The sequence below is a fragment of the Eleutherodactylus coqui genome, chromosome 1 (genome assembly GCF_035609145.1).
Source record: "Eleutherodactylus coqui strain aEleCoq1 chromosome 1, aEleCoq1.hap1, whole genome shotgun sequence".
NCBI lineage: Eukaryota > Metazoa > Chordata > Amphibia > Anura > Eleutherodactylidae > Eleutherodactylus > Eleutherodactylus coqui.
In genome coordinates, this window is record NC_089837.1 from 236,566,229 (window position 1) to 236,710,407 (window position 144,179).

Below are 144,179 nucleotides of genomic sequence, written 5' to 3' on the forward strand. Positions count from 1 at the left end.
TGGCCTCGCCGCCATCATGTCTTTGGGAAGCCTCTGTTTCCACACCCCAGAGACATACCATTAGCAGCGGTATAGGCAGAGCCCACAATTCGTAACATTTCAGCCGTAGCATTAGGACAGGCCCCACTAACATATCACTAGCAGCATTATAGCAGGAGCGCAGTCTTCGTTCCATGTCAGCAATAGTAGCACTCAAGACAGGCCCCAGTAACAATTCCGAAGCAGCAGCATAGCAGGAGCGCAGTCTTCGTTCCATGTCAGCAATAGTAGCACTCAAGACAGGCCCCAGTAACAATTCCGAAGCAGCAGTATAGTGGGAGCGCAGTCTTCGTTCCATGTCAGCAATAGTAGCACTCAAGACAGGCCCCAGTAACAATTCCGAAGCAGCAGTATAGCGGGAGCGCAGTCTTCGTTCCATGTCAGCAATAGTAGCACTCAAGACAGGCCCCAGTAACAATTCCGAAGCAGCAGTATAGCGGGAGCGCAGTCTTCGTTCCATGTCAGCAATAGTAGCACTCAAGACAGGCCCCAGTAACAATTCCGAAGCAGCAGTATAGCGGGAGCGCAGTCTTCGTTCCATGTCAGCAATAGTAGCACTCAAGACAGGCCCCAGTAACAATTCCGAAGCAGCAGTATAGCGGGAGCGCAGTCTTCGTTCCATGTCAGCAATAGTAGCACTCAAGACAAGCCCCAGTAACAATTCCGAAGCAGCAGTATAGCGGGAGCGCAGTCTTCGTTCCATGTCAGCAATAGTAGCACTCAAGACAGGCCCCAGTAACAATTCCGAAGCAGCAGTATAGTGGGAGCGCAGTCTTAGTTCCATTTCAGTAGCTGCAGTATAGCCAAGGCCCAAGTTACATTTACGTAGCTAAAGTGTAGGCCAACCCCACACACACTTCTGTACCATGAGTGCAGGCGAAGAACATACAAATTGCTATGATTACACTGTAGGTGAGGGCCCCAAAAAATTGGTGTACCAACAGTACTAATGTACCTCAGTAAAAATTGGCCATGCCCAACCAAGATGGCAGGTGAAACCCATTAATCGCTTTGGTTAATGTGGCTTAAGTGGTAACTAGGCCTGGAGGCAGCCCAGTTTAACGAAAAATTGGTTCAAGTTAAAGTTTCAACGCTTTTAAGAGCATTGAAACATATAAAAATTGTTTCGAAAAATTAGATGAGTGAGCCTTGTGGCCCTAAGAAAAATTGCCCGTTCAGCGTGATTACGTGAGGTTTCAGGAGGAGGAGCAGGAGGAGGAGGAGGAATATTAGACACAGATTGATGAAGCAGAAATGTCCCCGTTTTGGATGGTGAGAGAGAACGTAGCTTCCATCCGCGGGTGCAGCCTACGTATTGCTTACGTTTCGCTGCTGTCCGCTGGTGGAGAAGAGAAGTCTGGGGAAATCCAGGCTTTGTTCATCTTGATGAGTGTTAGCCTGTCGGCACTGTCGGTTGACAGGCGGGTACGCTTATCTGTGATGATTCCCCCAGCCGCACTAAACACCCTCTCCGACAAGACGCTAGCCGCAGGACAAGCAAGCACCTCCAGGGCATACAGCGCTAGTTCAGGCCACGTGTCCAGCTTCGACACCCAGTAGTTGTAGGGGGCAGAGGCGTCACCGAGGATGGTCGTGCGATCCGCTACGTACTCCCTCACCATCCTTTTACAGTGCTCCCGCCGACTCAGCCTTGACTGGGGAGCGGTGACACAGTCTTGCTGGGGAGCCATAAAGCTGGCCAGGCCCTTAAAGACTGTTGCACTGCCTGGGCTGTACATGCTGCTCGATCTACGCACCTCCCCTGCTACCTGGCCCTCGGAACTGCGCCTTCTGCCACTACCGCTGTCGGATGGGAATTTTACCATCAGCTTGTCCGCCAGGGTCCTGTGGTATAGCAACACTCTCGAACCCCTTTCCTCTTCGGGAATGAGACTGGGAAGGTTCTCCTTATAGCGTGGGACGAGCAGTGTGTACACCCAGTAATCCGTAGTGGCCAGAATGCGTTGAATGCGAGGGTCACGAGAAAGGCATCCTAACATGAAGTCAGCCATGTGTGCCAGGGTACCTGTACGCAACACATGGCTGTCCGCACTAGGAAGATCACTTTCAGGATCCTCCTCCTCCTCCTCCTCAGGCCATACACGCTGAAATGATGACAGGCAAGCAGCATGGGTACCGTCAGCAGTGGGCCAAGCTGTCTCTTCCCCCTCCTCCTCATCCTCCTCATCCTCCTCCTCCTCCTGAACGCGCTGAGATATAGACAGGAGGGTGCTCTGACTATCCAGCGACATACTGTCTTCCCCCGACTCTGTTTCCGAGCGCAAAGCGGCTGCCTTTATGGTTTGCAGGGAACTTCTCAAGATGCATAGCAGAGGAATGGTGACGCTAATGATTGCAGCATCGCCGCTCACCACCTGGGTAGACTGATCAAAGTTTCGAAGGACCTGGCAGATGTCTGCCAACCAGGCCCACTGTTCTGAAAAGAATTGAGGAGGCTGACTCCCACTGCGCCGCCCATGTTGGAGTTGGTATTCCACTATAGCTCTACGCTGCTCATAGAGCCTAGCCAACATGTGGAGCGTAGAGTTCCACTGTGTGGGCACGTCGCACAGCAGTCGGTGCACTGGCAGATTAAAGCGATGTTGCAGGGTGCGCAGGGTGGCAGCGTCCGTGTGGGACTTGCGGAAATGTGCGCTGACCCGGCGCACCTTTACGAGCAGGTCTGACAAGCATGGGTAGCTTTTCAGAAAGCGCTGAACCACCAAATTAAAGACGTGGGCCAGGCATGGCACGTGCGTGAGGCTGCCGAGCTGCAGAGCCGCCACCAGGTTACGGCCGTTGTCACACACGACCATGCCCGGTTGGAGGCTCAGCGGCGCAAGCCAACGGTCGGTCTGCTCTGTCAGACCCTGCAGCAGTTCGTGGGCCGTGTGCCTCCTATCTCCTAAGCTGAGTAGTTTCAGCACGGCCTGCTGACGCTTGCCCACCGTTGTGCTGCCACGCCGCGTGACACCGACTGCTGGCGACGTCCTGCTGCTGACACATCTAGATTGCGAGACAGAGGTTGAGGAGGAGGAGGAGGAGGGTGCTTTAGTGGAAGAAGCATACACCGCCGAACATACCAGCACCGAGCTGGGGCCCGCAATTCTGGGGGTGGGTAGGACGTGAGCGGTCCCAGGCTCTGACTCTGTCCCAGCCTCCACTAAATTCACCCAATGTGCCGTCAGGGAGATGTAGTGGCCCTGCCCGCCTGTGCTTGTCCACGTGTCCGTAGTTAAGTGGACCTTGCCACTAACCGCATTGGTGAGGGCGCGTACAATGTTGCGGGAGACGTGGTCGTGCAGGGCTGGGACGGCACATCGGGAAAAGTAGTGGCGACTGGGAACTGAGTAGCGCGGGGCCGCCGCCGCCATAATAGCTTTGAAGGACTCCGTTTCCACAACCCTATACGGCAGCATCTCAAGGCTGATAAATTTGGCTATGTGGACGGTTAACGATTGAGCGTGCGGGTGCGTGGCGGCGTACTTGCGCTTGCGCTCCAACAGTTGCGCTAGCGACGGCTGGACTGTGCGGTGCGAGACATTGGTGGATGGGGCCGAGGACAGCGGAGGTGAGGGTGTGGGTGCAGGCCATGAGACGGTCGTGCCTGTGTCCTGAGAGGGGGGTTGTATCTCAGTGGCAGGTTGGGGCACAGGGGGAGAGGCAGCGGTGCAAACCGGAGGCGGTAAACGGCCTTCGTCCCACCTTGTGGGGTGCTTGGCCAACATTTGTCTGCGCATGCTGGTGGTGGTGAGGCTGTTGGTGGTGGCTCCCTGGCTGATCTTGGCGCGACAAAGGTTGCACACCACTGTTCGTCGGTCGTCAGGCGTCTCGGTGAAAAACTGCCAGACCTTAGAGCACCTCGGCCTCTGCAGGGTGGCATGGCGCGAGGGGGCGCTTTGGGAAACACTTGGTGGATTATTCGGTCTGGCCCTGCCTCTACCCCTGGCCACCGCACTGCCTCTTGCAACCTGCCCTGCTGCTGCCCGTGCCTCCCCCTCTGAAGACCTGTCCTGTGTAGGCGTTGCACACCAGGTGGGGTCAGTCACCTCATCGTCCTGCTGCTCTTCCTCCGAATCCTCTGTGCGCTGCTCCCTCGGACTTACTGCCCTTACTACTACCTCACTGCAAGACACTTATGTCTCATCGTCATCGTCCTCCTCACCCACAGAAAGTTCTTGAGACAGTTGGCGGAAGTCCCCAGCCTCTTCCCCCGGACCCCGGGAACTTTCGAATGGTTGGGCATCAGTGACGATAAACTCCTCTGGTGGGAGAGGAACCACTGCTGCCCAATCTGAGCAGGGGCCCGAGAACAGTTCCTGGGAGTGTTCCCGCTCCTGAGCATGTGTCATTGTAGTGGAGTGAGGAGGCTGGGAGGAAGGAGGAGCAGCAGACAGAGGATTCGGATTTGCAGCAGTGGACGGCGCAGAACTGTGGCTGGACGATAGGTTGCTCGAAGCACTTTCTGCCATCCAGGACAGGACCTGCTCACACTGCTCATTTTCTAATAAAGGTCTCCCGCGTGGACCCATTAATTGGGCGATGAATGTGGGGACGCCAGAAACGTGCCTCTCTCCTAATCGCGCAGCAGTCGGCTGCGACACACCTGGATCAGGAGCTCGGCCTGTGCCCACACCCTCACTTGGGCCTACGCGTCCTCGGCCACGTCCACGTCCTCTAGGCTTACCCCTACCCCTCAGCATGCTGTATTACCAGTGATTTGATTTCCCAGGCAGGAAATAAATTGGCGCAAGCCTGCAGGCCAAATATAATTTCTTTTCCTTTTTTGCAAAGGGAAGGACCCACTGCGTATATTCAATGAACAATAACTTTTAGAACTGTAGTGTGGCCCTGAAAAAGTCACACACAACTTTAGTGTAGCAGAGTTATTAACTCTAGCAGAGCAGGTATTTGCCAGTCAGGAAAGACAATGGCGCAAGCCTGCAGTAAACCGTAGCTGGTTGCGTCTGATTTTTGTACGTTGTCCACGCAGCACACACGTACACGGAGACCTTAGGACTGACACAGGCAGGCCAAATATAATTTATTTTCCTTTTTTGCAAAAGGAAGGACCCACTGCGTATATTCAATGAACAATAACTGTGTTGTGGCCCTGCCTACACAATTCTGTCCCTGTAGTATCAATGGAGGGTGCAATGCTCTGCACAGACGATTTTTAGAAAAAAAAAATATGCAACACTGCTAACAGCAGCCAGCACAGTACTGCACACGCTTAAATTTGGCCCTAGAAAGGACCGTTGAGGTTCTTGAAGGCTACACTCACTCCTAACACTCTCCCAGCCTATACACCACTTCTGTCCCTAATGCCGGGTGCAATGCTCTGCACTGCCGATTTTGAGAAGAAAAAAAAAAACACTGCTAGCAGCAGCCTGCACACAGGTAGATGTGGCCCTAAGAAGGACCTTTGGGGTTCTTGAAGCCTACACTGACTCCTAACGCTCTCCCTACAGCAGCACCAGCACGATAGTACTTTCCCTCAGCTAACTCACAAGGCATGTGTGGCGAGCCGTGGGAGGGGCCGACTTTTATACTCGGGTGACATCTGATCTCCCCAGCCACTCACAGCAGGGGGGTGGTATAGGGCTTGAACGTCACAGGGGGAAGTTGTAATGCCTTCCCTGTCTTTCAATTGGCCAGAAAAGCGCGCTAACGTCTCAGAGAGGGAACTGAAAGTAACCGGAGCACCGCGTGGTACTCGTCACGAGTAACGAGCATCCCGAACACCCTAATATTCGCACGAATATCAAGCTCGGACGAGTATGTTCGCTCATCTCTAGCAGATAGGTAAAACACCGCAATGAGAAGTCTGTGTGCACCCATAGTATAAATGTTGATGAAGTAGTGGATATAAAGTTTCTTTATTTCTTTCCTCCCAGACAGAAAAACACGACGTTTCAACTACAAGAGTCTTTGTCAAGTATGGACAACAAGTGAACAACATACAAATATATAGTGTGTCTAGTATCACATTAAACCAATCACAGTAGATCACATGATAAAATTCACCTGCATTCATTGATGTCATTATGGCACACACATGCTGCGGAGTTTGTAGCTATGGTGGAGCGTTATAGCAACCTTTCACTTCCTCTTGTGGCTATGTCGCCATGGAGACGTGTTATGCAAGGCTCCTACTGGCTGGAATCTGTATGAGTCTCCTCCCGTCCACTGTGACATCATCACATCACGTCTGTATAGCGTGGTCACATGACTGGAGCGTGCAGTGTCATTGGGCACATATCCTGTTCACACCCTGCTCCATGGAGCTACTACTAGACATAAATGTCAGTGTTTCTTAGTAATCACCATGTCGCAATCAAGCCGCGCCAGTGAGACGTGGTCACGTGTCCGAGATGAGCCGCATCATCGGGCGCGTCATAGACCCGCAGCCAAGTCCCACTATGTGATCCTACATAGAAAAATCAACATCTATAGTGGACACAAAGACAAGTATATGAGGCATTGCTGCGTGCATAACGCACAAAAAGGAATACCGCATATCTGTACATCGGAATATATTATACAATTGCAATGTCATAGCCGCACGTGTGGGCTCCTCCCCATTGTGTATTATTTATATGCGATTACTGGTGGTAGTCTTGTATGGAGGTTATAGCATCATGTGAATATTGATGAATGCATGATGAGCCACTTTGACATCTATGTGTATTATGAATATCATTACTGGCCTATTAACATGATTATATATGCATGATATGCTATATCTGATTTTTTACCTGATTATCTCATGCCAATTCATGATGCCCTCCAAATATCTATTCTTTTTTCTGGATATTGATATTTATAAGTTAAAGAATATGCAATGGTATTTTTCACGTGGAGGCCACACCCCTTGGGGAGGAGCCCACACGTGCGGCTATAACACTGCAACTATACATATATATTTTGATGTATAGATATGCAGTACTCTTTTCTGTGCGTTAAAAGTTAAAGAATATGCTATGGTATTTTTCACGTGGAGGCCACACCCCTCGGGGAGGAGCCCACACGTGCGGCTATGACACTGCAACTATACAATATATTCTGATGTACAGATATGCGGTATTCTTTTCTGTGCGTTTTAAAATATGCAATGGTATTTTTCACGTGGAGGCCACACCCCTTCGGAAGGAGCCCACACGTGCGGCTATGACACTGCAACTATACAATATATTCTGATGTATAGATATGCGGTACTCTTTTCTGTGCGTTTAAAGTTAAAGAATATGCTATGGTATGTTTCACGTGGAGGCCACACCCCTTGGGGAGGAGCCCACACGTGCGGCTATGACATTGCAATTATATAATATATTCCAATGTACAGATATGCGGTATTCCTTTTTGTGCGTTATGCACGCAGCAATGCCTCATATACTTGTCTTTGTGTCCACTATAGATGTTGATTTATCTAAGTAGGATCACATAGTGGGACTTGGCTGCGGGTCTATGACGCGCCCGATGATGCGGCTCATCTCGGACACGTGACCACGTCTCACTGGCGCGGCTTGATTGCGACATGGTGATTACAAAGAAACACTGACATTTATGTCTAGTAGTAGCTCCATGGAGCAGGGTGTGAACAGGATATGTGCCCAATGACGCTGCACGCTCCAGTCATGTGACCACGCTATACAGACGTGATGTGATGATGTCACGGTGGACGGGAGGAGACTCATACAGATTCCAGCCAGTAGGAGCCTTGCATAACACGTCTCCATGGCGACATAGCCACAAGAGGAAGTGAAAGGTTGCTACAACGCTCCACCATAGCTACAAACTCCGCAGCATGTGTGTGCCATAATGACATCAATGAATGCAGGTGAATTTTATCATGTGATCTACTGTGATTGGTTTAATATGATACTAGACACACTATATATTTGTATGTTGTTCACTTGTTGTCCATACTTGACAAAGACTCTTGTAGTCGAAACGTCGTGTTTTTCTGTCTGGGAGGAAAGAAATAAAGAAACTTCATTACTTTGCACCTTGATCTGCTGTTTCCACTACTTCATCAACATTTGTACTAAAGAGCGGCTTGGCTTGGATCCCAAACCCAGTGGGGGTGCAGGATACCTGTTCAAAGCATATGGTACTCATATTGTGCTGCTGACAACTTTTTGCCTTTGCACCCATAGTATAAACAGACCCCTGTAACATTCCAGTAGAAAACGTATAACCAGACCCCAGTAACATTCTTGTAGCAGCAGTATAGGCAGACCCCTGTAGCATTTACGTTGCAGAAGTATAGGCAGACCCCAGTAACATTCTTGTAGCAGAAGTATAGGCAGACCCCAGTAACATTCTTGTAGCAGCAGTATAGGCAGACCCCAGTAACATTCTTGTAGCAGAAGTATAGGCAGACCCCTGTAACATTTACGTGGCTGCAGTATAGGCAGACCCCAGTAACATTCTTGTAGCAGCAGTATAGGCAGACCCCTGTAACATTTACATGGCAGAAGTATAGGCAGACCCCTGTAACATTCTTGTAGCAGCAGTATACGCAGACCCCTGTAACATTTACGTGGCAGAAGTATAGGCAGACCCCTGTAACATTTAAGTGGCAGCAGTAAGGCAGACCCCCATAAAATTCTTGTAGCAGCAGTATAGGCAGATCCCTGTAACATTTAAGTGGCAGCAGTAAAGGCAGACCCCAGTAACATTCTTGTAGCAGCAGTATACGCAGACCCCTGTAACATTTACGTGGCAGAAGTATAGGCGGACCCCTGTAACATTTAAGTGGCAGCAGTATAGGCAGACCCTTGTAACATTCTTGCAGCAGAAGTATAGGCAGACCCCTATAACATTTAAGTGGCAGCAGTATAGGCAGACCCCAGTAACATTCTTGTAGCAGCAGTATAGGCAGACCCCTGTAACATTTACGTGGCAGAAGTATAGGCAGACCCCTGTAACATTTAAATGGCAGCAGTATAGGCAGACCCCCATAAAATTCTTGTAGCAGCAGTATAGGCAGACCCCTGTAACATTTACGTGGCAGAAGTATAGGCAGACCCCTGTAACATTTAAGCGACAGCAGTATAGGCAGACCCCAGTAACATTCTAGTAGCAGCAGTATAGGCAGACCCCTGTAACATTTAAGTGGCAGCAGTATGGGCAGACCCCAGTAACATTCTTGTAGCAGAAGTATAGGCAGGCAGACCCCAGTACAATTTCTGTAGTAATAGTATAGGCCAATCTCTGAAACATTGGGGTACCATGAGTGTAAGCGAAGGATGGAAATAGTAGTTAGATAAGAGTGTAGGCGTGGGCCCGAAAAATAAGTGTACCAAGAGTACAAGTGTACCTCTGAAAAATTTATCAACCGAGAGGGCAGGTGAAACCCATAAATACTTTTTGAAAGATACAGCTCACTGTTGCTTAATTTGTAACAGAGCCTGTAGGCAGCCCTGTTGAAAAATTGGTTCATGTTAAAGTATCAATACTTTTGAAACTTTGAAAATTTGTAAAAACATTGCTAGATGAGCCTTTTGAGCCGCAGAAAAATTGGCCGTTCAGCGCGATGACATGTTCTTTCTGGAGGAGGAGTAGCAGGAGAAGGACTAAAGTCAGAGACAGATTGACAAAGCTAAATGGCCGGTTTTCCGGTGATAGAGGAGAGTGCTTTTATCTGCGGTTGCAGCGAAAAGAATCTTTAGGTTCCGCTGCTCTCCACCGGTGGAGAAGAGAAGTCTGGGGAAAACCAGACTTTATTCATCTTTATGAGTGTAAGCATGTCGCCACTGGCAGTTGACAGGCGGGTACGCTTGTCCGTGATGATTCCCCCAGCTGCACTAAACACCCTGTCTGACAAGACGCTAACGGCAGGGCAAGCCAGCACCTCCAGGGCATACAAAACAAGTTTGTGCCACGTGTCTAGCTTTGACACCCAATAGTTGTATGGAGCAGAGGCATCACGGAGGACGGTGGTACGATCGGCTATGTACTCCCTCACCATCTTTTTACAGTGCTCCCTCTGACTCAGCCTTGACTGGGGAGTGGTGACGCAGTCTTGCTGGGGAGCCATAAAGCTGGCAAAGGCCTTGGAGAGTGTTCCCCTGCCTGCGCTGAAGATGCTGCCTGATCGCCACACCTCCCCTGCTACTTGGCCCTCGGAACTGCACCTTCTGCCACTAGCGCTGTGGGATGGGAAGTTTACAATCAGTTTGTCCACCAGGGTCCTGTGGTATTGCATCACTCTCGTACCCCTTTCCTAATCTGGAATGAGAGTGGAAAGGTTCTCCTTGTAACGTTGGTCAAGAAGGGTGTACACCCAGTATTCCGTAGTGGCCAGAATGTGTCTAACGCGAGGGTCACGAGAAAGGCAGACTAACATGAAGTCAGCCATGTGTGCCAGGGTGCCAGTACGCAAGACATGGCTGTCCTCGCTAGCAAGATGACTTTCAGGATCCTCCTCTTCCTCCTCCACAGCCCATACACGCTGAACAGATGAGAGGCAAGCAGCATGGGTACCCTCTGCAGTGTGCCCAGTTCTCTCTTCCCCCTCCTCCTGCTCCTCCCCCTCCTCCTCCTCCTCCAAAACGCGCTGAGATATAGACATGAGGGTGGTCTGGCTATCAAGCGACATACTGTCATCCCCCGTCTCCTGTTCCAACCGCAAAGCGTCGGCCTTTATGCCTTGCAGTGAACTTCTCAGCAGGCATAGCAGCGGGATGGTAACACTAATGATTCAAAGTTTTTGAGGACCTGGCAGATGTCTGCCATCTAGGCCCACTCCTTGGTAAAGAATTGGGGAGGCTGACTACCACTACGCCACCCATGTTGGAGTTGGTATTTCACTATTGCTCTATGCTGCTCATAGAGCCTGGCCAATATGTGGAGCGTAGAATTCCACTGTGTGGGCAAGTCGCACAGCAGTCGGTGCTCTGGCAGATTAAACCGATGTTGCAGGGTCCTCAGGGTGGCAGCGTCCGTGGTGAACTTGCGGAAATGTACGCAGACACGGCACACCTTGACAAGCAGGTCAGATAAGTGTGGGTAGTTTTTCAGAAAACGCTGAACCACCAGATTGAAGATGTGGGTCAGGCATGGCACGTGTGTGAGGCTGCCGAGCTGCAGAGCTGCCACCAGGTTACGGCCGTTGTCACACACTACCATGCCCGGTTGGAGGCTCAGCGGCAAGAGGTCGGTCTGCTCTGTCAGACCCTGCAACAGTTCAGGGGCCTTGTGCCTCTTGTCACCTAGGCTGAGTAGTTTTAGAATGGCCTGCTGATGCTTGCCCACTGCTGTGCTGCTGGTAGTGGTGCCTCCTCGGCTGATCTTGGAGAGACACAGGTTGCACACCACTGTTCATCGGTCATCCGCGCTCTCGCTGAAAAACATCCACACCTTTGAACACCTCGGCCTCTGCACAGTGGCTTGGCGTGAGGGGTGCTTTGGAAAATAGTTGGGGGATTCTTCGCTCTGGCCCTGCCTCTACCCCTGGCCACCCCACTGCCACTTCCAACCTGTCCTGCTTCTGCACTTGCTTCCCCTTCTGAAAACCTGTCCTCAGTTGGCTTAGCAAATGAGGTGGGGTCAGTCACCTCATCGTCCAGCTGCTCTTCCTCCGAATCCTCTGTGCGCTCCTCCCTCGGACTTACTGTCCTTACTACTACCTCACAGATAGACAACTGTGTCTCATCATCATCGTCCTCCTCACCCACTAAAAGCTCTTGATATAGTTGCCGTAAGTCCCCAGCCTCATCACCCGGACCCCGGGAACTTTCCAAAGGTTGGGCATCGGTCACAGCAAACTCCTCAGGTGAGAGACGAACCATTTTTTCACATTCAAGGCAGGGGCCTGAGAACAGTTCCTGGGAGTATGTCTACTCATCAGAATGTGTCATTTTCATGGAGTGAGGAGGCTGGGAGGAAGTAGGAGCAGCAGCCAGAGGATTCAGAGTTGCAGCAGTGGAAGGCGTAGAAGACTGGGTGGTCGAGACATCGCTGGATGCATTTTCAGCCATCTACGACAGGACCTGCTCACACTGCTCTGTTTGTAATAAAGGTCTGCCACATGGACCCATAAATTGTGATATGAAACTGGGGACCCCAGAAACTTGCCTCTCTCCTAATCCCACAGCAGCCGGCTGCGATTCACCTGGACCAGGAACTCGGCCTGTGCCCACACCCTCACTTGGACCTCCGAGTCCTCGCCCGTGTCCATGTCCACGTCCTCTAGCCCTACCCCTACCCTTCAGCATGGTGGATTACGAATAGAGCAGACATAGAGCGGTGTAAATAATTATGGAATTATTTGTGTGCACTTTCACGCTGACAGAGGTATTGTAACGCCAACTCCAGGCAGAAACAAAGAATACGGAAGCCTGCAAACAGGCCTAGCTGTGCAATAGTGATGCACTGCAACTCCCACCAGACAACCTGTAAAATGCAGACGGTCAGAGGTAGTCCAACGAAGGAGCTTAAATTTAAATTTTTTTGAAAAAGAATACAGGCTATATAGTGTGTATATCACTTTCCCTCTATCAGTGGCTGTGGCCGTACGCTGTACGTGAAGTTCACGGCAGACAAAGACCAGTGTAAGAAATTATGGAATTATTGGTGTACAGTTTGAGGCTGACAGCGGTATTGTAACGCAAACAGCAGGCAGAAAAAAATTATATGGGAGGCTGCAAACAGGCCTAGCTGTGCAATACTGATGCACTACAACTCCCACCAGACAACCTGTAAAATGCAGATGGTCAGAGGTAGCCCAACGAGGGAGCTTAAATTTAATTTTTTTGAAAAAGAAGACAGGCTATATAGCGTGTATATGACTTTCTCTCTATCAGTGACTGTGGCCGTACACTGTGCGTGAAGTTCACTACAGACACAGACCGGTGTAAGAAATTATGGAATTATTGGCGGACTGTTCTCCCCCAATGCTGCGGATGTCAGGAGTCCGTGCGTCCCACCACCGCTCTGCAGCGCTCACATGTGGGGCAGGTGGCTGTCTCGGCTGCCTTGCCCCACACTGCAGCAGCACCCGCATGGACGCTGCCAGCAGTGACATGTACCGACCACTGGCTGTCTGTGCTGCATTTGGACCGCTGAGGTAGAATGAGCGGACGTGGGATGGTACAGCCGCCGGTATAGTGGTCTGTCATCGGGGATCACGAGCATCAGCATGATAAAGCTGGGCAAGAAGCAGCACGATCGGGACTGGAGGTGTGGTGGTGCACGTGCGGGCAATGAGGAACGGCAACAGGGAGGCCAGGGAGCCTTACACAGAAGCTGGGAGCCGGCTCTGCAGCCGGGAGCTTCTATCACTGCCGGGAGCCGGGACAACAGCAGGCAGGAGGTTCTATCACAACCGGGACCGGAGGCAGGAGCTGAGAACTGAATTTTAGTGGGCTGACAGGAGACGGGACACCAGCAGGCAGGAGGTTCTATCACTGCTGGGAGCCGGGATGGGAGGCAGGAGCTGAGAGATGAATTTTAGTGAGCTGACAGGACATGCTGAGGAGCCAGCTCTGCGGCCTATCAGGTTCAGGGGGCGTGACACAGCTGTCACTGTTGTCTCCACCAGGACTTCCTGGTGGTGTCAAGATACAATAATTCTGTTACCCTGGGCTCCTGGCAGCATCATTGTAAAGAAGTTCACTGTGTAGAACTACAGGCAGCTTTCTATCACGTGGCTCAGAGGTACAAACTGGCATATGCAGGGGTAGGTGGGGGAAAGACAGGGACAGGGCATTAGCTTAGCAGCAAGTTAGTGCAGCCACCTAGCCCTCACACTTAGTCAGACAGTGCTTTCACATTATAGGGATGAGGCAATGTGCTGGTGGCTGCTGCATTAATTCACAGTGTCGCGTCTTACTGATGCTGGATTGGAGCAGGTGTAGAAGCCAAGCCAAGCACTGAAGAGTAGTTGGGAAGTCACAGTATGCAGTATGAATAGATGAGACAGAAGCGTAGTCAATGGAAGCCAAAGGTTAGCAGCAGGTGGTATCAATATGCAGTACAAATAGGATGAGGCAGAAGTGTAGTCAATGGAAGCCAAAGGTCAGCAGCAGTAGGTATCGGTATGCTTACAGAGGAGCTGGAGAAAGAGAAGCTTGATCAAGGTGGGGAAACACAATAATTATGCACTGAAAGAGTGACAGGGCTATGCCTGAATATCTCATGTGAAACTCCTTTGTGAGCCTAGGAGCATGCACATTTTTCTCTGGCTCCCAGGAGTTCTCCTCTGGCCCATACCCTTGCAACTTCACAAGGTATTGTATTTTACCAGTCTGGAGTCTAGAATCTTCTCAAACTCATCCTGGCCCTAAACTTTCACAGGAGGGGAAGGCGGTTGATGTCTTTCCACAAAAGTATTCTCATGAAATACCTTTAGTAGGGAAACGTGAAAGACAAGGTGAATCCTCAGTCTTCCTGGGAGCTTCAGTCAGAATGTCACCTGGCTGACCCTTGCTGCAATTGAGAAAGGTCCTAAAAATCTTTGTCCAAGCTTGGGAGAGGGTACACGCGCCTTCAGGTTCTTGGAAGCTAAACACACCTTTTCTCCAACCTGGAAGGTAGGAACAGCTTGGCGATGATGGTCGGACACCTTCTTATAGGTATTCTAGGCTTCCTGTAAGGTTTCTTTTAGTTGCTTCTGTGTTTCTGCTAACACCATCAGTCTATGCTTAACTGTTGGGACCAGAGTGTTAATAGGGAGGCCAGGAATAAAGACGGGCTGTGTACCGTAGTTGGAATAGAACGAGCTTTAGGTAGTTGTACTGTGTTGAGCATTGTTGTAGGTGAACTATGCTGCTGACAAATAATTCACCCATCATCCTATAGATGGGAGATAAAGCAGCGGAGATATTGCTCGAGAGTCTGATTTGTTCTTTATGTCTGGCCATTAGACTGCAAATGAAAGGCAGAGGAGAGATTTATGGTAATACCCAGAGCCGTACAGAAATGTTTCCAGAATTTTGAGGTCAACTGGACCCCTCTGTCCAGAATTCCATGCAATCGGACAACTTCCTGGATCCTCCACTCCGCGGTGTGATCAGCGGTTGTAATCTTCTTTATGGGGATGAAGTGGGCCATCTTCGTAATTCGATCCACGACCACAAGGACAGTAGTCATCCCTTTTGAGGAGGGCAGATCCACTATAAAATCTATGGATATAGATCCTCAGGGTCTGGATGGGACAACGAAACACCTTCTTCCTGTCACTGGTAAACAAGGTGGGCTGCACCTGGAAATATATCCGGCACTAATTTAGGAAACCTCGGTATTGGCGATGATCTCCAGCACATTTTGGTGGCAATGGCATGCAGACGTCTAGCCATGGATTGTACATCTCCACGAGTTGCCTCTGTAACCCCTAAATCTCACGTTGCATAGTAGCAAATCCTTTCCTGGTAGGAGGCACAGAACTCTTGGAGCTCTGTGACCTGTTTCCAGGATGCTATCCCATTGCTTTCAATGGCGTTAGTGCTGCTGGTGCTGGCCTCATTGAAAGCATTGGGTTGTAGGCAACCCACGCAGCATGATTTTCAGGGAAGTGCTTGAAATATAAGCCCTTCCCTGAAAATCATCCCTAGCTGGTGAAAACAAAATGATATACTCACCTTTTCCGCTGCTCAGGCGCGTCCTCCGGCTGGCTCTTCTGCACTGCTGTTAAGCTCTTTCAGCAGGCGGGGATTTAAAAATCCCCACCTCCTAAAAGGGCTGTGCTGATTGGCTGCCACAGCTGTCATAGCTGTGGCAGAAGTCCGTAAGATACTCTCTATGCTTTCAATGGGGCTGGCGGTGCTGCCGGCCCCATTGAAAACACTGAGCAATATCACAGCATTTTGTTTTTTTTGCACTGTGAAGTGAGGATTTTCAGTCACTCTCACAGTGCAAGAAATTAAATGCTAGTGGGTTAAAGCCCTTAAAGTAAAAAACAAAACAAAAGAATGTGGAATTGCCACATCCATAAAAGTCATCCCGCAAAAAAGCAAGCCATCAAACAACCTCGCTTAGAATTTTTTTTTGTTTTTTGTTTAGCATATTAGATGGTATATTAAATGGTGCCATTAAATAATACTACTTATGCTGCAAAAAATAAGCTCTCAGATGGCTACGTTGGCAGAAAAATAAAATAGTCAAGATTTGAAAGTGGGAAAGAAAAAACAAAAAATGAAAAAAAATGCAACTATGAACTCAAGGGGTTACGAATTTTTAGTTTTCAGATACCAACTACGATTGCAAAACAAAAAACATTAGGAAATGATACAAAAAATATCACTTTTAGGCCAGCTGCACACGACCGTGACGGGCTCCGCCACGAAATTCTGTGGCGGAGCCAGTCACGGCGCCCCCCAGGAGCCCCCATACTTCGCTCCCGCATGATGCTTCCCCACCCACCTCCGCCTCGTCATGTGACACGCCCACCGTGTCACATAACGCGGCTGGCCATGTCATATGACGCGGCGGCGGTGGGCGGGGAAGTGTTTTTACGCTATCTTCCGCTGTGCTACAGCGGAAGATAGCGTGAACGGACGGCTTCCATTGACTGCAATGGAAGCCGTCCGTGCGTACACCCGTGGCAAATAGAGCATGCCGCGGGTGAGGACGGGTGAATTCACGGTGCGGAATTCCGCGGTGGAATTCCGCACCGTGAGCACTGAGCTATTAGGTTCAATAGAACCTAATAGCTGCGGGCAATGCAGCGGATTTCCGCCGCAAATTACGCGGTGGAAATCCGTTCGTGGGAAGGAGGCCTTATCCATAGTGAATAATTATGGCTTGCTTTATCAAGCCCACATTGCAGGACCAACTGCCAAACCTCTGAAAATAATCTTAAATCTTCTTATAGTTCCTATGTGGCTGTCTGAAGTCTAGATCACTGTATAGTGGTACACCTTTAACACCTTAACGCGTACTGAAGTCTATGAGAGCAGAGTGATAATTACTGCCATTCTGTGGCCATTGACTTTCATGTCAAGTTGTCTGAATATTACTAATTTGCCTGCTCTGTAAAGTCTGCCTGCTGAATTTTGTTTGAACTGTGTTTAAAAGTCACTAGTAAAGTTTTACGGGGCCTCAACCGTTCCCGGGGACTTGAGGTACGATACACTTGTCCGGTGTTATTTTATCCACTGTGTATGCATGCCGGTGTGTGGAACGGTGGCGTCACGAACTGACAACTACTACCCCCTCATCCTGAAGAATACTGGCCCTATCCTTTGTTGCGGTAACTTCCTCCGGTAACAGGGGTTGGTAAGTGCCACCGCGACAGGTCCATGCACTACACCCTCCCAACTCCAGCTGTATGCTTGAGTAGTTAGCTATTTCCCTACAGCATCCCAAGCAGGGGTATTACAAGTTGGTCTCACGATTAGGCTGTTACAAGTTGGCAGTCACTGACAGGATATATTTATTTATATTTATATATCGGACAGTTACAGAAGAGCTTCTTTAAACAGTCAAGTCATGCCATTCCCATTCCAGCTTGCATTATTAATCAGATAGTTTAAAGTTACATTTTGGTGGAGTTTCTTTATTTGTTTATGAGATACTATTGGGTCATTCCGTGTCAGTTCAACCAACGCTCCCGGTCGACCATCTCAGATTTCAATGAAACTTTGCACAAAGATAAACCCTGACCCTAAACTAAGATAGCCAGAATATTAGGCTTCAAAGTGCTTTGGTTCACTAGCTACAGGTCTTAATCTAGGGGGTTGTCATGTGATTACAGCACGCAACCTGAAAAAAGTGGCCATTTCAATCCATTGCCAAGCCAGTTCCAATGATTCTAGAGCAATGAAACTTCACACACTAGGAGAACTTTTGGTGCTGAATTCAGCTAAGTTACTCAGACTGCCACTCTTATCATCATTCTGCCACCATTGCATGTCAAAGTAGCTGAAAAATTCTATCGCGCAAAATAAAACTCCTATTTTAAGCAGTAATAACTCATAATCAATGCAATCCAACTCAGCTCTGAATTTATCAATGTGTACTCCATAGAAATGGTTCTCATTATTCACATTATGGACCCAAAAGGATGCAGAGCTCTTAAGATACAAGGAGTCAAAAATGGCAAAAAACACTTTTTTGCTAATTTTTCCCTTTTTTCAAAGGTGAAAATCGGAATGTACTCCATTTTTATTTTTTTCATTTTTGTTCTATTTGGAAGAGAATTTTTTGCTCTACAAGATTCGATGTTTTTCATTTTGTTCCCAGACCTTCTAGATGGGAAAATATCAATGCCTGTGAAGGTCCTATGCCTCGCGGAGGTCAAATAATAAAATAAGTGTAAGTTTTGCATGGATGTATAATTAGTTTAGAAATCATGAGAAGGTAAATTATTTTTGGAATGAGACAACTTTTTGTGCTCAAGAAACTTATGTGATGAAAAATTGCATGGCGAGTTCAGGTGAGCCCCAAGCTTTGGCCTAAGATGGTCAGAATATCATTGAGTGATATTCTAGTTATTTATTACACAAATGCTAGCCTTAGATAATCTTAGTATCCAATATGGATAGAGTGCTAAATAAGCCCAGTGATCACTGTAATATACCACAATCATTATGCAACACTCAAATGATATTCTGACCATCTTAGGCCAAAGCTTGTGGCTCACCTGAACTCGCCATGCAATTTTTGATCACATAGGTTTCTTGAGCACAAAAAGTTGTCTCATTCCAAAAAATAATTTACCTTCTCCTGATTTCTAAACTAATTATACATCCATGCAAAACTTACACTTATTTTATTATTAGACCTCCGTGAGTGCATAGGACCTTCACAGGCATTGATATTTTCCCATCTAGAAGGTCTGGGAACAAAATGAAAAACATTGAATCTTGTAGAGCAAAAAATTCTCTTCCAAATAGAACAAAAATGAAAAAAAATAAAAATGGAGTACATTCCGATTTTCGCCTTTGAAAAAGGGAAAAATTAGCAAAAAAGTGTTTTTTGCCATTTTTGACTCATTGTATCTTAAGAGCTATGCATCCTTTTGGGTCCATAATGTGAATAATGAGAACCATTTCTATGGAGTACACATTGATAAATTCATAGCTGAGTTGGATTGCATTGATTATAAGTTATTACTGCTTAAAATATGAGTTTTATTTTGCGCGATAGAATTTTTCAGCTACTTTGACATGCAATGGTGGCAGAATGATGATAAGAGTGGCAGTCTGAGTAGCTTAGCTGGATTCAGCACCAACAGTTCTCCTAGTGTGTGAAGTTTCATTGCTCTAGAGTCATTGGAACTGGCTTGGCAATGGATTGAAATGGCCACTTTTTTCAGGTTGCTCGCTGTAATCACATGACAACCCCCTAGATTAAGACCTGTAGCTCGTGAACCAAAGCACTTTGAAGCCTAATATTCTGGCTATCTTAGTTTAGGGTCAGGGTCTATCTTTGTGCAAAGTTTGATTGAAATCTGAGATGGTCGACCGGGAGCGTTGGTTGAACTGACATGGACTGACCCTATTACAAGTTTATATGTATTCCTTAAAGGGGTTGTCCCGCGCCGAAACGGGGTTTTTTTTTTTTCAACCCCCCCCCCCCGTTCGGCGCGAGACAACCCCGATGCAGGGACCTAAAGAAAGCTTACCGGAGCGCTTACCTTAATCCCCGCGCTCTGGTGACTTCTATACTTACCGGTGAAGATGGCCGCCGGGATCCTCTTCCTCCGTGGACCGCAGCTCTTCTGTGCGGTCTATTGCCGATTCCAGCCTCCTGATTGGCTGGAATCGGCACGTGACGGGGCGGAGCTACACGGAGCCGGCATTCTGCACGAGCGGCTCCATTGAAGGGAGCAGAAGACCCGGACTGCGCAAGCGCGGCTAATTTGGCCATCGGAGGGCGAAAATTAGTCGGCTCCATGGGAACGAGGACGCCAGCAACGGAGCAGGTAAGTAAAAAACTTTTTATAACTTCTGTATGTCTCATAATTAATGCACAATGTATATTACAAAGTGCATTATTATGGCCATACAGAAGTGTATAGACCCACTTGCTGCCGCGGGACAACCCCTTTAAGGCTGCCTGTCCACAGGCGTTGCGAGATCCACCGCGGGAGCATGCTGCGAATTGCCGGCCCTGAGCGGAGAATCGCAATAATTCTCCGGTCATGGACAGGGGGACGGTGCTTTCCATAGCAACGCTATGGAAAGCGTGCATTGTGTTTCCTGCGGCCGGATTACTGCTGCGGGGAACGCAATTCAAAAACGCCCGTGGACAGGCACCCTGATAAGTGTCCGTCCTTTCTAAAATTAAGCTCCCTAACCCCCCAGTAATCAGCTGTTATTGTTGGAGGAGGCAACAGCCAGTCACTAACTCCCCATGCAGAGGTTGCTGCAGGGAAAATGCAGCATTGCAAGCCAGGAATTCAGAGTAGTGCATGGATGTGCCGGGTCTATCAAAGTGCTTCTCTGTTCTGGCACATACAGAGGACCTTTCCTTATAGGATGTTCATATGCCCTAATATCAGTTGTGGGGAGGCAACTGCTTTAACTGCTAAGAAGCTCATTTTAGTTCAAGTGTGGTTAATAATTCATAGATCTACCTCCAAATATACTGCAAAATCATATGACAAGGAGCAGTGCACCATCCAATTGTTCCAAAAGTTTAAAGGTTAAAGCAGTCACATATAAATAAGCATAATCTGACCTTCTGTACTCACTCTACTATCACTGCTTCTTTAGAATGGAGAAACTGCATAGTTCTCAAAGGTAATTTATATATATGCATGTATAATGCTTTGCTGATAAAATATTTCCTAGCAAATAAATACAAATGATGCATTTTAGTTTTGAAGAAGCAACAATGGACCAAGATGCACTGGAAGAAGCCCTGAATGCACTAATGTTTAAACATAAAGGCATATACTTTGAGAGCCATACTACATCACCTGAAGCTGTAGATCTGGTAGAACATATGGAAATTAGGGACAGTGATGTGTTTCTTATTACCTACCCAAAATCAGGTAAGTTCACAGGTTGAAATTTTTTTATCAACTAATAGCTTAAAAAAATATTCTAATGTTATTGGAGTAGATTATTAAAGAGAAGCACACATACTGTATATGTACATTCATGGAAGAACACAGTCATAGAAGACATTTCTATTATTTTAAATTTTGCAATCAATGGTATTCATTTTTAAAAGTTTGAGAAAATGGTAAAGTTCCTCTATCAGATTTGGAAATACAGATGGGTCTTTCTTTAGCTTGAGTTGTAGGTTGCTTTTAGATGGAACTATTATTGTTCCAAAATAGTTCAAATGAGCAAAAGTGAATAATAATCGTTCAGTCTTAACCTGAGCCGGGGTTTAACAGTGCCGTTCAATCTTTTACATTCGCTCATACAGCAAATGTGAAAGATTGAATGATACTGAACGATGTTCCTTTGAACGAGCCAACGATGTGTTTGTCTATCTAAACAGGCTGCACAAGAGGAAACGAACTAGCGATGACGTCACCGCTTATTGAGACAAGAATTGTCTTGTCTAAAAGGACCTTTGTTGCAAGATGATATCACAGTGTGCAGTTCTATCAGGGTGGTTTATTTACTCATTGAATTGCTTTACAATGGGGTTTTGTTGTATTTAGGTAAGAAAACAAAAGCTTTTTAATGCCCACAGACGGAAATTCCGCTGCGGAATTTCCCACAGAATTTTCCCCGTTTCACGCTGCTATTGCATTACATAAGTTTGTGCAGTCCTATGCAGACAGCCGTGCTTTGACTACGTGAAAACTCGTATGGTATTAAAAGCATGGTATGTCCTATTTCTGCGTAGGCCTCGCATCGGCCCACCCAGAAACATCACAGCTGACATGCCGGCTCTGCTCTGCCATGCGCAAGTGTGCACCAGCCGGCTTATTGCAGAGCAGAGGGAGAAGACGCCGGACAGGTAACTGGGAGGTTAATGCCGGGGCACGGGTCGCATCCCGCTGCGAGAATCTCACAGCAGGAATCCAACCCAGCCGAGGGCATGAGGCCTAATGCGTTAAGATAAGATAACTTTCTGTGCTATCACAATAAAGGTAAAATGTGTTTTATCTGTAGAACTCAAAACCTCATGTTTAGGCTTTGTTCCCACGAGCGTATATTGGCTGCCTTTTTCACAACTGGCCAATATATGCTACTATCTGAGAGTTAAAACTTGTGAATGGGCGTACAAATCTAATGTTTGTGTGTCCGTTCAGATGGCATGGGTCCCGGTCCTCTCCTCTGGCTGATTGCAATGGGAGGGGGTGGGGAAGTGACAGAGCCAAGTGCCGCCCCGTCCCACCTCCTCCCATTGCTGTCTGTGACAAGGGGCGGGAGCTAACCTCCGCCTCCGTCCCACCTCTTGTCTGCAGCCAGCAATGGGAGGCGGGACTGGGTGGCGCTTAGCTCTGCCCCTGTCTTACGCCCTCCCATTCCAATCAGCTAGAGGGGAGGAAAGAAGAGGGAGTTTAGTAGCCACGCTGCTAAACACCTTCCCATCTCCCTTCTCTTGCTGCTGTCATTGGCTCCCATTGGAGCCCATGCAGCGGCCTATGTATTCTGGCCCAAAGATAGTTCCAGAAATATCTTTCGGGCCCTACATAAAAACGCCCGGCGTTATATTGGAATCCAATGCATCAAATCACAGCGTATATCAGCCAACCGTGAAAAAAGCGGGCCGATATACGATCGTGGGAACTAAGTCTAAATCTGACATTTACCCTTTAAAGTGATCCCCTTGTCCTGGACAAACAAAGATGGCCACACTGCTTCTCTGACCACCTGATGTACACTGTGCACTAATATGCATTTTTAGCCTAAGGCCCCTTTCACACGGCCGAGAATCTCATGTGAGATTTGTGCGTCTCGCAACAAATCTGTTATCCTTCACCATGGCTATCAACCGTGCCAGAGGATCGCACTTTCCTTGAAGATGTTTTTAATACAAATACGCCTCGCATCCATAGGGGAAGTGCACTAACCTTTCTGAAATTAGCCCAATACACTACATGCTGCTTTGATTGGCTAGTGCTGCTCACATGATCTGCACTGTCCAGTCAGAGCAGCATGTAGTGTTGTAGACCCATGTTTCTCAACTCCAGTCCTCAGGAGCCCTCAACAGGTCATGTTTTCAGAATATCCTATAGTAAGACCGCCTGTGGCAATGTCTGAGACACTAATGATAGTTACAGCACCTGAGTAGTACTGAGGAAATCCTGAAAACATCACCTGTTGGGGACCTGAGGACTGGAGTTGAGAAACACTGTCTTAGACTACGACGCATACTACGCACAGTGTACATGTGGTAGTCATAGAAGTAGTGTGGCCATCTTTGTTTTCCAGGACTGGAGGGTCACTTTAAGGACCTGAAGATATTTTCTTTGTTTTTGGATTGTCGCATTCTGAAATCCACGCTTTTGTTTTGCCATCGCTGCCATATGAGGACTTTTTTATACAGTGAGTTGTATTTTTCAATTGCGCCATTTAGCGCTTCATATAAACTATTGCTTATCTTTTGTTAACACTTTACGGTTCAAATGGAGGAAACAACAATTTTTCCTTTCATTTTTAAACATATTACACCATTTACCATGTGGCATAAATAACATGTTACCTCCGTTCTGTGGATCAGCAATGCCAAATGTATATAGTTTTCTACTTTTGCACAATAAAAGTATTTTTCATAGAGAAAGCCCTTGTGCCGGGGTCTTCTCTCCCTCTGTATCGATGTGTGGGTCATTTAGTAGATCTTTATTGTTCCTGTCATTATATAATGTATTTACTCGCCTCTTCTCATATATAAATTATCTGAAAACTTCCAGCTTGTCAGTTACAGTAGACGCTGTAAATAATAAGAGCTATAACCTATTTTGCAGGCACAATTTGGACACAACAAATTCTAAGCCTAATATTTAATGAAGGACATCGAAACGGAACAGAACATGTTGAAAATGTACAAAGAGTGCCATGGATAGAATATAACATGTACAATATTGACTTTAAGAGCCGTCCATCTCCTCGTCTCTTCTCATCTCACCTGCCTTACTATCTAATGCCAAGAGAGCTGCAGTTTAGGAAGCCAAAGGTAAATCACATTAGTACTATCTTATAATGGTTCTTGTATTGATTCTTGCATTAAGTTGATTAATTTATAATACATGCATGGCTTTTCATTTCACAGTGCATAATATCAATCTTTTAATAGATATTGCCAAAATATATTCTACTTTTTAGCATGAAATCATCTGACAGAAATACCTGTTATGTAAGTCAGGATGGTCTGCCGCGTAACAGAAATTATTCCATTTATCATACGGCAAACAGACAGGGACCGAGCAGTAGTGATAAGCATGGAGGGAAATAAAATAATGCAGGAAACACACAATACAGAGGAGCAGTTTTTCTAGGAAAGCCATACTCTTCTAGAAAATGGGCATGCACAAGGTATGGTTGGCAGGCCTCACCACCACCCTTTTATGCATCTGTAGCGGGCATGGAGGGCTTACTCATGAGGTTTTGACGATACAATGCCAAAGAAGAGAGCTAATCAGGTAAGAGCAGTAAAATGCTACAATTTAATTGGAGAACAGTATAAATGAGAATTTATAGTAAATATGTAAATTTACAATGAGCAGGTTTGACACAAAATGCCAACTCTGAACTTTACATGGGAAGAGAGAGGGACAGGCAAGGAGCTATGCAGAGCGCGCTGTGCCCCAGCTAGTCCACACGCTTGACTATACCCAGTCCCCATCCTTAACCATCCATAATCTATCAGGAGGAGGGGCAACACGTTCCCTACCTGGGTGATTAAATTTTGCATGTGAAATGCCTGTAATAAAGCATGCCACGGAAAATGATCCCAAAACTATTAGTTCAATAAAACAATCACAATACTCCAAACATACATTATTGCAATCATTAATAGTAGAATACTTAATGTTTCATTGGATGTAGTCATGAGCTATTAGTCATAAAGGGATTCTGTCACTAGGCTTATGAAATTTCCCCTAAGCTCTGAGTCATGGAGGCAATCTGTGTCAGTCTCTTGCAGCGTCTCAAAGGGTAACTCAGGACACTGGGCATATGCTTAGGAGCTAGGAGGGTAGAGTGGTCATTTGTCACGGTGGCACTTACCAGGCTACCTCCCAGTGGGACACAAGTAGCCTCGGCCAGAGCAGCGCTGGGCCTCTTCCGGACACCTCTCAGAGAGGGATGGCCAATATAGATGGAACAGGAATACATCTTTGCTATGTGTGACTCCACCGTTCCTATTACCCACTGGTATGACCCTCGGCGTTAATAAAGAGAATTCACACACAATGTGAGGTTGAAGTACCTCAGTTCCTGGGAACGGTCAGGACCTGGCAAAACTTTATGTGAAAACTTCAATATCACACAAATCAGGAACACACTAGTGCAGATAAGAACAGACAGTGGGAGGTCTGGGAGGAAACTCTGGATGACACCGGTGCTGCAGGCCTGCATTATCTTTCAGGTATCACTCCTGGAAGGAAAACTCTCCAGAGGAAGATAGGGTCGGGTCACTCCACAAACACTCTTGTAACACAGTAACTCTGCACGGTGGTCTTGGACTTCTTTTCTCACACTCTCTTTGTCTCTTTTTCTCCTCACTCTCTATTGCCTCTTGGCATTGGTGTCCTAAACACCTCTCCTCTTCCTCTGTCACTTCACCACATGAGGGCTAAAGGTACCTCCATGTGGCCGGCACTCTACTCCCCTCCTGACCATTGAAGATGATGGACTCCAGATTGACTACCACACCCAAATCACTCATACTTATAGACTCTAGCATACTACATGGCGAGACATAAATTTCTACATTTGCAGACATCTCCCAGTCTCATGCAGATATTAACCTCTCACTTGCTACAGCTATGCAATACACATAACAGGAGAGAAGACACTTTTGCACAGTGCATTTACACAAAAGCCATGACATATATGACACTTATGAAGGGGCCAGGAATAAACATTCTGGGTTACTACAGTTCCCCCTTACTTAAAATAAGCCAACCCCGGCCCACCTGAAACAGAGTGTATTATCCGGAGAAGGGATATCTCAGTGTTCTACTCAAATTCATCTTTAGGCCTCTGCTCAGTCATGGAGTGTGCAAAGCAAAACCTATAAACACAGCTCCTACCACATAGTTACTTATGAAAAGATTAACCTATTCTGTGACTACCTGAGAATGTCACTTTCTGTCTATAGACTTTGTTTATGACAGGGTGTATAAAACTGGTTTGGCCTAACCAGGAGATTCTACTAGGCTGAACAGAATTCAGGATGCACTAGTATAGCTATGGGGAAATTTCCATAAAGACAAAAGGAATGAGGCAAGTAGAATGAACATCACTTCCTTAGACAAGGATCAAATACAACACTGGTGCTAAACTTCAAAATAGAGAAATGGCAACTGTCAGAAAAGAAAAGAGACTGAGTGGAATGATCATCACTCTCCCTGAAAAGGGTACTAGACTCCAGAACAGGTGGTAGCTTAAGTCAATTCTCTCTGCCCTGGACTAAAGTAAGAAGGTGAAAGGGATGCCCGGCCTACTGTGACAGACTAGGATGGTGGACTGTATCATGCAAAATCAGGTACAAATGTCATTACATAGGTGGATTCTCCCCCCATTTGTCTATGTAAAGCTGTCTGGGGCTGATACCCCCCCAGTGCCGTCACGACAGGTCACTAGGCGTAAAAAATCCCCCTCCGTCTTGTACCCTCTGGGGCTGATACCATCCCAAAGTGACCAAGATGGGTGATGATACAAATCTTATTGGTAATACTCACGGTTTTATTATAATGGCTCACTTCATCGTCATACCCAGGTCACTATACCCAGGTCACGGTAGTGAATAAGCTGAATCCTACCTATCTCAGGACAAAAAAACGTTTTATCACTCAGAGAAACAATAACATTTTAGCTGGCCAGCATCCATACATTTGCATCAATGCCATACATTTTTATACTTACGGGAAATGGGGCAACTCAACTGCTACTGCTATTCATACTTTAGTGACATAAGGGCAGTACAATCATATCAGTACATTGAGTCATTTTCAATTCACCGTCTTGGTGAACGACATGGTGAAATTGGTTCACACATATACATTCATTATTCTGGGGAATTGTCAGCTGCTGAAGACCTACAGGCACTTTACAGCAATCTATAAAATATGTGTTGTTAACAAAAAAATGATAACATCCCATTAAGAATTCAATTAATTTAATTAATTAATCAATAAATTAAAATATATATATAATTCTCCCCCAAGTTGCAGTGACAGCAATAAACACCTATCTATATATATATTCTGTCTTTAAGAAGTCAATTGGCAGTCTATCAAAACTAATGTTATCTGCTACGTACGGGTGGTGGTAAAGTTAACTTGTCGCATCTGTCTATAATGCACTCAGCAACAGTAAGTTAGGCAAATAACAGCGTCTTTACGTTTATGAAAAATAGCTAATTTAAGCACACTGTATCTTAAGTTGTGTTACATATAACGGTCAAATTAGTCTTGTCATCTTGGTTGTTATAGAGCGTGCACGTGACATGTATGTATATATCTGCAGGCTGTTCCCTTCAATGTCGTCAGTCTGTATAATGCTTTAAAGGTCTTATTCCCTCAGTCAAAGGCAGTCTCTTTACACATGCAATCATGTCATCACATATAGAATAGTCATTGACAAATTTAGACATATCATAAAATTGTCAGTCTAAGACCTTTCATCCAGCGTCAGTCAATACAGGAAAAGTTGCAGAAAGAAATTTGACAGACACAGGATGAGCACACACAAGGGAACATATAAGCACATGTAAAGCAACAACATTCACTAGTACACTTTAAATTGTATCATGTCACACACAGAACCACAGAACAGTGAGCAGAGCTCAGGAGACAGGCAGTAACACAATGGGTTACTTACCACGGTCTTCCTGTGTCCTGGTCTCCGCCTCTGCAGCGTAAGATGGATCTGTTCCACCATGGAATTCTCCTTTCCTGCTCCTATAAACAGGGCAGAAAAACAGAACCCCTAAAAGCAGATGTGAAAGCACCTTAATTCTTCTTTGGATGAACTTGAATGAGTCTTATGAGCATGTTCTTAAAAGGGAAAATCAAATATCAAGTCCCTGCACTTGTCGGTTGATTCTGCAATAGCACGAGATGTCGGTTGATTCTGCAATAGCAACCCAAGAGGAAAAAAGAGAAGAAAAAGAGGTGTACATATGATAATGTTGTTGTTTTCATCGTCATTGTTATCATTGTTGATCCTCTTTAGATTTGTAGTTATTGATTAAGAAATAACATTATTTCTGAATATTATTAGCCAATTGATAAATGTGTTGTGCCCCTGTTTATACGCCCTGTTAGTGGTATATAGATGTCATAGAATGTGATGGGACAACCTCTTTGGACCAAAATTTTAATAAATGTTCATTATTTCTATTTTTTTTAGTTTATATATGTGTGTCGAAACCCAAAAGATGCCGTGGTGTCCTTTTACCACTTCTGCAAAATGAATCCACACTTTAAATCTACAATAAGTTGGGAAACATTTTTCAACCTGTTCATATCAGGGAAAGGTAATACAGAAGTAGGCATAGAATTATTTTTTGATCTTATTCTAAGGAAGTCAATTGTAGTTTTTACAGTTTTCAAAGTAGTTTTGTGGTGTGGTGACCTGCATGATCAAGTTGACTGTGTGAGGAATGGTAAGTGTTACACTTGTCACAGTGTGTTGTATCCCAATCGACTCAGTCACACACAAGTAAAATGTATGTGGTAATAGTTAGGTGCACTTGAAGTGGTCTCTGCTCCCTAGTGAGTAGATGGTAGTTTGCAGTTCCTATCCCAAATAAAGTAAGTCCAGAGAATCAGGAGAGGTAACAGTTAAAACTCACATTTACTTGTTCCAAAAGCTTAATGGTATAACATCCAGAAGGTGAAGGCACATTAGCAGTTCGAACACTGATGGTGGTGGCTGGAATGCTTCTCTGAATGTTTCTATATCTCCATCCTGCACTACTGTGAATGCTTCATCATAACCCTGGAGCAGTGGTGGCATACCTATAGTATGTGTGCCAGAGGCAGCAGGCAGAGCCCTTCCTGCTTTCACACGCCGCCATCGGCAGCTCACCATGGTAGTGATTATCGGCCGGGGTGCTGCAGCTCCCCACCGGTAATCACACAGTGTCTTCCTCCCCTGAGTCCTCTCCTCCTTAGTTCCGCAGAAGAGGACAAGGGAGGAAACGTTTCTCATGCATACACTGCTGTCAGTATGCACCCGGGATCAGCGCTGAGAAGAAGAGGAGCGGTGCGGACTACAAGGAGGTTAGTATATGGGCTGAGTTGACTCTAATTACTGGGGCTACTGAAAGGGGTTAATATTACTACTGGGGCTACTGTGGGGAATAACATTACTACTGAGATGGTTAATATTATTACTAGAGCTACTGAAAGAGTTAATATTATTACTGGGCTACTGTAGGGTTATTATTATTAGTCAGGCTACTGAGGGAGTTAATATTACTACTAAGCAGGGTTAATATTACTGGGGTTACTCAAAGGGTTAATATTATTCCTGGGGTTGCTGAGGGGGTTATTATTATTACTAGGGCTATTGAGAGGGGTTAATATTACTACTGGGGCTACTGTGGGGAATAATATTACTACTAAGGGGGTTAATATTATTACTGGGGTTACTGAGGGGTTACTATTATTACTGGGACTACTGTGAGGCTATTATTATTACTCGGGGCAATGAAGGAGTTAATATTACTACTGAGGCCACTGTGTGTGTCACTATTGTTACTGAGGCCACTATGGGAGACACTATTACTACTAAGGCTACTGTGGGGGACACAATTACTACTGTATATAATATATATATAATTTTATATATGAATCTATTATGCATCACGGTGTCAAAAGCTTTAGAAAAATCCAGATATATGAGATCAATAGAATATCCCAGGTCAAGCTTAGAACTTACTTAGTTGTAGAAGCTGATCACGTGGGTTTGAAATTATCACCCCCTCATGAACCCATGCTGATAAGGAGTTATGACATTGTTTTCCTTTCCAGTGCTCTCCAGGACCAGTGCTTTCAGTGCAAATCCTTTTACCATTTATGTAACTGAAAAATAGTTTAGGGTTATTTTTGCTCTTAAGGGGCAATTAGTTTCCTTGCCTCCTCCTTGGCAGTTTTTATCTTATCCTTACATATTTTGTTTTTTTCCTTATATGTTTTTAGCACTTCTTCACTGCTTAGATGTTTTAGTACTTTAAATGCTTTCTTTTTTTCACTTATTGCCCCCCTTACTGTCCTGTTGAGCCACATTGGTTTAATTCAATTTGCATTTCTTTTGTTTTTGAAGGGTATGAACTGTTCATACGAGGTATTTAGGATGTTTTTAAACTTCTCCTAATCACTGTTATATATGAGGACATTGTCTAATTTAATGTTGCCAAGAGTAATTCTGAGTTGATCAAATTTTGCCTTACTAAAGCTTTTTTTTTTTGTCGCTCCCTAGTAAGGCTTCCCATTGAATAACAGCTGGAAATTAATTATATAGTGGTAATGATTTCCCACGTATCCCTCAACCTCCACTCCCATGATTTTGTGTTGTTCTGTTGGTTAATAATAAGTCCAGAACGGTCCCCCCTTTAGTTGGCTCCCGTACAAGTTGGGTAAGGTAGTTATCTTTAATTGTTCTCAAGAATTTATCTCCCTTGTGAGATTCACAGATTTAATCTCCCCATATTATATCTGGATTATTAAAATCCCCCATAATTACTTCTTTACGGTTTGACACCTCATCTATTTATCTTACTAATACATTTTCAGTTTTTTCTGTTATTTTTGGTGGCCTATAGAAAACCCCTATCAGGATTTTATTAGTTTTTCTGCCCTGCATTTCCACTCCTGTTCCAACCGCTAAGCGTTGGCCTTTATGCTTAGCAGCGAACTTCTCAGCAGGCAAAGCAGTGGGATGCTAACGCTAATGATTGACGCATCGCCGCTCACCATCTGGGTCGACTCCTCAAAGTTTCCGAGGACCTGGCAGATATCTGCCATCCATGCCCACACCTCAGTAAAGAATTGCGGAGGCTGATTACCACTCTGTCGCCGATGTTGCAGCTGGTATTCCACTATTGCTCTACGCTGCTCATACAGCTTGGCCAACATGTGCACCTTAGAATTCCAGCGTGTGGGCACGTTGCACAGCAGTCGGTGCTCTGGCAGCTGAAACCGACATTGCAGGGTCCTCGGGGTGGCAGCGTCCGTGGTGGACTTGCGGAAATGTGCGCAGACGCAGCGCACCTTTCCAAGCAGGTCAGACAAGTGGAGGTAGCTTTTCAGAGACCGCTGAACCACCAGATTGAAGACGTGGGCCAGGCATGGCACGTGCGTGAGGCTGCCGAGCTGCAGAGCCGCCAGCAGGTTACAGCCGTTGTCACACACGACCATGCCCGGTTAGAGGCTCAGCGGCGGAAGCCAGATGTCGGTCTGCTCTGTCAGACCCTGCAACAGCTTGGGGGCCGTGTGCCTCTTGTCACCTAAGCTGATTTGTTTCAGCACAGCTTGCTGACGCTTGCCCACCTCTATGCTGCCGCACCGTACGCTACCGACTGCTGGCGACGTGCTCACACTTCTTAATTGAGAGGTAGACGTGGCGGAGGAGGAGGAGGGGGAGGGTTTGGAGGAGGTGGCATAGAACCCCGCAGATAGCAGCACCAAGGTAGAACCCACTATTCTGCATGTGGGTAGGACGTGAGCGGTCCCAGGCTCTGACTCGGTCCCAGCCTTCACCAAGTTCACCCAATGTGCCGTCAGGGAGATATAGTGGCCCTGCCCGCCAATACTTGTCCACGTGACCTTCCCAGAAACCGCGTTGGTGAGGGCACGATTTATGTTGCGGGAGACATGCTGGTGTAGGGTGGGGATGGCACACCGGGAAAAATAGTGGCGACTGGGGACCAAGTAGCGCAGGACCGCCGCCATCATGTTTTTGGAAGCCTCCGTTTTCACAAGCCTGTACGGCAGCATTTCCAGGCTGATTAATTAGGCAATGTGCATGTTTAAAGCTTGTTCATGTGGGTGGCGGCGTATTTCCACTTTCGCTCCAATGCTTGTGTTAGCGACAGCTGAACGCTACACTGAGAGACATTGCTTGATAGAGTGAAGGACCGTAGAGGTGAGGGTGTGGGTGTGGGAGGCGCTCGCGCCTGCATCCTGGGAGGGGGATTGAATCACAGTGGTATAGAGATCTATATAAATTTAACTGAAACCCTTCACAGATATAGATTAAAATATAATGACATTTATTGAAAATTTCTAAAATTGTGGGCTCACATATAACACTTATAGACAATACGTAAAAAGGACAGGTAACATATAAGCAAAGAATAGGCCCTTATGGATATATGTAAGACAACGTATCTCTCGGATAGATTTTTAGAGATAGCTGCCGCTCATACAAATGAGAGAGGATAGAACTCCAGAAGGTAAAAGAGTGATATCCACGTCTAAGGATTATTTGTACTTAGATGTTGATATGGTACAGGAATTGGTACCTGTACTAGGGCACAGTATTCTTATGTGTACTCTTGTTGCTAGAACACTTTATTTATTAACTTCCCATTGGTAGCACAGTTATTGTGTATACAGGTGCTAAACACATGGGCTCATTGTGTGTCAGTGATGCTGACCAGAACGTTTCGGAAAGCTCGCTCGACGCGTTTCCCTACCCATGTAGGGGGCAGTTCCTCAGGAGCGCGGGTAATTATTGCCCGAAAAGTACGTAAAGATAATAGAGCAACAGGATTAGTGCGTCAGGACATAGTCCTGCTGCAGTTTGATACTGCTAAGGTGATGCCACCTGTTCGATAGTCACCTCTTCTTACTTGTCACTTCCCGTGCGGTATCTGTGTTAGTACCGCTATCGGGCTCTCTATTTGAATATTCAGAGAGGGAGAGGGTCATTCATCCCATCTGGCATATAAGATGGTATGTGCCAGTATTTGAATGCCTCAGATAGCACTTCCGTGTAGCAGATGGCGCCCTTTAATCAGGCTTAGTCACCGGCTACTACGGCAAGGCCAGGTAATACCCTCCTAGAGAATTCCTGCAATATCCATTAGGGTACTTGCATTGGTCTGTAGATTTCTGTGACCAGTGTGGATTAATGCAATACCCAGATGGAAATTGTTCTCATAGCCGGCCGCTCACCATCAGAGCCGCAGGCGCTACCTCTCTTGCTCTGTCCCTGCCTCTTACCCCTGTCTAATCCAGCTAGGACTGACACTGTAGGGGTTCTGTCTTTCCTGGTCTCTATGAAAGAACTTTGAATGGGGTATTATCCCCCAGGTCTAGCCGAAACAACCCTCTATTCTCTGAAGCTAACTCTATCTGAGACTTATATTGCTACTTACCTGAGCTTCATCTGTGTAGGCAGTGCCCTCAGCACACACAGCCGGGATAACTACCAGCTGTGTGAGAAGGGTCGGCCATAGATCCTGGAGAAGCATTCGCTTTAACAAACACTGAGAGACAGAACAATTTCCATCTGGGTATTGCATTAATCCACACTGGTCACAGAAATCTACAGACCAATGCAAGTACCCTAATGGATATTGCAGGAATTCTCTAGGAGGGTATTACCTGGCCTTGCCGTAGTAGCCGGTGACTAAGCCTGATTAAAGGGCGCCATCTGCTACACGGAAGTGCTATCTGAGGCATTCAAATACTGGCACACACCATCTTATATGCCAGATGGGATGAATGACCCTCTCCCTCTCTGAATATTCAAATAGAGAGCCCGATAGCGGTACTAACACAGATACCGCACGGGAAGTGACAAGTAAGAAGAGGTGACTATCGAACAGGTGGCATCACCTTAGCAGTATCAAACTGCAGCAGGACTATGTCCTGACGCACTAATCCTGTTGCTCTATTATCTTTACGTACTTTTCGGGCAATAATTACCCGCGCTCCTGAGGAACTGCCCCCTACATGGGTAGGGAAACGCGTCGAGCGAGTTTTCCGAAACGTTCTGGTCAGCATCACTGACACACAATGAGCCCATGTGTTTAGCACCTGTATACACAATAACTGTGCTACCAATGGGAAGTTAATAAATAAAGTGTTCTAGCAACAAGAGTACACATAAGAATACTGTGCCCTAGTACAGGTACCAATTCCTGTACCATATCAACATCTAAGTACAAATAATCCTTAGACGTGGATATCACTCTTTTACCTTCTGGAGTTCTATCCTCTCTCATTTGTATGAGCGGCAGCTATCTCTAAAAATCTATCCGAGAGATACGTTGTCTTACATATATCCATAAGGGCCTATTCTTTGCTTATATGTTACCTGTCCTTTTTACGTATTGTCTATAAGTGTTATATGTGAGCCCACAATTTTAGAAATTTTCAATAAATGTCATTATATTTTAATCTATATCTGGGAGGGGGATTGGATCTGTGTGGCAGGTTGTGGCACAGGGGAAGAGGCAGTGGTGTGACCCAGAGGCGGTGAATGGCCTTCGTCCCACCTTGAGGGGGGCTTGGCCATCATATGCCTACGGATGCTGGTGGTGGTGAGGCTGGTAGCGGTGGCTCCCTGGCTGATCTTGGTGTAATACAGTTTGCACACCACTGTTCGTCGGTTGTCCGCGCTCTCACTAAAAAGCATCCACACCTTTGAACAACTAGCCCTCTGCACGGAGGCTTGCCGAAAGGTGGTGCTTTGGGAAACAGTTGGGGGATTCTTCACTATGGCCCTGCCTCTACCCCTGGCCACTTCACTGCCTCTTCCAACCTGTCCTGCTGCTGCACTTGCCTCCCCCTCTGAAGCCTTTTCCTCAGTAGCCTTAGCAAACCAGGTGGGGTCAGTCACCTCATCGTCCAGCATCTCTTCCTCCGAATCCTCTGTGCGCTCCTCCCTCGGACTTACTGTCCTTACTACTACCTCACTGACAGACAACTGTGTCTCATCATCCTCATCCACAAAAAGCTCTTGAGACAGTTGCCAGAAGTCCCTGGCCTCATCACCCGGACTCCGGGAACTTTCCAAAGGTTGGGCATCGGTCACAACAAACTCCTCGGTCATTTTCATGGAGTGAGGAGGCAGAGAGGAAGGAGGAGCACCCGGAGGATTCAGAGTTGCAGTCCCTAGGCCGGGAGTAGTGGACTGCGTAGAAGACTGGGTGGTCGATACATTGCTGGATGCGTTTTCTGCCACCTACGATGGGACCTGCTCACACTGCTCTGTTTGTAATAAAGGTCTACCACACGGACCCGTAACTTGTGATATGAAGCTGGGGAGCCCAGAAACTTGCCTCTTTCCTAATGCAGCAGCCAGCTGTAACTCACCATGCCTAGGAACTGGCCTGTGCCCACACCCTCACTTGGACGCCCACGTCCACGTCCTCGACCCTTACCCCTACTTCTCATCATGGCGGATTAAGAATAGAGCAGGGCCCAAATAAATTACCCCACGGTACAGCACTGACAGCTGTGGCTAATTCACCGCACACATAGACTTGTAGATAGCGGAGGATCTATGCTGTGATTTGAAAAATTTACCCGCTGTCTTGCGCTGATACCTAGGGTAATTGACCGCTCGCAGAGACCTGTAGATAAGAGAGGCTTTATGGAGTGGGAGAAGACTCTAAAGCCAATGGATAGTGCTGGTAACTGCGGCTATCTCAACGCCACCAAGGAAAGGGTATTGTGAGACGCTCTGCACAGTGGCAGAGCTGAAATACTTTGCAGTGGCCCAGGAAATATTACAGTAATGTTTAGAAGTGAGACCTCTGTCTAATGCACTGCAGACATAGAACGATATAACTGAAATACTTTGCAGTCGCCTAGGAAATATTACAGTACTGTTTAGCGGAGAGACCTCTTTCTAATGCACTGCAGACACAGAACGGTATAACTGAACTAGTTTGCAGTAGGCTAGGAAATGTTAGAGTGCAGTTTCACGGTGAGAGCTCGTTGTACGGCACTGCAGGCTGAGAACGATATTACGGAAATGCGGGGAACAGGCCTAGATGCGTAATACAAAAGTTGGTGCACTACTGCTCCCAGCCAGCCACAACTGTAAAGCACACGGTCAGATGTAGCCCTAAGAAGCACCGTTGGGGTTCTTGTACGGAGGATCAGGACTGTATAACTTTCCCTATAGAAGCAGCTCTGTCCCTAAACTCAGCGTTATGCACTGCAGACTGAGAACGCTATAGTTGAAATGACCTGCACAGCCCAAAATGCTTTAAAAAATTTGTTGCACTACTGCTCCCAGCCAGCCACAACTGTAATGTACACGATGAGGAGCAGCGCTAAGAAAGACCGTTGGGGTTCTTGACGACAGGATCCTACTGTAACACTGTCCCTACCTTAGCAACAGCACTATCCCTAACCTCTGCCAGCATGCATCTGAGTCGAGCCGCGGGTGGGACCACTTTAAGTACTTGGCGGTCACCTGGTCGGCCCAGCCACTCACTACTGTGGGGGGGGGGGGGGGGGGGCAGGCACTTCACAGCAGGAAGTGGTAATGCCTTCTCCGCATGTGTATTGGCTAGAAAATGGTGCTAAACATGCAGGGAAGGAAATGGAATTAACTCAAGTACCACGCGGTGTTCATCTCGAGTAACGAGCATCTCGAGTACCCTAATACTCGAACAAGCATCAAGCTCAGATGAGTGTGCTTGCTCATCTCTATTGCTTATCACTCAACTGAAAGAAACCGCAAAAGTGAATCTGCACTTTGAAAATCAAACACATTAGGCCCTTAAAACGATACAGTGCTCTAAAGTAAAAGGGATTCACAAAGTTAAAAAAAGTTCTGTATTTATAATGATTCATTTAATCTTATTTTACAGTCATAGGTGGGTCATGGTTTGATCATATTAGCAGCTGGTATGCGCACAAAGAAGATGTCAACATACTATTTTTGACATATGAGGAAATGAAAAAGGTAATTATTGGTTTATTAGATGATAACAAGCTGTGCAGAAGTATTTTTGTATCTTGACACCACCAGAAAGCTAGGAATTTGACAGGGCTTGCAAGCAGGAACGCCCCTGTCACACCCCCAGCACCTGATTGGCTGAAGTCAGTAAGGTCCTAAGAGCACAGTGTTTAGAAATTGTTACAGCCCCTGGACGGTTAGGGATTATTTTCTAGAGAGGGTTACATTATTCGTTGTAAACACTTCCATCTTACAGGTGTAACATGCAAGCATTCACAGTTAACAATGTAACCCTCACTGGAAAATAACCCCTAACTCTAACAGTCCAGGGGCCGCACACATCTCTAAACACTGTGCTGCTACACGATGCTGCAATGTACGGTCCCCCTTCCATGTGGCCTACCCAAGCGCTGGCCTATCCAGGTGCTGGCTCCGAAGAGAAGGGAGACAGAGAGTGGAGAGCAGCAGTACCCAGGAGAGGCTGGAGTGCACTGTTCTGCTGCCGCTGCATCATCATCATGTCCATGTGTGCTGCAGCCGCTGCTGCGGAAACAGCGGGGAACGGGCCGACGCCACTCTCCTGCTGCTGCCTGAGCATACAGTCCATGTCCTGTCAGCAGCAGCGGGGACAACAACACTTGGTGGGCAGCAGAGGGGAGAATAATACTCACCCTCCAGGACCTGTAGGGGAGCCATCTGTGCAGCCAATGAGGTACTGGGGGCATCACCAGGCTGTCAGTGCTCTCCCCTGCACTACTTCCTGGTGGCGTCAAGGTACAATAATACACTGTGCAGTATATAAAGTGAATTGAACAACTATGGCATCCAGTTGGATTTTACATGGCCAAACACACAAAATCTGTCACAGTTGTCATGCCTCTTTGCCTATTCTCAGTCCAATACGAGGATAAGGTCTCCTTCATACGGGCTACAAAACACATGTATGTGAAGCTAATGGTTTCTAATTAGAGATGAGCGAGCACCAAAATGCTCGGGTGCTCGTTACTCGAGTCGAACTTCCGGCGATGCTCGAGGGTTCGTTTCGAGTAACGAACCCCATTCAAGTCAATGGGCGACCCGAGCATTTTTGTATGGGACCTATGCTCTGCTAAGGTTTTCATTTGTGAAAATCTGGGAAATTAAAGAAAGTGATGGGAACGACACAGAAACGGATAGGGCAGGTGAGGGGCTACATGTTGGGCTGCATCTCAAGTTCCCAGGTCCCACTATTAAGCCACAATAGCGGCAAGAGTGGGCACCCCCCCTCCCAACAATTTTTACTTCTGAAAAACCCTCATTAGCAAGGCACACCTTAGCTAAGCACCACACTACCTCCAACAAAGCACAATCACTGCCTGCATGACACTCCGCTGCCACTTCTCCTGGGCAACATGCTGACCAACCGCCCATTTCAGTAATAGTAGCAGTCAAGAAAGGCCCCGGTAACAATTCCGAAGCAGCAGTATAGGGGGAGCACAGTATTAGTTCCATTTTAGTAGTAGTAGCAGTCTAGACAGGCCCCAGTAACATATCACTAGCAGCAGTATAGGGGGAGCACAGTATTAGTTCCATTTCAGTAGTAGTAGCAGTCTAGACAGGCCCCAGTAACAATTCCGAAGCAGCAGTATAGGGGGAGCACAGTACAGGGGGATCATGTAACGGACACAGCAGAGCCAGGAAACAATTATGCGCAAGCCTGTAGTCAGACCTAGGTGCGTATGACTGAGCTACTGGAATTCACAGGGCAGAACCAGTCAAGTGGCCAAAGGCCAGTGGTAGGCCTTAAGTATTTTGCTTCAATTTTTTAAAATGGTAAGGTGAAAAACCAGACAGACACCGTATGCAGCGTATATATGTATACTCTTTTTCTCTGACGGGATGATGGCGATCATGTAACGGACACAGCAGAGCCAGGAAACAATTATGCGCAAGCCTGCTGTAACGCTTAGCTGGGTAATAATGAGCGACTACTACCCCCAGCAGACACGCAGTAAACTGTACATGGTCACAGGCTTGGCTGGGTATTAATGAGCGACTACTACCCCCAGCAGACACGCAGTAAACTGAACACGGTCACAGGCAGCCCAAAGATTTTTTTTTTCAATTTTTTTGAAAAAGCCCACTGCCTATATAGCCAGTATATCTCTTTCCCTGTACCACTGTCCCTGCCTCACCAGTACTGCCCCTATACTCAGTAAAATGACTGCAGACTGAGGACGCTATGGTCTGCTCGCCCGATATACAAAAAAAAAATTTGCAAAACTGCTAAAAGCAGCCTCAACAGTACTGCACACGGTCAGATGTGGCCCTAAGAAGGACCGTTGGGGTTCTTGAAGATGAAGATAACAGCCTAACACTCTCCCTATAGCAGCTACAGCAGGACAGCACTTTCCCTAATGTCTCCCAGCGTGCATCTGTGGCGAGCCGCGGCCGGCCCCAGTTTAGATACTCGGGTGTCACCTGATCTCCCCAGCCACTCACTGCAGGGGGGTGGGATAGGGCTGGAATGTCACAGGAGGAAGTTGTAATGCCTTCCCTGTGTTTCTATTGGCCAGAAAACGGTGAAAACGTTTCTAGGAAGAAAATGGAAGTGACTCGAACACCGCGTGGTGCTCATCTCGAGTAACGAGCATCTCGAGTACCCTAATACTCGAACAAGCATCAAGCTCGGACGAGTACGCTCGCTCATCTCTATTTCTAATGGTTTCTTTCAGGCTACAAAACATCTCTCATGTGAAAGAACCCGTTGGAAACCATGGGCTTCACATACATGCATTTTTTACCAATGCTACATCTATACAAAAACTCACAATTTTGTAGCCCATGTGAAAAAGGCCTAAGGCTGCTTCCACATGCACGATCTTCTCACGCGATTTTGTCGCAATGCGACAATGCTACAAATCGCATGTATGTAAAGCCCATGATTTACTATGAGTTCTTGCAGACGAGTGACGTTTTCTTGTCTGCGACATTGCAAGACTCTATACAGCCGCAATTTACAATTTTTTGTAGACCATGTTTCCCTATGGAGCCTTCCCATGTGTTGCATCACATTGCACGAAAACTTTATTTTTCGTGTTATGTGATGCAACTTTTGCAGTAGGAAATCCTACTGTAAAAGCCCTAAACTAAGCCCCAGCTGCATAAAACAAGGAATATATAATTTCTCCGGCGCTGTCATCTCCCCGTGCATCTCCCCTGAAGCTCCCCAGCAGTTGCTTCTCCTGCAGGGCTTCCTGGTTTGGACTTTGAAAATATACACCTCCAGGAAGCTTTGCAACTCACTGGTTCCCGAGCGCGAGGCTCAGCCAATCAGAGCCAGCACTCAAGGAACCAATTACAGCCTTTCATTGAATCATTTTTACTTTTTTTTAATAATTAGTAAAACTTTATTGTTCTTATTTTTACTTTTTTTTTTAGTCCCCAGAGGGGACAAAAACTTGCGATGCTTTGATCGGCAGGCCGCATATGTGCTATCTTTTCCGTTCGGCTGATTTTACAGGCTGGAAAATTGCCCATCTTAACGAATGCATTGGCATCCAATGCTTCAGATGGTCGTGTTTTTCGGCTGCGATAAAACGTTTGTGGGAATAAGGCCTCATTCTCAGATCTGTGTGTTTTGAGGTTAATATTTAATAATCTGTTTCAGGACCTTCGATCTGCTGTACTGAAAATATGCACATTTGTGGATATAAAGCTCAATGAGAAAGACATAGACACCGTGGTGGAAAAAGCAACTTTTAAGAACATGAAAGAAGATCCTCTTGCTAATTATGCTTTTCTTCCAAGTGACTTATTAGACCAAACTAAAGGAAAATTTCTACGTAAAGGTAAAATAAAATGAAAGAGATTGTTTGAGAATTGAATAAAAAAAATCAAAAACCGTAAAAAACAGAAACAGCAGTTACCTCTTAAATCTCCACCAATCTAGGACTTAAGCTGATGTGTTTCCTTGCCAATCTTTCTATATAGGCTGTGAGGAATGGTGCACTATAACGGCTCAGCAGTAATGTGGTGAACATACTGGGATCACTGCTGGCTGGGCATGTTTATGAGGAGAGTGGTATAAACTGTTTCCAGACAACTCTGATAATGAATGAAGTCCAAACCTTCCTCTGAAGAATTATAGATTGGTAGAGTTGGAAGGGACTTCCAGGGTCATCGGGTCAAACCCCCTTCTCAATGCAGGATCACTAAATAATCGCAGACAGATGTCTGTCCAGCCTCTGTTTGAAGATTTCCTTTGAAGGAAAACTCCCATGGCAACCTGTTCTACTCATTGATCACCCTCACTGTCAGAAAGCTTTTTCTCTAATATCTAATCTGTGTTTGCTCACTTTCAGTTTTATCCCATTGCTTCTAGTCTTTTCTTGTGCAAATGCAATAGGGCTGAGCCCTCTGTACTGTGACAGACTTTCAAATATTTGTAGACAGCTACTAAGGCTCCTTTGATACTTTTTTGCAAGTTAAACCTTCCCAGATCCTTTAACCATTCCTAATATGGTTTGAACATGCTCCAGTTTGTCTATGTCTTTTTTTAAATTGGGGTGCACAAAACTGAGTGTTGACCTCACGCGATTAAAACTCTATGGTTCTCTTAAAACATCCCAGAATTATGTTTGCCTTTTTGCTGCTGCATCACACTGTTGACTCATGTTCAGTCTGTGATTTATTAGTATACCAAAGTAATTTTCACATGTGCTGCTGCTTAGCCCAATTCCTTCCATTCTGTATGTGCTTTTTTCATTTTTCTTGCCCAGATGTAGGGTCCTGGCATTTCTCCTTGTTAAATACCATTCTCTTAGTTGCTGCCCACTGTTAATGCTTTTATAGATCTTTTTGAATCCTCTCACTCTGTCAGGATTCAAACCAGGAATCTCTTGCACTCCAACTGGTAGCTTTCTCCTCTGAGCCATCCAGGTCTATGGGCAAGTTCCCCTGTATACCTTGACCTTGTTTCCAGATACTACCATGCTGCTTGTTCCTGATTAAGACTCACTATAAAAGCCTGGCCTTGCTACTCTCTCCTTGTGTTATTATTCTACTCTACAGCATTGATTGATCAAGCTCCACTTCTGCCTGCTACTCTGCTATTACTACAAGACCTCCTGACTTCTGGCTTCCCTTCTGACTATGTTACCTGCCTCATCCATCTGTACTGCAAACCAAGACCTGCCGTTGCGGACTCCTGGCTCTTCCCTGATTATTCACCAGACCTGTGGTTACTACTTCTGGGGCTCCAATCTAGTGTCTGAAATCGCTTCACTCTCTCTTCTCTCTCCTTGTTAAATACCATTCTGTTAGTCACTACCCCCTGTTCAAGTTTTTCTAGATCTTTTTGAATCCTCTCTCTTTCTCTTCTCTAGTGTTAGCTATCCATCCTTGCTTTGTGTCGTTGGCAAAATTGATCAGCTTACCCTCAATTCCCTCCTCCAGATCATTTATAAAAATATTAAACACTGGGCCCCAGACAGAGCCTTGTTGTACCCCACTTGACACATTTTTCCATTTGGTTGTGCAGGCTTTTATGACCACTTTTTGCATATCATCACTCAGCCAGTTGTGAATCCACCAAACAGTTGCCTTGTCAATCCCATACTTAGTAATTTTTTCAATAAGGATGGTATGAGATACTTTGTCTAACGCTTTACTAAAGTCAGGATCTACCACATTTCCCTGATCAACCCAGTTGGTGATTCTGTCATAGAAGAAAATTAGATTAATCTGGCATGACTTGTTTGTTACAAATCCATGCTGGCTCTGGTTAATTACTCCATTCTCATCCAAGTACTTGCATATATGCTGTTTAATAATTTGTTAGGTCATTCCCGGTATAGAAGACAGGCTCACAGGCCTTCAGTTTCCTGAGTCCACCCTCTTCCCTTGTTTGAAGATGGAACTTCTCCTGTTCTCCAGGAATTTTCAAAGACTACAGCAAGTGGTTTAGCAATTACTTCTGCTGCTTTCTTCACGATGTAATTCATCTTGGTATTAGTGTACTATGTCTCCACTGGAAGTATGGTTAGAGACATGGGTTGGCCAGCCTCAGTTCCAGGGAATGCCCATGTCATGGGCAAAACTGGCAATTGGCTCCAGCAGACAAACCTTCCCGGCGGTGTACAGCCTTTATGCTCCTTCTCCTGTTCGAGTGACGAAATGTGAAGAGTGGCGGTGGCGGTGCTGAGGCGGCATTGTACTGTCTATGTCCTTTTCCTCCTACTGCTTCTACTCCTGCCTGGATGACAAGAGTGGCGTCAGCGGTTGTTGTGGCGACGAATGAGCCCCGGCTGACTATGATCTGCTAGGGCACAGCAGCAGAGATGCGACTGTGGCTTACTGAGAATGAGGCCGGTGTCAGAAGGACCCCACTGCAGGCCGGAGAGGGGCAGAATTGATGCTGACAGCAGGGACATTTGTCAGCTGGATGCTGTAGACATGACCTGCCCGTCTACTGTAACTAAGGGCCACCAATGGATGTCTCCACCCATACTTCCGGTGGAGATTTGGTACTCTAATACCATTCATCTGAACCTGGAGAGTTGAGTTCATTTAAGTTAGCTCCGTGTTCCCTTACCATCTCTCTGCTTATAGATAGCCTGCATTCTTTTATTCTCCCAATAGCACGGGGAAGATCCGTTGATATTACATTTAGCTTTTGAGAGAAAACAGATACAAAATAAGAATTTAAAAGTTCGGCCTTTTCAACATCATTTTTAACCATTTCACCATTTTCATCCTGTAAACATTCCATAGCATCTTTGATTTTTTTTTCCTTTTGACATACCCCCCAAATCCTTTTTTTTTTTGCTTTTGGCCTCAGTTGCTAGTCTCAATTCATTATTAGCTTTAGCTTTTCTGACACTTGCCCTACAGTTTCTGCAGACAGCATTATATTCTTCTTTAGATATTCCCCCCTCTTTCCATTTGACAAACATATTTTTCTTCCTTTATAACTGTGTAAGTTCTGTGTTCATCCATCCTGGTCTCTTTAAATCAAGGGCGTACCTAAAGGCTCAGGGGCCTGGGTGCAAAAGTCAACCACCACCCCACCCCACCCACACACACCCGTACCCATACCTAGATCGTGCTTCATACAGCTGCAAAACAAATTTCCATACATGATCTAGCCCCTTGGCATAATCTTTCCAAACATGACGCATTCCCTACACTACATTTGTTTGAAGTCCCGCAGGCCACTCTCACACACAGACAATGTGATTGTTCCCAGCAAGAGAATAATCTTGTAGATATGATACCTTTTATTGGCTAACAAAAATACACAATGTAATAGCGAGCTTGCAAACCTCTCGGGCTCTTTGTCAGGCTCAAAATGGAATAGATCTGAAGAGGCAAGAATATTTAAACACACTTATAACATACATACTTAAGACAAGGCACAGACATGGATGTGATTGGTTTGCACTTAAAAAGAATTCTAGACAGAATAAACCATGGAAGTTAGGTTGGGGGGCAGCAGGAAGGGAAAGGGGAAGAGGTGGGAAGTTTAGTAGGGATAGTTTGGGTGGAGGTGGGGGAAGGAACAAGCCCATCTGCCCTCACCTCGGGTGCCTCCAGCCGGCTCAGGTTAGTGCCTATGGGTCGTTGTGCCTTGCTTCCAGGATGTCGCCCATCACCAACCCATCGCCACTTGGAATTGTGGCGAGTCGCGGAATGCATTCCACACTGCCCAGGCTTAAATGTCCCGTCTGGGCCCTTCAGCTCCTACATCGCCCATCTCCTCCATATGCATCAGTTGGTTCAATTCCTGAACAAACTCTAGGTTGGGGGGGGCTAAGGTGTTACGCCAGTGGCGTGGAATGACTGCTCTCTCAGCAATGAGGAAGTGGCAGAGCAATCCTCTCTTAATGGGATCGAATGGGCCAGGGATGATCGACAGTAGCGCCATCTACGGGGTGGCCTCCACGATGGAGTGCAATACGCTCTCGTATAGTTCAAAAACTTTGCTCCAGAAGGGCTGGAGGAGTGGGCAGTCCCACCAGATGCGTAGCATGGTACCATGCTCGGACCCGCATCTCCAGCACTCCTATGGAATCGAGGGATAGAAGTGGTGGATTTTATCTGGACACCTGTACCACCTGGAGAGAAATTTTTGAATTTTTTCTCCTGTGCTGCGAAGGCTAGGGGTAATTTATGTGCAAATGTGAAGGCCTTTTCCCAATCGGAGTCCTGCAAGCTCCCCGCCATCTCCCCCTCCCAGCTCACCGTGTAGCCCGGCAGGCCTGGTGTAAGTCTATCCAGGATAATTTTGTAAATTCTGGAGAGCACCCGAGTCGGAGGCTGGGGTCTTAGAATTAGCTCCTCAAAGAGCTCGGGAGAGTTTCCGTAAGTGCTTAAGTCTAGATGGGATCTCCAGAACGAGGTCAGCTGTAAATATTCCATCCAGAGTAATTTCTCGTCGGGTTTGGACGCTTGGAGGTCGTTAAAGGACGGTAGGCCTCCATTCCCCATAATCTGACAGCACCTAATGTCTTCCTCCGCCCTCCACCCCGAAAAGCTCCGTCTCTCGCATCCTGGTGGGAATGCAGGGTTATGGAATAACGGAGTCAGTGCTCCTTTATGGAGTGTCACATCTCCTTTGGTGGTCCGTCTATCCCATATTTCTATACAGTTCGATGTCATTGGGGTGTGTGGCACGTTCGTGGGCCTGTCTTCTTTTTTTATCCATGGTAGTAGCCTACGGTGGGGCCAGACCAGTGCCGCCTCCATGCCAACCCACTGTATTGAGGCTGCATGGTGGTGCCAGTCTATCAGTCTAGTAAGGACCACTGCAGAGTGATAGACCTTGAGATCTGGAAGGCTAACTCCTCCTCTAGATTTAGGGCGTGACATAGTCTTGTGGCTAATATGGCTGCATCTCGTACCCCACACAAATCTGCGGAGCACCTGGTGCAACTGTTTGAAGTATTGCGCTGGAAGTTTAATCGGCAGGGTTTAAGTACGTTTATTCGCCCGAACCAGCTTAGTTGCTTAGTGACGTATCCCTTTAGATCTTTTGTTACCTTGTCTAGTAGGGGGATATAGTTCAGGTTGTATAATGCCGAGGTATCCACCGCTATTTGGACCCCTAGTAGAGATGAGCGAGCACCAAAATGCTCGGGTGCTTGTTACTCGAGATGAAATTTTCGCAATGCTCGAGGGTTCGTTTCGAGTAACGAACCCCATTGAAGTCAATGGGCGACCCGAGCATTTTTGTATATCGCCGATGCTCGCTAAGGTTTCCATTTGTGAAAATCTGGGCAATTCAAGAAAGTGATGGGAACGACACAGCAACGGATAGGGCAGGCGAGGGGCTACATGTTGGGCTGCATCTCAAGTTCCCAGGTCCCACTATTAAGCCACAATAGCGGCAAGAGTGGGCCCCCCCCTCCCAACAATTGTTACTTCTGAAAAGCCCTCATTAGCAATGCATACCTTAGCTAAGCACCACACTACCTCCAACAAAGCACAATCACTGCCTGCATGACACTCCGCTGCCACTTCTCCTGGGTTACATGCTGCCCAACCCCCCCCCCCCCCCTCGCATGACCCAGTGTCCACAGCGCACACCAAAGTGTCCCTGCGCAGCCTTCAGCTGCCCTCATGCCACACCACCCTCATGTCTATTTATAAGTGCGTCTGCCATGAGGAGGAGCTGCAGGCACACACTGCAGATGGTTGGTACGGCTAGGCAGTGACTCTCTTTAAAAGGGGCGGGGCGATAGCCCACAATGCTGTACAGAAGCAATGAGAAATATAATCCTGTGCCACCGCCATCAGGAGCTGCACACGTGGGCATAGCAATGGGGAACCTATGTGCCACACACTATTCATTCTGTCAAGGTGTCTGCATGCCCCAGTCAGACCGCGTTTTTTTATAAATACTCACAGGCAGGTACAACTCCGCAATGGGAATTCTGTGTGCACCCACAGCATGGGTGGCTCCCTGGAACCCACCGGCTGTACATAAATGTATCCCATTGCAGTGCCCTGGACAGCAGAGCTAACGTCAGATTAAATGCAGGTGGGCTTCGGCCCACACTGCATGCCCCAACCTGACCGGGGTTTTTAATTCATAGACACAGGCAGGTACAACTCCCTATTGTGAAGTCCCTGTGGACCGACAGCATGGGTGGGTGCCAGGAAGCCACCGGCGGTACATAAATATAACCCATTGCATTGCCCATCACAGCTGAGGTAATGTCATGTTTAATGCAGGTGGGCTTCGGCCCACACTGCATGCCCCAGTCAGACTGGGGTTCTTTATAAGCAGACACAGGCAGGTACTACTTCCTATTGTGAAGTCCGTGTGGACCGACAGCATGGGAGGGTCCCAGGAAGCCACAGGTGGTACATAAATATATCCCATTGCATTGCCCAGCACAGCTGAGGTAATGTCATGTTTAATGCAGGTGGGCTTCGGCCCACAGTGCATGCCCCAGTCAGACTGGGGTTCTTTAGAAGTGGACACATGCAGTTACAATTCCGTGTGGACCGACAGCATGGGTGGCTCCCTGGAACCCACCGGCGGTACATAAATATACTCCATTGCATTGCCCATCACAGCTGAGGTAATGTCATGTTTATTGCAGGAGGGCTTCGGCCCACACTGCATGCCCCAGTCAGACTGGGGTTCTTTAGAAGTGGACACATGCAGTTACAACTCTGTGTGGACCGATAGCATGGGTGGCTCCCTGGAACCCACCGACGGTACATAAATATATCCCATTGCAGTGCCCAGCACAGCTGAGGTAAAGTCATGTTTAATGCAGGTGGGCTTCGGCCCACACTGCATGCCCCAGTCAGACTGGGGTTCTTTAGAAGTGGACACATGCAGTTACAACTCCGTGTGGACCGACAGCATGGGTGGGTGCCAGGAAGCCACCGGCGGTACATAAATATATCCCATTGCAGTGCCCAGCATAGCTGATGTAATGTCAGCTTTAATGCAGGTGGGCAAAAAATTAATTGGATTACACTGTAGGCGAGGGCCCCAAAAAATTGGTGTACCAACAGTACTAATGTACGTCAGAAAAATTGCCCATGCCCAACCAAGAGGGCAGGTGAAACCCATTAATCGCTTTGGTTAATGTGGCTTAATTTGTAACTAGGCCTAGAGGCAGCCCAGTTAAAATAAAAATTGGTTCAGGTGCAAGTTTCAACGCTTTAATGAGCATTGAAATGTATAAAAATTGTTTAGAAAAATTATATGACTGAGCCTTGTGGGCCTCAGAAAAATTGCCCGTTCGGCGTGATTACGTCAAGTTTCAGGAGGAGGAGCAGGAGGAGGAGGATGAATATTATACACAGATTGATGAAGCTAAAAGGTCCATGTTTTTGATGGTGATAGAGAACAATGCTTCCATCCGCGGGTGCAGCCTACGTATTATTTAGGTATTGCTGCTGTCCGCTGGTGGAGAAGAGAAGTCTGGGGAAATCCAGGCTTTGTTCATCTTGATGAGTGTAAGCCTGTCGGCACTGTCGGTTGACAGGCGGGTACGCTTATCCGTGATGATTCCCCCAGCCGCACTAAACACCCTCTCTGACAAGACGCTGGCCGCAGGACAAGCAAGCACCTCCAGGGCATACAGCGCGAGTTCAGGCCACGTGTCCAGCTTCTACACCCAGTAGTTGTAGGGGGCAGAGGCGTCACGGAGGACGGTGGTGCGATCGGCTACGTACTCCCTCACCATCCTTTTACAGTGCTCCCGCCGACTCAGCCTTGACTGGGGAACGGTGACACAGTCTTGCTGGGGAGCCAGAAAGCTGTCAAAGGCCTTAGAGAGTGTTCCCCTGCCTGTGCTGTACATGCTGCCTGATCTCCGCGCCTCCCCTGCTACCTGGCCCTCGGAACTGCGCCTTCGGCCACCAGCGCTGTCGGATGGGAATTTTACCATCAGTTTGTCCGCCAGGGTCCTGTGGTATAGCATCACTCTCGAACCCCTTTCCTCTTCGGGTATGAGAGTGGAAAGGTTCTCCTTATACCGTGGGTCGAGCAGTGTGTACACCCAGTAATCCGTAGTGGCCAGAATGCGAGTAACGCGAGGGTCACGAGAAAGGCATCCTAACATGAAGTCAGCCATGTGTGCCAGGGTACCTGTACGCAACACATGGCTGTCCTCACTAGAAAGATCACTTTCAGGATCCTCCTCCTCCTCCTCCTCAGGCCATACACGCTGAAACGATGACAGGCAAGCAGCATGGGTACCGTCAGCAGTAGGCCAAGCTGTCTCTTCCCCCTCCTCCTCATCCTCCTCATGCTCCTCCTCCTCCTCCTCAACGCACTAAGATATAGACAGGAGGGTGCTCTGACTATCCAGCGACATACTGTCTTCCCCCGCCTCTGTTTCCGAGGGCAAAGCGTCTGCCTTTATGCTTTGCAGGGAACTTCTCAAGAGGCATAGCAGAGGAATGGTGACGCTAATGATTGCAGCATCGCCGCTCACCATCTGGGTAGACTCCTCAAAGTTTCCAAGGACCTGGCAGATGTCTGCCAACCAGGCCCGCTCTTCTGTAAAGAATTGAGGAGACAGACTCCCACTGCGCCGCCCATGTTGGAGTTGGTATTCCACTATAGCTCTACGCTGCACATAGAGCCTGGTCAACATGTGGAGCATAGAGTTCCACCGTGTGGGCACGTCGCACAGCAGTCGGTGCACTGGCAGATGAAACCGATGTTGCAGGGTGCGCAGGGTGGCAGCGTCCGTGTTGGACTTGCGGAAATGTGCGCAGAGCCGGCGCACCTTTCCGAGCAGGTCTGACAAGCGTGGGTAGCTTTTCAGAAAGCGCTGAACCACCAAATTAAAGATGTGGGCCAGGCATGGCACATGCGTGAGGCTGCCGAGCTGCAGAGCCGCCACCAGGTTACAGCCGTTGTCACACACGACCATGCCCGGTTGGAGGCTCAGCGGCGCAAGCCAGCGGTCGGTCTGCTCTGTCAGACCCTGCAGCAGTTCATGGGCCATGTGCCTCTTCTCTCCTAAGCTGAGTAGTTTCAGCACGGCCTGCTGACGCTTGCCCATCGCTGTGCTGCCGTGCCGCGCGACACCGACTGCTGGCGACGTGCTGCTGCTGACACATCTTGATTGCGAGACAGAGGTTGCGTAGGAGGAGGAGGAGGAGGGTGGTTTAGTGGAGGAAGCATACACCGCCGCAGATACCAGCACCGAGCTGGGGCCTGCAATTCTGGGGGTGGGTAGGACGTGAGCGGTCCCAGGCTCTGACTCTGTCCCAGCCTCCACTAAATTCACCCAATGTGCCGTCAGGGAGATATAGTGGCCCTGCCCGCCTGTGCTTGTCCACGTGTCCGTTGTTAAGTGGACCTTGGCAGTAACCGCGTTGGTGAGGGCGCGTACAATGTTGCGGGAGACGTGGTCGTGCAGGGCTGGGACGGCACATCGGGAAAAGTAGTGGCGACTGGGAACTGAGTAGCGCGGGGCCGCCGCCGCCATCATACCTTTGAAAGCCTCCGTTTCCACAACCCTATACGGCAGCATCTCTAGGCTGATAAATTTGGCTATGTGCACGTTTAACGCTTGAGCGTGCGGGTGCGTGGTGGTGTACTTGCGCTTGCGCTCCAACACTTGCGCTAGCAACGGCTGGACGGTGCGCTGGGAGACATTGATGGATGGGGCCGAGGACAGCGGAGGTGAGGGTGTGGGTGCAGGCCAGGAGACGGTAGTGCCTGTGTCCTGAGAGGGGGGTTGGATCTCAGTGGCAGGTTGGGGCACAGGGGGAGAGGCAGCGGTGCAAACCGGAGGCGGTGAACGGCATTCGTCCCACCTTGTGGGGTGCTTGGCCATCATATGTCTGCGCATGCTGGTGGTGGTGAGGCTGGTGGTGGTGGCTCCCCGGCTGATCTTGGCACGACAAAGGTTGCACACCACTGTTCGTCGGTCGTCTGCACTCTCAGTGAAAAACTGCCAGACCTTTGAGCACCTCGGCCTCTGCAGGGTGGCATGGCGCGAGGGGGCGCTTTGGGAAACAGTTGGTGGATTATTCGGTCTGGCCCTGCCTCTACCCCTGGCCACTGCACTGCCTCTTCCAACCTGCCCTGCTGCTGCCCTTGCCTCCCCCTCTGAAGACCTGTCCTCAGTAGGCGTAGCAAACCAGGTGGGGTCAGTCACCTCATCGTCCTGCTGCTCTTCCTCCGAATCCTCTGTGTGCTCCTCCCTCGGACTTACTCCAATTACTACTACCTGAGTGATAGACAACTGTGTCTCATCGTCGTCGTCCTCCTCACCCACTGAAAGCTCTTGAGACAGTTGCCGGAAGTCCCAAGCCTCATCCCTCGGACCCCGGGAACTTTCCAAAGGTTGGGCATCGGTCATGACAAACTCCTCCAGTGGGAGAGGATTCGGAACCATTGCTGCCCATTCTGGGCAGGGGCCCGAGAACAGTTCCTGGGAGTCTGCCTGCTCCTCAGAATGTGTCATTGTAATGGAGTGAGGAAGCTGGGAGGAAGGAGGAGCAGCAGCCAGAGGATTCAGAGTTGCAGCAGTGGACGGCGCAGAACTCTGGGTGGACGATAGATTGCTGGATGCACTTTCTGCCATCCACGACAGGACCTGCTCACACTGCTAATTTTCTAATAAAGGTCTACCGCGGGGACCGATTAATTGTGAGATGAATGTGGGGACGCCAGAAACGTGCCTCTCTCCTAATCCCGCAGCAGTCGGCTGCGATACACCTGGATCAGGAGCTCGGCCTGTGCCCACACCCTGACTTGGGCCTCCACGTCCTCTAGGCCTACCCCTACCCCTCAGCATGCTGTATTACCAGTAGTGCAGAAACAGAACGCTGTAATTAAATGTGCCGCTTATTGGCCTGTGGTTGGAGGCTGACTTCGCTTACGGAACGCACAGCAGAGGCAGGAAATAATTTTGCGCAAGCCTGCTGTAACACTTAGCTGGCTGCGTATGAATTAGGACAACTACCCCCAGCAGAGACGCAGTACAGTCAGGACGGTCACAGGCAGCCCAAATAGATTTTTTTTTCCCAAATTTTTTTGGAAAAGCCCACTGCCTATATAGACTGGATATGTCTTTCACTGTCCCTGCCTCACCACCACTACTGGCCCTGGACTATGTAAAATTACTGCAGGACGCAATGCTCTGCACGGCCGATATACAAAAAAAAAATGTGCAACACTGCAAAAAGCAGCCTCAACAGTACTGCACACGGTCAGATGTGGCCCTAAGAAGGACCGTTGGGGTTCTTGAAGCCTAAAATCAATCCTAACACTCTCCCTATAGCAGCTCCGGCATCAGCAGCACTTTCCCTGATCTCTGTCAGAATGCATCTGTGGCGAGCCGCGGGAGGGGCTGATTTATATACTCGGGTGACACCTGATCTCGTCAGCCACTCACTGCAGGGGGGTGGTATAGGGCTTGAACGTCCCAGGGGGAAGTTGTAATGCCTTCCCTGTCTTTCTATTGGCCAGAAAAGTGCGCTAACGTCTCAGAGATGAAAGTGAAAGTAACTCGAACATCGCGTGGTGCTCGCCTCTAGTAACGAGCATCTCAAACACGCTAATACTCGAACGAGTATCAAGCTCGGACGAGTACATTCGCTCATCTGTAACCCCTAGATATTGGATGGAGGTTGAGCGCCATTTAAAGTTAAACTGATCTGCTTGGTGTGCTACTTCATTGTGAGGGAGCGAAATGTTCATTGCTTCAGATTTATGTAGGTTGACCTTGAAGTTACTTAAGTGACCATATTGGGCGAATTCTTGTAGGATTGCTGGAAATGAGGTGCGCGGCTGTGATACGAATAAGAGGAGATGGTCTGCATAGAGGGCCGTCTTACAGGTCTGATTTCCAACCTGCAGACCGCGTACGTGGGGAAGTTGAAGTCACCCCCTAATATCACCATCCCCTTCGCAAAGTTAGCCAGTCTGTTCAGTATGACCCTCCCCATCTGGGCAGGACTCTGATTGGGAAGGTACCATGTCGCTAATGTAAATAGCTTACCCCACATGCGGACTTTCAAGAAGGCGAAGCGTTCCTCAGGGTCCAGGTCTGAGTCCAGGATTTCAAGGGGAACTGCTCTATGTATTGCTATGGAGACTCCCCTCGATTTGGTGGTGGGGCTTGTACTGTGGTACCATGCTACAAAGCGTCTGTCCCTCATCGTTGGAACATGTCCAGCGCGGAAGTGCGTCTCCTGTAAAAATAGAACATGTGATTTTAATTTTTGCGCTTGGTACAAGATTTGATTTCTTTTTTGCGCTATGTTGAGCCCCCTAACATTCAGAGAGCAAAAATTTACTTTAGTCATAGTTACGGGTGGCGTGTGATGTACCCTGGAGCGAGGCGATAGAGTCGGATAAAGTACTCAGGGGCCGGAACTGTTCAAGTATCCACCCAGCTTAGGGGCTCCTTGCCCTCACGTATTGCTTAGGGAGTGTAGTGTAGGTGGGCGGGGGGGGGGGGAGAGAAGGGGGAGAGACAGGGGGGATGGGTGAGAAAAACACTGGGGAGGAATGCGAAGATAGGAAGGGTGAAAACAAAAAGTTTAGGTATACAACAAAGATTAAGATGTTAGAAGATTAATCTCCTTATAGGTTAGGGTCGGCAGTTCCCTTTGGGGTGGATGATCTACCGGACTGTTGGGCCGCACCTGTCCCCTCCCACGAGTGGAGGAGGCACCTGCGTCCCCAAGATATTGTGAAAAGGTCAATAAACAATATGATGCAACAACTGTGGGGGAAAAAAAGTAAATACTGCCCTTGTGACGACAGAAAATCAGTCTAGGGCCCCCCAATCTGAGACGCGCTTTCCAACGACAGACAGACCGTACCAGAAAACGCCTCCAGCCCGCCACGTGGCACGACATTATTCAATATACATCTGTAAAAGAAACCGTTAGGCCTCATGTCCACGGGGAAAATCAGATCCGCTGCAGATTCTACATGTAGAATCTGCAGCGGGTCCCTCCTGCCCCGCGGACATGAGCGCTGAAAATAGCAATTTAAAAGCATTTACCTGTCCATAGCGGGCGGCGAAGCTCTGCTCTTCCTCACGGCCGGATCTTCATTTTCGGCCGGCGGATGAATTCCTGACGCCGGCGGCACGTCGCCGGCACGTCGTCGACGTGCCGCGCGCATGCGCCGGGCACATCCGCCGAGCCGAAGCAAGGGAGATGCGGCCGTGAGGAAGAGAAGAGCTTCGCGGTCCGCTGCGGGTGAGTAAATGCTTTAAATTCCTATTTTAGGTCTCCCGCGGATCCGGACGGCTTCCATAGGCTTCAATAGAAGCCCGCGGGAGCCGTCCCCGCGGGAGACCCGCATGAAAATGGAGCATGGTCCAGATTTTTTCATGCTCCATTTTTTTTTAAATCACTTTTATTGACGATCCGCGGGTATTTATCTACCCGCGAGTGGTCAATGATCCCTATGGGGTGCGGATCCGCGTGCGGGAGATCCGCTGCGGATTTTAAATCTAATTTTGCCCGTGGACATGAGCCCTTAGTTAAATTTTCAAACTGTTCAAACTTGTTCGCAGCTTTTGAGTGTTCATGCAAGAAGCTTATTTGCGTACGTTCTTTAAGTCAGGATCAGCCACGTGGAGGGTCCAGTGGTGGGCGTTTTTGACCACGTCGTTCATGGCGTCTTCTCCTCCTCATAGGGTCCCTGTGTGGCTGTTGGAATTGTTAATTTCTAGCTAGCGATGGGAGTGTTGGCCACCCCAAGATGTCAGGAATCTGGATATTTAGTGCCTCACAGAAAGCTGGTATTCCTTCTGGATGTCTCAGCTCTCTCAGTCCCCCTCTATATCGGACTTGGAGATGAAAGGGGAACCCCCAGCTATAGGCAATGTCTCTGCTACGTAGTTCTTCCAGTAGTGGGCGCAGGGCCCTTCTTTTAGCCAGTGTGAACCTGGATAGGTCCGGTAAGATCTGCAGTCGGGATCTTTCGAACTGTATGTCTCGTTTTTCACGCGCTCCCTTCATTATGGCTTTTTTCAATTGAAACTTGTGCACCCTACATACCACGTCGCGTGGTCTGTCCGGGTCTGTGGGGAGGGGACCTAGGGCTCTATGGAATCTGTCCAATTCAAGTGGGGCGTCTGACGGGGCACCCCATAGATCGTTGAAGATGAGGCGCACAGTTTTTTCAAGGATAGTGGGCTCAATCTCCTCGGGGGGACCTCTAATGCGGATGTTGTTCCTGCGCCCTCTATTTTCGATGTCGTCGAGGGAGTCCATAAAGAAGTGTAGTTGAAGAGACACCGTGGCTAAGGCGTCGTCATGGTTTTCCACTTTGTCGGTAAGGGTAGCTACTTCGCCCTCGGCTGCTGAGACTCTTTCTCCCAGATGATGAACATCTTGGCGGATGGCACAGATTTCCATTTTGTATGCTGATTCTAGCCTCGAGATATATGCTTTCATATCCTCTCTAGTGGGGATGGATTGAAGTTGTGCTCGTAGTTCGTGGAATTCTGATATCGTGTAGTCTTGGCCCCCTTGTTATGGAGATGGTGAGTTGATGGTACGCTGGTTGCTTACGACGTATGCTGCATCCTGTAGTGTTACTGCGTTTATATTTTCCGTTGTGAACGGATTTGTTTTGCATAAGGTGGGCATGTTGCCACTGCCGCATAGTTCCATATTTGTGCAGCGGCTGAGGCTTCTCTTCTGGGTGTCGTAGTGCAATTTACAGCTTTAGTCCCATTATCTTGGGGGACTGGTGAGGTTCCCCTTCCAAGGCCTGTGTTGCTTTGTAGCTCTGCTTGGGGTTGGAGAGCCACTTTACTGCTACCTCCCTCAGCCATAATTAGCCTCTGTTCGGGCCCCACATGCCAAATTATGCCACGGGTCTTGTCTCTGTCTGCATTCTCAATGACAGAGATGTTACAGTCGGTCTCTTGTGGGGGGGGGGGGGTCGCCGTGGGATGGAGCCGCCATTTTGTGCGGCTATATGCGCCAGCGATGTCTGCTGTAATGTGGTGGTGGGAGACTGCATGAGGTGCCGCTGAGGGGTACGTCTGCCATCTTGTGTGACCTCATATATTGGAGGGGAGTGTTGTGCTGTAGTGGCGGTACCTTGCGAGGGGGGTTGCTGTGGGGTATGGCCACCATCTTGTGCAGCCTCATGTGCCTGTGGGGGCTGTTGCCTTGGGGTGGTGGTCTTCCTGACCTCCTCTTGGGGCTCCACCGTTCCCTCTGGGTCCAGGTTTAGCAGTCGCCCCCCCCCCTGTCTTCCCCGCCATACCTCCGGTGCCGAGTTGAGGCTCAGGGTCCGTCCTGGCCCCCTTCAAGATGGCCACCACTTGCCATGTGTGGGGATCGCTGCCGTGGCTGGGTGAGCTGTCGCCGGTCCCCTGATCCATCTCGGCGTCTCTCACGCTGTTGTGAGGCCGCCCGGGTGCTGTGGAGGATAACGAGGGAGATCCCCCCCCCTGTCGGCTGCTGTATGAGCTCGCAGCGCTCCTGCGGCTCCTCCTCTGCTCTGCCGCCGGCACCATCTTGGGGTCCTCTCTGCTGCTTTCTTAGCATGAAAGCTTCTAGTCCCCGTCCTGCCGGGGACCAGGAGTGAGTAGTTAGGCGCCGCTGGGGTCTGCCTTTTGTGCTGCTGCCCATTTTGGTTTCCTTCACTGAAGTATGTGGTCGCTTTGCAGGCTGTCAGCGCCCCCGGTACCAGGAGCTCTTAAGGTCTGCTGCTGCTCTCCGCCATGGCCAGGCCACTCCCCCCAGCTGTCTGTTTTTAAATGCAATGATATACTCACATTCCACATACCATTCGGTCTGATTGTTTTCTTTGATAAACAATAGTAGATACAGGGAAGCGTGGATTTTTGTAGTATATTCCTTGCTTTATTCCAAATTCATGCTTTACATGGTCAGGCACGCAAAAGAAATACGCGTTTCAGCTTTACAGCCTTGTTCACCTTTGATCAAAGGTGAACAAGGCTGTAAAACTGAAATGCGTACTTCTTTTGCGTGCCTGACCATGTACAGCATAAATTTGGAATAAAGCAAGGAATATACTACAAAAATCCACGCTTCCCTGTATCTACTATTACTTTCCCCTTGCTTGTAATTCTCACACTCCTTGTTCAGTAAGGAATGCATCCTTTTGAACAACCCCCCTTTGATTCCCCACTTTATAGTAATTGGCATCGCAGGAACAGCATGGCCTTTGACATGTGGTTGCGGAAAGCAAGACACTTAACCCCTCAAACATATCAACGCCATTAGGGCTTGCATATTGATGCTTATGTAATGAATCTCATTGTTTACACCACTGGGCAGTAAATGGCACCACATGAACAGCATGGTCCCTGAATATGCTTAGGCTGAAAGCAAGACCTTTAACTCCTTGAATACACCAGTCCTATTAAGGCTTGCTTATTGATGCTTATGGATTGCATTTTCATCGTTTACACCACTTGTCAGAGGTATTATTGTATCTTGATGCCACCGGAAGCTAGGGGTTTGACGGGTCTTCCATGCGGAACGGCCTTGTTACACCCCTAGCTCCCAATTGGGTCAATTGTGCATGGTTCTGGAAGTAGCTACAAAAGATACAATAATAGCCGTACAGCCCTTTGGCTCTCCCAATACCTTCCTACAATATGCTGCGGGTCTGAGCACCGTGTGCAGCAGAAATAGGCATACAGTCTGCCTCCGGTCCTAATACTGTTCTCCTCCAATGCTGTGGATGTCAGGAGTGTGTGTGCCCCAGCAGCGCTCAGCAGCGGTCACATGTCAGCCTCGCCGGCTCTCTTGGTGCCTTATCCCGCACTAGAGCAGCGGTGACTTGTGCCAACCACCAGCTGTCACTGCTGCCTTTGGACCGCAACAGCGGAGGAGGTACAATGAGCGCACGTGGGATGGAAGAACTGCCAGGGAACAGATACCAGCCGCGGGAAGCCAGGAGAGGGGGTGGCAGGCGCCACTGCGCAAGTATAGTGGCCTGCCACCGAGAATCATGAGCAGCAGCGCGATCAAGCCACCCAAGAAGCTGCTGCATCAGGCCTGGAGGTGTGAAGGTACAGTGGGCAGGCAATAAAGAGCAGCAGTGGGGAGGCCGGGTAACCTTTCTGACTGCTTGGGAGGCATTCCTGCAGCCAGGAGCTTCTATTAGTGTCGGGATCCGGCATGGCAGCAGCCCAGGAGATTCTATCACTGCAGAAAGCTGGAACAGCAGCCAGGAGCTGAGAAGTGAATTTTTGTGGGCTGACAGAAGCCGGGACGCCAGCAGGCAGGAGGTTCTCTCAGTGCCGAGAGCTGGGACGGGAGGCAGGAGCTGAGAAATGAATTTTAGTGGGCTGCCAGAACCTGCTGGGGAGCCAGCTCTGCAGCCTATCAGGGGATGTGACCCAGCTGTCACTCTTGCCTCCACCTGGTGACATCAAGATACAATAATACCCTTGACAGGTATAGTAGAAATCTTTATATACATTTCAAGAGACAAACAGATCATTTTTTTCTTTGTATATATACTGTATGTTTCTAATGAAAATGTTTTTTTGCTTATATATCTCCGCCTCCCAGAAGCCCTCCCCCTTTGTTTTTAGGTGTTATGTGCCCTATGTATAAATACATGAGGGGACAATACAAGGATCTCTCCCATGATCTCTTTATACCCAGGACTGCGACGGTAACAAGAGGGCATCCGCTACGTTTAGAAGAAAGCAGGTTTCATTACCAACACAGAAAAGGGTTCTTTACTGTAAGAGCAGTGAGACTGTGGAACTCTCTGCCTGAGGACGTGGTGATGGCAAAATCCATAGATGAGTTTAAAATGGGACTTGATATCTTTCTAGAGCGGAAGGATATTACAGGATATAAATCTTAGGTCAATTGTTAATCTGGGTATACAGGCAGGTAGGAACTATTAGGGGTTGTTGATCCAGGGATTAGTCTGATTGCCATTAGGGAGTCGGGAAGGAATTTCCCCCCAAATAGGCTAATTGGCTTCTGCCTCTTGGGGTTCTTAGCTTCCTCTGGATCAACAACATAGGAGAATTGAACTAGATGGACACTGTCTTCATTCAGCCTTACATACTATGTTACTATGTAATTGAATTTACCACTATATCTTTTTAAACATGGTCTATGTCAGTGCACTTTATGCTTGAGAAAGGCGACATAGTTGCATTCAGGACTCTGTATGTTTTTTATGTATTTTTTGCAATATATTAAATATATATCCCTTTATACAACTCCGGCTGTTTTGGTTGAATCCTATTCAAATATGTTTATTGTTGAGTGCGGGATTTTTTTCTACTCTTTCTTCTGTACCATCTTTCTGAGTCCATTAAAATCTGCCTTTCTGAAATCCAACCTTGAGGTCTGAGTCTTCTCAGGTCTTCCTCTCCTTTTTTCCAAAATTCAAGGATAGTTACTGAGATTTCCCAACAAATATCTGAATAGTTAGACTCTTAATTATCTTAACAAAATCTTAAAAACTTGGCTACGTAGAAAAAGTTCATCCATATCTTCTGCTTGTCCAGGTGGCTTATAGTAAATGCCTACAATGGTGTCCCTGCTGTTGTTCTCTCCTTGTATTCTCACCCAAACAGTTTCTACAGAACTACCATGCTCTGAAGCTTAAATCTCCGCACATATACCCGTAGCAAATAGGTGGAATTCCGCAGCATTTACAATGAGCTATTAGGTTCAATAGAACTTAATAGCTGGAGTGAAACGCCGCGGATTTCCGTCGCGCTTTTTTTGCAGTGGAAATCCGGCCATGTGCATTAGGGCCTCAGAGCTCCAATTCTCCGTGTTTGTTTTCTATTCTCTGTGCGTTTGTATAAAAACATTTTAGTTTGTGATCGGTGTGTCTTCCTATTTTAATTTTTGTTCTGAATTTTCTGTCTTTGTTCTTTCTTTCCACTTCTAATAGCGAGTTTCTCAAAAATATTAATTAGCTGTATAGTTTTACCTAGTCTTTCACTTCCGTTCCCTTATTGTTCTAGTTTAAAGCTCTCCTAATGAGCGAAGCAAGGCGCCCACCAAATATATGCTTACCTGTCTTTGTAAGATGCAACCTGTCTCTAGGTAATTCATTCTATGGACTAGGAATCCAATTCTTTGCTGAGGGCACCATCGATGTTACCAGTTTTTCACCTCTAGAATCCTGTTTCATCTCTTTATTGCATTGCAATCCACTGTTAGGATGGATGAGAAGACCACCTGTGCACCTAGTTCCTTTACCTTCCTGCTGAGGTCTTCAAAATCTCTGCTGTTAGTTGCAAGGTCCTTTTTTGCTGTGTCATTTGTCCCTACATGTATTAGGGAGTTGTTTGTAGAAATGTGGAAGCTTGATAGCCTATCAGACACATCTGTGATTTGTGCACCTGGAAGACAGCCCACCTCTCATGAGGTTATGTCAGGTCTGCAGACAGCAGTCTCTGTTCCTCTCAATTGGGAGTCACCCACAACCAGCACTCTCCTTTTCTTCACAACAACACTCCATCCAATATGATTCTTACTGCTTAATAGACCTACTAGACTTTGTTGGGAAAAAAAGTAATTTCTTGATGTACCTCTTCGTTGTTCTCCTGCATGAGAGCCTGTTACCTGTTCTTGAATGGTGCTGACAGTCTCCTGATCCTCCTGCTTCTTTGGGTCACATGCTTCCATTCCTCTTCTTTTGGAGATACACTAGATTTTTTTCTTCAATATTCAGAAGAGTCATTTATGCCCAGTTAAGGAAATCCTTATCTTCCTTGATGAGTTTCAATGTAGCTGTTCTCTCCTAAAGACTTTACACATTTTCCTCCAGCATAGAAAAAGCTTGCATTTCCGGCAGCTGACATTTGGCTTTTCCTCTGGTAAGTTTGTAAACATATAGAATACATTACAGCTCACCATATGGCTACTCACCCCCTCCATGTTGTAAGTTGATGTCCATGCCCAAACTTCTAAAAGTCAAGAATTCTTGTGATAATATATATCCTACGACATGCTACCAAGTTCCAGCTTACAGTGACTCTTGACTCTACCCAGAATGCAATGGGAATATGCAAATTATCTACCCGGAGCTCCAATCTCTGTTTTGGCCATGTCCTCTGAGCAGCTAGACCCAGCTGAATCCAGCAATCTTGCAGCACACAGTGACTATTCTCTCTTCCTATAATGCATTGGGAATATGCAAATTGTCTTCCCAAAGTTCCAATCTCTGTTCTGGAGATGTGCTCTGAGCAGCTAGACATGGCTAGATCCAGCAATCATCCAGCTCAAAGTGACTCTTCACTCTTTCTAGAATGCACAGGGAATACGGGAATATGCAAATTATCTTCCTGGAGCGGCAATCACTGTTGGGCTGCCAAGATTTAAACATTGCAACACATCAAAGTGCTCTATGTTTTGAAACATCAATGGAGAGTGTAGTCTTTTTTTCCTTCCAATTTTTGAACCAGAAGATTGGACTGAAATAGTACCCATTATTTTGATTGGGTGTATGCACAAGGGCTATTTTTAACTCGGCTGAAGTAAAAACATGACAGTATGGCCAATTTTTGTACGATTTTCAGATGAGAAAAGTGTGATCTCCCGCACATTGAGCAACACAGGGACGAGATGTCCAAGTGCTGACCAATCTGAGTTATGCATGGGAATCTGAAGTACAATTTTTTATTTAGCCTACATATTTTTATTCAGGCTACTTGCACATGGATGAATAAGAACTTCTGTACGAGATTCCATCTGTATGCTCTCTGAAGTGCGGGAGACTGCACATCGGCATGTGCTACTCTCGTTCGAAAATTAGACAAGAATAGGGCAAGTGGAAGATTTTTTAACTCAAACTATTCATCTGATTAAAAAAAAGCCTGAGTGCATACACCCATTCAAATTAATGGGTGCTGTTTCCGACAGATTTTCAGACTGATTATTCGATCAGACAGAAAAAAGGTCGTGTGCATGTACCCTAAGGTAGCATTCAGATGGCTGTATTTCTCGTATGTGTACTGTCCGTTTGTTTCATGAACAGTGCATGGACTAATTGTTTCCTCTTAGGCTTTTCATAAGAATCATAGCATGTCCTATTCTGGTACTTATAACGGATGAGAATAGGGCATGCATGTCCACTGTCCGTGGAGATCGGTCAGCAGACAGATTTCTCTCCATGTGCCGTTTGATACAAGTTGTCCCTGAGATTGTGGCCTTACTCATCTCTATGACAGACAGGCTTGGTGGGAAAAATACAACATTGACAGCAGTCACTGCAGCAAGTGTGAATGTGGAGCACTAAGAGAAAGTTGCTGGATTGTGTAAAATGCATTTAAACAATATTAAAGGGAAATACTTCCAAATGCTTCGTCATAGACTAATTGCATAGAAGTATGTATACATATTTCCTGGGAATGCTCTCCTTGCTGTGTGTTGAGTGTCTATCAGTTTCCTTGGATATCTGTGTTAGGCCGGGCTCGCACAACCCGGTTAGATTATGCATGCGGGAGACCCACAGCAGACTGTGAGTCCGACTGGTAACCCTACATTCGGCAATTAATTGTATTGTGCATGACCACAGAGGCTCGCAGCGGTCATACGCAGTACAGGGTTTATTGTTTGTGTTTCCCACGCCGCCACTTAGCGATGATGTGGGTACTCGCAGTGCATATGCAATGTTAATTGCGTATTGGCTGTGGCTCGTATGCTTCCATTGACGTCAATAGAGGTGGTGTGCACGGATCCAACAGCAAAATAGAGCAGGCTTCAATTTTTCTTCCATTCGCAGAATATGCAGTTTGCATCCGCGAGTGTGGAGGAAAAATTGAAACTACATGCCTTTCAGTGCCTGTGTTTTGCCGCGGAAAGTCTACGTGGATGCCGATTGCAGAATCTGCTATACAAATCCGATGGCGTGAGACCGACCTTAGGGTTCATTACATCTATTGAAGGAAAATGTAATGGCTGTAAGTGCACATGCTAAAAATGTCACTGGAATCTGTTTCTTAATATGCTGGTAAGGATGTGGACTTTAATCTGATTTTCTTAACTATACTGTTATAGAAATCCACTGTCTCAGCTTATTTATACTCTTTACCAGGGATTGTTGGTGATTGGAAAAATATGATGACGGTGGCACAAAACGAGATGTTTGATAAAGTCTATAAAGAGAAGATGGGAGATCTGCCAATCAAAGTTTTGTGGGACCTCAAAGAAGAAGATGCATCTTAGAGTTCTGTTATCTTCATAATAAGCCTAAAGTGAATGGTCATCCTCAAACATCATGTTGTGCGTTTATTCTAAATTGATCCAAATTCCGTGCTTCTTAATTTCTTAATATATCTTTAAGCGGTTGGTGCTGCACTTGTTGCCACCAATTGACAGAGCTTCAGAGTTTACCACATGATATACACTAAATGGCCACTTTATTAGGACACCTGCCCTTTCACACTTGGAGCCTCCTTGTTAGACCTCATTTAGCTGAGTGTTTTCTTGCAGTGAGAAAACGTTGCCGGAAAATCGTAACCATATAAAGCATTGGATTCCAATACACTCATTTACAAAGGTGATTTTTAGCAGTGAGAACAAAATGCAACTGAAAATCGCCAAATCGTGATTTTCATCTGCAGTTTTTCGTGGCAGCGTCAAAAAATAGACCATGATCTATGGAGCTGAATAAAAGGGAGGAGGAGGGAGTTTATCCGCTCTGGAGCTGGTTGAAGAAGACAGCTGGATCTATTTAGCTATTTAAGCTTAATAGAACCATTATGCCGACCGCCGATGCGACCGTGTGAATGGACGTGAAAACGCTAATTTCTTTTGATATTAGATCACGGCAATGCGTCCTGCATGAAAGAGTGTCGCTCATGTGAAAAAGGCCTAGCTCTGGAAAGAAACACAAAATCAAGGGAGCAAATTTTTAGGGATTATTTTCAGTGTGAATCCACAGTAGAATTGAAAAATAGAGCAACCTGAGGTCAAATAAGCTAGACTAAGGGCTTATTCACACGGGCATGATATACAATGAATAGAAGCTATTGATATCAATGGGTTGGTTTATATGAGCTTCTTTTGCATACGGATTTCGTTCACGCAAAAAAATATGCAGCACGAAAATAGCACATTAAACTAATTAAACTTAATTGCTTATCAGAATCTGTGGGAACGTGTTTGCGTGTTTTTTGCCCGCACAAATATGCAAGAAACATAGTAAAATTTGCACGTGTGCAAAGAAGCATATGGGCACTTAAATAGGCTTATGTGAAGCCGGCCTAACTGAGGTGAGTATTTTGAAAACTGACAACTCAGCGCTGAGCCAATCAGGGGGCAGGTCTGACTCACACCCCCTTCACACCCACTGCAGGCCGGCCGCGCGGAACTCCGTCTGCCGGGAGCAGGTGAGTATGTATATATTTTTTATTTTAACACTTTTCTGGATGAATTGCAGGGAAGGGCTTTTATATTTAAGCCCTTCCCGACAATTCATCCCACACTCGCCCGCAGCGCATTGCTTTCAATGGAGTCGGCTGTATTGCCGGCTCCATTGAATGCAATGCGCTGGACAGCTCCAGCCCGTTTCTAATGAAACGCGGCTAGGAGCAGATTTTCGGGCGATTTTCGGGCATTGGTCACGCGATTTGCGGATGCGCATCCGTCATGCGATCCGCAAATCGCGCAAAAAAACGCCCGTCTGACTAAGGCCTAAGAGTGTATTCACATGAGTGATTTTTGCTCTCGAGTTCCGTCCAATAGCCATATGGACAGAACTTGCCCGTGCAAATAACACATTGATTTCAATGTGTTTATTCACATAAACGATTTTTCTCTCGCAGCACGCAGCAATGCTGTGAGAGTGAAAAATCACTGCATGTCCTATTTTGGGGTGATTCCTTAGAGAGAATTATCCATTATTTTGTTAACAGAATCTTCCAAAAAAATACCATAACATAAGCATGTCACACTATTTGCATGCAAGTAGGATGTGATTTTTACCACTGAAACTAATGAAAACACTTGCGATTTTTTTTCACTCATGTAAAAATCACAAGTACATAGATGCCATACATTTTTTAAGAAAAATGTCTTGTCCGTGTGTATACACCCTTAGAGAAACAGAAAGAAACTGAAACATAAAGTGTAAGTGTCTTACTAACTCTGGATAGGAGCCTCAGGTGTTGCAGCCAAAGGTCTGGAGAGTAGTCAGGGAAGAGCCAGGAGTCAGCAACAGTAGTCTCGGTTTACAGCACAAAGGGATGAGGCAGGTAGCGTAGTCAGGTGGAAAGCCAGAGGTTAGCAACAGAAGTCTTGGTTTGCAGCACAAGGGCATGAGGTGGGTAACATAGTCAGCCAGAAGTCGATATCAGAAGGTCTTGTCACAATAGCAGAGCAACAAGCAGAAAGGGAGCTGGTTAGTCAAGCTGTAGAGCAGAATAATCTCGCACTGGAGCAGTGGCAGGGTCAGGCTTTTATAGTGAGCTTGATTAGGAGTAGGACGGGGCGAGAACAGGGAGAGAGGGAGTGAATTTATCAGGAGCAAAGACGATGCTAGGATCAGCAGAGGAGCTTGTCCAGCAAGCTGGATAGCTCAGTGGGGAGAGAAACTGGAGCTCAGTAGGTCCAAGGTTTGATCATAAAGGCAAGAATCAACTCCTGTGAGCAAAAGACTGCAAAAATGGCATCCCTAAGCAGTGAGAAAACATCATCTAATCAGATGTGCAGAATTTACTGCATGTTGCAGTGCAGATTGCAGGATAATTCTGCTTATGTGAAGCACCCTTAAAGGGATTGTACAACAATTGACTTTTATCACCTATCATCAGTGGGGGTCTCACCGTTAAGACTCTAATGATCCCTTGTTACCCTCTCTTCCTCACTACGTGCTCATGCACCCACTGCACTAATGAAGAGATTGAATGGAGCAGAAGTCAAGCATGTACAGTGCAGCTCAATTTATTTTCAATGGAACTGTTGCAGATAACTGAGCACTTGTACACATCTATTTCCACCAACTCGATTGAGTGGCACTGCGTATGTGCGACCACCGTTCCATTCAATCTTCACATCACTACATGTGGGTGCAACAAGCCAGCAGTGAGCAGAAGAGGGGGTCATGGGAGTCCCTCTGGATCAATGGGGTTTCAGCGATGATACCCCCAATGATCAGACTTTTATCACCCATCCCATGAATAGGTGATAAAAGTTTATTTTGGTTCAACCCTAACTGATTGCTGACCAAATTGCTGCATAATTTTGTAGGTTTACCCACAAACTTGCATGGCCATTATCAATGAACAAACAATTAACATGTTAAACAGTCAATGTGAAAAGTGTGCAGACTTGCATCTGTGTAACCGCATGGTTTTCAACTGATACATTGGATTGTATCCTTAGGTGTGTTTTTCAGTTCCCTGCATATTGTGGCCAATCTGCGTTTTTTTACACACATAAAAAAATGCCAGGGCATTCATTTATTGTGTAGATATACTGAAAACAGATTTCATGCGCATTTATGCAAGCCTTAAGTTTGGTGTGTAATATGCACCAAAATAGGAAATACTGTGACCAAAAATCACAGGAAAAATGTTGATGTATAAGCATCCATTGAAATCAATGGGTTCCATACACTCTGTATTTAGACCTGTGTTAGTGAGCCCTTACTGTTATATGCAGTTTAAATTGGGTTCACACTGCGTTTCAGTGTGGGTCCAGTCATTTTGTCCCAAGGCTTTCATTAGTTACACAGAGACTAAAGGTGCATGTTTTAGTCGCTATTTCACAAGACTTCCATTTGATTCCATTCGTTTTGCCAGATAGAATAGCATAGTCAGCAGCGTTATTTTTTCTGATAGAAATGCTGGATAGGGACAGAAACCAAGGACTGTTAAGCAGCTAGAACCCTACATTAGACAAGAAGGGGACAGCATTTCTCTCTCAAAACTCCAGCAATTGGTCCTCTCACTTCACAGAGGTTTGCAGACTGCTGTAAAAAGAAGAGGAGATGCTACACAATGGTAGACATTGCCCTGACCCAACGTTTGTGAGATGTGCTGCTGACATCATTTTCTAAATGAGTTAATTTTTTTTTAATGAAATCGAAAAATATCTCATTTTAACTTCTAATTTGTGTCCTATGTTCTAATGTGAATAAAATATGATTTCCAAATCATTATTTTTTTCTTTACATTTTCATTTTACACACCCATCTTTTACACATCCCAACTTTTTTGCTTTTTACAGCTTATAGCATCTGGTGTAAAAATTAAACTAATTTCTAACACTTAGCTTAGATAAGGATAAAATACTGCAGCAAAGGCAAAATCAAGATAAGCAGAACACGTTAAATAAATTACCTTCTATGCTCATGCAGGAGTTTCTCAAAGTGGTGCTGGCCCTTAAATATGCTGCACAGATGCGAACGATGCAAAGTTTAATAATTCTCCTATCTGAAAAGACTATTATTAGGAAATTATATTATCAGTGTTTCTGATGGCGCTACTTACTAATATAATATAGTGAAAGGTATGGTCCCAAATGATAGGTCCCATCATTTGATCAGGGGCGGAGCTCAGAGGCCCATTGACTGATCGCATGGTGGTGACATCATCACATGTAACTCACTCACGGACTGGTGGTCGTTAGTATTTTGACAAACTGCAACCCTAACACTGACAAAGAAACAAGAACAAAAGTACTAAAATATAGATCACCAATTCCCCCCAAAGCAGGTAGGCACCTCCTTCTCTAATACAAAGTGATAATAATATTACTGAACAAGTGATAAGATCTTTATCATCAGAATTGAGAAAATCAATTCAAAAAGATTTTCAAACTGTATTTTATCTAAAGAGATAAAAGATATAGGTGACAGATGTTGCGGCAGTTCTGGGATTGCCGCCAAGCTCATAATCTGGTGCAGGTTTTACAGGTGGTTCTCCATCTTCTGGCCCTGGTGGGTATGGTATTAGGTTGACATGCTTAGCTGCACCCGTGGGTAATTGTCATGGCTATTTATTCTGGCTGATGCTGGACTGAATTGCCATTGAATCTTCAGTCTAGCTCTGACTGTGGTCTCAGTTAAAGCTTGGTCCTGGACCTATCATTCACCTGCTGCATCTCAAAGCTAAGTTTGTGATTCCTTTCTTTTGTGTTTCTTATGTTATACCCCTGTCCCACATAGGGTTAACTAAGGACCGAGGTACGAGGTCAGGTACATGCTTGTCAGGGCGTATTACCTGCATGTAGGCAGGTCCCCATACCTCAAGTTATTTCGATAGGGAAAGTGTTGACATTTTTTAGTTTATCATTGTTTTGATGCAGTCTGTGTGTTTATGTACTATACCTGTGGGTTACGGTTCCAACATGTTCTAGGTGAACATGACAACAGAACTGCCCACCTGGAAGCCAAAATGGAGGTATTTTCTTCAGTGCACAACAGTCTAATTGATGCACAAAATGAATTAGACAAAGACATGGTGGCATTTTAATTAAAGCTGTCAGATCTTTAAGATGGGGGAGGGCGAGGCAGGGTGTTCAAAATAGAAACTTCTGTCATGTAGCAAAGGATGCTAGATGACCCTGAGTATTATGTGAGTTTTAAGAGAATAGGTTGTGGAACTCTGGTGATGATTCAAAGTTAATCCATGGTTGCCACACCAACAGAGATGTATCAGTTTCTTTGGAGTGTTCTGTGCACAGTTCCTCCATATAGCATATGTAGGAAAATTCCTGTTGCCAATCTGACATTGAGGGAACAACGGTGCTTCACCAAGGGCGCGGGATAACGGTTCTAGCTGCTGCCAGGCAAAATCGAAGTAATCCCTTCTTCTGTACACTAATCGATCCAGGCAATATGCAAAAAAGGGCCACCAGGGGGTACTGTCTATCTTTTACTTGGCTAAATTGGTTTTATGTAGAGAATACCTTGTCCCAAAAGAGCTACAACAGGTCGCAACTCCACCGTACATGCGTCACAGTGCCCCTATCAGTTATACAGCACCAACATACCTCAGGCACAGAAGGGAAAATAGTATGTAGGCAACTTGGATATCTATACCACCTAGTCAATATTTTGTAACTTTTTTTCTTGCACAGCACAAGGCATGAATAGTTTGTGTGTGAAGATAAATGCCTTCTGCCAGTCATTCTGCAAGATTGTGTCACCCAGATCTTGCTCCCAGGCCTATTTGAAACTGAGATCTGCCGTGAAGTTCTCTTGAATCAATAGGCCATTTATCAGGGCTACTATATGTCTCGGAGGAGACTCTTGGGTAATTAGAGTCTGAAAGGGTTTGAGGGAGGATGCAAAAACACTTCTGTCACCTTGCGTAGCAAGGAAAGAATGCTGTTGGTAGATTTCCAGCCAGGAAAGATTACATCTGCTGAATCTATTTTTTAGTTCCTGGAACGACAATTTTGAAGAACCATTAAGGATGTGGTGAACTTTTGCATCCTATCTTGCCTCCCATCTCATAACGCGCTACCAGGTCTCGCCCGGTGGGAATGCTAGGTTAGAAAATAGACGTGTAAAGGGGTTGTCTACTCTTCATAAGATCTATTTCCGCGTCTTTGTATCCAATAACCTGAGCGACTCTTTTAAAAGGAAGTTTCCAGGGGAGGTATTTTAGGGGGATGGAGCAGACAGCCTTCTCCAACACCACACATTTTTATGAGCAGATTGGAAGTGTCAGTCCAAGAAATGTGTTAGGACCGTTGCTCCCTGGTATAGTCTAAGGTTTGGTAGACAGGCGCCACCACTTGTCTTGGAGCGGAAAAGGGTGTAGACTTGCAGGCAGGGTCTCATGTGTCCCCACACAAATTTAATCAGAGCCAATCTCAATGATCTAAAAAGGCAGTAGGTGGTATGATAGGAACCGCTTGGAAAAGGTATAAAATGTATGAAACTTTGGGTAACACATCTATTTTAAGGTTGTCTATCTGCCAAAACCATGAGAGGTCTCTTGTGGCATGAAGAAAGGTCATCTAGTGTTCTCTCAAAGAGGGTCTGATAATTCAAAGAGAATAATTTATTGTGGCCTGTAGGGACAGACACCCCCAAGTATTGGACATTTTCATTTTGCCACTTGAAGGTGAATATCTCTGAAATGTGTCTCTTCTCTGCTATTGATAGTGAAAGATGTGGCTCAAGTGACTTTTGAGCAATAATCGTTGTGTGCTTCTAAGCTCAAGGGGATCGCTCAAACGTTTAGCAATCTCCTTGCGCTCTGAGCGTGGGGTGCAGAAGACAAGCTGTGTTCTTCATATCCTGACTGTTCACAGAGCGCTTAGCTGCTATACAGCTGTGCGCTGTGTTCTTCATATCGCACCTGTGATCAGGGAGCAGGATACAGATGAAACAATAGTATCAGCTGTATCCGGCTGTGAATTCCTGATAAGGCTGATCATTTTCTTTCAGCATTCTGAAAGACAAAGTTCATGGTCTGATGTCAGACGGCTTTTGAGTGAATTTTGAGCGATAATCGTTGTGTCTAAATGGGCCTTTAGTCCTGGTTTCGCTCTATATTAATACCACACAAGGGGCTTAGAAGCAGTCAATGATAGACTAGTGAGCTCACAATGGTATAATAAGCGCATAACATTCTTCATGACATTACATGAATTCATACTACGACACAATTTCTTTCTTTTTGAAGATACAGCATTTTCTATGAACGAAAGCAAGGGACCGCAATGGGATCGAACATAGCACCTACCTATGCAAATATATATATATATGGACCTTGTTGAGAGAAAATATATATATATATATCTCATTTCTGGCCCAGGGTGGCAAAATGGTGGTGATACATTGATGACAACCACCCTCAATTCTTCTGGGGTGAGTATACAATTCCTGGATGTTCTCATCAAAAAAGAAGGTACCTGAAGACGGATATCTTCCGCAAACCCATCGATAAAAACAATCTCCTGCATTGTCAACAATCTCCTGCAACAGTTGTTATCCTAAAAACATGCTCAAATCGCTACCCTGGAGTCAGTTCTTGAGAGTACGACGCATTGTTAATGAGGAACATGTAGATATGCATTTAGAGGAGATGGGTAGGAAATTTCTTCCAAGAGGATATCCCACTGACCTGATCTTTATGGCACAAAGCATGCCAAACAGTTCAGTCGGTATTATTGATACCAAAAAAAGCCACCAACAGACAATCCTCTCATTCCATTTGTGTTAACATTTGGCCCCCTAAGCAAATGCATATTGGATATGATCAGGAGACATTGGCCGATTTTGACTAAAAATTGCCAACAGGTTACAGAATTTCCATTCCCGCCAATAATGGCCTAAAGGCAGGGTCAGAGCCTGAGGGATAATCCTGTTCACGCATAGCATCGTCCGTGGAAAACATCAGTTCAGACTTTGTTATCTGTAGTCAGGAAGGATAATTTCCCTTGCCTATCATCCTCATGCTGTAACAACCTTGTGAAGGGCGACAGCTTCAATCATCCACATACGGTACAGTTCTTTCAGATCCATGGTAGATACACTTGCAGGTCATCCTACATAATCTATCTCATATCTGGGGAAAACTACGATGGAGGTCAAAACTCGCATCATCAACCACACTTGCACCATTTGCACAGACAAGTTTGATTTTCCGGTCCAACAACACTACCATGAGAAAGCACATACCATCACTCAACTAAAATATAGGGTCATTGACCATGTACCTTAGAACATAAGAGGGGACAAAAGGGAAATGCTCTTGAAAAGAAAGGAACTTGAGTGGATTTTAAAACTTGACACTTTAAAACCGAATGGAATATTGATTATAATGCCAATCCGTTCTTATAAGATTAATTATATTTGACTATTTGAGTCACATTCTCTTCAATGTTTTTATCAACACTTTTTTTCATTTTTATATGTATGTATTTTTTAGATGGTGATTAACCATATCGTGAGGACACAGTTTGATCTGGGGTTTCCTGTTCGGTCAGAATCACAAAAAAGAAAAAAAAAAGAGGGAAAATAAAGAGAAAGAAAAATGACAACGAAAAACCTGTTTTTTTAATGGAACCAGAGAAATCATTTAGAGGAATTGTTTTTGTCTAAAAATTGGATTGCCTGATTCTCCTTACAGTATACAGGCAAATTATTCGGTCCATTGAAATGGTAGATGTCTCCTACCAATATGTCTTAAACTTTTAATGAACTGTATGAATGCTCCATATCTGATATGATAATGTGTCTAAGTCTTTTGGCGAAATTATCTTTAATCTGAATAAAAGTAATTGCAAGAAAGAAGTGAAGTGGAATACAATGGTTCTTTTTAAGTGACCTGTATTTTTAAAAGGGCATTAATTTTTGTCTGATTTTCCCATTTATGTATATATACTATGACCTAAGACAGGACACTATTGTGATCCATGGATAAGATGCATTATGCACTTGGCAATAGCTGGAGTTTCACGCATAATAGAACACACACAGATATATACACTAAGCAGGCACATAGGTACTACATGGATTAGCACCATATGAAAGTCGTATCTGGGGTTTTAAACTATCAATATGGCTAAGGGACAACATCCTAATATATCACATAAAGATGGCATGAACCCAAATGATATAGGATATTTGACAGAACAACTCAGGATCTTCTCAGGAAATGGTTATTTTATTTTATGTGCGCACAGGCTATGGTCGATTCACATCTTTCACCCAGAGTCCTTAAAAAATAGGATTCTAACAGCCTTATACCGTGTGGGCAGGCTTATTAACAGCTAACACTTATTGGTCCCTCTTATCTCTTATACCCGCTACATACCTACAAATGCATGGTGAGCAGAACAGTGTCATACCAAAGGGAATGCAATATGTGGGCAATCTTAATATCAAATTACAACAGTTTGAGCAGAGAAGACTTACAATATACTCCAGGTCTCTGGCTGATAACAGAGAGGCAATAACAGTTAAAGTACATTAATTTTTTCTATGTCCTCGTATCACATTTTCCTCTCTTTGATGGCTATCACTGGCTTATAGCCTATCATCCTAATTTAGGGGGTTATGCCCCCATAGACTTGAGTATAGCCTGTGTATCCCATGTTCCATCAGTGTCTATCCATGTTTTAGAGGGAGAGTATACTAGATTATAGCATATGATCTGTAAACCATGTTCACACATGTAATAGGTAGTCTTATTAGAGGTTCAACCCCCTACTTGTCTCCCCTTACCCATGTAGTAAGTGTGGTACACTAATGTCCTTGTGATGTATGTACCCATTCTAACTTCTTGCATACATTTATCACAATTATTGGCGCAAGTCCAAATTTCCTGTATAGCGTAATCCCACCACCCCCAAAACAGTCTTTAGTAGATTCTTCATTCTTCTTGTAGTCTTGCAGCTGTAGTTCTCCCCTCTCCTAAGTGTTTGAGGGAAAAACAATGTATCTGTGAAGAAAACACTGTCTCTGTGAAGAAAACACTGTTTCTGTGATGAAAACACTGTTTCTGTAAAGAAAATTCTATCTCTGTAAAGAAAACACTGACTCTCTGGAGTAAACACTGTCAGCTGGTGCCTCCTGGGCTTCCAGGATGGGGCAAGGTCCCTATCTGCTCCAAGGCACTTCTGAAGGTTTTTAAGGTGAGCTTCAGAGGATATGTCGGGTGTGGTAAGCAGGCACGGTCAGTGTAGGCTACTTTGACTCTGGTCTGGTGGATTCCAGGTCCCATCTCAGCAACTTTAACAGCAGTCGGGGTAGACAGGATAACGGTATATGGACCCTTGCACCTTGGTTTACGAGGCCTCTGGTGCAAATCTTTCACCCAGACTTTTTTCCCTGGAAAAAAAAGAAGTACACAGCAGTATCCAGACATATAGGTAACTTTTGCACAGCAATAGTCAAACATCTAGGTAACCCTTCTCCTACTCTTTTGGTGATGGTTGCTATGGTCTTACCCAGGGCAAGCATCTGTTGGTGATTTATCATCTCTCCCACTATTTTGGTGTCTGATCTAATCCGCAACACTACTTGTCTAGGCGTACCCTACATCATCTTAAAAGGGGGAATAACCAGTTATGTTGGTGGGGGCAGATCTGATTCTGAGCAGAGCAATGGGTAGGACTTGTGACCATTTTAGGTGAGTCTCCTGACAGAGCTTCCCTAAGGCACATTTTAAAGTCCAGTTCATGTGTTCAGCCTTTCCTGAGCTCTGAGGTCTGTAGGTAGTGTGCAAGGTACAATTTCTATCTGACCTTGAGGCAGCTGGCCAACTCTTGTATGATCTCTGCAGCAAAGGCTGGTCCGTTGTATGACCAAATTCGCACCGGTAGGCCGTGTCTTGGTATTATGTTCCTCAATAGTGCTTTGGCCACTTCGGTCAATTTCTCAGTCCTAGTGGGGTAAGCCTCCACCCTCTCCGTGTAAGTGCAGACAAAAACCAGGAGACACTTCCATTTGTCAGCTCTAGGCATTCAAGTAAAGTCCACTAGTACATCTTGGAAGAGAGCTGCTCCATAGGCATTGTATCCCTGGCGTCCTCAGTAGAGATGAGCGAGCATGCTCAAGAAAATTTCACCCTCTCCTCCCCACATGTTTAGCGTTTTTTTTTTAAGCCAATGAACATGCAGGGAAGGCTTTGGCACCTCCTGCTATGACGTGCAACCCTGTGCACGTCTTTAGCAGTGATTGGCTGGCCGGAACAGGTGACCCGGGATCATAAAAACTCAGGTCACCTGATGCTCGCCTCACACAGAAGCTGGATTAGCTGAGGGACAGAGCTACTGTGAATGAGGGAGAGCGATAGTGTAGGTTATAAGGAGCGTTTAGGCAGAGATCCATCTGCAAAGAACCCAACAGTCCTTTTTAGGACTACAACTCCACTTTTGATCTTTTTTTTGCTATAGTGCACGCAAAAGACCGGAGTGTGTTTCCTGTCTATCCACACTATATAAGCAGACTGTCCGCATTTCTCACGGCCTTTTTTTTTTTGCTATAGTGTATGCAAAAGACCCCAGTGTGTTTCCTGACGATCCACACTATATAAGCAGACTGTCCGCATTTCTCATGGTCTTTTTTTTTTTCCTATAGTGTACGCAAAAGACCCCAGTGTGTTTCCTGTCGATTCACACTATATAAGCAAACTGTTTGCATTTCTCACGGTCTTTTTTTTGCTATAGTGTACGCAAAAGACCCCAGTGTTTGTCCTATCGATCCACACTACATAATGAGACTGTAAACATTTTTTGCTCTCTATTTTTTGCCATAGTGTACGCAAAATACCTTGCAGTTTGCGTAGCATTTTGATGCAGTGCATTATACAACATGATGAAGACTAGGGGTAAGGGTCGAGGATGTTGGCGTCCGAATGAGGGTGTGGGCAGAGGACGAGGTCCTGGGCAGGGTGAAACAGTGCCTGCTGCTGAAGGAGAAGTAGAACACCGCGTATCTACGCTCCCTAGCTTCATGTCACAGTTTGCCGGTCTGCATGGTACACCATTATTAAAACCACAACAGTGCGATCAGGTGATTACTGAGGATTCAGAGGAAGAGCTGGTGGATGATAAGGTGATTGACCCGACCTGGGTTGGTAAGCCTACTGAAGACAGCGCTTCAGAGGGGGAGGCAAGTGCAGCACCAGAACAGGTTGGAAGAGGCAGTGGGTTGGCCAGAGGGAGAAGCAGGGCCAGAGCAAGTAATCCCCCTACTGTTGCCCACAGCCACTCCTCGTGGCAAGCTCCCATGCAGAGGGCTAGGTGTTCGAAGGTCTGGAGGTTTTTTAATGAGAGCGCGGTCGACCAACGAACAGTGGTGTGCAACCTGTGTTGCACCAAGATCAGCAGAAAAGCCACCACTACCAGCCTGACTACCACCAGTATGCGCAGGCAAATGATAGCTAAGCACCCGATGAGTTCGAACGAAGGCCATTCACTGCCTGCGGGTCACACCACTGCCTCTTCCCCTGTGTCACATGCTGGCACTGAGATGCAATCCCCCTCTCAGACCGCAGGCATGAGCGTTTCCCACCCTGCATCCACCCCTTCGGCTACATGGTCCTCCACTGCCTCCACCAATGTGTCCCAGCACAGCGTTCAGCTGCCTATAACAGAAGCATTAGAGCGCAAGCGCAAATATGCAGCCACCCACCCGCATGCACAGTCGCTAAACGTGCATATCTCTAAACTGCTGAGCCATATAGGCTGGTAGAAATTTAGGCTTCTCTGTCTTATTATGCCACATCCTCCAACCCCCCCTCCTCCTTCTCCACCTCTCAATTACCATCTGTGAGCACGTTGCCATCAGTCGGTAGCTCGAGGCGCTGCAGCACTACCATGGGGAAGCGTCAACAGGCCGTGCTGAAACTCCTGAGCTTAGGTGACAAGAGGCACACCGCCCAAGAGCTGTTACAGGGTTTTACGGAGCACACAGATCTGTGGCTTTCGCAGCTAAACCTCCAACCAGGCATGGTCGTGTGTGACAATGGGCGTTACCTTGTGGTGCCTCTGCAGCTTGGCAGACTAATACACGTGCCATGCCTGGCCCACATGTTCAATCTGGTGGTTCAGTGCTTTCTTAAAAACTATCCCAGTTTGTCTGAGCTGCTCAGCAAGGTGCGTCGCGTGTGCGCACATTTCAGAAAGTCCACCACAGATTCTGCCACCCTCAGGACACTGCAAAAGCACTTCCAGCTGCCAGTTCACCGACTGTTGTGCGACGTGCCCACATGCTGGAATTCAACTTTGCACATGTTGGCCAGGGTCTACAAGCAGCGTAGAGCCATTGTTGAATACCAGTTGCAACATGCCCGTCAGAATGGTAGTCAGAGTCTGCACTTCTTCACAGAGGAGTGGGCATGGATGTCTGACATCTGAAACTTTGAGGAGTCAACACAAGTGAGCGGCGATGCGGCCATTATCAGCATAATCATCCCGCTGCTTTGCCTGCTAAGAAGGTCGCTGCTAAGCATTAAGGCCAACGCTTTGCAGATAGAACAGGAGATGGGGGATGACAATACATCCCTTGATAGCTAGACCACCCTCAGGTCTGTTTCTCAGCACGTATTGGAGGAGTAGGAGGAGGAGGAGGGGGAAGAGACTGCTGCCCACACTGCAGAAGGTACCCATACTATTTCCTTCACATTGGTTCAGCGTGTATGGGCTAAAGAGGAGGAGGCTGAGAGTCATCCTCCTAGTGAGGACAGCAATGTGTTGCTTACTGGGACTCTGGCATACATGGCTGACTTCCTGTTAAGCTGCCTTTCTTGTGACCCTCACGTTAGACGCATTCTGGCCAACACAGATTACTTGGTGTTCACGATTCTCGACCCACGGTATAAGGAGAACCTTTCCAGTTGCCACATGCCCGTCAGAGTGGTAGTCAGCCTCCGCACTTCTTCACAGAGGAGTGGGCATGGATGTCTGACACCTGAAACTTTGAGGAGTCAACACAAATGGTGAGCGGCGATGCGGCCATTATCAGCATAATCATCCCGCTGCTTTGCCTGCTAAGAAGGTCGCTGCTAAGCATTAAGGCAAACACTTCGCAGATAGAACAGGAGATGGGAGATGACAACACATCACTTGATAGCCAGAGCACCCTCAGGTCTGTTTCTCAGCACGTATTGGAGGAGGAGGAGTAGGAGGAGGGGGAAGAGACTGCTGCCCACACTGCAGAGGGTACGTATACTATTTCCTTCACATTTGTTCAGCGTGTATGGGCTGAAGAGGAGGAGGAGGCTGAGAGTCATCCTCCTAGTGAGGACAGCGATGTGTTGCGTACTGGGACTCTGACATACATGGCTAATCACCTGTTAAGCTGCCTTTCTTGTCACCCTCACGTTAGACGCATTCTGGCCAACACAGATTACTGGGTGTTCACCGCTCTCGACCCACGGTATAAGGAGAGCCTTTCCACTCTTATTCCCGAAGAGGAAAGGAGTACAAGAGTGATGCAATACCACAAGGCCCTGGTGGAAAAGCTGATACTAAACTTCCTAGCAGCTGATACTAAACTTCCTTCCGACAATGCTAGCAGTAGAGGACATAGTTTAGTGGGCCAACTAGCAGGGGAGATGAGGGGAACAGGCAGCATGTCCAGCGCAGGCAGGAGAACACTCTCCAAGGCCTTGCCTGTCACCACTCCCCAGTCTAGGATGAGTAGGAGGGAACAGTGTAAAAAGATGGTGAGAGAGTACATAGCCGGCCGTACCAACGTCCTCCGTGATCCCTCTGCTCCATACAACTATTGGATGTCAAAGCTGGACACGTGGCACAAACTTGCGCTGTATACAAGCTGTCATACAATTCTGAGCTAGTTCTGGTGGATCATCTTCTGCCCATACTCTTAGCAGATTCATTATTAGGTCCGGGGTAGTTCTTGCATGATCTGGCTCATGAGTGACAGCAAACAATCTCCATTCCTCCTCCTGAGGCACTGTGAGTGAGAGGATGTGGGCGGGAGTTGGAATCTTTTTTAAGTTGTAAAGGCATCTGCCCTTCCAGTTTAAAGCACACCTGGCCCTGTAGTTTTTCATTATATCCTGCCCCAATTTTGGTATTGGACAATCCGGTGGATACAGGAATTGATAAGTGACTTCTTTGGGTTATAACTGAATATTCAGCTTTGGTATCAACCATAAAGTTCCCAAAATGACCCCATACATTTACTCTGACCATAGGTTCCTGGGGATAGGTTCCATAGGTTCCAGCAGATAGGAACCTGGTCATTCCCATTCAACATTATTTTCACACAGCAGAACAATAGGAGCAAAACAATATGGAGGTTATGGGGACGGGCCTGAGTGGCTCTGCCATGTGCTTATCCCTGGTAGTGGCCATTTTGGGCCTGGCCCCTTCCTCCTTTTCTTCCTGTATGAGCAGAGGAAGTGAGGGGGCAGTCTCTACTTGTGATCATGCTTTTTGCAGCTTATGCATTGGTCTCCAGCAAGGGGGCGGTGTTGGGGCACACCCTTTTGTACATATGAAGTAGGTGGGTTGTTTCAGACATTGTATGGGGGTTGGGCTGTCTTGACTGGATTGCCGCAGGCCATCTTTTTCATTTTTTTAACAGTCCTTTGTTCTCCAGCCGTTGTGCGCTGTAACTTTCTTCTAATGTCACTATTAGCATCCCAGTTCGGGTGGACATTAGAATAATATGCATTTGCTACATATTATTGGATGATGCTCTGTCAGAAAACTCACCAAAATTTGACAATCCCCTTTCTCCAGATTTTTAATTAATATTCCTATTTGCATAAACTTATAATAAAGACAGTAATTCACTTGATTACAAGTTTCTACTTCAATAACGCAAGTACCGCTGCGAGAATCTTTACATTAGAAGTTCAATACACATTCCCTTCTCCCTTTTCCCCCCTGGACTGTCTAACTGAAAGGGAAGGGGGGTGGGGGGTGACAGGAGCAAGTGAAACTGTAGCCTTATCAGAGATGTGTGAGAATCAAGCATTAATAGTTTATCTATTCCTCTACACAATAACACTTTTGCACTGTCTAAAGAGACTATCAAATTATCACGTAATAATCCTTTCTCTCTCTGAATTTTTTTTTTCTCAGATTCTGCATGAACTTGCATAGGGAGACACAAACTGCATGAATGAGAGGATAAAATCGCTTTTTTTCTCCCCATTTAACAACTACATGTGCAGGTAATTTAAACACAATGCCAGGGAAAGTGACTAAGGCCTCATGTCCACGGGGAAAAGAAAATTTAAAATCCGCACGCGGATCTGCACCCCATAGGGATGTATTGACCACCCGCGGGTAGATAAATACCCGTGGATGGTCAATAAAAGTGAAATAAAAAAATATGGAGCATGAAAAAAAATGGACATGTTCCATTTTCGTGCGGGTCTCCCGCGGGGACAGCTCCTGCAGGCTTCTATTGAAGCCTATGGAAGCCGTCCAGATGCGCGAGAGACCTAAAATAAGAATAAACTTACCCGCAGCGGACCGTGCAGATCTTCCCTTCTTCGCGGCCGGATCTCCTTTCTTCGGCCCGGCGGATGTGCCCGGCGCATGCGTGCGGCACGCCGCCAACGTGCCGAGCACATCCGCCAGCCGAAGAAAGAAGATCCAGCCGCGAAGAAGAAAAGACATGCACGGACCCCAGTGGGTAAGTTTATTCTTATTTTTAGCCCTCATGTCCGCGGGGCACTGAAATGGCAACCGAGGTCGTGTCCTGACTGGGCGATGGTAAGGGGTGGTTCCGCACACTAAACACGTATTAAGGTATGCAGACTGCTTCTGGCCACATTATCAACACAGCCACCTATGCAATATGTGCCCTCAGATGGTAAAGAAGAGCTGACCTTCTTTGTCTTTCACACAAAGCACTTCTAAAAATCACTATCTTGTAACTTCAACTATCTTTCTGTTACTTTCTATCAGCAACATTCTTCACCGGTTGTCTGCAAACTTGAGCAATCATCTATCAGCCAAAATTCCTTATCATCTAACACATTTTTTCAAACCTTGTCTAAAAAACAGTCAATTTTCAATCACTAACTTTACGATACCATTTATTGAAATTCTGCAACATACATTTCAAAGGTGACAATTGAGATAGTATTCAAATCTTTGGTAGATCCCATCTACCAAGCTCATTTACTTCAGACTAGCAAGGTTCGTTAGCAAATATCTATGAACCATACTACGATGACCTCCAGTCATCATTATTACTCAAGACGTCTTTCCTTGGAATACTCAAGGTACTAAGGTCTATCTGCGGTGTGCCGAGCACACCCTACTGCCCATACGGGACAGGTCATTTACTTGCGATGGCCTCTATACCATTGCTACCATACTATCTCAGAATACAGTGTCTTACCTTTTGTAGTTGCCCTCAAACAAACATCACCGTACATTTCCTGGGATCCATCTGAGTTCCCTATTATTCCGCTGAGAGATAGACAGATATATCTGAGCAGAGGTTTCCGTCATCCCAGAGAAAACTCTGGCTGGCGCCACGACGGTCATATCTGCGGAAACATTCTTATAAAAACTCCCAGGGAAGTCAGGTGGTAAAAAGCCGTCTCTGTCAAATCCTAGACAAGGTCCCTATATAAAATAGAATATTTGACAGAACAACTCAGGATCTTCTCAGGAAATCGTTATTTTATTTTATGTGCACACAGGCTCTGGTCGATTCACATCTTTCACCCAGAGTCCTTAAAAATAGGATTCTGACAGCCTTATACCGTGTGGGTAAGCTTATTAAAAGCTAACACTTATTATTCTGACTCAATAACATGGCTGTAAGCGTATCGGCTGAAGTAACTTCTCTTGTAGTTATGAACCAGTACTCACAGAAGATATATGTTGTCAGACAGCATCCAACTCGACTGCAGAGGCATGTGAGAAGATTCCAGGGTTTATTTAGGTAGAAATCTTGTAGAATGCACATTCAGCAGTAGGTAAAAAGAATGATGATTAGCCAAATCACAGAGTACAGACCTAACACATAGGCTATAGACAGGAAACTCCCTAGCAGGAGGAAGGGAGGGGTTATGCAACACAGGGGGTACAGAGAACCAGAAGAGACAAACTAAAGAAGGCAAACACTTGTAGATACAATGCAGGTTATACATGTCAATGAATAGAGTCAGGCAGATGAGACATGACACTTATTGGTTCATCATATCTCTTATACCCGCTACATACATACAGATGCATGGTGAGCAGAACAGTGTCATACTAAGGGGTGTTGGAATGCAATATGTGGGCAATCATAACATCAAATTACAACAGTTTGAGCAGAGAAGACTTACAATATACTCCAGGTCTCTGGATGATAACAGAAAGGCAATAGCAGTTAAAGTACATTAATTTTTTGTATGTTGTCGTACCATAAATAAGGATATGAAGTGTCCTCTATTTATCATTTATCTATATCTTTATTCTCTGAAATACAACTAGGGTTGCCACCCGGATGGTAATTCATCGGCCTGGGCGTTGTTTTGCCCGCCAGGCCGATGCCAGTATTTTTTTTTTACCGGCCATATTACAGGCCGGTATTTATGAACATTTCCTGCAGGGAGATCCCGGATGAGCGGTCGGTGGAGGTACACGGCCCAACTGTGGAGCTAACAGCTGGCTTTGATCTCCTTATGAAGTGGTGGAGCTCAGAGATGAGATTCTCCTTCAGCCTCCTTTATTCCATCTCCTACATCCAGATATCTAGAGGCCATCTCCAGAGATCAGGCGCTGCTGGTAGTGTATGGGCTACAGTGTATGGGCTGCTAGGAGGTCTTATGATGAAAGATTACCAGACATAACGGAAAGGGGCGATGCTTATCATTAATGCAGCTCTATGGAAGGAAGAGGAAGCTGCTGCTGGGGTGAAAGGTAAGGAGGAGAGGGATCAGAGTGTGAGGAAGGTAATGAGGAGATGGAGGAGGAGGGGGATCAGAGTGTGAGAAAAGTAATTAGGAGAGAGATCAGAGTGTGAGGAAGGTAATGAGGAGATGGAGGAGAGGGATCAGAGTGTGAGGGAGGTAATGAGGAGGAGGGGGATCAGAGTGTGAGGAAAGTAATGAGGAGACAGAGGAGAGGGATCAAAGTTGGAGGAAGGTAATGAGGAGATGGAGGAGGAGGAGGAGGGGAGGGATCAGAATGTGAGGAAGGTAATGAGGAGATGGAGGAGGAGGAGAGGAATCAGAGTGTGAGGAAGGTAATGAGGAGGGGGTGGATCAGAGTGTGAGGAAGGTAAGGAGATGGAGGAGAAGGACCAGAGTGTTAAGAAGTTATTGAGGAGATAGAGGAGGAGGAGCGGGATCAGAGTGTTAGGCAGGTAATGAGGTGATGGAGTGAGATCAGAGTGTTAGGAAGGTAATGAGGAGATGGAGTAGGGGGGGGGGGGGTCAGAGTGTGAGGAAGGTAATGAGGAGATGGAGTAGGGGGGGGGGTCAGAGTGTGAGAAAGGTAATAAGAAGATGGAGGAGGAGAGGGATCAGAGTCTGAGGAAGGTAATGAGGAGATGGAGGAGGAGGAGAGGGATCAGAGTGTGAGGAAGGTAATGAGGAGATGGAGTAGGAGGGGGATCAGAGTGTGAGGAAGGTAATGAGGAGGCGGATCAGAGTGTGAGGAAGGTAATGAGGAGATGGAGGATGAGGAGAGGGATCAGAGTGTGAAGAGGTTAATGAGGAGATAGAGGAGGAGGAGGTGGATCAGAATGAGGATGGTAATGAGGAGATGGAGGAGGAGGAGAGGGATCAAAGTGTGAGGATGGTAATGAGATGGAGGAGGAGGAGAGGGATCAGAGTGTGAAGAAGGTAATGAGGAGATAGAGGAGACAAATAGGCTCACCGTGGAGAATCGCAGCATGCCGCGATTTAGATCCCTTGAGCAGAGAATCGCTATGATTCTCCTTTCATGGATGCCGTGGCTGCGCTTTCCATAGCAATTTTATGGAAAGCTTTCTTTGTGTTAAATTCAGTATCAATTTTTTAGGAAAACAAAATATCCATCTGGATCGATTTTAGAGGACAGAACCTTGTGCTGAAACCCCCTATGGGTGGCTGTGGATACTCCTTAGTATCCACCCTCAGAAATAGGTTATCGTTCTCACTCTTAGTGGGTAAGGCACGGAGATGTTCCTTCCAGACCTACTCGCTTTGATCAGAGGGGTGGTCAGAGGGTGTAGGACCCAGAACTGGTGCCTCAGGCTTATCCGGCCTGAATATTTTCGGAGGTATGATGGGAGCCGTGGATGCTGGGAGTGGCGGAACATCCCCAATTGCTGATTTAGCATGAGCCCCTGAAATACTGGGCACAACTGTGGGGATCCCACTTATTCTCTCCCCAGCTAAGTCTCCCAGTGTGGGAGCGCTAGTGTGCGGGCTTAAGGCCCCCTGTCTTCATGAGTATGAGGAGTCCCTGTGCCCGCACTGCTGTGCTGTGCGGAGAGTCCTCCTGGGGCTCCATCAGATGAAGGAAAAAGACTAGAGCCTGGATGCTGCTGCCGAGCTTGTGTGCTGGAGGCTCTGAGCAGGGCCTCCTCAGGGCCCCCTGTCCGCTCCAACCCTGAAGCTTGTGTGAAGCCAGCCAGAGAGCCCAGAGACTCTCCACCTGACACTGCGCTTCCTACCTTTGAGCCACCTCCGGACGCCCTGGGGGCACCTTCCATGACTGCTGTCGGCCTTGTGGAGTCCTCTGCCCGGGTTGTATGGCCCACGCATTCTCCCTTCTCTTCCAGTCGCGCTATCTTGGCTGGTGCTCCCCGGCCACCTGAGTCCCCGGAGCTGCGGAAAAATGCTGTGAGGCTCCCTGGGAGTGGTCCCGGTGCCTTCCCAGAGCAGTCCTATACCTTTTTACTTACCATCAGTGGAGAAGCAGGGGGTCCCATTCACAGGAGAGGTGAATGCAGCGGCGCAGGGGCTGGGAGAGATGAGGAGACACAGAATATAATTGCCCACAAACTTAAAGGGGTTGTCTCGCGAAAGCAAGTGGGGTTATGCACTTCTGTATGGCCATATTAATGCACTTTGTAATATACATCGTGCATTAAATATGAGCCATACAGAAGTTATTCACTTACCTGCTCCGTTGCTGGCGTCCCCGTCGCCATGGTGCCGTGTAACTTCAGCGTCTAATCGCCCGATTAGACGCGCTTGCACAGATGGGTCTTTTCCCTTCGGCTCGGTCCGGCAGCAGCTGCGTTCTGGCTCCGCCCCCTTGTACGCGTCATAGCGTAGCTCCGCCCCGTCACGTGTGCCGATTCCAGCCTCCTGATTGGCCGTGGTAGAGAGGTTCGCTGCAGCTCAGTGGATTGTGGTTGGAACAGGTGAAGAAAGCTACCCTTTGTGTGAATCTTCTCCAGACCCACTATAAATTATTGACTAGGTGGTATTACATGCCCTCCAAATTGGCAAGGAGTTTTCCTAACATTAGTAATAAATGCTGGATAGAGTGTGGACAGAAAAGTACTATATTCAATCTATTTTGGGAATGCCCACAGACTTACACCTTCTGGGATGATGTATTTCAAGCCCTTCAAGCCGTGACAGATAGCAGAATTCCTAAAAATCTAAAATTAGCTCTGCTACTGATAGAAGCTCAGTGCAATGAGATTGCAGGGCCCCGTTCGGGTGTCATGGCAGCTTTGGGCCATGTATTTGTTCCTTTTGAGATTTTCCTGTGGCATGATTTAATGCCTGTAGAAATACAATATAATACAATACTGAAGTATTGCAATATATTGTATAAACAATGAAGTGGTTGGCAGTTCAAGACCAACATGTGACAAAAAAAGCAAAAATAAGTGAGATAAAAAACTTTTATTATAAAAAAATAAGAAAAAGTAAAAAAAAAACTTCTCATTTTTAAAATAAAGAACAAAAGCAAAAATCATTTTTGTTTGCATAGTGAATGCTGTCAGAAAAAAATCCAACAACTGAACTGTGTTTTTATTAGTCACTAGGTCTCCAAGATAAAATTAAAAACGCAATCAAAACATCATATGTACCCCAAAATGGTAGCAAGAGAAATTACAGGGTTTCCTGCAAAAAAGCCATCAGACAAGACCACTTGAAATTTTTTTTATTTTTTAGTATATAAGATGGCATATATAAATGGTGCCATTGAAAAATAGTACTTGTGCTGCAATAAATAAGCCCAAAAATGGCTACGTCAACAAAAAATTAAAATAGTCTTAATTTGAAAGTGGGAAAGAGAAAACAAAAATGAAGAAAAAAACTCAAGGGGTTTCACATGTTTAGTTTTCAGATTCCAACTACAATTGCAAAACAGAAAAAATAAATTAGGATATCGATGTAAAATAGCATTATTATCCATATCGACTAATTAAGGCCATTTACACAAGCAGATAATCGTTCAAAGATTGCTCAAACGACAGTTTGAGCAACAGCTTTGAGCGATTATTTTGCATAAAAAATAATTGGTATTCAAGTAGCTACTCGGCTACTTAAATAGCAATTATGTATGCAAATGAAGCATTCACTGAACACAGAGGCTATTATCTGAGCTCAGATTGTTTGTTCTCCACAGAGGAAACAATGCTATCAGAACAATCCCCCCCCCCCCCCCTCCTGGAGAAGACTGATAAAAGTGATTGTCAAAATCAAGTGAGGTTGATTTTAAGGATCAGCGAAAAGTGCCCGAAATGCGGGTGCCCCGCGCCCATTTACACGCACGATTATCGCTAAACCGATCGGCGATTAGCAAATTTTTAGCAATAATCGTCCAGTGTAAATGGGCCTTAATGCTTTCAGCCTCTGTACTCTTTATTCAGCCCTTTTTATGCTTAAAGGGATTTCAACCTTATTGTTGTAAAAATACACTCAGGGGAAGAGCTTCTTTAAAACAGGCAAGTCATGCCATTCCCATTCCAGCTTGCATTATTAATCAGATAGTTTAAAATACATTTTGGTGGAGTTTCTTTATTTGTTTTTTGAGATACTATTACAAGTCTATATGCATTTCTTAATAAGTGTCTGTCCATTATAAAATTAAGCTCCCTATCCCTCAGCAATCAGCTGTTATTGTTGGAGAAGGCTACAGCCAGCCACTAACTCCCCATGTAGCGGTTGCTGCAGGAAAAATGCAGCATTGCAAGCCAGGAATTCAGAGTAGTGCATGGATGTGTCGGGTCTATCAAAGTGTTTCTCTGTTCTGCCAAATGTGATTGTTCTCAGCAAGAGACACCAAGTAATCTTGTAGATATGATACCTTTTAATGGCTAACAAAAATACATGATGTAATAACGAGCTTGCGAACCTCTCGGGTTCTTCGTCAGGCAAAAAAGTATTTACCTTTTATTAAGTTTTATTACCTTTCATTTTTTTAATGATCAGTAAAACTTTTTTGAGCTTCATTAAAGGGGACATGAAGTTGCAATGCTTTGATCACTCCTGCAATATGATACAGAAAAAAAGTGTGCCCCTAGCGCTGCAATGAACCAAATATAAATATTATAAATATGCCAACAAACCAGATGGGCTACTAGCAGCTAAATTTCGCAACACACAGAGACCAAACTCAGTTTTCAAAATATGCACCCCCCATAATTTCACAACCACCAACCCAAACAAGATATACGACATATTCGCTAATTTCTACATATCCCTATACCGAGAACATAGAGGGGGTGAGGAGAACCTAAGAAATTAGTTCATGGAATCCCTCCCGATTCCCACTATCTCTCTGGAACAAAAAGAATCCTTAAATGCAGACATCACAGCAGAAGACATAACGGAGGCAATAGATAAACTGAAACCAGGGAAGGCCCCAGGCCCGGATGGCCTCACAGCCATCTATTACAAAAAATATAAAGACAAATTAATTAAACCCTTGCATGATATGTTCCAGACTTTGATGGAAGGAAAAATTCCACCGCAGGAATTCCTAAACTCTAACCTGACAGTGATCCCTAAAGCTAACAAGGACCCGCTATCCCCAAAGAACTATAGACCTATATCTCTCCTGAATATAGACTATAAGATCTTCACTAGCATTCTAGCATCCCGGGTTAATCAACTCCTCCCTAAATTAATCCGTAAGGACCAGGTAGGATTTATTCCCCACAGACAAGCCCCAGACAATATCAGGAATATATCCTCAATATCATAGACCAGTCACAAAAGAATAACAACCCTTTAACTCTTTTCGCCTTAGATATCGAAAAGGCGTTTGACTCCAGTGTCCTGGAATTATCTATTCTCTGTGTTACAACAAATGGGATTCGATGGGACGTTTATACAGGCTCTTAGATCCCTCTACTCCTCCCCATCCACTCTCCTAAAGCTTCCAATGACTAAAGAAACTCCCATCCCTATTAGGCGGGGTACATGCCAAGGATGCCCCCTATCACCTGCGCTTTTCGCTCTAGCAATGGAGCCTCTAGCGATAGCAATACGTCAGAATCCCAACATTAAAGGAGTAGTGCTGGGAAAGGAGGTTTATAAACTAAGCTTATTTGCAGATGACCTACTACTCACCCAGCCACTGACATCCCTACCTAACCTAATGAGCTTACTCGAAAAATGGGCAATTCTCATGGGATTAAAGGTAACTCTGACAAAAGTGATATAGCATATGTAAACACACCATCCTCTGTGTCAAAACTAGTGGACCTAAATTTCGACTTTCAGCAACAGACACACTATATCCCATACCTGGGGGTCAACTTGACCACCTCACTTTCCACCCTATATAAATGGAACTATTCACCCCTGATAAGGAAACTTACCCTAGATCTGCAAAAATGGGACAACCCAATGCTATCATGGGTACGAAGTATATACGCTGTAAAAATGAACATACTTCCACGGATTCTCTATCTTTTCCAAACCCTACCCATTCCTATTCCAAAAGAAGCTTTAAACAACTTTCAAAAACTTATTTTGGGCAAACAAACGTGCTAGAATAAGAAACACACTTATGTACTACCATAAAAATCGAGGGGGTCTATCAGTGCCTAACCTAAGGAAGTACTATACAGCAGCGAGAACCGCACAATGGGTTGAGACCTTGGGGGGACTTAAAGCCCCACTATGGGTTGACCTGGAAGCATCAAGAATAGCTCCGTATATATTTCCAGAGTTGATTTGGTCTGGCGGCCCTATGGTTGGTAAGCTACAGAACTTGAGCCCACTCTCATATTACTCACTATGTACATGGAGGAATATCCGATTCAAATACAAGCTAGCTACTAATCCATCAAGACTGACACCCCTGATCCCAAATGTCCGCTTCCCACCAAGCTTGGACTTGATCCACTTTCAGTGGTGGAAAATTAACGAAGTAACTAATCTCTATCATTTGATAGAGAACTCACGCCTGCTGACTCTGGATCAATTTTGGGCCAAGTTCAACCCCCCTTCCCCCTTCCGAAAACTTTCGGATCAATTAAATATTCCATTTTGTCTGCTCACTTCAACTTCCTCAGGCTCTCCCGCATATAACCATGTTTGAGAGACTATGCCTACGAGACCCTATGAAAAAGGGGACTTTATCTCTGATATATAATGTCCTGAACAGCCCGACAGAAGAAGGCAAACTACCTTACATGGAAAAATGGGGAAAAGATCTAGACATCAACATGTCATTAGAAAGATGGGGGCACTGTTGCGAAACAATATCTAAGGGAAGCCATCAGGTAACGTTGATGGAAACCTCCCTAAAAATTTTGCACCGTACCCATTTGGTACCGACAAGACTACAAAAAATATACCCAACCTCCTCTTCCCTGTGTTTTAGGGGATGTACTGAAGAAGGTTCCCAACTACATATCTGGTGGACCTGCCCAGTGGTAGCTAGGCTTTGGTCACAAGTACACAGGCTGCTACACAGACTCTTTATAGGCACACTACAAAAATCTCCATCGGTGTTTCTCCTTGGAGATCGCCAACCAGGGATTAGATACCGAGCACATAAACTGATTTAATTTATCTGTATGGCAACTAGAATTCACATTGCGGCCAAATGGAAACAGCAGAATTTATACTTTCAGGACGTAATGAATAGAATTTCACAAATTGCATTATATGAGAGGCTGCACGCCAGGTTGGGGGATTTTGGGTAGAACTAGTAGTTATTCCGGGATTCAGACATGTCCTCCAGTCGACCTAAATACCAGAGTACTCTAATAATAATAATTTAAAAAAAAATGTAGGTGTGTGAATATGTGTATATAGATAAGCCGAGTGAAGTAAACAAGTTATCTTGTTTCGAGAAAAGAGTCCTAAGAAAAAGACGACCTTGTACGAATTTAGTTTAATTTCTTTGTTTTCTTTATTGTTAATATTGAAAAAGTTTATTATGGTAAATATCGAAATCTCTAGACCAAATAAATAATTCTACAAATTAATAAAGAAGGAGATTACAAAAGAAAAGGTATATCTAGAATATTTGTACAAATATTGTATTGTCATATAGAATGTAACCTTAACAGTTAAACCCCCTGCGAGGGGATCTACGCTGTGAAATAATATACTTTTCACTATGTGCTTCTCGAATAAAAGTTATTTGAAACTAAAAAAATGTGCCCCTGAGCTACTTGTTAGCAGAACCGTTCAATAGATCATATAGGCGGAAAAACCTCAAGTTTAGCGAAAAAATAGAGGTTTAATACTTATAAAGTAAAAGGGGTAGCAAGCCTCTTTTCACAGATACAAACAATACATATGCAACGCGTTTCGGCGATAGATGTTCTGGATTTTCCGTATGGACACATTATCCTCTAGAGGCCTCAACGAATCTCTTGAAAAGATATTTTGACTCCCTTTCCCTTCCTTTTTTTTTTTAATCTCTACTTAATTCGGGTTAATTAGCTTTAAAATAATTGTTTCACTTTTTCTATTATTAAAAGTTTTTTTTTCCACAGGAGATAAGGAAAGGGAGGAAAATGGGAGTGGGAAGAAAACGAATATTGATTATTGATATCCCAGAGAGTGATTCGTTTTCATGCTCTTCAATTCAATGAAAGTTGCTCTATTATCCTTTTGATTATCCTCTTGTTGGGATACACAATGAAAAGAATTGTACCTTTGTTTATAATGATTGGTTCCCTTCCCTTGTGGCACTATCCGATAGAACTGCATGTACGTTGGGGTGGAACGCACGACGCGTTCCACATTTAAGGAAGTATTCTCTATTGACGTAGAATCACGTCTCAGTGGAGCGCACTGTTGCGTTCCATCCTTTCTATAACAGCGTCACCTTATGAGACGCGTTACGTGCCGCGTCACTGAAGTCCGCTGACGCGCTCTGGGACGCGGCGATTATGTCATTCATTGAAACGTCATCATCCCTCGTCAAAGATGGCGCCTCACATCGGAACACACCGTTTGCAACTGACAGTCATTTTGTCATGTGGTATGTAATTTTGTTTTACCCCTATATATAGTATGTATGATTTGTGATATTTTATGCTTGAAAAAGGCGTTTATTACGCCGAAACGCGTTGCATATGTATTGTTTGTATCTGTGAAAAGAGGCTTGCTACCTCTTTTATTATATAGGTATTAAACCTCTCTTTTTTCGCTAAACTTGAGGTTTTTCCACCTAAATGATCTATTCAACGGTTCTGCTAACAAGTAGCGCAGGGGCACACTTTTTTTCTGTTTCATTACTTATTGTTATCTGACCTCTAAGAGGAACGGATTATTGGCCTGACCTGCGGCTCTCCAGTCCACTGGATTTTGATGAACCCTGGATTAAGGAATTTCTACAAGACTACTAGGATCTTTGGTGTAGACATGATCACCTCCGGGTGACATAATTAGTAATTGGATTTTATCCTTTTTATCTCATAATAAGTGAACCTTCTGAGGTGCAAGGCGCTCTCCTTTGATATTTTATTTTCCTGCAATATGACGTAATGCCATAGCATTACATCATATCGCAATCTGACAGGCGATCTGCTATTGCACTCTGCAATGGCAGCCCTGGGGCCTTTCAGAATGGCCCTATCATGGGGTTGGGGGGGACGTATGGGACCCCCGTACATTAGTCAGGGCATTTAAATGCCACTGTCAGAAGTGTAATTCTCCGGTTTTCAGAGAAGCAGTTCAGCCATTTTTGTTTTCCATGACTGGAGGGTCGCTTTAAGGATCTGGACACTTTGTTGTTTTTGGATTGTCGCATTCCGAAAGCCAAACTTTTTGTTTGCCGCCGCAGTCATATGAGGGCTTTATTTGTATAGGGAGCTGTATTTATTAATGTCACTATTTTGCAGCTCATATAACCTATTGCTTAAATTTGATTAACACTTTATGGGGCAAATGGAGAAAACAACAATTTTTCCTTTCATTTTTATGTATTAAATGTTACACCATTTACCATGTGGCATAAATAACATGTTATCTCCGTTCTGTGGATCAGCATGATTGCTGCAATACAAATGTACATAGTTTTCTACTTTTGCACAATAAAAGTATTTTTCATAGACAAAGCCCTTGTGCCGGGGTCTTCTCTCCCTCTGTATCGATGTGTTAGTCATTTAGTAGATCTTTATTGTTCCTGTCATTATATAATGTATTTACTCCCTTCTTCTCACATATACAGCATCCTGGGATCAACAGCCCTGCTTTGTAATAAATTATCTGAAAACTTCCAGCTTGTCAGTTACAGTAGACACTGTAAATAATAAGAGCTATAACCTATTGTGCAGGTACAATTTGGACACAACAAATTCTAAGCCTAATATTTAGGTAAAAAAGTATTTTTTTGGCCTGATGAAAAACCCGAGAGGTTCGCAAGCTCGCTGTAACATCATGTATTTTTGTTAGTTATTAAAAGGTATCCTATCTACAAGATTACGTTGTTTCTCTTGCTGGGAACAATCACATTTTGCTCTACTGGCTAACACAGTGCCATACCTTTGTTTTCTGTTCTGCCACATACAGAGGACCTTTCCTTGTATGATGTTAATATGCCCTAATATCAGTTGTGGGGAGGTACCTCCTTTAACTGTTTATAAGTTCATTTTAGTTCAAGTGTGGTTAATAATTAATAGATCTATCTCCAACTATACCGCAAAATCATATGACAAGGAGCAGCGCACCATCCAGTGGTTCCAAAAGTTTAAAGGGTAAAGCAGTTATATATGAATAAGCATAATCTGACCTTCTGTACTCAATCTACTATCACTGCGTCTTCTGAATGGAGAAACTGCATATTTCTCAAAGGTAATCCAAGTATTTATTATGAAGAATAAATCAGAGACGCGCCCGGTGATAAAAGAAGACAATAAAACGTTAATGAGCCAATGTTAACTCACCTGGTGCCTGACGGGGAAATCAGCCTGATAAACCCCGTCGGCACTGATGTCCAGAAAGGCCTTGAACAAGTTCTTTTATTCCCACATCCGCAGCACGACGGAGAGCAGCAAAAGTATATACAGCACACAAGCACCTAACCGGCGCTTGTTAGACGGCAATACTAAAGACAAAAAGCTGCTTTTGCGCTCATTGGGATAAAAGATGAGAAAAATGTAAATATATTAATTTTATTTACATAAATACGAGCAACGCGTTTCGACGAGTACAATCGACTTTTTCAAGCTCAAAAAAACGTACCGATTGTACTCGTCGAAACGCGTTGCTCGTATTTATGTAAATAAAATTAATATATTTACATTTTTCTCATCTTTTATCCCAACGAGCGCAAAAGCAGCTTTTTGTCTTTAGTATTGCAAGTATTTATTATGTTTTGCTGTTATAATATTTTCTGGCAAATAAATACAAATTATGCATTTTAGGTTTGAAGAAGCAACAATGGACCAAGATGCACTTGATGAAGCCCTGAATGCACTAATGTTTAAACATAAAGGAGTATACTTTGAGGCCTTTTCGTCACCTGAAGCTGTAGATGCTGTAGAACATATGGAAATTAGGGACAGTGATGTGTTTCTTGTTACCTACCCCAAATCAGGTAAGTTTACAGGTAGAAATTCTCATTCTATTGGAGTAGATTATTAAAGAGAAGCACACATGCTGCATAAAGTATTTTTTGTTCTATTAGACGCACCGGTCTATAGGACGCACCCCCGTTTTAGAGCGGGAAAATAGGGGAAAAAAATTTGAACTCACCCAGAGACAGCGCAGGGTTAGTGCCGGGTGACGGAGCAGAGGGAGCAGCAGAGGTCTGAAAAACCATCACTCCATGTCACAGCGGCGCTGGTGTGCAGCAGGAGGAAGGAAGCCGTTTGGTGGAGGTGGGGAGCAGCGGTAGTACCCGCCGGCGCTCACGACCAATCAGAGGTATGTATGGGCGGCAGTGGGGAGGAGACTGGTTGCACATTTGTTCATGCGATCGCGAGTTTAACACGCAATCGTGCTAACTAAATCGCGTTCGCGCGTTAAATACACAATCGCGCTAAAAATGGCAATTGGAACAAATTTTTCGCACATTCGCTCTATAAGACGCAGCAACTCCCCCCCCCCCACTTTGGAGGTGGAAAAAGTGCGTCTTATAAAGCGAAAAATACGGTTTGTACATTCATGGAAGAACACAGTAATGGAAGAAATTTCTATTATTTTAAATTCTACAATTCAATATTTATTAATTTTTACAAGTTTGAGAATATGTTAAAGTTTCTCCATCTGATTTGGAAATACAGATGGGTCTTTCTTTAGCTTGAATCTTAGGGCTTATTCACATGGACGTATATCGGCTACAATTTCACGCCCGGCTGATATACGCTGCCTCTCTCTGCAAGGGGAGGAGGTGGGAGCCAGTGTGCTGAGCTCCACCCCACCCCTCCCATTGCAAACAGTGGCTGGGGGTGGGAGATCAGCACACTAGCCCCGCCCCAACCCACCTCCTGCCCTTGCAGAAAGGGCAGCATATATCAGCGATGCATGAAAACCCGACATAAAATTGTTCAAATGAGCAAAAGTGAACGATAATCATTTGGTATCATCACAAATAGAGATGAGCGAACGTACTCGTTACGAGTACATACGCACCCGAGCACCGCCATTTTCGAGTACAGCAGTACTCGCGCGTAAAGATTCGGGGGGTGCCGTGGCGGCACGGGGGGTAGCAGTGGGGAGTGGGGGGGGAGAGGGAGAGAGAGAGGGCTCCCCCCTGTTCCCCGCTGCTCCCCCCCGCACCGCCGCGCCTCTCCCCGCCCCACGGCGCCCCCCGAATCTTTACGCGCGAGTACTGAAGTACTCGAAAATGGCGGTACTCGGGTGCATAAGTACTCATTACGAGTACGTTCGCTCATCTCTAATCACAAACCAACCACTGAATGATGAACGAGAAGCGTTCGTCTTTTGCTCGTTGTTCATTTTATGCTGGCATAAACATCATCGTTGACTTGTTCACTTATCGTTCGGTTTAACCCCTAAGGGACATGGCTCTTTTTTCCATTTTCATTTTTTTTTTAAAGAATTGTAACTCTTTTATTTATCCATCACCGTCGCTGTATGACAGCTTGTGTTTTGCGAGACAAGTTGTATTTTTCAATGGTGCTATTTAATGTACTGAAAATTCTAAGTGGAGTGAAATAAAAAAAAAATCAAATTCCGCCATCTTTGGGTGCGTCTTGTTTCTACAGTATATATTTTGAAATTGCCCCTAGGAATACTCCGGGTCATACAAACACAATTCTAATTACCAAAGGCAAAAAATACCCAGAGGTAAATATTGTTTCTTCGTATACGTACTGCAACAAAAATGACATGATAACTTTATTCTATGGGCCAGTACGATAACTGCAATACCAATACAATACCAATTTATATATTTTTTTGTGCTGAACTACTTCTATTCTTTTATCCAAAAATTTTTAATGTTTTTAAATTATTTTCAACTGCTATCCTCTGCCAGCCATAACTTTTTTATTCTTCCGTCAACATAGTTGTTCGAGGGCTCATTTTTCGTGGGACATCCTGTTGTTTCTCTTGGTATCACATTTGAATACATACTGCTTTTTGATCACTTTTTATTGTATTTCTTTCTTGGAGACAGGGTGACAAAAAGAGCGCAATATTGTCGTTCTTTTTTTTTTTTCTGACGGCGTTCTCCGTGTGTGATAAATAATGCATTACTTTCATAGTTTGGAGTTTTATAAATGCAACAATACCAAATATGTATTTTGGTTTTATTATTTAGATTCTTTTATTATAAATATGGCAAAAGGCTTTTTTCTTAAGTTTTATTACCTTTCATTTTTTTAATGATCAGTAAAACTTTTTTAAACTTCTTTAAAAAAATGTTTTAGTCCCCAGAGGGGACATGAACTTGCAATACTTTGATCACTCCTGCAATATGATGTAATGTCATAGCATTACATCATATCGCAATCTGACAGGCGATCTGCTATTGCACTCTGCAATTGCAGCCCTTGGGCCTTTCAGAATGGCCTTATCATGGGGGGCCGTACAGGACCCCCGTACATTAGTCAGGGCATTTAAATGCCACTGTCAGAAGTGTAATTCTCTGGTTGTCAGAGAAGCAGTTCAGCCATCTTTGTTTTCCATGACTGGAGGGTCGCTTTAAGGACCTGGACACTTTGTTGTTTTTGGATTGTCGCATTCCGAAAGCCAAACTTTTTGTTTGCCGCCGCAGTCATATAAGGGCTTTATTTGTATAGGGAGCTGTATTTTTCAATGGCACTATTTTTCAGCTCATATAACCTATTGCTTAAAGGGGTTGTCCCGCGCCGAAACGGGTTTTTTTTTTTTTCAACCCCCCCCCCCCCCCCGTTCGGCGCGAGACAACCCCGATGCAGGGACGTACAGACAGCTTACCGGAGCGCTTACCTTAATCCCCGCGCTCCGGTGACTTCTATACTTACCTGTGAAGATGGCCGCCGGGAACCTCTTGCTCCGTGGACCGCAGCTCTTCTGTGCGGTCCACTGCCGATTCCAGCCTCCTGATTGGCTGGAATCGGCACGTGACAGGGCGGAGCTACACGGAGCCGCTCTCTGGCACGAGCGGCTCCATAGAAGACTACAGAAGACCCGGACTGCGCAAGCGCGGCTAATTTGGCCATCGGAGGGCGAAAATTAGTCGGGCTCCATGGGAACGAGGACGCTAACAACGGAGCAGGTAAGTAAAAAACTTTTTATAACTTCTGTATGGCTCATAATTAATGCACAATGTATATTACAAAGTGCATTATTATGGCCATACAGAAGTGTATAGACCCACTTGCTGCCTCGGGACAACCCCTTTAACTTTGGTTAATACCTTATGGGGCAAATGGAGAAAACAACAATTTTTCCTTTCATTTTTATGTATTAAATGTTACACCATTTACCATGTGGCATAAATAACATGTCACCTCCGTTCTGTGGATCAGCATAATTGCCGCAGTACAAATGTATATCGTTTTCTCAATAGTTTTTACTTTTGCACAATAAAAGTATTTTTCATAGACAAAGCCCTTGTGCCGGGGTCTTCTCTCCCTCTGTATCGATCTGTTAGTCATTTGGTAGATGTTTATTGTTCCTGTCATGATATAATGTATTTACTCCCCTCTTCTCATATATACAGCCCCCTGGAATCAACAGCCCTGCTTTGTGACAACTTCCAGCTTGTCAGTTACAGTAGATGCTGTAAATAACAAGAGCTATAACCTATTTTGCAGGCACAATTTGGACACAACAAATTCTAAGCCTAATATTTAATGAAGGACATCGAAACGGAACAGAACATGTTGAAAATGTAGCAAGAGTGCCATGGATAGAATATTACATTCATAATTCTGACTTTAAGAGTCGTCCATCTCCTCGTCTCTTCTCATCTCACCTGCCTTACTATCTAATGCCAAGAGAGCTGAGGTTCAGGATGGGAAAGGTATTGTCCTACAATGCTTTTTGCATTGATAAGTTGATTAATTTATAATACATGCATGGCATTTAATTTCACAGTGCATAATATCGATCTTTTAATCGCTATTAAATAGAATTACAGCGCCAGAGCCGAGAGGGGAGAAGGGAGAGCGTTGGGGACACCAACAGGAGGGACCAAAGTGACAGCAGGATTGGGAGGGGAGATATATGGTAGCACTGACCGTGTTGCTGGCAGTGCATAGAGCAGCCCAGCGAGGAGCCTACATGGCAGAACGATGGGTAGAGGTCTCACCTTGCGTCTGGGGAGGAATGTGACGTAGCCAATTGCCAGCTGTGAGCGTTTCCTATAACTCCACCAGGACAAACCCATTACCCCACCCAGTACTAAGGTAGGGTTGGCAGGACTCACCACCACCCCTTTATGCATCTGTAGTGGGCTTTGAGGGTTCACTCATGAGGTATGAGGACACTGGCGTACATATAGGGGGTGCTGGGGGTGCGGTTGCGACCCGGCCCCTGAGCCCCTGGGGGCCCACGGGGCTTACTTTCCGACACTGACTGACTGCACTTACTTTCACTATGGTCTCTGCGCAGGCAGGCAGCCTCTCCTGCACATCGGCACTTCCTCCCAGGACCTCCGCTCAGACCCCTCCCCCATCTGGTTCTCCAGCACAGAGATCATCAGAGGGGAGAAGTCTGAGCGGAGGTCCTGGGAGGAAACGCCGATGTGCAGGAGAGGCTGCCTGCCTGCGCAGAGACCATAGTGAAAGTAAGTGCAGTCAGTGAGAGGGAACGTCCTCGGTATGATTAAGAGGGGGGGGGGGTGTTCTGTGTGTAATGGGGAGTGGGGGTGAGTGAGGGGTGTTCTGTGTGTGATGGTGAGTGGGGGAAACGAGGGGTGTTCTGTGTGATGGGCAGTGGGCGGGGGGACGAGGGGTGTTCTGTGTGATGGGGAGTGGGGGTGAGTGAGGGGTGTTCTGTGTGATGGGGAGTGGAGGTGAGTGAGGGGTGTTCTGTGTGTGATGGTGAGTGGGGGAAACGAGGGGTGTTCTGTGTGATGGGGAGTGGGGGGGGGACGAGGGGTGTTCTGTGTGATGGGGAGTGGGGGGGGGGGATGAGGGGTGTTCTGTGTGATGGGGAGTGGGGGTGAGTGAGGGGGGTTCTGTGTGATGGGGAGTGGGGGTGAGTGAGGGGGCTTCTGTGTGTGTGATGGGGAGTGGGGGTGAGTGAGGGGTGTTCTGTGTGATGGGGAGTGGGGGGGACGAGGGGTGTTCTGTGTGATGGGGAGTGGGGGGGACGAGGGGTGTTCTGTGTGATGGGGAGTGGGGGGGGACAAGGGGTGTTCTGTGTGATGGGGAGTTGGGGGGACGAGGGGTGTTCTGTGTGATGGGGAGTGGGGGGGAGTGAGGGGGGTTCTGTGTGATGGGGAGTGGGGGTGAGTGAGGGGGGTTCTGTGTGATGGGGAGTGGGGGTGAGTGAGGGGGGTTCTGCGAGCCGGCACCTGACTTCACTATTAGAGGTATGCTAGAACCGAGCCGCTGTATTGGTGACTAAGGGCTCAATGCCAATGCCATAGCCATAAGCGTACATCACTGTGGGAGACCACCAGCATCTCACACATTTCCCAGCCGTGCACGCTGCCGGTAGGGACCGCATATGGCTTTGTGTAGCACTGCACATGCACAGGGGGATTCTTTTTTTAATTCCCCACTCTGTTTAGAGTGACAATGCGTATGGAAACAATGTAATGTTTATGGGCAGTGTATCATACAAGTGTACAGGGCTCACGTTACGTGGTACACAGAGAAAGAGAGCATGCTGGGATTACCACGTGTGCATAATACGTGGTGAAAACCTGGTCGTGCACATGAGCCCTAACATGTTATAAAAGTTAGCTCATGCTGTCTCCAATGTATGTGTGCCTGTATTATGTATGTGTATATATAATTATTTTTTTCTTTCTTGGGGAAGCAAAGCATGCCTTGAGGCTTGTGTTCTGGATGTTTTAAAAATCTAAAACCCCTGATTACTAATGATCCATTGATGGGTCATTAATAGAGATGAGCGAGCACCAAAATGCTCGGGTGCTCGTTACTCGGGACAAACTTTTCGCGATGCTCGAGGGTTCGTTTCGAGTAACGAACCCCATTGAAGTCAATGGGCGACCCGAGCATTTTTGTATTTCGCCGATGCTCGCTAAGGTTTCCTTGTGTGAAAATCTGGGCAATTCAAGAAAGTGATGGGAACGACACAGCAACGGATAGGGCAGGCGAGGGGCTACATGTTGGGCTGCATCTCAAGTTCACAAGTCCCACTATTAAGCCACAATAGCGGCAAGAGTGGGCCCCCCCCCTCCCAAAAACTTTTACTTCTGAAAAGCCCTCATTAGCATGGCATACCTTTGCTAAGCACCACACTACCTCCAACAAAGCACAATCACTGCCTGCATGACACTCTGCTGCCACTTCTCCTGGGTTACATGCTGCCCAACCGCCCACCCTCCCCCCCACAGCGCACACCAAAGTGTCCCTGCGCAGCCTTCAGCTGCCCTCATGCCACACCACCCTCATGTCTATTTAGAAGTGCGTCTGCCATGACGAGGAACCGCAGGCACACACTGCAGAGGGTTGGCACGGCTAGACAGCGACCCTCTTTAAAAGGGGCGGGGCGATAGCCCACAATGCTGTACAGAAGCAATGAGAAATAGAATCCTGTGCCACCGCCATCAGGAGCTGCACACGTGGGCATAGCAATGGGGAACCTATGTGCCACACACTATTCATTCTGTCAAGGTGTCTCTGCATGCCCCTGTCAGACCGGGCTTTTTAATTTATAGACACAGGCAGGTACAACTCCCTATTGTGAAGTCCCTGTCGACCGACAGCATGGGTGGCTCCCTGGAACCCACCGGCGATACACAAAAATATCCCATTGCATTGCCCAACACAGCTGAGGTAGTAATGTCGTGCTCAATGCAGGTGGGCTTCGGCCCACACTGCATGCCCCAGTCAGACTGTGGTTCTTTACAAGTGGAAACAGATGCATTTATAATTCCCTGTCGACCCACAGCATGGGTGGGTGCCAGGAAGCCACCGGCGGTACATAGAAATATCCCATTGCATTGCCCAACACAGCTGAGGTAGTAATGTCGTGCTTAATGCAGGTGGGCTTCGGCCCACACTGCATGCCCCAGTCAGACTGGGGTTCTTTACAAGTGGACACATGTAGGTTAAACTCCGTGTGCACCTACAGCATGGGTGGCTCCCTGGAACCCACCGGCGATACACAAAAATATCCCATTGCATTGCCCAACACAGCTGAGGTAGTAATGTCGTGCTTAATGCAGGTGGGCTTCAGCCCACACTGCATTCCCCAGTCAGACTGGGGTTCTTTACAAGTGGACACATGTAGGTTAAACTCCGTGTGCACCTACAGCATGGGTGGCTCCCTGGAACCCACCGGCAATACGCAAAAATATCCCATTGCATTGCCCAACACAGCTGAGGTAGTAATGTCGTGCTTAATGCAGGTGGGCTTCGGCCCACACTGCATGCCCCAGTCTGACTGGGGTTCTTTACAAGTGGAAACAGATGCATTTATAATTCCCTGTGGACCCACAGCATGGGTGGGTGCCAGGAAGCCACCGGCGGTACATAGAAATATCCCATTGCATTGCCCAACACAGCTGAGGTACTAATGTCGTGCTTAATGCAGGTAGGCTTCGGCCCACACTGCATGCCCCAGTCAGACTGGGGTTCTTTAGATGTGCTTTCAGATGCATTTATAATTCTCTGTGGACCCACAGCATGGGTGGGTGCCAGGAAGCCACCGGCGGTACATAGAAATATCCCATTGCATTGCCCAACACAGCTGAGGTAGTAATGTCGTGCTTAATGCAGGTGGGCTTCGGCCCACACTGCATGCCCCAGTCAGACTGGTAATATGTACCTTAACAGTAACCGCGTTGGTGGTAATGTGTTGGTGACTGAGGACCTAGTAGCACGGTTTTATTTTGTTGGTTTTCGGAATGTGGCCAGGATTAAGTGGGCTGTGGCGGGGGATGTTTTTGAGGCACTACGTGTCCTCTCCACGTGTCCGTGGTTATATGCACCTTAACAGTAACAGCGTTGGTGGGAAATGGCCTCGCCGCCATCATGTCTTTGGGAAGCCTCTGTTTCCACACCCCAGAGACATACCATTAGCAGCGGTATAGGCAGAGCCCATAATTAGTAACATTTTAGCCGTAACATTAGGACAGGCCCCACTAACATATCACTAGCAGCATTATAGGGGGAGCACAGTATGCGTTCCATTTCAGTAATAGTAGCACTCAAGACAGGCCCCAGTAACAATTCCGAAGCAGCAGTATAGTGGGAGCGCAGTCTTCGTTCCATTTCAGTAGCTGCAGTATAGACAAGGCACAAGTTACATTTATGTAGCTAAAGTGTAGGCCAACCCCACACACCTTTCTGTACCATGAGTGCAGGCGAAGAACATAGAAATTGCTATGATTACACTGTAGGCGAGGGGCCACAAAAATTGCTGTATCAACAGTACTAATGTACATCCAAAAAATTGGCCATGGCCAACCAAGAGGGCAGGTGAAACCTATTAATCGCTTTGGTTAATGTGGCTTAAGTGGTAACTAGGCCTGGAGGCAGCCCAGTTTAATGAAAAATTGGTTCAAGTTAAAGTTTCAACGCTTTTAAGAGCATTGAAACGTATAAAAATTGTTTAGAAAAATTATATGAGTGAGCCTTGTGGCCCTAAGAAAAATTGCCCGTTCGGCGTGATTACGTCAGGTTTCAGGAGGAGGAGCAGGAGGAGGAGGAGGAATATTAGACACAGATTGATGAAGCAGAAATGTCCCCGTTTTGGATGGTGAGAGAGAACGATGCTTCCATCCGCGGGTGCATAATACGTATTGCTTAGGTATCGCTGCTGTCCGCAGGTGCAGAAGAGAAGTCTGGGGAAATCCAGGCTTTGTTCATCTTGATGAGTGTAAGCCTGTCGGCACTGTCGGTTGACAAGTGGGTACGCTTATCCGTGATGATTCCCCCAGCCACACTAAACACACTCTCTGACAAGACGCTAGCCGCAGGACAAGCAAGCACCTCCAGGGCATACAGCGCGAGTTCAGGCCACGTGTTCAGCTTCGACACCCAGTAGTTGTAGGTGGCAGAGGCGTCACGGAGGACGGTTGTGCGATCGGCTACGTACTCCCTCACCATCCTTTTACAGTGCTCCCGCAGACTCAGCCTTGACTGGGGAGCGGTGACACAGTCTTGCTGGGGAGCCATAAAGCTGGCAAAGGCCTTGGAGAATGTTCCCCTGCCTGCGCTGTACATGCTGCATGATCTCTGCGCCTCCCCTGCTACCTGGCCCTCGGAACTGCGCCTTCTGCCACTAGCGCTGTCGGATGGGAAGTTTACCATCAGTTTGTCCACCAGCGCCCTGTGGTATAGCATCATTCTCGAACCCCTTTCCTCTTCGGGAATGAGAGTGCAAAGGCTCTCCTTATACCGTGGGTCGAGCAGTGTGTACACCCAGTAATCCGTAGTGGCCAGAATGCGTGTAACGCGAGGGTCACGAGAAAGGCATCCTAACATGAAGTCAGCCATGTGTGCCAGGGTACCTGTACGCAACACATGGCTGTCTTCACTAGGAAGATCACTTTCAGGATCCTTCTCCTCCTCCTCTTCCTCTTCCTCAGGCCATACACGCTGAAAGGATGACAGGCAAGCAGCATGGGTACCGTCAGCAGTGGGCCAAGCTGTCTCTTCCCCCTCCTCCTCATCCTCCTCATGCTCCTCCTCCTCCTCCTCCTGAACGCGCTGAGATATAGACAGGAGGGTGCTCTGACTATCCAGCGACATACTGTCTTCCCCCGGCTCTGTTTCCGAGCGCAAAGCGTCTGCCTTTATGCTTTGCAGGGAACTTCTCAAGATGCATAGCAGAGGAATGGTGACGCTAATGATTGCAGCATTGCCGCTCACCACCTGGGTAGACTCCTCAAATTTTCCAAGGACCTGGCAGATGGCTGCCAACCAGGGCCACTCTTCTGTAAATAATTGAGGAGGCTGACTCACACTGCGCCGCGCAAGTTGGAGTTGGTATTCCACTATAGCTCTACGCTGCTCATAGAGTCTGGCCAACATGTGGAGCGTAGAGTTCCACTGTGTGGGCACGTCGCACAGCAGTCGGTGCACTGGCAGATTAAACCGATGTTGCAGTGTCCGCAGGGTGGCAGCGTGCGTGTGGGATTTGCGGAAATGTGCGCAGAGCTGGCGCACCTTTCCGAGCAGGTATGACAAGTGGGGGTAGCTTTTCAGAAAGCGCTGAACCACCAAATTAAAGACATGGGCCAGGCATGGCACGTGCGTGAGGCTGCCGAGCTGCAGAGCCGCCACCAGCTTACGGCCGTTGTCACACACGACCATGCCCGGTTGGAGGCTCAGCGGCGCAAGCCAGCGGTCGGTCTGCTCTGTCAGACCCTGCAGAAGTTCGTGGGCCGTGTGCCTCTTCTCTCCTAAGCTGAGTAGTTTCAGCACGGCCTGCTGACGCTTGCCCACCGCTGTGCTGCCACGCCGCGTGACACCGACTGCTGGCGACGTGCTGCTGACACATCTTGATTGCGAGACAGAGGTTGCGTTGGAGGAGGAGGAGGAGGAAGGTGCTTTAGTGGAGGAAGCATACACCACCGCAGATACCACCACCGAGCTGTGGCCCGCAATTCTGGGGGTGGGTAGGACGTGAGCGGTCCCAGGCTCTGACTCTTTCCCAGCCTCCACTAAATTCACCCAATGTGCCGTCAGGGAGATATAGTGGCCCTGCCCGCCTGTGCTTGTCCACGTGTCTGTTGTTAAGTGGACCTTGGCAGTAACCGCGTTGGTGAGGGCGCGTACAATGTTGCGGGAGACGTGGTCGTGCAGGCCTGGGACGGCACATCGGGAAAAGTAGTGGCGACTGGGAACCGAGTAGCGTGGGGCAGCCGCCGCCATCATGCTTTTGAAAGCCTCCGTTTCCACAAGCCTATACGGCAGCATCTCTAGGCTGATCAATTTTGCAATGTGCACGTTTAACGCTTGAGCGTGCGGGTGCGTGGCGTCGTACTTGCGCTTGCGCTCAAACTGTGGCGCTAGCGACGTCTGGATGCTACGCTGAGAGACATTGCTGGATGGGGCCGAGGACAGCGGAGGTGAGGGTGTGGGTGCAGGCCAGGAGACGGTAGTGTCTGTGTCCTCAGAGGGGGGTTGGATCTCAGTGGCAGGTTGGGGCACAGGGGGAGAGGCAGTGGTGCAAAACGGAGGCGGTGAACGGGCATCGTCCCACCTTGTGGGGTGCTTGGCCATCATATGCCTGCGCATGCTGTTGGTGGTGCCTCCCTAGCTGATCTTGGCGCGACAAAGGTTGCACACCACTGTTCGTCGGTCGTCAGGCGTCTCTGTGAAAAACTGCCACACCGTAGAACACCTTGACCTGTGCAGGGTGGCATGGCGCGAGGGGGCGCTTTGGGAAACAGTTGGTGGATTATTCGGTCTGGCCCTGCCTCTACCCCTGGCCACCGCACTGGCTCGGCCTGTGCCCACACCCTGACTTGGGCCTCCGCGTCCTCGCCCGCGTCCACGTCCTATAGGCCTACCCCTACCCCTCAGCATGGTGTATTACCAGTGATTTGATTTCCCAGGCAGGAAAGAAATTGGCGCAAGCCTGCAGCCAAAATAGAATTTTTTCCCTTGTTTTTCAAAGGACAAACCACACTGCGTGTATTCAATGAATACTACTAAGTTTAATAACTGTGTTGTGGCCCTGCAAATGTGTCAGAGAACTGCAGAGATGCAAAGTTATTCGCTACAGCAGATCAGGGATTTCACATGCAGGAAAAAAATTGGCGCAAGCCTGCAGTAAAACGTAGCTGGCTGCGTCTGATTTTTTTTAACGTTCTGCACGCAGCACACACGTACCCAGAGCCCTGAGGACTGTCAGAGGCAGGCGAAATAGAATTTTTTCCCTTGTTTTTCAAAGGACAAGCCACACTGCATGTATTCAATGAATACTACTAAGTTTAATAACTGTGTTGTGGCCCTGCAAATGTGTCAGAGAACTGCAGAGATGCAAAGTTATTCGCTACAGCAGATCAGGGATTTCCCATGCAGGAAAAAAATTGGCGCAAGCCTGCAGTAAAACGTAGCTGGCTGCGTCTGATTTTTTTTAACGTTCTGCACGCAGCACACACGTACCCAGAGCCCTGAGGACTGTCAGAGGCAGGCGAAATAGAATTTTTTCCCTTGTTTTTCAAAGGACAAGCCACACTCCGTGTATTCAATGAATACTACTAAGTTTAATAACTGTGTTGTGGCCCTGCAAATTTGTCACAGAACTGCAGTGATGTAAAGTTATTCGCTACAGCAGATCAGGGATTTCCCATGCAGGAAAAAAATTGGCGCAAGCCTGCAGCCAAAATAGAATTTTTTCCCTTGTTTTTCAAAGGACAAGCCACACTGCGTGTATTCAATGAATACTACTAAGTTTAATAACTGTGTTGTGGCCCTGCAAATGTGTCAGAGAACTGCAGAGATGCAAAGTTATTCGCTACAGCAGATCAGGGATTTCCCATGCAGGAAAAAAATTGGCGCAAGCCTGCAGTAAAACGTAGCTGGCTGCGTCTGATTTTTTTTAACGTTCTGCACGCAGCACACACGTACCCAGAGCCCTGAGGACTGTCAGAGGCAGGCGAAATAGAATTTTTTCCCTTGTTTTTCAAAGGACAAGCCACACTCCGTGTATTCAATGAATACTACTAAGTTTAATAACTGTGTTGTGGCCCTGCAAATGTGTCACAGAACTGCAGTGATGCAAAGTTATTCGCTACAGCAGATCAGGGATTTCCCATGCAGGAAAAAAATTGGCGCAAGCCTGCAGCCAAAATAGAATTTTTTCCCTTGTTTTTCAAAGGACAAGCCACACTGCGTGTATTCAATGAATACTGCTAAGTTTAATAACTGTGTTGTGGCCCTGCAAATGTGTCACAGAACTGCAGTGATGCAAAGTTATTCGCTACAGCAGATCAGAGATTTCCCATGCAGGAAAAAAATTGGCGCAAGCCTGCAGTAAAACGTAGCTGGCTGCGTCTGATTTTTTTTAACGTTCTGCACGCAGCACACACGTACCCAGAGCCCTGAGGACTGTCAGAGGCAGGCGAAATAGAATTTTTTCCCTTGTTTTTCAAAGGACAAGCCACACTCCGTGTATTCAATGAATACTACTGAGTTTAATAACTGTGTTGTGGCCCTGCAAATGTGTCACAGAACTGCAGTGATGCAAAGTTATTCGCTACAGCAGATCAGGGATTTCCCATGCAGGAAAAAAATTGGCGCAAGCCTGCAGTAAAACGTAGCTGGCTGCGTCTGATTTTTTTTAACGTTCTGCACGCAGCACACACGTACCCAGAGCCCTGAGGACTGTCAGAGGCAGGCGAAATAGAATTTTTTCCCTTGTTTTTCAAAGGACAAGCCACACTCCGTGTATTCAATGAATACTACTAAGTTTAATAACTGTGTTGTGGCCCTGCAAATTTGTCACAGAACTGCAGTGATGTAAAGTTATTCGCTACAGTAGATCAGGGATTTCCCATGCAGGAAAAAAATTGGCGCAAGCCTGCAGCCAAAATAGAATTTTTTCCCTTGTTTTTCAAAGGACAAGCCACACTGCGTGTATTCAATGAATACTACTAAGTTTAATAACTGTGTTGTGGCCCTGCAAATGTGTCAGAGAACTGCAGAGATGCAAAGTTATTCGCTACAGCAGATCAGGGATTTCCCATGCAGGAAAAAAATTGGCGCAAGCCTGCAGTAAAACGTAGCTGGCTGCGTCTGATTTTTTTTAACGTTCTGCACGCAGCACACACGTACCCAGAGCCCTGAGGACTGTCAGAGGCAGGCGAAATAGAATTTTTTCCCTTGTTTTTCAAAGGACAAGCCACACTCCGTGTATTCAATGAATACTACTAAGTTTAATAACTGTGTTGTGGCCCTGCAAATTTGTCACAGAACTGCAGTGATGTAAAGTTATTCGCTACAGCAGATCAGGGATTTCCCATGCAGGAAAAAAATTGGCGCAAGCCTGCAGCCAAAATAGAATTTTTTCCCTTGTTTTTCAAAGGACAAGCCACACTGCGTGTATTCAATGAATACTACTAAGTTTAATAACTGTGTTGTGGCCCTGCAAATGTGTCAGAGAACTGCAGAGATGCAAAGTTATTCGCTACAGCAGATCAGGGATTTCCCATGCAGGAAAAAAATTGGCGCAAGCCTGCAGTAAAACGTAGCTGGCTGCGTCTGATTTTTTTTAACGTTCTGCACGCAGCACACACGTACCCAGAGCCCTGAGGACTGTCAGAGGCAGGCGAAATAGAATTTTTTCCCTTGTTTTTCAAAGGACAAGCCACACTCCGTGTATTCAATGAATACTACTAAGTTTAATAACTGTGTTGTGGCCCTGCAAATGTGTCACAGAACTGCAGTGATGCAAAGTTATTCGCTACAGCAGATCAGGGATTTCCCATGCAGGAAAAAAATTGGCGCAAGCCTGCAGCCAAAATAGAATTTTTTCCCTTGTTTTTCAAAGGACAAGCCACACTGCGTGTATTCAATGAATACTACTAAGTTTAATAACTGTGTTGTGGCCCTGCAAATGTGTCACAGAACTGCAGTGATGCAAAGTTATTCGCTACAGCAGATCAGAGATTTCCCATGCAGGAAAAAAATTGGCGCAAGCCTGCAGTAAAACGTAGCTGGCTGCGTCTGATTTTTTTTAACGTTCTGCACGCAGCACACACGTACCCAGAGCCCTGAGGACTGTCAGAGGCAGGCGAAATAGAATTTTTTCCCTTGTTTTTCGAAGGACAAGCCACACTGCGTGTATTCAATGAATACTACTGAGTTTAATAACTGTGTTGTGGCCCTGCAAATGTGTCACAGAACTGCAGTGATGCAAAGTTATTCGCTACAGCAGATCAGGGATTTCCCATGCAGGAAAAAAATTGGCGCAAGCCTGCAGTAAAACGTAGCTGGCTGCGTCTGATTTTTTTTAACGTTCTGCACGCAGCACACACGTACCCAGAGCCCTGAGGACTGTCAGAGGCAGGCGAAATAGAATTTTTTCCCTTGTTTTTCAAAGGAAAAGCCACACTGCGTCTATTCAATGAATAATGTATGTCTTCTGGCCCTGCCTACACAATTCTATCCCTGTAGTATTAATGCCGGGTGCAATGGTCTGCACAGCCGGTTTTGAGAAGAAAAAAAAAAATATGCAACACTGCTAACAGCAGCCTGGACAGTACTGCACACGGATAGATGTGGCCCTAGAAAGGACCGTTGGGGTTCTTGAAGCCTACACTCACTGCTAACACTCTCCCTGCCTAACCACCACTTCTGTCCCTATTGCAGGGCGCAATGCTCTGCAGATCCAATTTTGAAAAAAAAAAAAAATACAGTGCTAACACAGTACTGCACACTATTAGATGTGGCCCTGAGAAGGACCGTTGGGGTTCTTGAAGCCTACACTAACTCCTAACGCTCTCCCTACAGCAGCTCCAGCACGATACCACTTTCCCTCAGCTAACTCACAAGGCATCTGAGCCGAGCCTCGGGAGGGGCCGATTTTTATACTCGGGTGACATCAGAACTCCCCAGCCACTCACAGCAGGGGGGTGGTATAGGGCTTGAACGTCACAGGGGGAAGTTGTAATGCCTTCCCTGTCTTTTAATTGGCCAGAAAAGCGCGCTAACGTCTCAGAGAGGAAACTGAAAGTAACCGGAACACCGCGTGGTACTCGTTACGAGTAACAAGCATCCCGAACACCCTAATATTCGCACAAATATCAACCTCGGACGAGTACGTTCGCTCATCTCAAGTCATTAAAAAAAACAGTAATGTAGCTAAAAGTGATATACAAGGAGTAGCTGTGAAAAGGAGTGGTGGGTGGAAGGGTCTAGAAGGGGGCCCCAAGCTAAACTTTTGCACCCGGGCCCATGAGCCTCTAGCTACGCCCCTGTATGAGGATATGATGCTGAGTATGAGGAAAAGTTGGGTAATAGCAGTAAAATAAGACAGTTTAATTGGAGAACAGTATAAATCGGAATTTATAGTAAACAAGTAAATTGATACAATGAACAGGTTTCACACAAAATGACCCGCTCTTAACTTTACAGGGAAAGAAAATGCAACAGACAAGGAGGCACACATAACGCATTGCAGCGAAATTTCTAAGCCACGCCTCAACTAGTCTACACACTTAATCACCCAGTCCTTACCCCTGAGCAAACTAAAGGCCCATTTAGACACAACGATTATCACTCAAAATTCGCTCAAAAGCCATCTTTTGAGAGTTAATTGTTGTGTGTTACTGCACTGACATTGTGCAGTTTTCGTTATGCCGTCGCTCATCGTTGTCTTTCAGCGTGCTGAAGGACAACGATGAGACTTATCAGGGATTCACAGCGGGATACAGCTGATACTATTGTTTCAGCTGTATCCCGCTTCCTGATGACAGGCTGTAAAACAGTCAGGCGCTCGATGCAGAAAACATCTGGATGCATAAGACAAGCGTGGAGAGCCCCCATGTCTCCTGCATCCTCCGCTCTGAGCGCTCGAGCGATCATCTTGCATGGTAAATAACACAATGATTATCGCTCAAAAGTTGCTTGAGCGACATCTTTTGAGCGATAATCGTTGTATCTTAGTGAGCCTTAAATCTATCAGAAGGAGGTGCTTTTACATTTCCTACCAGGGTGATTAAATTATGCATGTGAAAAGCCTGGACCTCTTTTGGACGCCCCTAGGATAGGGATGCCGAATAGATGGTAGAACAGGGATTGCGGTTGTCATGGGTGACGCCATCATTCCAGTATTCACCTGCATGAATCTCAGTGGGGAAAAAATGAGACAGGAACAGAGTACATCAGGTCCCTGGGAACGGTCAGGGCCTAGAATAACATTACTGGGTAACAACTCCAATGATGCAAGGCAATAGACAGTATTCCAAGTGCAGATAGAAATGGATGTATGCAAACACACTTGAAGTTGAGTACCTCCACACAGTGATCCCAGACTTGAGGACGCCTGTGTGTGTGACAGTTGTAGATGCGCACCTCCACCCAGTGGTCCCAGACTTCAGGATGCTTGGGCATGAACAATTGAAGAAATGAAAGAGTACCTCTGCACTGGGCTTTGAGTAAGAAAACTTAGGATTGGCTAATGCTCTCTCTCACTGGGGTAGGCTCACTCACTGATCACGTGAATCTCTCCTCCTCTTCTATCTTCAACACATGAGGACTGAAGGTGCCCCCATGTGCCTCTTTGCTTTACTCTCTCAGATGGAACTCAAGATGGAAGACCTTTTAGTATGACCAGTACCATGGAAGCTGTCAGTTCACAAACAAAAATCCTACTATCAATCATTACTCTACAGACTATACAGTATTTACAGAACTGATCAGAGGCAGCCAGTGGCAGAATAAACAATGACACTGACTCACACATGATGTCATCTCTAATGAGCATTGAGGTTTTCAAGGCTAATACTGTCATTAATGCTGACTATCAGTACTGCTGTGTAGTGCTTGGCTATGTCTTGCTCTCTCCCACGAGTGCTTGTTTAATGATTCCCCTTGATGCTTCAACTCATGTGCCTCGGAAATAGGGTAAATCTGTACTCTCATATGGGTGATTTACCCAATGAGTGTTTACTTGTTTCAGGCAGTCTGCAATCTGGATTTTTAACCTTTAGCAAGTGAATTTAAATTTATATCTAATAAAAGTTATATTTTAGGGAACTTGGCAGAAGGGTTAATGCCTTTGGCAACTGTTTTCACTATAACCTATTGGAATGCAGTATTCCCACATGTCAATATCAGACTTTTTTTTAACAAGCCTTGTAACACGTCTATAGGCCTCTCACTTGCCAAACCAGAGATCTGTTACACACTGATGATGGCAAACACCCCAAAACAGCTGTATGTGCATGGTTATTGTTAGAAGGCTTGTTAAAAGTCTGACAATGACTTGCAAGAATGCTGTCTTTTAATAGGTGGCATATAGAGGTATTGTTCCATCTTCCATTTGCATATTCCCCAGTGGAATATGAATGGCCTTATAACTCTCCTCACACCTTTTAAGTGCTTTCCCTAAAGGCCCATTTAGACAACGATTATCGCTAAAGATTCACCCAAAAAACCCTCTTTTGGGCGATAATCGTTGTGTGTAAACACATGCCCATCGAGCATTTTTTGTTACCTCTTAGTTCATTGTTGTCTTTCAGTCCACTTAAAATCCGTAGTTTGGCAGATCACTTTTCGTTTGGTTTAAATGACATTCGTTAAGCAATTTGATGGGACTGTTTAATCGTGTGGTGGGGCATACATTCAGCCGGCTAAAGGTAGAGCGATTGGCTGTCGGAAGAACAAAGCTTCGATTTTAACACGCCCACCTAGTGCTCAACCATTGGCTGTACCATTGTACCCTGCAAGCAGCAGCCAAGACCATTGAAAAATTAATTTGAACATTACATCACTAGTGACGTAGCATAGATGCGTAACTTTAAGCTTCTGGGCCCCAATGCTAAATCTATAATGGAACCCCAACTATAGTGCTTTATTTATAGTCCTGAGCTCCTTATATGGAGAAGAGAGGCATATGGGCACCCTAAGGCTCCTGGGCCTGGGTGCAACCGCATGCTCTGCATCCCCTATACGTACATCCCTGATATAGCGTTCACAGCCTAGTAGGGAGTGCTGAGCTATTGCAGAGACTGCGCATGCACACAGCCTCAGCAATAGATCGGGACTCCTTGCTAGGCTGTGAACGATACGTCGCTAGTGACGTAGTGTACATTGCCCGCAGGAAGAAGAATGCAAGGAATGGATGCATCATACCAAGAAGGAGAGGACCTGGCCGACTTGTGGTGAGGTAACCCAGCGGACTGGAGAAGATCGGGGAGGAGAACATGTGTTAAAGAATCTGCCTGGGGTGGAATAGGTAAGTATTGTTTTTTTTTTTTTGTAAAGACACAACCCCTTTATAGCTTAGAACTTAAGTAACAGGTCATGTCTGTGTCATACGCAGATGGTATCACAAGACCTGTTAGACATGTATGTATAAGTAAGCAGAGTCTACTGACTCTGTGTAGGAAAGCTGAGGAGAGTCAAGCAGTAATACCTGTGCTACATAGATGCAGTTTTACTAGCAACGTATATATATATATATATATATATATATATATATATATATATATATATATATATATCCTCACTCCAGCTGTAGGAACTAAATAGATCATTTGCCTCATATATTGATATCTCTGCTGAGTAATCATACAATAGCAGCAGTTCCCGCTACCAGCACATGTGCTTCAACCCTCAGTGCTAATCCCTGGGGTCTCGGCTGCCAACCAGCAGGGGCAGAAGCATGGGGTGAAAAACAGATATCCATAAAATGTTGGCCAAGTCACTGACGTACGTATAAGGGGTGCAAAGGGTGCGGTCGCGCCTGGGCCTAGGAGCCCTGGGGGACCCATTCTGCAATAGCAACCCAAGAGGAAAAAAGAGACTAAAAAAGGTGTACACTGAACTGGATCATATTTTTCTCCAGCAGGCTTCAGGGTATTCTGTAGCTTCCTAATTGTGTAATACAGTATGCGCACACTGCCCAAGTTAGACGCAAGATATCAGTCTCATATCTAATATGGTTCTGAGCATACAACGCCCAAACGCCTCAATTTATTGAAACACATAATAGCTGCCCTTTATGGGCGTTTAACACTTTACATCAGTAACGTATACATATTCTTATTCGCTGGGTCATATAGAATTCCCAGCCTCCGTCCCCACCTTCTCTCAAGTCCAGTATACCTGTGAACTTTGTCTCAGCATGCGGTCAGCAGAAATAGGTCTTTGTCTGAGATTGGAGGGGGAAGGTGGGAGGAGTGTAGGAATGTGATTTAACTCTTTCCTTATGCAGTAGAGGTTTATATTAGGCTGAAGTTATAAAACACACATCTTTCACCATGCCATTGTCCAGCAATTACCATAATGAAATTATGCAACCATTAGCCTCTACAGAGTTAAATCACTACAGCTGCGCAATACTTGTAGTTTATTACAAATTAATAGACATTTTATGCTAACTAATCATCATGTCTACTACATACACAAGTGAATGTTGTTGTTTTTATCATCATTGTTATCATTGTTGATCCTCTTTAGATTTGTAGTTATTGATTAGGAAATATTATTACTAAATATTTATTAGCCAATTGATAAATGTGTTGTGCCCCTGTTTATACATCCTATTAGTGGTATATAGATGACATAGAATGTGATGGGACAACCTCTTTGGACCGACATTTTAATAAATGTTCATTATTCCTATTTTTTTCAGATTATATATGTGTGTCGAAACCCAAAAGATGCCGTGGTGTCTTTTTACCACTTCTACAAAATGTATCCAAACATAAAATGTACAATAAGTTGGAAAACATTTTTCAACCTGTTCATATCAGGGAAAGGTAATACAGAAGTAGGCATAGAATTATTTTTTTGATCTGATTCTAAGGAACTCAATTGGGTTTTTTTCAGTTTTTAAAGTAGTTCTGTGCTGTGGTGACCTGAAAGATCAGGTTGACTGTGTGAGGGATGGTAAGTGTTACACTTGTCACAGTGTGTTGTATCCCAATCTGCTCAGTCGCACACAAGTAAAATGATGTAATTCACTGAATGGCTGTGATTCAATCTCTTGCAATCTCTTGCTGGAGGCAGGGTATTCAAGCCCCGTTACCAGGAAGAGAATGTTCTCTCAGCGCCGAGGACTACATGGAAGACTACCGGAGCGCCGCAGCCCGGCATGAGAGACCTGCACGGCGGCTGCTAGGTGAGTATTGTTTTTTTTTTTTTTTCCATGTAGTGTAGCCAGGGCTTATTTTTAGGGGAGGGCTTATATTTCAAGCCCCCGCCCATCCCTGAAAATTAGGGTAAGGCTTTTTATTGGAGTAGGTCTTATTTTTGGGCTAGCACAATACTTGTTCTAAAAGCTTAATAGTACAACATCCAGAAGATGAAGGCAGATTCCTTAAAAGTTAGCAGTTTGAACACTGATAGTGGTGGCTTGAATACTTCTTAAACTCTTTTTAGAACACCATCCTGCACTACTTTCAATGTTTCACCATAGCCCTAGAGTGTTTCTAGTCTCTGTGAGAGCCTTTTACCATCAACTATAAATCAATTCCTACGTGTAGCGATCCAGGGTCAGGATGCATACTTTACTTAGGCAAGGAGTAAAGAAACCACCTGTAATACAATGGTTAGGTACATTTAAACTCATATATTCATATAGCAATGCCTTATATTTAGGGACACCATTGAGACAGGGGCTGTACCACTATATTGGCACATTGCCAGTGTGGTCTCAATATACGAAAAGAGGTCTAAAAGAGAATTTGATAACTACAGGCCGGTAAGTCTCACTTCAATGATTGGAAAAATATTCAAGGGGTTTATGAGAGATGCCATCCTGGAATATTTCAAGGAAGACAACATAACTCTTCACCAGCATGGGTTCATGAATGATCGATCATGTCAGACCAATCTGATCAGCTTCCACAATGAAGTAACTTCTAGGCTGGACCTGGAAGAGTCTATTGATCTTGTATATCTGGACTTCTCTAAAGCAGTGTTCCCCAACTCCAGTCCTCAGGGACCGCCAACAGGTCATGTTTGCAGGATTTCCTCAGTGTTGCACAGGTGATGTAATTATTGTGGGTGCTTCAAACATTGCATAGGTGTTCTTACTATAGGATATCTTGAAAACATGACCTGTTGGTGGTCCCTGAGGACTGGAGTTGGGGACCCCTGCTCTAAAGCATTTGAAACCGTGCTGCATAATAGGCTGATATATAAAATGAGACAGCTCAGACTGAGCAAAAACGTGTATCTGGGAAAAAAAGTGGCTCAGAGATAGAAAGCAGAGAGTGGTATTAAGTGGTTCATACTCTGATTGGGCCACCATTGTGAGTGGGGAGCCACAGGGTTCAGTATTAGGCCCAGTAAAATTACTGCACACTAAAGTATCGATATTTGCAGACAATACAAAACTATACAAGATAATTAATACAAAGGAGGACAATATTTGGCTGAAAATTGATTTAGATAAGTTGGGGTTTTGGGCTGAAAATGGCAAATGAAGTTCAGTGTTGATAAATGTAAGGTTATGCAAATGGGCAGAAGTAATGGATGCCACCAATATACACTAAATGGGGTACTGCTAGGGAAAAGTGATATGGGAAAAGACCTGGGGGTACAAGAGGATTGTAGATTTAACTGGAGCAATCAATGCCAGTCAGCCACTGCAAAAGTAAATAAAGTCTTAGGGTGCATTAAAAGAGGCATAGGGGCGAGGGATGAGAATATTATTCTTCCACTATATAAGGCACTTGTCGGGCCCCACATGGAATACTGTGCACAGTTCTGGGCACCGCTGCTTAGGAAAGATGTTACAGTGCTTGAGGGAGTCCAAAGAAGGGCAACTAAATTAATAAACGGAATGGAAGGACTAGAATACCCAGAGACGCTAACAAAATTAGGATTATTTACCCTGGAAAAAAGATGGCTAAGGAGCGATCAAATAACTATGTATAAATACATTAGGGGACAATACAAGGCTCTCTCCCATGGTCTGTTTATACCCAGGACTGCGACTGTAACAAGAGGGCATCCTCTACGTCTAGAAGAAAACAGGTTTCATCACCAACACAGAAGGGGGTTCTTTACAGTAAGAGCAGTGAGACTGTGGAACTCTGGCTAAGGATGTGCTGATGGCAAAATCAATAGAGGAGTTTAGGAGGGGACTAGACTTCTTTTTAGAGTGCTATGATATTATAGGATATAGACATTAGGTGACCAGCAGGGCTGTTGATCCAGGTGTTGGAATTAGGTAGGAACTCAAATGTTGATTATTCTGACTGCCATTATGGAGTTGGAAAGGAATTCCAAATGAGTTAAATTGCCCTCTGCCTCGCTGTTTTTTTTTTTTTTTTGCCTTCCTCTCGATCAACAAGGAAGGGGTCGAAGCAGGCTAAACTAGATGGACATTGTCTTCATTCAACCTAACATACTATGTTACTATGATTATAGTCATATTGTAAACAATACAAAGGCATAAGCGCATTGTATAAAACATTATAAAAACATAATGAATTCTGTGGGGCTGGAGTTTCACTCCTGGAAACTACAGTTCTTGATCACACAGATACAATTTCCTATTACATATGGAACAGAAACAAACATATCAATGTAGCCTACAAGTAACCTTTAGACTCTGTTCACTTCTATTTTGCGGTGTCTATTTATAAAGGAAGCCCATGAAGATTCAATGGATCCATCAAATGATGGATGCCAGCAACACCTGAATGGAGTCTCTGATGGGAATATGAAAATAATATTTGTTTCATCTGAAGTAAAACCATGGACAGCAAAATACATTTAAAAGGGGATTTCAGTATGAAAGATTTAACCTCTATTGAAAGTATGAGGTACAAAGTAAAAATCCTCAATGTAAAGCAACCAAATCTTTTTAGTTTCCAATATAATCACTCAGCACTTAGTGGCACAAAAATATGATGTCTATAGCTCACTGCAGTCCCGTTAGCTTCAGTTCTACATTCATTTTCACATTCCATGGGGATTTATGATCATATAAACTAAATCTGAGAAGCATCGTTACTAGAGATGAGCGAGCATACTCGTCCGAGCTTGATGCTCGTTCGAGTATTAGGGTGCTCGAGATGCTAGTTACTCGAGACGAGCACCACACGGTACTCGTCTCGATTAAATGAGCACTGACCATTGAATTCAATGGAGCCGGCAATACAGCCGACTCCATTGAAAGCAATGGGCTGCCGGCGAGCGCGGGATGAATTTTCGGGAAGGGCTTAAAAATATAAGCCCTTACCTGAAAATCATCCTAAAATGTGTAAAAATAAAAAAAAAATGTATACTCACCTTTCCGCTGCAGCCGGAGTTCAGCCGCGTCTGGCCGGCAGTTCTCCTGAACTGCTCTGAGTAGTATTCAGCAGCCGGGGATTTAAAAATCCCGCCTGCTGAATGAGCTGCCTCTGATTGGTCACAGCCTCACCAATCAGAGGCAGCTCTCACTCACCCATTCATGAATTCATGAATTCATGAATGGGTGAGTGAGTGCTGCCTCTGATTGGCTCAGTGCAGGGTCCAATCAGGGGCAGCTCTCAGCTGTCATTCAGTCATATATGTTAAACACTTTGAATTAATACTGAAAGTCTACACTTCAATCACATCTTGATGGCTTTCCAATTCAATGTGGTGGTGTACAAAGACTAAATTATATTAACTTGTGGACCCAACAGTAGTTTTAATGTAAAGTAAGGAATGTTCTCTCTGCTCTCCTGGTTCTAATTTATGGCCATAACACTTAGCTTTCCTGTCTTTTCTACTCCCGACCTCGGTGTCGCTGTCGCCTCTCCTCCTGATCCAGCCGCCGACGCTGTTCCCACTGTTTGCGGGGCTAACGGCGGCTCACAAAGTAATGCTACCTCTCCTCCTTCACATTCTGACGCCTTTCCTCCTGCTCGTAGCGCCAGCGCTGCAGCTCACATTCTTGTTGCTGTTCTCCCAGAAGGACAACGGCACTTGGGGCATTAAACATGCCCCTAGCCAATCAGAAGCTGGGTGCGCTACTAAATGTCAAGTTTGCTATATTATTTCGCCACCCCTAACTTCCGGTGGCGAAATAATACACCAGTACCCTGTGGCACAGCAGATGCACATCCACTGCATGACCACAATCACTGAGTTCTCTCACTTTCTCCTTAACCCCTTAGTGACAAAGACTGTTTGCTCCTTAGTGATGGAGCCAAATTATGGAAATCTGACATGCGTAGTTCAACATAGAATAACTCCGCAAAGGCTTCACATATCCAAGTGATTCTAACATTGTTTTTTCGCCACATGTTGTACTTAATTTTGGTTATAAAAAGAGAGCGATATAATTTGTGTATATTTATTAAAAGCGCCAAAATTGGGAAAATTTTGAAAAAATTATCATTTTTTCACATTTTCAATTGTAATATCTCAAATATGTCCAAACATACTGTACACATTTTTGATAAGATATATATTTCCATCTGTTTACTTTATTCTAAATGCACATTTGAAAAACTTTTGTGTTTTTTTTAACCATTTAGATGACGTACAAATTTAACATTACTTTTCAGCATTTAAGGAACACTTTGTTTTCCTGCACCAAGCCAAGTTTGCAAATGCTCATGAGTGTCAGAATAATAGATACCCCCCCCCAAATGACCCCATTTTAAAAACTACACCCCTTAATGTATCCACTGAGGGGGGTTATGAGTATTTTGACCCCATCGTTTTTTTTTCAGGAATTAATTCAATTTAGAGGAGAAAAAATAAAATTTCATATTTTTGCAAATATGTCATTTTAAAGACATATTTTTTTCCTATAGTGCCCATGAAAATGAGGATTTACACCCCAAAATTGATACCCCTGTTTCTCCCGTGTTTAGAAATATACCCATTGTGGCCCTAATCTTAGGTCTGGATGCACAACGGGGCCTAAAATGAAAGGAGTAGTCGGTGTCTTTCAGAACATAAATTTTGCTTGAAGGAGTTTTAGGCCCCATAGCACTTTTGTAGAGCTCTTGAGCGCCCAAAACCATAGAGAACCCCCACAAGTGACACCATTTTGAAAACTAGACCCTTTATTGAATTTATCTAGGGGTGTGCTACCTATTTTGACCCCACAGTTTCTGAATGAATTCAAGCAAAGCAAAAGGAAAAAATTGTGATTTTCGTTTTTTTGTCAATTCTGTCATTTTAAAAACAGCTTTTTTTTGTACATCACACACATGAATGAAGCCTTGCACCCCAAAATGGATACCCCTGTTTCTCCCGTGTTCAGAGACATACCCATTGTGGCCCTAATCTTATGTCTGGATGCACAACAGAGCCCAAAATGAAAGGAGTAGTCGGTGGTTTTTAGAACATAAATTTTCCTTGAAGGCTTTTAGGCCCCATAGCACTTTTGTAGAGCTCTCGAGCGGCCAAAACCAAAAAAAAACCCCACAGGTGACCCCCATTTTGAAAACTAGACCCCTTAACGAATTTATCCAGGGGTGTACTGCCCATTTTGACCCCACAGTTTTTGAATGAATTCAAGCAAAGCAAATGGGGGAAAAATGTGATTTTCGGTTTTTTTGCAATTCAATCATTTTAAAAACTACTTTTTTTGTACAGTACACACATGAATGAAGACTTGCACCCAAAATGGATACCCCTGTTTGTCCCATGTTCAGAGACATACCCATTGTGTTCCTAATCTTTTGTCTGGATGCACAACTAGGCTCAAAATGTAAGGAGTAGTCAGTGGCTTTCAGAACTGAAATTTAGCATGAAGGTGATTTAGGCCCCATTGCCCACTTGTAGAGTCCTTGAGCGGCCAAAACGACAGAGAACCCCAACAAATGATCCCATTTTGAAAACTAGACCCCTTAACAAATTTATCTAGGGGTGTACTGTGTATTTTTCCCTACAATTTTTGAATTAATCTAAGCAAAGCAGTAGGAAAAAATTATCATTTTCATTTTTTTGGCAGTTGTATCAATTTAAAAACAGTTTTTTTTGTACAGCACACATAGGAATGAAGACTTTCACCCCAAAATGGATACCCCTGTTTGTCCCGTGTTCAGAAACATACGCATTGTGGCCCTAATCTACTTAAAGGACACATGGCTAGGCCTATAATGAAAGGAGCACCCGTTGGATTTCAGGGTACAACGGAATAAATTCCAGGCCCCATTGCCCACTAATAGAGCCATTGAACGTCTAAAACGATAAAGAACCCTCACAAATGACCCCATTTTAAAAACTAGACCCCTTAGCGAATTCATTGAGGGGTGTACTGCATCTTTTGACCCCACAGTATTTGAATGAATCTAAGCAAAGCAGAAGGAAAAAGTTACGATTTTCATTTTTTTGGCAATTTTGTCAATTTAAAAACAGTTTCAGTATTTGTACAGTTTACATAGGAATGAAGACGTTCACGCCAAAATGGATACACCCTTTTTTCCCGTATTCAAAAACATTCCTGTTGTGGCCCTAATCTACTTATAGGACACATGGTTAGGCCTATAATGGAGGGAACACCCGTTGGATTGCAGGGCACAACTGAATACATTCCAGGCCCCATTGCCCACTTGTACAGAATAAAAATTGACACCTTAAAAAAATCCTCCCCCCCACCCCCTCCGCGCCCCTTTCAGCGTTCCCCAAATCTTAGATAAAAGTAATAATGTGAACTGTGTAGTATTTCCGAAGACAGGGGTAATTACGGAGGCTGGTTGGGATGGGTACATGGGGCAATAAAACTGGGTATCCCCCCTCCTCTCATGCTTTTTGGGGGTATTTAGTGACCTCAGTAGCGGGTATGGGGTGTAAAAAGTGGCGCTCTGTGAGTCTCTGTAAGCTTGCCGAGGTGCGGCGGTCTCGCACAGTAGGCGCTCAACAAGCTGCTCCTGGAACTGCAGGAAGGCGAGCGTTCCCGGGGCTTCTTGTAAAATACGTATTACAGGTAGGGGTCTGAATAACGCCGGGCTCACACAGCCGTAGGTGGAATCCGCTTGTGGAGGCCCGCAGTGGATCCCAGCTGTGAGCCGGCCGTGACCCTGCGTACGGCCACGTAATGTACTGCGCATAACTGCCTACTCACACAGGTGGTCATTCGCAGTACTTTTTTTTTGTTTGTATTTCCCGCACCGTCGCTTAGCGATAATGTGGGTACCCGTAGCCCGTATACAAGGTAGTTGCGTATGAGCAGCGGGTAAATCCACGACCATGGAACACAATGGGCTCTATGTTGCGGATATCCCCGGTAAAATAGAACCTGCTGCGTTCTCTTTTCTGCGAGTGGATTACACAATTCCGACCCACTAATGTGAGCGGAATTGCGTAATCCAATGCGATTGATCTGCGCATTACCATGGAACAGACGCATGCGGAATCCGTAATTCCTATCCGGTCATGTGAAACCGGCCAAAGGTAGATCGCTACCTTTTTATCACGTGACCGGGGACCTCTCAACGAGGCCACCCATCACTGCTCCAGGCTCTCGGCGACCGTTGGTCGCTGGGAGCAAGGAGATTTTAAATTTCCTGTGCTCCCCAACTCCTGCTCATGTGTCCGGTGTTTTGCCGGCGGTCGTATGCGCAGAATCCGGAAAAGTTCACGGAGGAAGATCGCGTCGGGGTACAAAGACGGAGGCCTCCGGTAAAAAGTTTCATCTCTTCTCACCGATTGCATCGGTGAGGGGAGATGAACCTTCACCTTTTTTTTACTTTTACGTGATCGCCATTATCCATTGGATAACGGCGAACCCGTGATCAGGAACTGCTCACCGCGGCTCTCCGTGAAATCTCCAGGCTCTTGGCTAAGTTTTGTAGCCAGGAGCAGGGAGATTTTAAATTACCCTGGCAATCCACAGCTTTTGCGCATGTGTCCGCCATTTTGGCGACGGGCGCGTGCACAGAAGCTGGGGTAAGGTCCGCGGATAAATCCGCAGGCCTTAGGTATGTCATTTCATCCTCCCTCACGGATATGATTCGTGGGGGCTGATGAAACGTGAGATTTTTTAACTTTTTTTTAACTTTTTTTAAACTTTTTTTTTACTTTTTACACTTTTTTTTACGTTTTTACACTTTTTTTTAACTTTAAATGATCACTGTTATCCATTGGATAACAGTGATCATCTCTGCAGTGACATCCCCCTGCTCCTGGCTACACATGGCAGCCAGGAGCAGAGGGATTTTAAATTTCCCGGGGCTCAAGCCCCTCTGTGCACGCGCCCTATGATTGACATCGTGCGCGCATGCGCAGATGGGGACTTCGGGTCCCAGGACATCGGGAAGGACTTAGGTGAGTATTTTCACCTCCCCTCATTGATACGATCTATGAGGCGAGGTGAAACTTGTACTTTTTTTTTACTTTTTCGCGATCGCCGCTATCCAATGGATAGCGGCGATCGCGGTCCCCAGTAAAGACATATTACTGGGAGCAGACCGTGTTTACAGCTAGGCTGATCATCCCGACAGAACAGCCCTGTGCCTCGCACCTAAGGGCCTAGTGTGTTACTAGTTGGAAAGCAGGAAAGAGTACATCCGAACTAGACAGATGTGAGATAAGTAGTGATGAGTGAGTATACTCGCTAAGGCTAACTACTCGAGTGAGTAGTGCCTTAGCCGAGTATCCTCCCGCTTGTCTGTAAAGATTCGGCTGCCGGCGCGACTGACAGGTGAGTTGCGGCGGTGAGCAGGGGGAAGAGAGGGAGAGAGAGATCTCCCCTCCGTTCCTCCCCGCCACTCCCCGCCCCCCGCCGGCCCAGGAATCTTTAGAGACGAGCAGGAGGATAATCGGCTAAGGCACTACTCACTCGAGTAGTTAGCCTTAGCGAGTATACTTGCTCATCTCTAAAGATAAGCCACATAGGTACTCAACATACACATGTCCACATAGACTCCTCATACGCCACAGATAAGGATAAGCTCAACAGCAAACAAGACCTGGATTCAGGTGTCCGCACACCATCGACAGAAGGCGATTCATTCACATCGGGCGTCTGCATACCTGCAGTATCAGTAATAGTACTTGCAGATCAACAGACAATCTGAAGTTTGTCACTTATCACTCAAATGACAGAAACCGCAAAAGTGAATCTGCACTTTGAAAATCAAACACATTAGGCCCTTAAAACCATACAGAGCTCTAAAGTAAAAGGGATTCACAAAGTTTTGAAAACTTTCTGCATTTATAATGATACATTTAATCTTATTTTACAGTCATAGGTGGCTCGTGGTTTGATCATGTTAGCGGCTGGTACATGCACAAAGAAGATTTCAATATACTGTTTTTGACATATGAGGAAATGAAAAGGGTAATTATTGGTTTATTAGATAATAACAAGCTGTGCAGTATATAAAGTGAATCTGACAACTATAGCATCCACTTGGAATTTACATCTATGTTAGGACTTCATGGCCAAAGACAGCAAATCAGTCTCAGTTGTCATGCCTAATTCCATTTTCTCAGTCCAACAAGCATGTTAAAGGTTATATCCATATTTAAACTACATTTTACAACTAAAATATGGATGTAATGTGTATAAAATTATTTTGTAAATACATTTTTGTAGTGAGCCTTTCTTACAGCATAGAATTACGTTCATAGTTCTGGTTGTACAGTCGTCCAGTGTGTGACCTACACAACCCTAACATGATGAGTGACACTTATTTATGATCTGCCTTGAGCTCCTCCCCCTTGCCATAACAGTTTTCTCAATCTGCAGTGTATCAATAGCTTTAAGTGGGATGATGGTCAGGCACATAAGCCCTGACAGTTGTCCTACCGACTATCACTCCCAGCTCTCACACAGGAGTGATAGTTGTTCACAGAATGGAGGCAGAGTGGTCGGAGATCTCGTCTGGGCAACTGCCTCCATTCACTACAACAGGCAGTCGTTCATAGATGAATGACTGCCTGGTTACACATGCTGACAGTCGCTGGGATTGTAGGTAAGCTGAAAACCAAGCAACTCCAACATGCAAGCGATTTCTCATTCGATGCCCTGTTAGCGTCTGTGTGCACATGGGATGACTATCGCTCTACATAGCGGTTTCTAGTGATGATTCATGTGATAATCACCCCCCATGTAAAGATACCTTTATAGTTACAATGTAATTGTGGCTAGCTGCATTGTTTTCTTTAGGTTGCATTGTGGGGTCTAGCTATAGTCTCGTGGGCCCTGGTGAAAAAATTCAGCTTTTCTTCATGTCCGCTGGCTGTGGTTCTGCCATAGCGCTCAGCTCCATCTCTTAAAGGGAATCTGTCACCACCTTTACGTTGCCCTCTCTGACTGCAGCATAAGGTAGTAACAGACATGCTGATTGCAGCAATATGTTTGTTATATCAGTAAAGTATTTTGTTCGAAACTCACATCTTAGCAGCAACAGCAGGAAATGCAGGAAACATCCATCAGCCTCACCCAAGGCATCCTCCAGCCTTCAGCCACTGATTGACAGCTGAACTGTAATATGCACATCTCTATGCACAGTAATAGCATGCAGCTGTCAATCAGGGGTTGGAGGATGGGTTGCATAGGGCTAGTCTGAAGCTCATGAATATCGAGGACTACTTCCTGTAGTCCTCTGTGTGCTGCTACTGATAAAATGTAAGTTTCTGACAAATTACTTCCTAGATATATGTAACAAACTTATTATGGCCATTGTTGTGCCAGTCACTACCTTATGCTGAGAAGGCAGTATAACCCCTTAGTTACAGCCCTATAGTGTTTTTACGTCCTGCTGTTTCTGGACGTGTATGGAGGGAGATAGCGTCGCTATCTCCCTCCATACAGTGCGGGCGTCAGCTGTTTATTACAGCTGACACCCGCAGGCAGTAGCCGCAATCGGCCGTATGAAAAGTGAATGTGCATGCCAAAGTGGGGGAGACCACAGGGATTGCAAGTTGTTTGTCACGGGTGGCTCTGCAATCTCTCCCGACAGTGATGGCAATGGTGCTCTACTTAGCTGTTGCACAGTGGCACAAATGACGTATAAGAATATGTTTAAAATGAACTGTGGTTTAGTCACGGGTGACGCCAGCACTCCAATCTGAACTCCAGAAACTGGGGGCACGCAGTTTTACTTAAGCTTTGCAATCAACAAGATTTATTTTCCACAGTAATGCTGCAATACAGAAGTTATAGCAGTGCTGACAATGATGCGGTTGATGAACACGTTGAAAGCAGTAAACTTGAAATTACATACCCTTTTCTTCAACGCTCTCTCTCTACGTTCCTAGAGGTTACTCAGTAATGAATCCTCACAGTACTTGCGAACTAATGGGCTTACTAGAAGTGAAAGATGCAGGTGTTGGATTTGAGTTTAAGATGGCCTCTGAACTATTCCTGGCTTTGATTTCACCGGGTTAGTTTAACTCACTGTTTTAGGCCTTAGTCAGACGGGCGTTTTTAGCCACGATTTGCGCATGCGCATGCGTCCGGCGACTTTATAAAAACATTGCTTTGCAATGGTATCGGACACATGAGCGCTTTTTATGCGCTCGTCCGATAAATTATAGAACAGAAATCGCAGATCGCACCTATCTGCGATCTGCGATTCCTGTTCTCTTCTCTATATGCGCTCAATGGGGCCGGCGGCAGCAGCGCCGACCCCATTGAGAGCATATAGAAAACAAATCATTCTTCTCTGCCACAGCTGTAACAGCTGTGACAGAGAAGAACGATGTTTGCCCATTGAATTCAATGGAGCCGGCAATACAGCCGCTCCATTGAAAGCAATGGGCTGCCGGCGTGCGCGGGGTGAATTGTCGGGAAGGGCTTAAATATATAAGCCCTTCCCTGCAATTCATCCTAAAATGTGTTAAAATAAAAAAAAATTGTATACTCACCTTTCCGCTGCAGCCGGAGTCCAGCCGCGGCCGCTGTCAGTTCTCCTGAACTGCTTCTTGGCACTATTCAGCCGGCGGGGCTTTAAAATCCCCGCCTGCTGAATGATCTGCCTCTGATTGGTCACAGCCCTGACCAATCAGAGGCAGGTTTCACTCACACACCCATTCATGAATTCATGAATGGGTGAGTGACTGCTGCCTCTCAGCGCTGAGCCAATCAGGGGCAGGTCTGACTCACATCCATTCATAAATTCATGAATGGGTGTGAGTGAGACATGCCTCTGATTGGCTCAGCGCTGAGCCAATCAGGGGGCAGGTCTGACTCACACCCCCTTCACACCCACTGCAGGAGGGCCGCGCGGAGCTCCGGCTGCCGGGAGAAGGTGAGTATATATATATTTTTTATTTTTACACATTTTAGGATGAATTGCAGGGAAGGGCTTATATATTTAAGCCCTTCCCGACAATTCATCCTGGGCTCGCCCGCAGCGCATTGCTTTAAATGGAGCCGGCTCTATTGCCGTCTCCATTGAATGCAATGCGCTGGACAGCTCCGGCCCGTTTCTAATGAAACGCGGCTAGGAGCAGATTTTCGGGCGATTTGCGGGCGACTTGCGCGCACCGTTCACGCGATTTGCGGATGCGCATCCGTCATGCGATCCGCAAATCGCGTGAAAAAACGCCCGTGTGACTAAGGCCTTAGTGGAAAGATGACCTCAAACTCTCTTCTCCTCACTGCTGGGCAGCCTGTTATACATTTGGGGGAGCTGATAGATATGCAGTTTTATAGGAGAAGATTTAGAATAATTTGTATTTTATTCATTTAACCCCTTAGTGATAGGGGCTTTTTTGCTTTTTTCCATTTTTGTTTTTTCCTACTCCCTTTTAAAAATCGTAGCTCCTTTATTTATCCATCGACGTCGCTGTATGAGGGCTTGTGTTTTGCGGGACGAGTTGTATTTTTCAATGGCACTATTTATTGTACCATATAATGTACTGAAAAACTTTTTAAAAATTCTTAGCGGAGAGAAATGAAAAAAAAAACAACATTCCACCATCTTTCGGTGCGTCCTGTTTCTACGGCACACAAACTGCAACAAAAACGACCTGATATTTTTATTTTATGGGTCAGCATAATTACTACGATACCAAACTTATAAAGTTTTTATTTTGCTGTAGTATTTTTTTTTTAAGATATTTAATTTTTTTCAATTATTTTCTGCGGTCATATTGTGTGCTCAATAACTTTTTTATTTTTCTGTCGACGTAGTTGTGCAAGGTCTCAATTTTTGCGGGATGTCCTGTAGTTTCCGATAATATCAATTTGGAATACATACAACTTTTGATCGCTTTTTATTGCATTTTTTCTGGAAGACAGGGTAACTAAAAAAGTGTATTTCTGGCATTCTTAACTTTTTTTTTTTCGGACGACGTTCACCGTGCAGAAAAAATAATGCTCTACTTTGATAGATGGGACTTTTACAGACGCGGCGATACCAAATACATATTTTTATTTTATGATTTAGATTTTTTAGTTATTGAGATGGCAAAAGGGGGGTGATTTAAACTTTTATAACTTTTTTTTTTACAATTTAAAAAACTTTATTGATCTTTTTTTTTTACTTTACTTTGAAGTCCCCCTGGGGGACTTTAACATGCGATGCTTTGATCGCTCCTGCAGTATGATGTAATGCTATAGCATTACGTCATACTGCTTTTTTACAGGCAGTCTATCAAGCCACCCTGTGTGGATGGCTTGATAGGCAGTCTGCTAAGGCAGCCCTGGGGCCATTGCTTAGGCCCCCGGCTGCCATGACACCAGCCCGGATCCCCCGATCTCACCGCGGGGGGGCCGTGCGGGACCCCCAAACAGCGTTCTGGGGATTTAAATGCCGCTGTCAGAATTGACAGCGGCATTTAAAGGGTTAATAGCCGCGAACGGCCGAACGGCCGAGCGCGGCTATTGCCCACGGGTGTCAGCTGTAATAAACAGCTGACGCCCGCGCTGTATGGAGGGAGATAGCTGTGCTACTTTCCTCCATACACGTCCTGCAGCTGCAGGACGTAAAAACACTATAGCGTGGTCACTAAGGGGTTAATTCCTTGCCAGGCTTTTCTACTTAGTGATTGACAGCTATCTTTGCATGCGCAGATGCATGGGTGGATGGGATAATAGTCAGGGTCTTGATGCTTGTTCTCACTGGCCATACAAGGTGTAATTACAGAAGTCTTATAATTAACATAGATACAAAACCGGCTTGGAAGATGGCTCAATATCTAATGATGGTGCTGGCAATTATAGAACTACATTCCTTATTCTTATACCTGCGTGTTTTGTGGTTAATATATAATGTCTGTTTCAGGACCTTCGATCTGCTGTACTGAAAATATGCAAATTTCTGGATATAAAGCTCAATGAGAAAGACATAGACACTGTGGTGGAAAAAGCAACTTTTAAGAACATGAAAGAAGATCCTCTTGCTAATTATACTTTTCTTCCAAATGATATATTAGACCATACTAAAGGAAATTTTTTACGTAAAGGTAAATTTAAATGGAAGGGATTGTTTGAGAATTAAAAAAAAATCTGAAAATATAAAAATTAAAAAAACAAACAGCATTTACCTTTTAAATCTTCACCAATCTAGGACTTAAGCTGACGTAGTCGCCTGTCAATGTTTCTATATAGGTGGGATCACAGCTGGCTAGACATGGTTATTGGGAGAGTGGTATAAACTGTTTCCAGAAAACTCTGACAATGGCTTATCTCCTAGGTGAATGAAGTCCAAACTTTCCTCTGAAGAATCATAAAATAGTAGAGTTGAAAGGGACTTCCAGCGTCATCGGGTTCAACACCCTACTCAATGCAGGATCGCAAAATAATCCCAGACAGATGTCTGCCAAGTCTCTTTTTGAAGAACTCAATTGAAGGAAAACTCAACACCTCCGGTGGCAACCTGTTTCATTCATTGGTCACCCTCACTGTCATTTTTTTTTTCTAATATCTAATCTGTGTCTCCTTCTTTTCAGTTTCATTCCACTGCTTCTAGTCTTTCCTTGTACAAATGAAACAGGGCTGATCTCTCTGCACTGTGACAGCCCTTCAAATATTTGTAGACAGCTATTAAGTCTTCTCTCAGCCTTCTTTTTGAAAGCTAAACATTACCAGATCCTTTAACTTTTCCTCATCGGACATGGTTTACAGACCACTCAGCATTCTGGTAGCTCTTCTCTGAACCTGCTCCAGTTTGTCTATGTCTTTTTTAAAGTGGGGTTCCCAGAACTGGACACAGTATTCCAAATGAGGTCTGACTAAGGAATAGAAGAGAGGGATAATTACCTCACATGATATCTGAACCTTGTGGTACTCCTCTTGACACATTCTTCCAATTGGATGTGCAGCCAATTATGACTACTCTTTGAGTATCACTCATCCAGTTGTGAATCCACCTAAGAGTTTCCTTGTCAATTGTCAAGAGTTTCCTTGTCAATGTTTGGTCATTTTTTTTTTTAATAAGGATGGTATGAGATACTTTGTCAAAAGCTTTACTAAAGTCAAGATATACTATATCTACTGCATTTACCTGATCAACCCAGTTGGTGATTCTGTCATGGACGGAAATTAGATTAGTCTAGCATGACTTGTTTGTTACAACCCATGCTGACTCTTGTTAATTACTCCATTCTCATTCAAGTACTTGCATATATGCTGTTTAATAATTTGTTCAAAGATCTTTCCTTGTATATAGAGTCAGGCTCACAGATCTGTAGTTTCCTGGATCCACCTTCTTTTACCTGTAGCCAATCTTCTCCTGTTCTCCAGGAATTTTTAAAGATTATGGCGAGTGGTTCAGAAATTACCTCTGCTGCTTCTTTTAGTATCCTAGGATGTAATTCATCTGGACCTGAAGAATTGAATTTCTTTAAGTTAGTTAAGTGTTCCCCCACCATCTCTCTGCTTATATATAGCCTACATTTTTTTATTCCCCTAATATCACAGGGAAGATCAGTTGATGTTACATCTACTTTCTGAGAGAAAACAGATCCAAAATAGGAATTTAAAAGTTCATCCTTCTCAACATAATTTTTAACCAATTCACCATTTTCATCCTGTAAACATCCTACAGCATCTTTGACTTTTCTTTTGCTTTTGACATACCCCAAAATCCTTTTCATTGATTTTAACCTGTGTTGCAACCCTCAATTCATTATTAGCTTTAGCTTTTCTGACATTTGCCCTACAGTTACTGCAGATTGAATTATATTCTTCTTTAGATATTCCCCCTTCTTGCTATTTGCTAAACATATTTTTCTTCCTTTTTAACATGTGTGTAAGTTCTATGCTTATCCATATTGGTCTGTTTAAATGCTTCCCATTCTTCCTTCTTCTTTTAGGGATTGTTAACAATTGTGCTTGAGAATCTTATTTTACAATTTTCCCCAACCTTCTTGTCCTTACTGTCCTTAAGAACATCCAGCCACTGGATCTTTCCTACCCTCTTTCTGAGACCATTAAAATTAGCCTTTTTGAAATTCAACCCTGAGGGCTGAGTCTTTTCAGGTCCTCCTCCCCTTGTTATCCAAAATTCAAGGATAGCAAGATCACTGCCTCCTAAGGTCCCAGCCACCCTTTCTTCCTCAGTCATTTCATTCTTGTTGGTAAGAATTAGATCCAAGGATACAGATCCCCTTGTTTTATCTTAATAATAATAATAATCTTTATTTGTATAGCGCCAACATATTCTGCAGCGCTTACATAGACAGGGGGAATACAGAAAGACAAAAAATACAAAAATTACAGAACCACGGTTACATAGTATTCAGTTGATGGAAACAATAGGGATGATGGTCCTGCTCCAATGAGCTTACATACTACAAGTAATGGGGTGATACAGAAGCGAAAGGGCAGGAGATGTGCACGGTATGGCGAGGTGGAGAGTGAGGGATTCTATACACATAGACAATGGTCCGACATTTGGCCGTGTGACGGCAAAAACGCTATGACTGCAAGAGCCGTTTATGATGGCTAGCAGGGATTGCAGTCAGTAGGTCAGGGAGCATGTTATCAGGCGGAGTACAGAGGGGTTTGTTTAGGGAATGCGGTATGCCTCCCTGAAGAGGTGTTTTTAGAGCACGCCTGAAGTTCTGCGAGTCCTGGATTGCTCGGGTAACCTTTGGTAGTGCGCTCCAGAGGACCAGTGCTGTTCTGGAGAAGTCTTGGAGGCAGGAATGAGAAGTTCGAATTAAGGAGGCGCTTTGTCTGGTTTCGTTAGCAGAGCGGAGAGCCCCGGCTGGGTGATGGATTGAGATGAGGGAGGCGATATAGGGTGGCGCTGCACTGTGGAGGGCTTTGTGGATGAAGGTAGCGAGTTTAAATTGAATTCTGTATTTAACGGGCAGCCAGTGCAGTGACCGGCACAGGGCAGATGCGTCCGAGTAGCGGCTGGACAGGAAGATGAGCCTGGCTGCTGCATTCAGGATGAATTGGAGAGGGTAGAGTCTGGTGCAAGGGAGACCGATCAGCAACGAGTTGCAATAATTGAGCCGAGAGTGGATGAGGGCAACAGTAAGCGTTTTTAGCGTGTCCACAGTGAGAAAAGTGTGTATTCTTACGATGTTCTTGAGGTGTAGCTGACATGTTCAGGCAAGAGATTGGATGTAGGGGGTAAATGATAGATCAGAGTCGAATATGACCCCAAGGCAGCGGGCATGTTGTATAGGAGTTATGGTGGCGCCACACACTGAGATGGAGATGTCAGGATGAGGTCGGTTAGTAAAGGGTGTTAATACCAGTAAGTCAGTTTTAGAGAGGTTTAGTTTTAGGTAGAGAGAGGACATAGTGTTAGAGACAGCGGACAGACAGTCGGTGATGTTTTGGAGGAAAGGTGCAGAGATGTCACTGGAAGAGGTGTATAGCTGGGTGTCGTCAGCATACAGGTGGTATTGCAGGCTCCTGATGGTTTGTCCAATAGGGGCTGTGTAGATAGAGAAAAGGAGGGGTCCGAAGACCGAGCCCTGGGGGACCCCAATAGCAAGGGGAAGAGGAGGGGAGGTAGAGCCAGCAAAGGAGACGCTGAAAGAGCGGTCAGATAGGTAGGAGGATATCCAGGAGAGAGCAGTGTCCTTTAGGCCGATGGAGCGAAGCATACTGAGGAGGACTTTGTGGTCAATAGTGTCAAATGCTGCTGAAAGGTCGAGGAGGATGAGTAGGGAGTAATCGTCCCTCGATTTGGCTGTCAGTAGGTCATTGGATACCCTTGTAATGGCAGTTTCCGTCGAGTGTTGAGGTCGGAAGCCAGGCTGTAGTGGGTCTAGGAGAGAGTGCTCTGATAGATAGCTTACAAGGCGGGAGTAAACCTGGCTTTCTAGTAGTTTGGAGATGAAGGGGAGATTAGAGATGGGTCGGTAGTTGGCAGCATCAGTCGCGTCCAGAGTCGGCTTCTTTAGCAGTGGGGATATGATGACGTGTTTGAAAGAAGAGGGAAAGATGTCAGAGAGAGGTTGAATATAGTGGTGAGATGGGAGATGACCACTGGGGAGAAGGAACGGAGGAGGTGTGAGGGGAGGGGGTCGCTAGCGCAGGTGGTGGGGCGAGCAGAGAATAGCAATTTGGAGACTTCTTCCCCTGTTGCTGGTCTGAGTACAGACAGTGAGCAGGAGCTAGATGCAGTGCTGACAAGACTAATGACCAAAGGGGGGGGGGGAGTGAAATTTATTGCTCTCCTTAGATAAGGAAAGCAAGGATGGATGAAAGATGCCATTTGGGGGAGGTAGATGGCAGTTAAGTTTAATTTAGCCATAAATGAACATACCGATGCAAACAGATGAAATACAAAATACACAATTCACAGCAAGCAAGCAGCACAGATGATTTAAGCGGAGGGGGATAGCAGAGGGAATTCAGCTTGCAGTGGAATGATGCAGAAATGAACCTATACTGATATTATAGTGAAAGTACCTTCTACCTTTTAGAAGATAAAGGTGTCTGCAAAAGAATATTAGAATTTTTTCTGACAGAGATTCCCAACAAGTTTATGGATAGTTATAATCTCCCATGACCACTATGTCATACGTTTTTGAGAGCTTGGCCATCTGATGTAGAAAGAGTGTCCTTTCTGTTGTTCTCTCCTTGTATTGTTACCCAAACAGTTTCTACAGAGCTACCATGCTCTGAAGCTTGAATCTCTGTGGAGATGAATGTCTTCCTAACATACAACGCAATACCTCCTCCCCATTTATTTTGGTCTGTTTCTTACAAATAAGTTGTATCCTTCAAGCCTTGTATTCCAATCATGTGTATCATTCCACCAAGTTTCCGTGATGCTTATGACATCATATTGCTCTCCCTGTGTTAGGAGCTCTAATACTCCTTGTTTGTTTCCCATGCTCGGTGCATTTGTGTAGAAACATTTTAGTTTGTAATCTGTGTCTCTTGCATGGCCTTTTTTTCCTTTAAGGCTGGTTTCTCACATGGCGGATTTGCCGTGGAAATTCTGTCCGGAATTTTGCCATGGCAAATCCGCCTGCGGCCGCTAATCCGGCATTTAGCCAGCCAAGTGAAGGAGATTCCTCAGAAATCTTGTCCACACAGGACGGCAAATCCGCCGCGGCACAGCCAGCAGAAGCTGGCACTGCGGTGTGGATTAGCCGGCCGTAGCATGCTCATTCTTTTTCTTCCTCTGCTGCGGCAGCGCTCTCCTCTATGGAAGCGCCGGCCGCAGCGAAAGAGCGAGCGGCCGGGCCGCTTCAAAACCCGCGGTTAACTGCTGCGGGTTTTGAAGCAGTGCTTCTCCTCGCGGAAATCTCCTCACAGTTTTGAGATATCCATGACTGATGTGAGTTGTGCCTGAGAATCAGGCTACTTGCATAAGGATGAGTAAAAGCTTGCGCACTAGATTCTATTTGTGTGCTGTCCAAAGTGCAGGAGACTGCACATCCATGCTTACTGTTCTCGGAGTGCAGTTTAATGCAAGTTGCGCCTGAGAATCTCAGGAGCAACTCGCATATGGCCTTCTGAATGTGGCCCTACTCATTTCTAATGACAGACAGGCTTGGTGGGAAAAAAATACAACAATATTGACAGCAGTCACTTCCCTTACCAACTTGGCAGTTGGCATCCCAGTACTGATATAAGGAATCATGCTGGTTAGTTGCCGGATTGTGTAAAATGTATTTATACGATATTAAAGGGGTTGTCCCGCGCCGAAACGGGTTTTTTTTTTTCAATAGCCCCCCCGTTCGGCGCGAGACAAACCCGATGCAGGGGCTTAAAAAAAAAACGCACAGCACTTACCCGAATCCCCGCGCTACGGTGACTTCTTACTTACCTTGTGAAGATGGCCGCCGGGATCTTCACCCTCGATGGACCGCAGGGCTTCTGTGCAGTCCATTGCCGATTCCAGCCTCCTGATTGGCTGGAATCGGCACACGCGACGGGGCAGAGCTACGAGGGCAGCTCTCCAGCACGAGCAGCCCCATTCAAAACGGAGAAGACCGGACTGCGCAAGCGCGTCTAATCGGGCGATTAGACGCTGAAAATTAGACGGCACCATGGAGACGGGGACGCTAGCAACGGAGCAGGTAAGTGAATAACTTCTGTATGGCTCATATTTAATGCACGATGTATATTACAAAGTGCATTAATATGGCCATACAGAAGTGTATACCCCCACTTGCTTTCGCGGGACAACCCCTTTAAAGGGAAATATGTCCAAATGCTCCATTTTAAACTGATACATAGAAATATACATACATATTTCCTGGGAATGCTCTCCTTTGCTGTGTGTTGAGTGTCTATCAATTACCGATGGTTATCTGTGTTAGCATTCATTACATCTATTGAAGGAAAATATAATAGCTGTAAGTGCACTTGCTAAAAAAAAATGTCACTGGAATCTGTTTCATAAGATGCTGGTAAGAATGTGTACTTTAATCTGATTTTCTTAACTGTATCACTCATTATACAGAAATCCACTGGCTCAGCTTCTTTATACTCTTTACTAGGGGCTGTTGGTGACTGGAAAAATATGATGACGGTGGCACAAAGCGAGATGTTTGATAAAGTCTACAAAGAGAAGATAGGAGACCTGCCAATCAACGTTTTGTGGGACCTCAAAGAAGAAGATGCATCCTAGAGTTCTGTTATCTTCATATTAAGCCTAAAGTGAATGGTCCTCAAACATAATTTTTTGTTTTTAGTCTAAATACATCCAAATTCTGTGATATTTAATTTCTTAATCTCTTGAAGTGGTTGGTGCTGCACTTGTTGCCACTACTTAATATCATACACTAAATGGACACTTTATTAGGACACCTGCTATTTTACAATTAGAGCCTATCCATGGGTGATAGTTCATTGCGTTACACGCGGCGATAATCCGGCCACGGGTAACGCAGTGAACACTTTCCATAGCATTGGAAAGCACAACCCCGCTGTCCACGAGCGGAGAATGGTAGCAATTATCTGCTCACATGATTCAAATCTCGGCATGCCTTGATTCTCCACGGTGAGCCTATCTGTCAGATAGGCTCACCGCAGAGAACTGACAGCTCTCCCCCCTGCTCCCCACGGCGGGAGTCATTATTGGAAAGTTATGGCATGCAGTACAATGGGATGAGACAGAAGCATGGTCAAATGGAAGCCAGAGATCAGCAGCAGGGAGCTATCAATACAATCGCAGGAGCAGGAGGAAAAGGAGCTTGATAATGACACACTAGATCTGCGGCACAGTCAGGCTTTTATAGGAAGTCCTAATTAGTATTAGGGTGGAGCCAGAACAGGGAAACAAGAAGTGGATTTAGCAGGAGCAGGAAAACATAGAATAAGGCTGGGTTTCAGCAAGGAACTGCCCAAATTCTGGATAGCCCAGGGAAGAGAGCTGCTGACTCGAGCACAAGTACAGACAATGTGTTTTAATTGGCTGGGCTGCCTAATTCTGAAAATATATTTCATATTGGGCTAGGACCTTCGGATGACCCAATAACCTTTAGTAAAAGATTCTCTTACTAAAAATCTTGGCACTACTTTGTCTGTGTGAACTGACAAAGGTGTCACTCCACCTTCAAATTAGCATTACCTTGTCATTAGCTAGATTTATGGCCAGTGGAACAAAGAGTTTCCTGTACATCACAAGACCTGTACAGCTGCAAGGGAGGAAGGGGCAGCTTAGAACATTGAATTAATTCAGCTTTCCCAGGGTCCTGACAAATTACCTATGCTAGCTAACTATATACAATAGCCAGCATACTGAAAGGGCTAATATAAAAATGGATGCTGAGACACACAAAAAATGTCTGACAGCCAAACATTTTTCCATCAGAATATCTATCTATCTATGATTGTAATAAACTAATTAAAATGTCTATTGTAAATATGTGCCTCTCCCCTACTTCTACTAACACAGCTTCCTGTCTCAAAGTGCTGATTAACTACTGCCCCCCCATCCCCCCCCAACCGTATTCCACAGACTGGATGGCTGGCAATGGCCCCCATGTTAATCAGTTATTAGATAACCCTGATTTTGGACTTTTTGTGGATGGATCGAGGTATGGTCAAGAAGGCAGGTTCTAGACAGGTTATGTTGTACTCTCCTTACATGATGTAGTCAAAGCCGAACCTCATGCTCATGAGAATGCGGCTAACGTCTTCACAGACTCCCGCTATGCCTATGGCATTGCTTATGACTACAGACCCATCTGGAGAGCGAGGTCATTCTTGAAAAAGGCAATTAAAAACAGCATAATTATAGCATAATTATGCTATATTACCTTCTACTACTGGGGCTGTTCAGGGAGTGGTTGGCTCTCAGGTAACCATCACAAGAGAAAAGGATAGGAACTGGAACGCCTGGTCGATGGCATACGAGGGTACGGTTACATTCTGGTACAATTCATCCAACACCCATGTAGCTACATTCTCCTTTAATTATTGTGACCTAGCCCCTGTCCTCATGCTTTGTGACAGTATAACGGATATGCTGGTATAATATGCATATGCATCATGGATTCTTACTAGCGACAGGACTGTAGCTATTTGGGACAGACTGGGGCTACAAACCACAGGGTGCCTTAACAAGAAAGACAGAAATGGGAAATCCTTAATTAGTCGCATGACCCTACTCAAGACTGTCAGATGCCTCCACATCGGAAGATCCGACTTCAGCATGCCCCTCACTCTAACAATACAAAATTCGAGCCCTGGGGATCCCGGAATATATTTGTTGGGAACCAATATAGGGGTGGGCTCAGACTATCCCCTCAGGAAATAAAAACTAGGGAACATGACGGATACCCCCGAGTGGAAACCTTCCCCCAGTGCTACACCTGTAGCCAACCCCCTACGCCCTAGGATGCAGACTTTGAATAGCATGATAGTTATAGCTGACCCTACCTTTGAGGACACCAAATATGCCCTACAGGGACTAGTGAACCGGATAGGACAGACTTCCTTCATGACTTTCCAATATAGAATGGCCTTAGAGATGATCTTAGCAGAGAAAGGAGGGGTATGTAAAATGATAGGGGGTTCCTGCTGCACATACATTCCCGACAACACAGAACCAAACGGTAAAGTAACTTTAGCCATCAGAAAGCTAAAGGACTTGTCAGTGGAGCTAAAGAAAATCTTAGGTGTAAATGACCCATGGGACCAATACTATAGTTGGATGAGTTGGTGGCAGAGAATGCTGGCTCAGGTAGGTATAACCATACTTGTAATTCTGATTGTCCTTGCCATCATAGTCTGCTGTGTACTACTCTGCCTAAAGAAACTTCTTGAGAAGGCTGTGGACAATGCTTCGCCGACACTGCTGAACATGGAGAGTCCAGAGGATCATGAGAAATCCTAAAAACTCTTTCCCCTAAGCAATTATAATACCTTTAAACCTTAGGGAAAGTATCTGATCATTTGATATGCCAAGACGGCGACTCTGGGAGCCCATGGATAAGCCATGGGTTGTCAAAAGGGCCGCAGAAGTGTTCAAGAAAGGCATATCGGGGGAGGTGGATAGGTCTTCAGAATTAGGGACAGATAAAATAGTCATTTTAAGGGAGGATTGTAATGGATTGTAATAACCTAAGTAAAATGCCTAGTGCAAATATGTGCCTCTCCTCTACTCCTACTAACACAGCTTCCTGTCTGAAAGTGCTGACTAACTATTCGCTCCCCCCCCCTCCCACCATGTTCCTAACAATTTACTCAATATGGCGACTTCCTACTACAGGAATTTCGAGATGATGATATTAGTTCCCTGGAGGGAGAAACCCCTTCAAAGCAATAACCAATCAGCTACAGATTCGTACTTCAAGACGTACTTCAACACTGTCTATAAAACCTAATGCAGCTTGATTAGAATAAAGAAGTTTCATTTAGCTGAACAGCAGGTTTCAGTGTGATTCTTCTGTGCATGCACAATCCTCAGGCCTTGGACCTTCTAATCAGGAAGGGGGCAGATATTTATCATTAGGTATATTAGTACCAATCTATAGCATCTATCTATCTATCTATCTATCTATCTATCTATCTATCTATCTATCTATCTATCTATCTATCTATCTATCTATCTATCTATCTATCTATCTATCTATCTATTTATCTATCTATCATCACATCTCCCCTTTTTTAGATGGGCAATGGTGCTTGATCTCTACAGATCACTTCCCTATCACCTAGTAAGTGGGAATTCAAGGGGGAAGGATGTCAGCTCATCTTTTCTAGTGTCCTGAACAGCAGCTGATTGATACTGGGCAGCAAGGGGGACACTTTATTAATCTCATTATATCACAGGCATCTCTTCTAAATCCTCTAAATGCTCTTAAATGCAGCTTAGGCAAGAGGGCAGTTCCAATAGTTACAAATAGACAACAGAATATATAATTCTACAATCAGAAAATAAACACAGAACAAAAAAAAATTTAATATTTCTTTTTCTCGTTTTAAGTAATAATAATTAAAAAAATTGGTTATCTAGTCCTGTTAAGCATATCTCTGCTGTTAACTGCAACTCAGGCAAAATGGAAGCCACATCTATGTACAGAAAATAAAAATAGATTAGAAAAATGGTTTTAAGTAGTAAAAAATATAGCATTCCTTTTAAATGATTATTGACTCTTCAAATAACCTGTGTTAATATGTTAGCCAATGTTATAGCAAGCAAAATCAGTTTATTTATCCAAAGTGACATTTTTGTTTTGTTTGTTTTTTTTAAATCCCTGGAATTTTATTGGATTTGAAGTTTTTGTGCTGAAAAATCCATCTAAAGTGCTGGCCGTTTCGGAACTCACTTCCTCTGAAATTGCTGTCCACTGCCTGTTGTCAAAGCATGTCAGTTTCTAGTAACACAGATAATTAGAGGAAATAGAGGAAGTGGAGGAGTGAATGACTCATGCTGCCCATAAAAGTCTATATAGAGGAGGAAGGGGACAGAAGCACAGATACATTCAGACACTTCAGAACCTAACTGGTGACTTATTTGATCTAGTGTCCAATGTGCTGAAATGATTTATGTGTGCGTCTTACAGAAAGTAAGCAGATTTTGCAGTCTTCTCTGTGTACAATGCATAGAAATAAGGTCAGCAGCCAGGCTAGTCCCACCAGCTTAGAGAAAACTGAGAGTTAGGCTGTGGCTACCTTGAGACTTTTTTTAGTAGTATAAGGCCTCATGTCCACGGGCAAAAGAAGAATTAAAATCCGCAGCGGATTTTAACTCTTCTTCTGCACGCGGATCTGCACCCCATAGGGATACATTGACCACCCGCGGGTAGATAAATACCCGCGGATGGTCAATAAAAGGGATTTTTTTTAAAAATGGAGCATGAAAAAATCTGGACCATGCTCCATTTTCGTGCGGGTCTCCCGCGGGGACGTCTCCCGCGGGCTTCTATTGAAGCCTATGGAAGCCGTCCGGATCCGCGGGAGACCTCAAATAGGAATTTAAAAGAATTAACTCACCCGCAGCGGGCCGGGAAGGTCTTCTCTTCCTCACGGTCGTATCTTTCTTGCTTCGGCTCGGCGGATGTGCCGCCGGCGTGACAAGTTCATCCGCCGGCCAAAAAAGAAGATCCGGCCGTGAGGAAGAGAAGACCTTCCCGGCCCGCTGCGGGTGAGTTAATTCTTTTAAATTCCTATTTTAAGCACTCATGTCCGCGGGGCAGGAGGGACCCGCTGCAGATTCTACATGTAGAATCCATAGCGGGCCTGATTTTCCCCGTGGACATGAGGCCTAAGTTGATGACTAACTATCAAGCTACAGATGAAGTTCAGTAAAATGCTGTGAGTTGTGTCGAAGGTGGTGGTATTGCAAAGTAAATTCAGGATATAATAATACATTCTACACAATGCAAAAATACTATAAGAATGTTATAAATAATACTGTACGAAGATTATATTAGTCCTGTAGAACAGAAATAAAAACCACACAACATAATACATAGTTCATCTTGAAAACATTTTGCTATTATCCAGGTGGTCCATTATAAACACAGTGTTCGAAATGCTTTTTTTTTCTCCTTAGGGAGAGCACCTAGACTGAGTGAGGAGACTCAAAAGGCCATACTCCTCGGACTCCCATATATTATATGTAAGGGTACCTTCACACACAGCAAAAACAGTATGGAATTTCAGCAGCTGATTTCCCTGTGGGAATTCCCTGGATATTGGGCCTAAGCCGTGAAGGGGAGATTTCTGAAATCTACACATGGAGCAGAAAATTTTCACAACAGCCCTAAGTCTAACTTCACATGGGCAAGTGTGATATCGGGTAGTGAATCGTGCCCCCATATCGCACTCCTCACCATGGGAATTTCTTGAGGATGTGAGGCGTTTTCATGTTAAAATGGAATCCTCTGCAGCGGTGAAGGATCACGGAGTTTCTACCATTATTTTCAATGATAGATCTCGCATTGCGTGCACCTAGCATGTGATGTGATGCTGCTGTCAGCCCCATTGAAAACGATGGCCGCTGCAATGCGAGAGCACTCAGAAAGATAGGACATGAAGCCATTTGTTTCATGCATAGCATAATATCCCACTGCAATGCAGGAAAACATTGCTCAAGTGCATGACCTCATGCTTCTCGTGACACACAAATCTCACACCGTTTGGCCAGCTTCTCGCCTGTATGAAGCTAGTCTAAGGGTGTGTTCACTGGTCGCTGATTTCCTGTGCATTTTGTAGTGGACTTTGGTGCAAAATCTGCAGCAGATCTTATCCCCACAATAGAATTGAAATTGAAGATGTGATATCTGCTGCAGATCTGCAACAAAATCAGTAGCAAATCAGAGACATGTGAATGCACCAGAAGGCTACATCCACACATGGTACACTATTTCCAAAATTCTGCACAAAATCCACCTTACATGTGCTGCAGATTTTGGTGTACTTTCTCTACAAATTTCATCCTTTTATTTGAAGGAGTGAAAGCTGCAGTGAAAATCCACAGCATACATTGACTTGCTTTGGATTTAAAATCCTCACTAAAGGTTAGTGTCCACTGCAGATTGTTTCCGCGGCGTGTGGATAAGGGCGTATTCACACAGGTGTATTTTTCCTCAGTATTTTGTGGGCTAAAACCAGGAGCGGGTCCAAAATACGCAAGAAATGCAAAACTTTCCATTATACGTTCTCTTTTTTTATATTCTACTCCTGGTTTTGGCTCTCAAAATACTGAGGAAAAATGCGCCTGTGTGAATAAGCCCTAAGATTTATTAAAATTTCATCCACATTGCTTGAACTATAACATACGGAAGATTTCTGCGTACAAATCCATGTTGGAAAATACCCGGCATATACTCTACATGTGGACATACCCTAATTTGCTGTGGAAAACTTGCAGTGTCTTAGGGCTCACCCACACGGGCGTATGGGGGTTGCGGATTATGCGCTCATAATATACAGTACACAGATAAATACTTATGTAACATGCATATTTACTGATTATTTTAACCCTCATATCCTATAATGGGCAATTGGGCATATTACCAAAATACCACATGCATGAAAATATGGATGCCTGAATGGCCCAATGTAAACCAGTAGGCTTTTGGACAGTGTATTATGTGTGTGAAAAATATGTGCGTAATACAACGGCCCCATACGCCCATGTGAGTGAGCCCTTATACTACCAACAGACCGGATCAGATTTAAAGGGGTGGTCTCGCGAAACCAAGTGGGGTTATACACTTCTGTATGGCCATATTAATGCACTTTGTAATATACATTGTGCATTAAATATGAGCCATACAGAAGTTATTCCACTTACCTGCTCCGTTGCTAGCGTCCTCGTCTCCATGGTTCCGTCTAAATTCGCTGGCAGCTTGCTTTTTTAGACGCGCTTGCGCAGTCCGGTCTTCTCCATTCAGCACAAGCCGCTTCAGTGTGCTCCCCGCTACAGCTCTTCTGCGCATGCGCAGACGAGCTGTCACTGCTCGGGAGCGCGCTGGAGCGGCCATTCTGCACCATCCTCTGTTAGAGGAAGGTGCAGAAACTGGAGCTGCCCAGCGGAGAAGCCCAGCCCAGCCCAGCAGCCCCGAAAAGCCTCCCAGGTAAGTGATGGGTCGGGGGGGGGCTGCCGCTGCGCCGGGCTGCGCCGGGGGGGCTGTCGCTGCGCCGGGGGGGGCTGCCGCTGCGCCGGGCTGCGCCGGGGGGCTGTCGCTGCGCCGGGGGGGGGGCTGCCGCTGCGCCGGGCTGCGCCGGGGGGGCTGTCGCTAGGCCCGGGGGGGGGTTGCCGCTGCGATGGGGGGGCTGTCGCTAGGCCGGGGGGGGGTTGCCGCTGCGATGGGGGGGCTGTCGCTAGGCCGGGGGGGCTGTCGCTGCGATGGGGGGGCTGTCGCTAGGCCGGGGGAACTAGCGCTGGGCTCCGGAACCTAGCGCTGGGCTCCGGGGCCTTCACCTGGGCTGAGGGTCTAGCGCTGGGGAGCCGGGGGCTAGCGCCGGTTACCTGCTGCCTGGCGGTGGGCGTCTGGTCGGCGGCTGCGGGGCGTCTGGTCGGCGGCTGCGGGGCGTCCGGTTGCCATGGAGACACAGCTGGCGGCGTCTCGGGAGCGCGCACGTCGGGCTGCAGCGAGCGACGGGGAAAGAGCCGGCGGCCATCTTGAGGAAACTTTTATAAGTTGCTGAAACGCTGGAACGGTAAGTACGAACCAGCTAGAAATGTCATTTACAGGGGTAATTAGTAATGTATGTTTAATGGGGGGGACTGGGCAAAAAAAAAAATTAACTGCTTCCTCGAGACATCTCCTTTAATTAAATCTTACCCATATGCTGCAAAAACTGACCAGTGAGAATTTTAAATCCGCTGCTGGTCATTTTATCCTATGCAATGCTTTTTCACCGTGGCAGGAAGAAGTCTATAACCAAAAACTGAAGGCCCTTTCACAGTATAGACATATATCTCACTCGTATATTGTGTAGTGAGTATGGAACCGCAAGTGACTAAACATCAAACATAAAAAACTCAGACATACAAAAAAAGGAATCATTTACAGTATTCCTCGGCAGTCCCCTTGGTCCATGCTTAGAAGGCACAGGGGAATGCAAGATCAATAGTGGGACTATAGTAAGCAGTGTGCAGTGATTTCACCGCTATACTATGTTCAGTCCAGCTGTGAATTTCTTTGAATTTAGAGACCTTAAATTCCAGTCCTTATAAATGTAGTTTATAAAACGATTGATTCACAGTTTTCTTCTTAATTCTCAATCCTCCGGGTCTTAGGCCTCATGTCCACGGGGGAAAATCAGGCCCGCTACGGATTCTACATGTAGAATCTGCAGCGGGTCCCTCCTGCCCCGCGGACATGAGTGCTTAAAATAGGAATTTAAAAGAATTAACTCACCCGCAGGGCACATCCGCCGAGCCGAAACAAGAAAGATCCGGCCTTGAGGAAGAGAAGACCTTCCCGGCCCGCTGCGGGTGAGTTAATTCTTTTAAATTCCTATTTTAGGTCTCCCGTGGATCCGGACGGCTTCCATAGGCTGCAATAGAAGCCCGCGGGAGCCGTCCCTGCAGGAGACCCGCACGAAAATGGAGCATGGTCCAGATTTTTTCATGCTCCATTTTTTTTTAAATCCCTTTTATTGACCATCCGCGGGTATTTATCTACTCACGGGTGGTCAATGCATCCCTATGGGGTGCGGATCCGCGTGCAGAAGAAGAGTTAAAATCCGCTGCGGATTTTAATTCTTGTTTTGCCCGTGGACATGAGGCCTTAGGGTGACTACCCACTACAGTTCTTTTTCACTGCGAAATTTGCAGCTTTTTTTTCTCCAAGGGTCTATGGGACTTGTTAATGTTAAAATCGCATCGCACAAAATCGTGATTTCGCGGTAAATTGCAATTTTGCTGCGATGCGTTTTTAACATTAGAAAGCCCCATAGACACCTGGAGAAAAAAATGCAGCAAATTCGCAAACGCTAGTGGATAGTCACCCTTATTCATTTACACAAATGAATTTAAAATGTATTTTATTGATCA

At 45.7% G+C, this 144,179-nt stretch overlaps 2 protein-coding genes across 2 annotated transcripts; both read left to right on the forward strand.

Moving 5' to 3' along the window:
* The first annotated feature begins 20,799 nt into the window (after positions 1 to 20,799).
* Positions 20,800 to 63,179, forward strand: LOC136611568 (amine sulfotransferase-like). Its single transcript, XM_066591277.1, has 6 exons — positions 20,800 to 20,986; positions 23,867 to 24,075; positions 28,479 to 28,605; positions 36,913 to 37,007; positions 40,651 to 40,831; positions 63,007 to 63,179. Exons 1-6 carry the CDS (start codon positions 20,800 to 20,802, stop codon positions 63,135 to 63,137), a joined length of 930 nt encoding a protein of 309 aa, XP_066447374.1. The 3' UTR covers positions 63,138 to 63,179.
* Positions 63,180 to 93,091: 29,912 nt separating this feature from the next.
* LOC136611578 (amine sulfotransferase-like) lies at positions 93,092 to 134,903 on the forward strand. Its single transcript, XM_066591288.1, has 6 exons — positions 93,092 to 93,275; positions 96,946 to 97,154; positions 113,588 to 113,714; positions 123,084 to 123,178; positions 128,076 to 128,256; positions 134,716 to 134,903. Exons 1-6 carry the CDS (start codon positions 93,092 to 93,094, stop codon positions 134,844 to 134,846), a joined length of 927 nt encoding a protein of 308 aa, XP_066447385.1. The 3' UTR covers positions 134,847 to 134,903.
* The last annotated feature ends 9,276 nt before the right edge of the window (positions 134,904 to 144,179 follow it).

Excerpts from the sequence above, each read along its gene's own strand:
- LOC136611568 (XM_066591277.1), top strand. The coding sequence starts at position 20,800 with ATGCATTTTAGTTTTGAAGAAGCAACAATGGACCAAGATGCACTGGAA. Across the intron at positions 24,076-28,478 it reads TGCAGTTTAGGAAGCCAAAG|TTTATATATGTGTGTCGAAA; the intron begins GTAAATCACATT and ends TATTTTTTTTAG. Across the intron at positions 37,008-40,650 it reads CATATGAGGAAATGAAAAAG|GACCTTCGATCTGCTGTACT; the intron begins GTAATTATTGGT and ends AATCTGTTTCAG.
- LOC136611578 (XM_066591288.1), top strand. The coding sequence starts at position 93,092 with ATGCATTTTAGGTTTGAAGAAGCAACAATGGACCAAGATGCACTTGAT. Across the intron at positions 93,276-96,945 it reads TGTTACCTACCCCAAATCAG|GCACAATTTGGACACAACAA; the intron begins GTAAGTTTACAG and ends CCTATTTTGCAG. Across the intron at positions 97,155-113,587 it reads TGAGGTTCAGGATGGGAAAG|ATTATATATGTGTGTCGAAA; the intron begins GTATTGTCCTAC and ends TATTTTTTTCAG.